Source organism: Melanostigma gelatinosum (genome assembly GCF_949748355.1).
Source record: "Melanostigma gelatinosum genome assembly, chromosome: 24".
Lineage (NCBI taxonomy): Eukaryota > Metazoa > Chordata > Actinopteri > Perciformes > Zoarcidae > Melanostigma > Melanostigma gelatinosum.
The window spans coordinates 5,683,787-5,826,018 of NC_136657.1; the positions used below are offsets into that span (position 1 = coordinate 5,683,787).

At 42.9% G+C, this 142,232-nt stretch overlaps 6 protein-coding genes and 1 long non-coding RNA gene across 18 annotated transcripts; all 7 read left to right on the plus strand.

Annotated features, from left to right (window-relative positions):
- The first annotated feature begins 21,057 nt into the window (after nucleotides 1–21,057).
- Nucleotides 21,058–26,441, plus strand: LOC306797379 (glycerol kinase-like). 2 transcript variants are annotated; one of them, XM_079296717.1, is made up of 21 exons: nucleotides 21,058–21,190; nucleotides 21,749–21,822; nucleotides 21,921–22,027; nucleotides 22,111–22,188; nucleotides 22,321–22,400; nucleotides 22,493–22,630; nucleotides 22,717–22,826; nucleotides 22,929–22,995; nucleotides 23,143–23,160; nucleotides 23,826–23,861; nucleotides 23,973–24,040; nucleotides 24,121–24,163; nucleotides 24,247–24,327; nucleotides 24,412–24,490; nucleotides 24,774–24,870; nucleotides 24,957–25,041; nucleotides 25,148–25,268; nucleotides 25,355–25,498; nucleotides 25,579–25,665; nucleotides 25,765–25,851; nucleotides 26,004–26,441. In XM_079296717.1, the coding sequence occupies exons 1-21, from the start codon at nucleotides 21,098–21,100 to the stop codon at nucleotides 26,012–26,014; spliced, it is 1,704 nt and encodes a 567-aa protein (XP_079152843.1). In that variant the 5' UTR covers nucleotides 21,058–21,097; the 3' UTR covers nucleotides 26,015–26,441. The 2 variants fall into 2 exon arrangements, with proteins under 2 accessions (XP_079152843.1, XP_079152844.1); XM_079296718.1 differs by lacking the exon at nucleotides 23,143–23,160.
- Nucleotides 26,442–27,608: 1,167 nt separating this feature from the next.
- LOC306797170 (uncharacterized protein) lies at nucleotides 27,609–70,219 on the plus strand. 3 transcript variants are annotated; one of them, XM_079296381.1, is made up of 15 exons: nucleotides 27,609–27,704; nucleotides 37,310–37,701; nucleotides 37,873–39,484; nucleotides 39,751–40,014; nucleotides 40,392–40,820; nucleotides 40,952–41,356; nucleotides 41,942–42,376; nucleotides 66,627–66,890; nucleotides 66,979–67,233; nucleotides 67,311–67,559; nucleotides 67,643–67,900; nucleotides 68,361–68,654; nucleotides 68,740–69,009; nucleotides 69,184–69,267; nucleotides 69,440–70,219. In XM_079296381.1, exons 2-15 carry the CDS (start codon nucleotides 37,365–37,367, stop codon nucleotides 69,504–69,506), a joined length of 5,223 nt encoding a protein of 1,740 aa, XP_079152507.1. In that variant the 5' UTR covers nucleotides 27,609–27,704; nucleotides 37,310–37,364; the 3' UTR covers nucleotides 69,507–70,219. The 3 variants fall into 3 exon arrangements, with proteins under 3 accessions (XP_079152507.1, XP_079152509.1, XP_079152508.1); XM_079296382.1 differs by having other exon boundaries at nucleotides 27,662–27,704; nucleotides 37,318–37,701; XM_079296383.1 differs by lacking the exons at nucleotides 68,740–69,009; nucleotides 69,184–69,267; nucleotides 69,440–70,219 and having other exon boundaries at nucleotides 68,344–68,514.
- On the plus strand, nucleotides 31,646–33,896 carry LOC306797075. Its single transcript, XR_013773094.1, has 7 exons — nucleotides 31,646–31,711; nucleotides 32,600–32,673; nucleotides 32,803–32,857; nucleotides 32,954–33,005; nucleotides 33,327–33,380; nucleotides 33,479–33,579; nucleotides 33,811–33,896. It is a non-coding gene; the product is annotated as an uncharacterized lncRNA (long non-coding RNA).
- Nucleotides 70,220–73,140: 2,921 nt separating the features above from the next.
- Nucleotides 73,141–77,697, plus strand: LOC306797006 (uncharacterized protein). 2 transcript variants are annotated; one of them, XM_079296154.1, is made up of 6 exons: nucleotides 73,141–73,315; nucleotides 74,326–74,652; nucleotides 75,172–75,285; nucleotides 76,102–76,180; nucleotides 77,328–77,438; nucleotides 77,556–77,697. In XM_079296154.1, the coding sequence occupies exons 2-5, from the start codon at nucleotides 74,348–74,350 to the stop codon at nucleotides 77,418–77,420; spliced, it is 591 nt and encodes a 196-aa protein (XP_079152280.1). In that variant the 5' UTR covers nucleotides 73,141–73,315; nucleotides 74,326–74,347; the 3' UTR covers nucleotides 77,421–77,438; nucleotides 77,556–77,697. The 2 variants fall into 2 exon arrangements, 1 of the variants encoding a protein (XP_079152280.1); XR_013773087.1 differs by lacking the exon at nucleotides 77,556–77,697 and having other exon boundaries at nucleotides 75,172–75,337; nucleotides 77,328–77,381.
- Nucleotides 77,698–77,716: 19 nt separating this feature from the next.
- LOC306797005 (glycerol kinase-like) lies at nucleotides 77,717–83,403 on the plus strand. 5 transcript variants are annotated; one of them, XM_079296150.1, is made up of 19 exons: nucleotides 77,727–77,839; nucleotides 78,509–78,710; nucleotides 79,182–79,261; nucleotides 79,335–79,472; nucleotides 79,559–79,668; nucleotides 79,771–79,837; nucleotides 79,985–80,002; nucleotides 80,668–80,703; nucleotides 80,815–80,882; nucleotides 80,963–81,005; nucleotides 81,089–81,169; nucleotides 81,254–81,332; nucleotides 81,616–81,712; nucleotides 81,799–81,883; nucleotides 81,990–82,110; nucleotides 82,197–82,340; nucleotides 82,421–82,507; nucleotides 82,607–82,693; nucleotides 82,843–83,403. In XM_079296150.1, the coding sequence occupies exons 4-19, from the start codon at nucleotides 79,392–79,394 to the stop codon at nucleotides 82,851–82,853; spliced, it is 1,215 nt and encodes a 404-aa protein (XP_079152276.1). In that variant the 5' UTR covers nucleotides 77,727–77,839; nucleotides 78,509–78,710; nucleotides 79,182–79,261; nucleotides 79,335–79,391; the 3' UTR covers nucleotides 82,854–83,403. The 5 variants fall into 5 exon arrangements, with proteins under 5 accessions (XP_079152279.1, XP_079152275.1, XP_079152277.1 ...); XM_079296153.1 differs by having other exon boundaries at nucleotides 77,717–78,710; XM_079296149.1 differs by having other exon boundaries at nucleotides 77,717–78,697.
- A 1,064-nt stretch (nucleotides 83,404–84,467) lies between these two features.
- Nucleotides 84,468–104,410, plus strand: LOC306797311 (uncharacterized protein). Of its 2 annotated transcripts, none has more exons than XM_079296610.1 (19): nucleotides 84,468–84,579; nucleotides 85,342–85,733; nucleotides 85,919–87,539; nucleotides 87,806–88,069; nucleotides 88,445–88,873; nucleotides 89,002–89,403; nucleotides 89,535–89,936; nucleotides 90,521–90,946; nucleotides 92,093–92,518; nucleotides 92,650–93,099; nucleotides 100,155–100,592; nucleotides 100,997–101,260; nucleotides 101,349–101,603; nucleotides 101,681–101,929; nucleotides 102,026–102,283; nucleotides 102,744–103,037; nucleotides 103,123–103,392; nucleotides 103,567–103,650; nucleotides 103,779–104,410. In XM_079296610.1, exons 2-19 carry the CDS (start codon nucleotides 85,397–85,399, stop codon nucleotides 103,843–103,845), a joined length of 6,936 nt encoding a protein of 2,311 aa, XP_079152736.1. In that variant the 5' UTR covers nucleotides 84,468–84,579; nucleotides 85,342–85,396; the 3' UTR covers nucleotides 103,846–104,410. The 2 variants fall into 2 exon arrangements, with proteins under 2 accessions (XP_079152736.1, XP_079152737.1); XM_079296611.1 differs by having other exon boundaries at nucleotides 84,487–84,579; nucleotides 85,350–85,733.
- Nucleotides 104,411–107,482: 3,072 nt separating this feature from the next.
- Nucleotides 107,483–116,943, plus strand: LOC306797051 (complex I assembly factor TIMMDC1, mitochondrial-like). Of its 3 annotated transcripts, none has more exons than XM_079296224.1 (17): nucleotides 107,483–107,654; nucleotides 108,657–108,968; nucleotides 109,488–109,653; nucleotides 109,748–109,836; nucleotides 110,220–110,287; nucleotides 110,920–110,998; nucleotides 112,144–112,254; nucleotides 112,372–112,524; nucleotides 113,300–113,501; nucleotides 113,868–114,069; nucleotides 114,185–114,248; nucleotides 114,519–114,635; nucleotides 114,951–115,012; nucleotides 115,552–115,674; nucleotides 115,803–115,908; nucleotides 116,138–116,269; nucleotides 116,355–116,943. In XM_079296224.1, exons 2-8 carry the CDS (start codon nucleotides 108,679–108,681, stop codon nucleotides 112,520–112,522), a joined length of 954 nt encoding a protein of 317 aa, XP_079152350.1. In that variant the 5' UTR covers nucleotides 107,483–107,654; nucleotides 108,657–108,678; the 3' UTR covers nucleotides 112,523–112,524; nucleotides 113,300–113,501; nucleotides 113,868–114,069; nucleotides 114,185–114,248; nucleotides 114,519–114,635; nucleotides 114,951–115,012; nucleotides 115,552–115,674; nucleotides 115,803–115,908; nucleotides 116,138–116,269; nucleotides 116,355–116,943. The 3 variants fall into 3 exon arrangements, with proteins under 3 accessions (XP_079152350.1, XP_079152351.1, XP_079152349.1); XM_079296225.1 differs by having other exon boundaries at nucleotides 113,333–113,501; XM_079296223.1 differs by having other exon boundaries at nucleotides 112,372–113,501; nucleotides 114,433–114,635.
- Nucleotides 116,944–142,232: the final 25,289 nt, after the last annotated feature.

A 142,232-nucleotide genomic window follows, 5' to 3' on the forward strand; every position in this document is an offset into this window, starting at 1 on the left:
ATATCAGGTACTTATTTCTACGTCTGGTTAACTAATCCAGATATCTTCTTTCTGTTTGGAGTTTCACAGTAAAACAGGAATGTCTTTACGATCTAAAAACCATTCACCAAACAATAACGCAGTGTCCTGTGTTAAGAGCATTAACACAGGACAGGGGACACACAAACGCACAATCACACACACTCACAGGTGTAGTCATCCAGGGATTATGAGGCAGTGTGCTCTCCGATAAAGAATCTGTGTTTGAGTTTGGGATCTGTGTCGGAGGCAGTGTGTGTGATCAGCACAACTGGCCTCTGGGGAAAAAAAGAGACGGAGAGAGAGATGGGTCAAACGATGGGAATTAGCACGAGAGACTGTGATTTACGAAAATGTGATGCAGCATCAGAAATGAAATTGTTGGTAACAGATAGACTCAATTTGTTTTCAGCTCTGAATTAAATCCGTTTTTTCAGTTTTTTTTCAGTTCAGCCGAAGAACTGTCTCGTCATTCGCTCAATGAAGTAGGTAGGTATTAACAGGACGGTGTGTGTGTGTGTGTGTGTGTGTGTGTGTGTGTGTGTGTGTGTGTGTGTGTGTGTGTGTGTGTGTGTGTGTGTGTGTGTGTGTTGATAAAGGAGGGGGAGCTGTGTTTGGGTTTGGGATCAGAGTGGAGACCGATGTGTGAACAGCACTCTATAAAGCACACAGATTATCAGGTCAACACACACATAGACACACTTACTGAACTGAACAAAAGAGGTACCACTGAACCCCACACACACACACACACACAGGAAGAGATGCCATCTGATAAGCGCTCTGAGGCAGGACGAATACACTTCATGAGAGAAGTGAGGAATGACTTCCTTTTTATTCACTGAACAACATCAGCACATTTCACTACAACAGAAATCATTCCACCAAGAGAAATCACAAATCGTGACCAGCAATCTTTTTGTCCATTTCTAGAAAGAATGTGTCACTTTGAAAACATCTGTAACAGATTAATTTCCAACACAAGACACAGAGTCAAGGTTTAAATAGGACCTTTGATTTGAGCCTTGTTGATGCTGAAAAGAAAAGGGTGATTTTCATAAAAATCTTTGTAAAAGTAGCTGGATGGAGACGCAGGAGGAGAGACGTGGTCCCATGACTGAACATGTCCCCACCTACTGGTCAAACACGGCGACTGCAACACACACCAAACGATTCAACAGGCGCTGAAATGTTATAAGACAAATACCAACAGGGGAAACAGGTGATTAAGATCATTTCTGACTCCAGATATGAACAGGAATTATTGTGGAAGAGGAATCACAACAGCTGGTTCACTACTGAATCATGAAAAGTCCTTCTTTTCATCTGTGTACTGAAATAAGCTAACATAAGATGATCGATTGCAATGCTTCAAATTCTTTATTTAAATTGCCAAATGGCATTTAAGTGTTGACATGCAACTGGTTCGGCCTTTTCCTTACCGCCACATAAGAAGTGTTTTGTCTTTAACCTCTTGTGACAAGAAAGGATAAAATGAACTCAATCAAGGAAAAAATATTCAGAAGATATTGTTTGAAAGTTGATATTTGGTATTTTAGAGTAAAATCCAGTGACATTTGAAGAGTTGTATGTTTAGTGGAAAAACGTGTGCAAAGGAATGCATTCAAATCCAAATATAAATGCAGTTCATTTACTTTTTTTATACAATGCCATTTTAATACTTGTAGTTCCATGATCATTTCTTTTTTGACTCACTTTGCGGCAAGTTTTAGGATTTAAACTTTTCTAATTTGACCAGATTGTTTGAATCAGAGCGCCACTTTAAAGTGACAGGAGGAGAATATAGGAGATTATGTCATTTCTGTTTGTTAGATTAGTTTATGAAATATGTTTTAAGTTGTAAATTTAGCTCTGATCCCAAATTTATTCAGGTGTCCAAAACACCAGACAGCATCAGAATCCTGATTTCAGCAGACAAGTAAGCTAAGAATGAAACCAGTGATCACTGCCGTTATGGGTTTGGACCTTTGATGTCGTACAAATTGTGTTTTTTTAGTGCGTGTGGGTTAAAGGAAAGTTGAGCAAATGAATTTGGCAACTAGAAAGAAACGAACTGCTCAGATGTGTCAGCCACAACAAAAATAAAAATGAGTCACTATTGCTTTGGTTTTCAATCACAAAATAAAAATGACCTGTACAGTACGTGTGTGTGTGTGTAATGGAGACAGATGGATGTGATGCTGGCACAGAATCAGAGCGAACATCAACAAAGAGATCTGAACACATGCGCGCACCCACACACAGATGAACAAACACACACTCGCTCAGAACTCCATTGTGCTTACTTGTACTACTGCCCAGTGGGGTATTTATATGTTAAACCCTTTTAGAGCTGGTGTGTGTGTGTGTGTGTGTGTGTGTGTGTGTGTGTGTGTGTGTGTGTGTGTGTGTGTGTGTGTGTGTGTGTGTGTGTGTGTGTGTGTGTGTGTGTGTGTGTGTGTGTGTGTGTGTACCTACCTGAGGCACTCTGGGGCCTTTTCGTCATCCCGTCATGTCAAGCCTGCAGCTCTGTGATGACAAGTAGCCACAGAGAGACTCCCCACTGTGAGACGCACACGCATCGCACTGAAACAACCAATAACGCTGTGTGCGTTTGTATTTTTGGTGTGTCTATTTGTGTGTGTTTGTGCATTTTTCAAATTACAATCCAAACTGGTTTTCCTGTGTCCTCTCTCAGCCGCGACGGAGGACAGAAGCAACAGCTGCAATTAGCCCTTTGTGGCTAAAACCAGTCTGATTAGACGTGTCGTTAGGCATCGTTAAGGCTTTTACTAACGGGGTGCATAGATAATGAGCCTGCCCACTGAACAACCAAGATACTAATCACAGGATAAAACGCCTACGCATTTAATTGGAGGCACAGAAGAGGAGAAAGGAGACACTTTTACAGAGAGAGGGTGGAGAGAGGGAGGGAGGAATACAACGATTGAGTGGAGAGTGAAAGAGAGAAGAACAGAGGATTTGAGAGAGAAAAAAAATTGGTGTGAAGTGGCACTTAATTTATTGATGAAAAAAGGCCATGTTGTGTGTGTGTAAAGCAGTTTGTAACTTATACCTAAACTTTGTCACGTTCGTCATGTCATCACGTTTGGTGAAAAGCTCCAGTTTTACTCGATTGAATGCGTTCAGATCAGTTGATAAAGTACATGCTTCTTGCTCAAAAAGCATCGGCCATCAAGCTAAATTAATACAAATATCAGGCTGGGACTATTGTTGAATACGCACTCGTCAGTTTGCAAAGGATGTTGTTGCTAGTAGAAATAAAGATCATTACAGGCAGCTCCATAATCCCAAATAAACAGATCCATATGCGTGTGTTCATGCCTTTAAATCGTATTCTTCATCACATAATCCTCTTCCTTTCCTTGTCTGATAAATGCATCGTTTCTGTTTGTTTTTCACGAAATTAGGAACAGTTACAGCCGGCAGGAAAATAGTTGTTTACCCTGACTAATGCACTGTAATCTCCAGTTAACACAGAGGTTACGTGGGTGCTGGTGCAGGGTTAACTCCCTCCCCAACGCCAACGCCCAGGGGCACTCTGGGAATTTCTCACAGCTAATCACATCACGGGTCAAAATGTAATGTTTGACAATCTTCGCCACTCTCCATTCAACAAAACAACCTGTTCAGATATACATTGTTGGGGTAATGTAGGCGCACTTCAGCTCTGCAGCAGCATATGGAATCATGCAAATGGGCATAATAGTTGCAGTGTGTATTCATGCGACACAAGCTCTCACCTTTGTCACCCTCACCTCGTGCTGTTATTACAAGGCCTGCCACATAGCACACACACACACACACACACACACTGGAATAAAGGCATGAGCACAACCACACACATATCCCCCCCCCCCTCGCACAGAAGCATTAGCATATTTTTCAGTTGAAAAACAATGTGAACTTGTAAGCACAGAACAGACATATGCAAATGACTCTGCAGCAATTTGCCCAAACAAAGCTGGCACGACTGTCACATGAAGTAAAGGGGGGGGGGCGACTAACGGACATGTTAACTGAAGGTTCTGTGTGTGTGTGTGTGTGTGTGTGTGTGTGTGTGTGTGTGTGTGTGTGTGTGTGTGTGTGTGGGCACCTGAACTCATTGGACTGAAATTGACGCTAAGGCGATAAAATGACATCAAGTAAATATGTATTTGTACTGTATTTCTTTACTGTATATTACCATCCTTTTTATGTTTTTATTGCATGGTTTATTTTTGTTGATCTAGAGGTATGCAAACATGATGACTCTAAAAATACAAAAATTGGGTACACATTATATATTTAATGTATCCTTTCGTGAAAGAGTCAGCCATAAAAAAAGATCAAATAATTGGAATTAAAATAAATAATAATGACAGCAGTCCACAGATATAATAGACAGTTAAAAAAAGTGACAAAGTGACTGAGATGAAAGCGAGAGAAATATGTCGAAAGAGGGAAACAGTAGAAATAATAGAGACTGAAAGAGAGATGGAGAGATTAACGTTGTCTTGGCAGGAAAGGTGAGAACAGTGTGAAAGGCTAAACATGAAAAACCGAGAGCTAAAAGGTCAGCCAGCAGCTCAAATGGAAGACATTTACAGCTCTAACAAGACCGTATGTACACACACACACACACACACACAAATATAAATACATCTGAGCCAATGTCTTTGCTGGAATAATTGCACGAGCGAGCACATCTGGTGCACTTTGAGATTGAGTTCTGGCTCTATGCAGCGATGGTAATGCCATAGTGTGTGTGTGTGTGTGTGTGTGTGTGGGTGTGGGTGTGGGTGGGTGGGTGGGTGTATGTCCACTCCAAATGCCACTGCGGTGCTTCACAGGGTTCAGCTCGTCTCATTGTCACTCACAGGAGAACGGAAAAAGACCTCATGATTAAAAAAGCTTTTTGTCTGAATTGGAGCGGTTGCATTTGTAGCGTACTTTGTTATCACTGTTGTTCTGGCAGATGCAGCTAAAAGAGTCAATGAGTATATGTATAAACATCTGCAAGCATGCAGACATCACACACACAACATTTCTGTGTTGGATTATCAATACCACCATATTAATACGCATATCTTCAGCTAATGTATCACAATATTGTAACGGCCTACAAAATGACATATACATGCCGCCTTGGTGTTGAGGATTTCCTTTTGTTGAGCCGCTGTTTTCACCCTGGTTTATTGAGTTGTCGCCCAGCTGCGGATCAGACTCAAAAACCAAAATATTTCCCTCTTAGTCTCAGCAGTTTGTTTTAAAAACACTGTTGTCAAGTTTACAAGGACTGGGATTTGGTCGATTAGCATTGATGCTAAACGCTACGCGCCACAGGCTGTTGGTGTGGCTGCTGCGACTGGCCTGGAGCCACTGAGTCGAGCCGCTGCCTGCGAAGGCACCCACCTCCTCTGGAAAGGCCTGGGAGGCATCTTAAAGTGCAGTCATTAGGCAGCCACTTGTGGAGGTGTTCTTGCAAGAAATCTTGTCAGGCGGACACCTGCTGTCTAATTAGGCAGGCGGCACACACACTTGCTCAAGGGGAAGAGACGACAAGCACAGTCAGTGGATGTGCAATGTAGTGAGTGGGCCCTCTGCTCAGTGTGTGTGTGAAGGAGTGAGTGTGTGTGTGTGTGCTGATAATGACCTGAGGCTCAACCTGCTGTTGAGAACAGTAACTTGTGAGTCAATGCCTTTGTTCACCCCGTAACATCTGGCTCTGACCGAAGGCTGTGGCTGTGTGTGTGTGCGTGTGTGTGTTTGAAATGCATTCAAGCCGAATGGGACATTGCTCAAAGAGCGAGTGTGTGCGTGTGTGCGTGTGTGCGTGTGTGTGTCTGTGTGTGTTTGGGCACTGAGGCGAGCACAGCAAGGACTAAGGCGCGAGGAGTTGAGCATCGTCGTGGAAACCTCTGAGGGAAAAAGGCCTGGAAGCCCCTTCTGTCAGCTGGGCTCTGCAGCGCTTCCCCTCGACTGCCTTCACACACACACACACACACACACACAAGTCCCTCTGGAGCACCAGATTAAGGTCTGAGTGAGTGTGAGCAGAACAATACCCCAGTGTGTGTTTGTGGAGCCGTGGTTAATTGTGTTCATTTGCTGCTCAAGTTGAGACAGCTAGGACACTGAAAGGGTGTGTGTGTGTGTGTGTGTGTGTGTGTTGATATGTGTGAGGTGAGGTGAATATTTAAGAGAGCTCTGACTGCTCTCCGTACATCTGCCTGCCCTCGCACGCATTACACAGTAAGATGCACTCGCTTAGGTTCTTGGTAACACACACATTTACAAACACATGCTCGCTGGCGTTTCGCATGACTGCACTGCTCATGCTTGCGTACCACTTTGAGAAATTAAACCCCTATTTGCCTTAATCTTTGAACAACACATACTCGTGCCAACAAACAGAGAAGTTACTTTCTGTTGAGAGGCCTGTGTGGGAAGCCAGTTCGACCAATTGAAATGCTCTGAGATGTGCATGTATGTGCATGGAACGCTCCAGATCTGTCATCAAATGTCCTTATTCATTGACTGGACATGTTGCGTTGCAGAAAGAGGAGAAAGTTCTGATGTTGTAAATTGAGATGGCCGATGGCAATCATTAGGCAGCCATTTTGGAAAGGAGAATCAGCACCTCGGACAGATCCAGGGGAGGCAAAGGCTGAGTGTCATATGATGCCTACAGTACACAACGTTCGAAGACTTGGAAGATACTTTTAAAAGAGAATAGTTGCACGTGTTTACAAAACAATACACAAGCTATTGTTCAAGGTATTTAAATACTAATCCAGTGGATATCGTGCAATGTTCAGTGTTTTTTCACTGTCATATGACAATCTCCACTTCTCCAGTGACATGACATTAACATGGTGGCTACTCGTACATGATTAACATTTTGGAGCGTTTGCAGCTGGTAAAGTACATTGTTCTCATTTTGGGTTGAGTTTGAACAGAAACGCCTGGCCTTTGGTTTGGGTCAGCTTTAAATTTTCAACTGTTTCACCTTTTTCATGAGGGACCGTAGAGTCGCTGTTTGTCTTTAAAAACAGAACAATAGAGGGCGATTGTTGGCGCAGTAGTCCCAGTGAGACAAAATACGAAACAGAGGCAAATCAATGGCAAATAATGTCATCTTAGAAGGTCATACCTGGACCTTTCGGCTTCGTCGATACAAACACACACACACACACCTGCAAACACACACTATAATTACAACAACGTCGTAAAATGCACACTCGCCTCGGACATCTTTATAACATTTCTAATGATGAAATGACACACACGCTGCGACGCACAAATAATAAACTTGCACACACTTGCACTTTGTCTTTCTGTGCCTCCCTCACACGTAAACTCTGCAGGCTACTAAGCAGCATTAAACCTCCCTGCCTGGCCGCGCTGTGGTTTCTCCAACGCTAAGTGTCCCTCTCTCCTCCCTGCCCGGGGCGAGCGAAGGAGAAAATAAACAACTAAAGAGACAAACAGCGAGAGCCACTTAGAGCCACTTAAAGCCAAGGCTCCTTCCCACAGCGAAGCACTTCCCTAGGGCTACTGATGTGTGCCTGGCACGCTGGGAGACAGAGCGGCAGAGAGAGAACAGGACTCAGGGAAGGAAGTGAAAGAGAGGGGAACGTGGAGAAAGGGTAGTGAGGACGTTTCAGTGCCACATGAGACGCAAGGGAGAGAGAAAGACGTGTAAAGCTCAAAGAGAGGATCTGTCACTTTTGTTCTGCTCTAACATCACCACACAGAGCCTCCGGTAAGACGAGGAGAGTCAGCCTGATGAGCAGAGGCAGTTACCTGTGGAGAGGAGACATTGATCTGAATACAGCCACGCTGACGAGTGAAGACACACAGCCGGCCCTGCTGTGGGCAGATGGCACACATAATGTGACACACTTTCTGCTTTGCAGACCTCTTGAAGAATTTGATTTTTAAATTTGCTTACATTTCCAAATCTGAACATTTTATAAAGAGAGTTATGGACATAAATCAGCCAAAAATAGACCTATTTTCGCCATGTTTTCAGGAATAAAATGTTGTATAAATCAGACTATGAATGATATATGAGCAAACCCATCTGTAAAAATCTTCAAAACAAAGATAAGAATGAAACTGGAAAGTTTGGCGTATGTAAGAGCAACTAAAGCAATGTTATGGAAGCAAAATAGCCCAAATATTCCAAATTGACCAGTCAAACAAATGTCTAAAGCAGAGATTCTTCCATATAAAACATTTGCAAAGCCATCTTTTTTTAAACATTTTAAATAGTTTTTTGTTTGTGAATCGTGAAGGATGTGAATCCCGGCTCACGCGTGTGCATGTTCGTCCTTGTGAACATGCACAAAACGATTCTTTAAATTCAGAAAGTCGTCAGGCTCCTTTTCTTTCCTCCTTCTCACCATCTTTTTCCTCTTATTTCCTCTTCCTCTCCCTCTTCCTCTCTTCTTGTTCTATGCTTTTTCATTCCTCTACTATCGCTGCACTCAACCTCGTTCTCTCCCCTCGGCCTCCCCCTCTCCCTCCCCCTTTCTTTCCCCCTGACTGCGAACCCAAAGGTCACCTCTCCCCTGAGAGCCCTGTTTACCTGAACCGCTCCCTTTCTTTTTGACATTCACCTACTTGGAGGAAAGGTAAGAACACATTTAGCTACTCTTAGCCCGGAGGTCGGTCACTCTACAAACCTTTACAGGCACAGAAAACGAAATGTCAGTTTTCTGCACAAAGCTTCAATCAGAGACACTTGACAAGTTCACAATGGATCTTAAAAAATGTCTCTTTTCTTCCTCTTTTGCACAAATGTCAAGTAGTTACACAAGAAGAATCCATCACTGAACATGCTCCCACATCTTTAGGCTGAAGCAACCAATAAACTGTGTGAGCTAAGACTGTAACAATGGCTTAATTTCCCATCAGAAAGAGAAGTCTCATGCTATAGCTTACTATATATATTCTGCTTAAAATCATCATCATCATCGTACTTTGCTTTTGTTAGCATGCGGTGTGTGAGATGTGAGCCTGCGTGCCTTCGCTGTCACACACACTGCGAGCAGTGTGTGTTTATGTTGCGTGTTATGCATGCTGATGGTGACCCAGACCCCCACAGGGCCTCCCACCCCTCAGGCCCTCCCCTCCCCCTGGGTGAGGGCAGCAGGATGGGGGTCAAACAGACAAATCTACCCCCCTGCTCCATGGAGGCCTGCCCAGGGCCATTAGTATCCATTACCAGGAGGCACGGACAACCACAGCCTGTGGCGCTTAATTTCCACACGCAGACACTCTTGCATGAGCGGACCTGCAATAAAGACAGAAGTCCACATAATGCACATAAGTGCGAGTGAAATTCCTGCTTTTACACTCATGTGGCTTCATAAGAAATGCATGCAATTAACCGCTCAGATAGTCATAAATATCGAAAAAGATATCTGCATCGGTATTTAGAAATCTACTCGCAGCCAAACACACTTGACAGGCCTCCAGCAGCTCGCAACAGAGGTCCTTACTTCAAACAGACATTCTCAGAGGGGATGACCTTCTGGGAGTCGTGTGCATGTGGGTGTGTGTGTGTGTGTGGGTGAAGGTGTGAGTTGAGTACAATCAGCTCCTTCTGACGTGTCTCAGTCACACACAAACAATGCACACACACACACACACACACACCTTCCCAGCAAACAGGTGCGGGGCTAAATGGTTATGAATGGGCTGCTGGACGATCCAGCGCAAGTTTTTACGGTCGGTAATGTAATTTTAATGGAAACGTCAGGAGCAGCAGGACGACCCATCTGTCTGAGAGAGACATGGAAGTGATAAAGTCCAACGAAAAAAAGAAGAAAGTGAAATGGGGACGAGAAGATGGAGAGAAAGCGATCAAATGTCGGAAAAGAAGGACGAAAGAAATATAGAAAGAGAGAGCCTGAGGAAGAAAGATCCAGTCATCACTGCATCCTTAGTTGCTGTGCGTGTGTGTGTGTGTGTGTGTGGTACGTCAGCTGTGTCTGGCTAACAAGCTGCACCCTCAACAGCCTATTATCTAGAGCATGGCAACTGGCCCATACCTGCAAGGTGTGTGTGTGTGTGTGTGTGTGTGTGTGTGTGTGTGTGTGTGTGTGTGTGTGTGTGTGTGTGTGTGCGTGTGCGTGTGTGTGTGTGAGAGATTCAGAGCGTGGCAGCTGTGTCATACCTGCGAGCGTCTTCGGGACACTCTCCTCGTCCATAATGGTGCAGAAGAGGGGGATTGTGGGAGAGGTGAAGGACAAAAACTGATACCTTCTGCCTCCATCTCGTCTTTCTCTCCCCCCGTCTCCTTCCCACGTGTGAGAGAGGGCGGCGTGGCGGACGTTTTCCTCGCCTCCTTGGAGGGCAGAGAGGAGACAGGGTGCCAGAGGCCATAGACACACACATTAGACACACACACACACACACACTCAGACAATACACGCACGGCTGTAATGAAATCAAATAAGACAACAAAAGAACACTTCACAATAAATTGATGATTTAGAAAATGGCATAGAGTTAGCATATCAAACCCCATTTTAGATAACCATTCATGCATTTTAAAGTAATTAACACTGTCAACATGAGCCGCTCTTCGTCTGTTGCATTTCTTACACAGTGTGCTGCCCCTATTGGTCAATAGACGTCTTTTTTGGACAGAATTCCGGGACATGCATGAATAGAATACGCTTGTCAGTACACCAGTAATCACAAATGTTGTTTATAAGGTTTATAACTTCATGGTTCGAGAAAGATTATAGTTGTATGTGGCAAATACATTGTTACTGTCTGGCTGATGTTTACTGAAACATGTGTCTGATAGGAAATGATTAAAATCATGGTTAAAGGAAGCACACTTAAACTGTTAGATTAAACTATTAGAATTCACATTTTTTGAACCGGATTTAGCTTCTTTTCCTTTAAATACATTACATATATTTAGATTTAAACACTACCTCTACTTTTAGTCCACTATTTAAAGTGACACAAGCCAAATTACCACTGCAAACTGCCAACAACAATGTTATTACCTAAAAGAGAGAAACCAATGATATGAAAGGCGAAGTAATTGCACAAACATTTAAGAGTGATTAAACCAGACCTACAGTTGAAAGGACATCTCAGTATACGGCATCGGATATGTTTGATCTGTGTGTGTGAAGAATAATTAAGGTGACAGACAGACAGCGCTTCTTAATGACGTAACGGATTTATCTCAGTCCTTCTTTCCTTTCGCTCTCTTTCCTCTTCCTCTTTTCTCTCACCGTGACCAGAAGAAGTTCTTCTGCACTGGTGCCCCTCCATCCATCCTTCCAAGCAGAAAACCTGCACACACACACACACAGACGGACACTCGTCCTCCTCACACACACCTACGTCCCACCCCCACCACATGCATACACACTCACCACCGGCCACACTAGCGGAGGCCTTAGGGCTCAGCCATCTGCCGCCCACCCAGCCCACCCCCCCCCCCTCTGTAGAGGCCCACCTTCCCAACATATGCAGCCCTTGCCCTGGGTAAGGTGGCAGGGGCACTGGCCCCGGCCTCAGCCAAGAGATAGGGGTGAAGGAGCACATATGTAGCCCAGACGGTGTGAGTGAGAGAGAAGGGGGGGGGGGAGACACAGAGACAAATCAAGGATTAGATAGCGCTCTCCTTGAATCTCTACACCTATTTCTCGCTCTGTCTCACCCATATGGCTCGTTTCTTGCATGTTCACACCAGCTCAGTGGCCACCAAGGTCTAGTGAGGCCTCCAGCAAGGCAATTGAGAACGGAGCAGAGAGAGAGAGACATGGAGGGGATGAGATGGGGGGGGAGATGGAGTTGGCATTGTCACTGAGACACCACCTTTTTTTGCGTCCCTTTTTTCCTGTCCTTCACTTCCTCTCTCTATCTCTTCCCTCTGTTAAATCTCGCCTCGGGGCATTCTCCGCCACAGAAGGCAGGAAAAAAACAAAAAACGAGTGTGGCACTTTCATCCTCTCGTCATCCTTTCCGTCCATCTACCCGACCCTCTGCCTCTTCCGGATAAGATGTGTGCGTATGTGCGAAAACAAGCGCTGTGACAGCGGGGGTTGACGTTTTGTTTCAACGCTAACATTAATTACATTGACTATTCCAAAGTCTTCCATATTTCATGAGTGTTCTTTTGCATACACGGGCGATGCAGCACTCTCCTATTCTCTTTAGTGTTCCTGTGCCTCTTTACACGTTCCAGGAAACCCGGCGCTCCTGTCAGCATCAGGGTGGGTTAGAAACCCAACAGGGAATCGGGCCAAAAATACCTTGGAAAGTTCACAAAATGCAGTTGTGGGAACAGCGGTGGCAGTTTCCCGCAGTTGTCCAACTAAGTTCAGGTTTGGCAAAGCTTAGAGATGTCTAAAAGAACAAATACAACATTGTTAATGCAAAAAAACTCAATTTTGTATCAATATTAATCTGAAAAACACAAGTTATTTTGGGATGAGTGTAGAAGAGACAATGTTTCCCAAATGTCCTCAATATGTCAGGTTTTTTTTGCACAACAAAAGCCTTTAAAGCTCACTGTTGGCTGCACAGGAAACAATAGCAATGTCCTCATTATACCTTCGCCAAAAAACATGATTGGTCAAAGACAACATCCAAATGTGCTGATAATTCCCAAAATCCCCATAAATCACAGTGCATCATACTCTCAACAAAAAGTGTTCTTTCAGCTCATCATACCTTTAAAGTTTAGTAACTGTAAGTGAAACCTATACTTTTATGTTATGAACCTATACTTTTATGTAATAAGAGCTCAATCTAAACACATGCATGTATTAAAAGCAGAAAAACAAAAACATTTTCAAATACATAACAGCAAAATGTGACCTTTATAGCTTTTACGCAGAGACTCTTGGCCGAACGATTAAAAGATGCAGACTTGGACGAAGTCTTCTCTGGCAACAAAGAGACAGTGGTGCTTTCAGCGAGACGCCAACATTAAGGACACAAAGCACAGCTGAAGTTCATGGGGATGCTGTTAGTTTTGCAGGTATTTGGTCAAGAACCAAAGTATTGGACATCATGTTGACCCGATCTCTAGATTCAAAGTTAAGATGTCACCAGAATTTGGACAAATGATCCTGAAGGGAACATGTACGTACTCTACTTCTGTATGAGACGCTGTAGTTCTTCTTTCTGCTTCATCTTTTATATATGTTTCCTTCATCTGACAGAGATTAAGCTGTTACGCTTGTGTGTGTTTGTGTGCGTGTAAAAATGGTGAGTGGGAGATAATAAGTGTGTGTATGTGAGAGTAATTTGTGTGTGTGTGTGTGCGTGCGGCGTGTGATGGATCAGTGATTAAATAAATAATGGTAACCTTTCCTGTAACCTTTCCCCCCTTCCTCCTCCTCCCCAACCCCCGTCTGACCTTACAAGACCCATGCACATTAAAGACTTCTCTCTGTTCCTTCATCTCTCTTTTCTTCCTCTTCATCTTCATCTCTTTTACATAACTCGATCATTCTCCCATCCTCATGCATTTGTCAGGCGTATTCCTTGAATTCAGAAAGTGTTTGATGCGTTTTCTCTAACACTGACATGTGTAACTCACAGCAAATGTTACATGAGTAGAGTGGAGTTGTCAGAAGTTGTACTCGAGTGAACGTATTGTTGCTTTATAACAGTCAGTACTCGGGTAGGAAGAAGAGCTCTAATGCGGCCAGAGATTTCAGTTCTTTCAGCGAACGAAACCAAACTAAAAGAGTTGAGCTGACAGTTTATTCTTGATCTTGGAGCAAACAAAACAATTTCAACTCAATGTGCACTCACTTATCTGAGGAAATGAAACAGCCAAGAAGCAAAGCAATAACATATTTTAAGTCTTGATCAGCAACCTTTTGACTTTATTGGCCTCGTACGTCAGTGTCTTCATTTTTCTCTTTTCAGCCACTTCTCACTCGTTTTCTTTCTCTGCTTCTTCCTCCTCATCTCTGTGATTATCCAGTCTCAAACGAACTCTCTTCCTACGGGTCTCTGTTTCTGTTTCCACGTGTGGTTGTGTGTGTCTCTCTCTCTGTGTGTGTGTGTGTGTGTGTTCTTTAAGATCTGCCGGTTCAAACGACTACTCACACCACGCCTTGCCACTGAACTCACCAAGAGGTCGCTGAGACACCCGAATGTGTGTGTGCAAGTGTGTTCATGCGCGTGAGCTGACTCCCTGCTCTCCTGCTCTAATACCCAGAGGACCTTTGGTTCCTTAACTATAGGAGGTCCTAAGCAACCAGCCCACACACACACACACACACACACACACACAACCACACACATATCTTCAGAGGATATCAAAGATTAGACATCAATCATTCTCCCCTCTTGAAGTCTTGAAGAACGAGCACCTCATATGAAAGGTCAGTGCACGCCTGCAGAGCTACGACAAAATCAATATGCAACGATGAAGGTGATGATGAGGATGAATTATAGAAGGAATGGTGGTGATGAAAACAAAGAGGGAGAGGATGTTGAGGGTGAATAGAAGGAGAAGAAGAACAGAGCCGCTTGTTGTTCTGTTGTCTTCAAAGATAGAATTTATATTTAACTTCACCTTTTAGTCATTAATCTTGTCAAACTTTGTTTCCAGGGGACACTAAAAAGTGATGCACGTGGCTGGGACGTGCTTGTTGTGGCCGTGGTTTGTGGCTCACGAAGTATTTTGAAGTCTGCTTTCCGTCATTGTGATCGCATGCTTCAGATTCTACAGTACAAGAACAAAGAAATCAATCAACAAACAAAGTGCTGCGCGTCCCGGACGCGTGTAACACTTTTAAATGTCCTCCGGATACAATTTCCTTTGTGTTGTGAACTTCTTTGCGGCTCATTTCTGTATTTGCAGAGCTTTTTGTGTCGTCAATTGGTGAAGATGTTTCTTCATTTGCTTGTGTTTTCTCTCTCTATAAAGAGAGGAGGAGGAGGAGGGGAGAATTAACTGTGTACTTCATTACGCACACACATTACAAATATTACATATTTTCCTCCTTTATCCTCGAGGCCACCACAACTTTTCAAATTTTCAGATTCAAGAATGACAGAGCGGTTTCTCTTCTGCTGGGTTGAACTTCAGAGCAGTTCTGTTGTGCTGAACTTTGCTTGGCCTGGAGAGCTGGGTAACCGATTGAGATAGGAGCAGGGGAGCTTATCTCTGAGTGCTTGGTGTTTGGATACGTATGATGTCAGACCAGTTCTCAGAATGCTTTCTAGGCTGCGTGCACAGATAAGCTTTGGGATCTGGAGAAGGTAGAGACATATGCAGGTAGCAAACAAGACACAATTGAAATTGGAGCACGAGAAAGGACCCGCTTCTGTTTGTTTGTTCAAGTGTGCGTCTGATGTTCTTCTACGCCGAGCCTACTTTAGCTCGCCGTACTCCCTGAGCAGTGACCGGAGCAGTAAGCCCCCGTCCAGGCACTTGGAAACTGGAACGAGGCGAGGAGAAAGAAGGGATGGATGGGAAAGAAAGAGAACGATGCGATGGGGGGGGGGGGAAAGGATGGAGCGCAAAGAAAGGGAGGACAGGAGAAGAGCGGAGGCAGCGACAGACAGACAGAGCAGCAGCACATGGAACGGAACAAAACGGAAAGAACTGACGAACGAATGGAACCGAACGAAAGGAGGAGAAGTGTTGGATTGAGGGATGAGAGGGAAGGCGAGGCCACCTCTTCTTCTCCCTCTCCTCCTCTCGTCCCTCCTCTTCCCCCCCGGTGAGAATGCCGCCTGCATGTGTGTATTTTCTTCCTCGTCAGATCTGCCGCGCTTTCATTCGCACACAAAGACGGAACGTAGACGTACCTGGCACAGGGGGGCGTGAAGGAGCTGGCAGAGTGTGTGTGTGTGTGTGTCGTGTGTGTGTGTGTGTGTGTGTGTGTGTGAAAGAAACAGATAAAGAGACACTGCCTCACCTGCCTGGCAGACGAGGCCTGTGAGAGGATGGCCTGTCTGTCTGAGATGTCCCACTTAACACTGACACTCACTGAACCCGCTCAACACCAGCATGCTCCTCTTTCTCTTGCTCCCAGCACTTACAGTCATATTCACACGAAATCAGCTTGCCTATATTTCATGCAACGGTGGTTGTATTTCTGACATGAGCTGTACCTTTTTAATTCGAAAAGACTCACAAGAGATTGCAGCACTTAACAATCCCAGTTGGCCGTTTTCCGTGTTCTCTAAGAATGTGGTATAAAAACACCAAAGCGTTGATTGATCCTTTTCACTGGATGAGATTCATTGTGTGTCATACAATTTATGTGCAGATAATTCCCTGTCCTGTTTTATTGAGTTTAGCTGAGACAAAACAAAATTGGCTAAAAAGTCAAATTACTGCCCAGCAGCTGCAGCACAATGAGTTTTGACTCCGGAATGAAAATGTGCCCACGCTAAAGACATTGGAGGGGTCTGCAATGCGACACAAACAAACAATAAACAAGGAAGCAAACAAATTGAGCATACATGAACACACACACACACACACACACACACACACACACACACACAGAGCAACCCGCTATGCTGCAATTAGCTTGTTTTAAAGGAAACAAATAACAGTCATTTCAACAGAACAGCATCCATAACAAGTCACCCCTGGAGGGTGTCAGCTATTTGAGCACACAGGATACACTCATACATAGGGATGCTCACGTGCACGAGCACACACACACACACACATTCACACACACAGTCGGCTGAGTGCAAGCAGTCGTGTTCAAATAGACACACGAGGATGCACATACGTGCTAACACACACACACACAGCTCCAGAGCAGCAGAAAGGGTCAGCTCAGTGTCTGAGTTATTATGCTACTTTGTTCTGCCTCAGTGGGAAGGCTGCACCCCGCGCGCACACACACACAAAGAATTATCACCTATCAACACTCAAGGTGCAAATATAAAAGGGTTGTTTTGTTAATGGATTGAAAGAGATGAATAAAAGATTGGGTTGAAAAAAAAAAAGATGGGAGGATGAATGGCGTCTGGTCGCTGTTTCTTTGCGCGTGTGCAGAAGTTTGGCCTCTGTCTCCCCCTCTTTGCGTGAACTCTCCGTCCATCTATGCGTCCCTTCCTTTCTGTCTGGGTGTACAACAATGGCGTGCAACATCTGCGGCTATCAGGTAATTATGTCTGAGCCAGAAGCCAGCGGGCAGTGGCACGTCGACGAGCTCCGGCACCCGGCAATTAGCCCGTCCGTCTCTCCCCCGATGACCAGCATATTACCGCTCTGAAGAGACAGTGTGTGTGTGTGTGGGGGGGGTAAAGACAGATAAGTGACCTCAGAGGGACAATCACACCACCAAAACTGTCCATCTGAACAAGTCTTTTAGTGATAATTTCATGCATTTTCATCTGTATTTTGCTACTTTTCAGCCTGTATTTGGTTTATGGATGAACACCTGTAATTTCTCTGGTGCTCAAAAGCAATAGAAGAAGAGTGCCATGTACAGGAACTCCCATTCATTCCCTATCAACTGTTTCATACTCTGTTCAGTCTTTGAGCTAGATACTAGCATCTTTGTGACTGATGAAAGTGTAGTTTGGGGATTTGGGATAAAACATTCATATTCGACAAGTCAGACGCAAATGTCCGTCTGGTTTTGTTTGATTGTGCCGTCTGAATTTGCTCTCGTATCAGATTTGACTCCCAGCATAAAAAGCAGTAATAAATAAAGTTGTGACTGTAGGGAGGACCGGGAATGAAGCCAGCCGGTCACATTGAAGCTCACTAGTTTACCAATTCAAATCCCAGTTTGTTCACTGTTTCACAAACTTTTCCATGGGGGCAGCTTCCCTCGCCTTCTCACATTTCCCGTCCACTGTGTCTTCATTACGGCTGTTTGATTGGTAGGTGCATGAGTGTTTCCTCATGTGCACACGCATTCACACGTGTCAGTGTGTGTGTCTGCGTGAGCTCTCCACTGTCTGTGCATTTCTGTGTGTTTCTGACTGCGGGTGCATTTTATGATGTGTACTTTTTTTCTCTTCCTGGTCCAGGAGTCCCCGTCAGGACCCCTAGGCGTCCCTGTGCCCGCCTGCCAAAAACGTCTGCATCTCCTGGACCCCCTCGAGGCAGGGGACAGCCAAATGTCACTTGGACCATCTACAGAGTGGTGAGTGGAGGACAGGAAGAGGCGAAAGGGAGAGAGGGGGAGGGAAAGGAGGAGACAGGGGATTGAATGCGAGGGGGCCAAAAGTTAACGAAGAGATACGAGGATACGTAGAGTGGAGAGATGACAGGTGGATGGGAGGAAAGTGAATCCCTTTCAATGATGTTCTGTTCTAACTTAAAGTTTGATTTGCTTCCTCTCAGGCAGCCAGCGGCTTTGGCAGGCTGCTGCAAATCTAGAATGAAAATGCTGAGACTTTTGTTGCTCAAGGGAGCTCGAGCATCGACAGAGAGATGTGGTTTTCTATCATACAGCAGTAACGCAAGTACGATTTTCACACAGATTGTTTCGTGGCGAAGATGCTTGTCAGCGTCCGTTCTAATTTGTTTGCTGTATAAGGTAATTAAATGTTAAATGCAGTGCGACACACGTAAAACCACTCATCTAAATTACTTTCAGTGATGTTTCTGTTGAAGTCAGTCAAGCGTACAAAACCCAATGCAGCTTATTTTCTGCTTCTCTTGCCCACCTCCCCCATCCATCTCTGCCAGTCCCACTCTGTGCATGTGAATGTGTTCACATAGTAGACTGAGAATGATTATCTGTGGTCCGTCATAGGAAACACTCACTTGAATTTATGAGAGGAAGGAACATGAGGGGATGAAAACATGTCTTATTCGGGTCACAGCTGCTGAGATGAAAACACACACACACACACACCTGTAACGTTCGGCTTACCCCTGATTCCCAATAGAGCTGCCCCCTGAGAGTCCTGTCACATGGGGGGGTATAGAGTATCGAACAGGGAGGTACGTGGAACACGCACATGAATGGATACAATAGAGCGGCCTTCAAGCTTTTATTCTCCAATTTATACGACGTGAACATTTCTGTTAAGATTTATGGGTCAAGTCCACAGAGAGAAAGACTCAAAAAATGATAAACAAGATGACATTGTTCATTACAGACAAAAACAGAAGGTCTTATTTATCTTAATAGAATCATCACATGCAGGCAGATAATCTCAACTGCTTACATTTTGATGCTTTTTGTTGAATTTATTCAAATAACTTTTGTTCCCAGATTATAACGTCTTCAGCGGCGAAAGCAAGTTTGTTAAAGTGCTGCAATAATGCTGCATTAGAGAGGCAGGTAACTTAGAATTAGCAGTAAGACGAGGTGTGTAATTAAACGGGTTGTCATTCATTTACAATCCAATGCATAATTCAAGCAGCCGTGCACAGGAGAAAGGAATGAACTGGCTGTAACTAGCTCGCTCTCCAAACAGCACCTACACGGCAATTACAGATGAGAGAAAGGTGTGTGTCGGTACATCCACTAAGTTAATGGACGCGGCAGTCTAAATGTGTTCATCTGTCACATTTTATCCTGGTTCACCTCACTCAGCCACCGTCACACGCCACACAAGTACACACTCATGAGCTCGCAAAACAGGAAAGGGCAGAAGGGACGAGACACAGCAGCACAGAGACGAGCGAGAGACTCTGAGAATGAATCTGAGAATCCTGTTCAAGAGGACAGATTGGTCTCCGTACTGTAGGATAAGACCACTGGTATGTGGTCACAGAATGTGGCCAGTGACTTTTGAATTTGTATAATACTTTAATTGGATTTTTTTAGGGGAACTTCTTTTTTTCTGATCCCTGAAATTATTACTGATCAAGCATTTATCTGATGCTTCCTCCTGCTTTGTGGTGACTTGTAAAGGCCATCTCGGAAATACCATGCATAAACAATGCAATTGCGAATTCTGAACATGAAATAAATAGTTTGTGACTGGAATAGCATCACCTACAGACCTCAAAACACACTTTAATCTTTATTCAGTGCAACATATTTGGTGTACACTAATAAAGGCTTGAATGGTGTTCTGGAATTCAATTAATCAACGTTCTGAATATGTTTCATGTTTATGAAAACATACACGGTTAATTCAAATGTACAAAGTCTTGTTAGCATGTTTATCAGCTGTTAATACTTCATTCATTAAGAAGAGAGAGCGGGGATCATTATTGGATGTTCACTTATCTCCCCCTTGTGGATATTTACCGTCACTACATCTCAGCCACACTTCAGTTTAAAAGGAAATATATAATGAATGACTAAAGAAAGAAATACAACATAAAAATGTGTCTTGTGAAAGTGTGAGAAAGAGGAGTACAGAGTTTACAGGATAGCTAATTAGCATAAATATATATTTACAAAAACACATGAATAAATCCGATTGAGTTCTGTAAACTACAAGTAGCCTAGAGATCGGATCTAACAGGAAGTAACTGTATCTGTGACTTCCTGTTTATTCTTTACAGGCAATTATCGCAGTTTTTTGTCAACGCGCCCTGCTGCTGCCGCCTGCACAGTTCATCTCGAACAATTCTTATACCCTGATACTCTTTATTTAGTTAATGTTACACTTATTGCGTACCGTCCCATATGGTCTAGCGGTTAGGATTCCTGGTTTTCACCCAGGCGGCCCGGGTTCGACTCCCGGTATGGGAACTACTCTTTTCTTCTTCGGGGCAAATTATTATATTTATCGTTAGAATTACATTTGTGAATACATTTTTCTTGCCAACATCATTATCAAATGTATTATACGAAATTATTTGTATTCTTTCTTGGATTTAAGAAGAAACCAAACCCCAAATTTCCAAAATGTTAATTATTTTAACATAATCTGCAATATACTTGTCAGAATGTCTTGGAGGGAGAAAAACTCAAACGAAATGTTTCATTTGTTTCAATATTTTGCTGTTTTTCACTGTCGCACCAGACTGGTACGTGTCATCATTGTGCGCAAGGACGAATCGTACGTAGGAACCGCGACGGACCACGCCCCCCTCCCCAGTCTCTCCTTTAGTTTGAGCCGCTTTGTCGGTGTTGATAATCGGTTTTCTAATCCAGTGGTGAAGCTCTTCTTGTTGCACATGAACGGCGCCATGGCCGCGTCCTCTCACCGGATAACGTTAGGACCGTTGGTTGCAGCCATCGACCAGGGCACGAGTTCCACGCGGTTTCTGGTAAAGTGTGGCTCACTGACGGTGTCCTTGGCTGTATTTGCCTGCTTCTGTTGTCATAAGTGAGCTTGTGGTTTTTGCCCTCTGGTCGTAGAGACAAATGGTGTAATCTGACCATACATAATACCGTTTAAAACTTATATCTTGCCATTAAAATGTGGCTAAAGTAGTTTATTGAACCATTATTGATACATTTTAGTCCATGCAAAACACAAGTGTATTCAGTTTTTGCTCTGCAGCTAGAAGGAAAAGAAGACACATGGCCAATATTTTTATTGAACTGTGACTTCTCATTAGAGTTAAGTAAATTAAATGCCACTTGACATATGCGAAGATATTTTTGGTTGTGCTAATTGTACATTGAAGACATGTGCCAAACGCCTACAAAACTGCAGAAATGACTACTTTGTTTCAATATAATTGAACTGTTAGCGTAATCTAACCATTCAGAATGGCGTTAATGCTACTGCATGTTCAGCTTTCCCTGCATGACTGAAGAATAAAGCGTGTTATTGGCTGAAGCTAACATCTTTTCCTTCGGCTATTTCTCTCCTTTTGAAGGTGTTTAATTCAAAAACAGCAGAGCTCCTCAGCCATCATCAGGTGGAAATCAAACAGAGCTTCCCCAAAGAAGGGTTCGTGAAAAGCTCCGATACAACTCCTTAAAGATGCTTACATGACTTAGAAATGTGTAGATCTGATTTACTGGTTTTTTTTGCCCTTTTATTTTCAGATGGGTGGAGGAAGACCCCAAAGAAATCCTGCAGTCGGTGTACGAGTGCATGGAGCGGACGTGTGAAAAGCTCACCCAGCTCAACATAGACATCTCGAACATTAAAGGTATTCATTCACACGTTTTCATTTATTTCAAAGACGCGTTAACGATCTAAAATCTTTGGAAATTGTTGCTTGAATCTGTCCAGCTATTGGAGTGACCAACCAAAGAGAGACCACGGTTGTTTGGGACAAAGAGACGGGGGAGCCCCTCTACAATGCCATCGGTAACGTTGTGTTTCCATTCATCCTGGTACAGATGTGACATTCTTTAGTGATGTAAGCGGTCTGGATGTGGACACAAACAGCAGATTGATTGGTTTTTATTGCTGTGAAATAACTTTGTGTTTGTCGTTCAGTTTGGCTCGACCTGCGGACTCAATCGACAGTTGAACGTCTCATCAACAAAACTCCAGGAAAGAATAAGAACCACTTGAAGGCGAGTCACGCTCCGCTCTCTCTTGTTCGTTCATCGTAACGCGTCGTTCTTAATTCAAGCACCTTGCTGAGTCGTTTGTTGTCGTCCCGCAGCATAAGACGGGGCTCCCCATCAGCACCTACTTCAGCGCAGTGAAGCTCCGCTGGCTGATGGACAACGTGGACGAGGTCCACGAGGCCGTCGTGTCTCACCGCGCCATGTTCGGCACCGTGGACTCCTGGCTCATTTGGGTAAGTAACGGTTGTGTAGGTGTCATGACGGTGACTGGTGTAGAAACTGACTCTTTGTGCGTGTTGTTTTATTGGCGGTCACACAGTGTTTGACCGGGGGAAAGTCAGGCGGAGTCCACTGCACAGATGTGACCAACGCCAGCAGAACCATGTTGTTTAACATCCACACTTTGGACTGGGACCCAGAACTCTGCACGTACGGCATCCGTCTGTCATTTGGCTTTTCATTCATAAATAGAAATAGTCTGGAAAGCAGAATTGGCTCAATCATTGTGATGCTGCTGCTCTTTCCCGTCAGGTATTTTGGGATTCCCATGGAGATCTTGCCCCGAGTGAGGAGTTCTTCAGAAATCTACGGTCTCATGGTAAGCATGCATGCATATCATGCATCATATTCATGTTTTATCCTAATCATTGCTGTGTCTCGTGTGACTCCAGTGCATGAAGGTGGACTGATACATTATTTTAGGCTTTTATCTTGTGTGCCATTGTCTCCCCTCTCTCACTGGTAGAAAATTTGTTCTAGCCGGGTAAGTAATACTCGCCATCGCATCGTTATCCTCATCATGCACAGCAACATGTCCTGCTTTTCTGTGGCCAAGGCGGACACGCCGTCACTCGGTGCATTTCCAAGATTCACGTGAAGGCTTATGCCTCAGTCGCTGAGCTGTGTTTTGAGCACCAGTGGCGCTCATTATGTGAACAGCCTCCATGCAAAACGCTGATTCACGGTGGAGCATTTAGCTGCTCAAGAGCCGGATATTTCACATATTTCACCGCACGAGTGCGTACATGTTGGAAATGTACTGGAGGCGCCCCGTCCCTCATTGCTTCTGTGGTGGCATGTCACTGGGCTGGTTGTCGTGGACGGGCCCTCCTCCTCTGCAACGTCCCGAAATCTCTTCACTCTTTCGCACAGTTTTTATTGAATCGGCCTTTCTCTTTAAACACCTCGAACTTAAACAGAGATCGCCTCACGTGTAGGAGTGAAGACATGTTCGAGGTTCACACTCGCCGTTAGAAGGTAGAAGCAGAGTCTGTGTATTTGTGTTATTTGGCCTCACGTTGTCAAAGTAGCTCATCTCCTTATTTGATATTCCGTCGATGTCCAAGGCCGTGAAGCTATCACAACGTAGAATCAAAATGCTCTTTTAATGGGACTCTTATTGAACAAGTTCATCTTTTCTTTTGGCAGAAATCCGGAGCTCTCTCCGGTATCCCCATTTCAGGGGTAAGTTCACCTCTGGTTTTACCATCCAGCGTTTTCTCTCCGTCTAATCTCTGAAGTATTTGAGGCATTCAATGGCGCCGCCTGATGGATTTACGTGTGAATTCAACGCAGTGTCTTGGGGATCAGTCGGCAGCGCTGGTTGGACAGATGTGTTTCCAGGAAGGGCAGGCTAAAAACACGTAGGTGGCTCTGTGTGTTTTCATTCTCTTCACATGTGTCGGTTCTAGTGTCGGTAGTTTGATGTATTTTGTGTTTTCAGATATGGCACTGGCTGCTTTCTCCTGCGAAACACAGGAGCCAAGGTACAGTACGACAGATTTTCATTTTAACGGTGACATTGGAGCACTTCCTGCACACAGTGGCATCGTTCTTCTGTCGTTCGCAGCCTGTAATGTCTGACCACGGCCTTCTGACCACGGTGGCCTACAAACTTGGTCGAGACAAACCTGCCTGCTACGCACTCGAGGTACAGCATCTTAAATGCACTCATATTCCTTTCATTGAGTTGGTCATAATCTCGAAAGATCTTCTCTCTGGTGCTTCTTGCCAGGGCTCTGTGGCCATTTGTGGAGCCGTGGTTCGTTGGCTGCAGGACAATCTGGGGATCATCGGATCGTCTGAAGAGCTCGGTATGTGCCGGTCTTTGAAGAAGAATCACACGTGACATCTTTAGGAGTGTTGTGTCATTTAATCTGTATCAAATCATCATATACAAGGACGGTACAGCAAAATGATTCAAGACTCTTTGATCCCCAAGTGTGCCTGGATAAGAAATAGTTCCGACGTTGCTTCACTGATGACTTGAGTCTTTATGTTTAAGGAAACACGGGTCTGTTTATGTGTTGTGATTTACTTTTGGTGAACCCTTTTCTCCTTCATTCAATTCCTTTTTCTGTTTCTTTCCCGTTGCAGAGAAGCTGGCTGCATCGGTCGGTACATCCTACGGCTGTTATTTTGTTCCTGCTTTTTCCGGTCTTTACGCTCCGTACTGGGAGCCCAGTGCTCGAGGGTAAGTCCGAGATCTACCCCGCAGCGCAGCTAAGAATCAAACCATCGTCTGAAGTTATTCACGCAGCCGTCCTCTCTGGTTCACAGGATCATTTGTGGGTTAACTCAGTTCACCAATAAGAGTCACGTCGCCTTCGCTGCTCTGGAAGCTGTGTGTTTCCAGACCAGAGAGGTGAGCTGCTTCTCTAATGAAACTACTGCAGCCTGGCACATGATGCACAAGCTATATTTTTGTAAACGAATATAATACAAATTGTGATATTTGTGTTTGAATGCAGATACTGGACGCTATGAACCAGGACAGCGGCATCCCGCTGACTCAGCTCCAGGTGGACGGAGGAATGACGTCCAACAGGCTGCTGATGCAGCTGCAGGCAGACATCCTCTGCATCCCTGTTGGTAAGATGTCCATTCATGTCTCATCATGTTTGTTGGCTGTATTGCGACATGATTGTTCTTCTTCTTGTCGTCCTGACTGTTTGCAGTGAAGCCGTCCATGCCCGAGACCACAGCTCTCGGTGCAGCGATGGCGGCAGGAGCAGCAGAGGGGGTGAGTGTGTGGAGCCTGAGCCCAGAGGACCTGAGTGAAGTCACCTCCGAGAAGTTCGAGCCTCAGATCAACCCCGACGGTACGGTGAGCCGGCGCCGCTGTCTGGCAAAGACGCGTCCTCGGTAGCCGCCGCTTTGAAAAGTCTGTCTGTGTTCTCAGAGAGCGAGTTCCGGTACGCTCGGTGGAAGAAGGCGGTTCAGAAATCCATGAACTGGGAGACGACGGAGCCCGTCTGTAATGGAAACGGTAGGAAGTTTGGCGCTCACTGACGAGCCAAATTCATTTTTTCACGGTGCGTTTGTTTTGTTGTATAACTGCTCTTCTCGGTGTTTAAATGACCAAAAGGTGAGACGAGTATCTTCAGCAGCATCCCCCTGGGCCTCTACATCATGGGCAGCATGTTGATGTTAGTCGGTGCCAAATACCTCACAGGTCAGTGTCTACAAAGAATAAAGATTAAAAAGCTTTTATGAGCAAGTTTGATGAGAAATAACAAAGCAAATGCATGAGCGTTAATTGTCATTGATTTCTTTGTATTGCGTTGATTAAATGAACAAAATGTTCCTGGTCTCTGTCGACATCAGGCCGCGACTGAACTCGTGGAGGCGTTGAAGCAAAGAGGGAAGTGAAACAAACGCTCTTCATGCTGGACCACCACTTCACTCTTCACCCAACACCAGGACAACTTTGAATTAATGGCACATTTCCTCTATTTATTTGTTTTGATTGTGTTTTTCTGTGCAGCGGCATTGGTACATTGGAGATTCATTCTAGCGGGAGTTTGCATGCAGTATTTCTGAGTGTATTTATGTTGAAGCTCTACCAGTGGTAGTTGTAACTTGTCCAATCTGCGTTCCGTGTTGTTCCAAACCCTCCACTATGAGGCACAGAGCACTTTATGTTTTTGTCTGGTGGGAGCTGTGTACGAACAGAGTTTAATATATATTTTTTTCTAACAGTTGAGATTAAGACAGAAATTTTGAGTTTGTTGTGAAATGAAAACAAAGAGTTGATGAACTGACGAGGTTTTTTCTTTTTCTTTGGAGAGAGTGACGCTCTTGTTCCTATAGTCGTGTTCTTAAACTGTAACAATATGTATGTTCTGTTCATACAGACAACATGAAGAACATTAAACATTCTCCCAAAGTTAGAATCTAACTAAGATCATTACGGGATAGTGAAGCAGCTGTTTTAGTGATTTATTTTGTAGACCAAATGTTCATCTAATCTCGTTTATTTCCACCAATTACGGTTCAAATCTCCAGTTTTTATCTTTACGTGATCATCTAAGTGGAACATGTGATGTATTTTTCTGGTCAAAAGTTCATGTGATTATTTTTTAATAATCTGGGGAAACTGCACGTTTTAGAAGCTGCCTAGCTCCTCGTTATCGACCTCAATGCTCCAAAAAGTTTAATTCCTGCCAGCCTCCTTCGGCACCAGCGGATGTGCAACTATAAATAAAATAGGAATAGATGCTAAAATAGCTGCGAAAACAGAATAAATAGCTGCGTTAATAGTTGCGTGAATAAAGTAACGGTAAACAAAACAAAGTTGACAATCGTACACAGAACGTATTCATGCGTACAACAGATCTACTCGGTGATTGTACGTACGAGGTAAACGCCCACTTAAACCGTGGCATTAAATGAAAGTCAAGGAAGGAAATATAAAAGGTAATATAAAAAAAAAAAAGGAATAAACATTTTTTATTTTATAAATACTATTTTGGAATAAAATTGAATTTTTAAAGGCACATTCTAAATTTGTAGGATTTTTTTTTAGGCATAATTTTCAATCACTAATAATATAATATAATCATTTTCAATCACTAATAATATAATAACTAAATAAAATCTTAAAAATAAAATGGAAATCATCCAATAAGACAGGAGGAGCATGTTTATAGTTGACTTAAATTATGTATTTGATTTAATTAGTAATTAGTAAACCTTGATGCTGGACAGATTATGAAAGCAGCTTAAACATAATGCTTGAAGCCCCAAAAGCCAATAATAAGTGGAGGATGACTTCTGGTTTGGATCGTGGTTCTGTGAGTCTGCAGTTCGTCTCTCAGCTTGTTGTCTGCTGGTCCAATAGCGACATCTTGTGGCTTCGTGTCGCCTCTTCCAGCATCGAGAGTGTTTGAGGAAGTGGAATTAAAAACGGAGCAGGAAACGTTCAGACATTTTGCATGAAGGCTGTTCGGTTTGGACCTGCTGACAGAGAGAAACCCAGTCCACCTCCCCAGGGATGAGAGGCTCCCACTGGGCCTCACAGGAGAGGTAAGTGCTCGTGGACTGTTCTTGTAGAGCGCGTTTCTCGTGAGGAAGAAGAGAAGAACCGTGTTTTTAAAGGGCGATCAAGAGGAACAGACCACAGAGGCCTCCTCTTGTGTTGCTACGCGGCATTGTTCAAACTGTTGTGAAAAATAAAGTTATCTCCCACACTCAGAGCGGATTTAAGAGGATAATGAAAGCTCTCACGAGGCGTTATAGTTATATTAAAAGCAATAGGTTTATTTATCAACAGAGTTATTCAGCCCTGCAGTAATACGTGCACGGGTCACTAATAGCTTCGCTCGCAGAGCTCCACCATTTAGACACGCTTCAACATAGCAGCGTAATCATTTATATAGGGTCCCTCCTCTAGAGGCCCATTGGTTCAAGTCAAAGTTGCAGGCTGAGCATGTTTTTACATGTATTCAACCTGGTTGGGACCTGAGCATATCCGCCCACACTGGCCCGTCCCAGAAGGTGTAGTCATCTGTCAGTGCGTATGAGATGTTGTCGGCTGTGGGGGCAAGGAGAATGGGCACTGCTAGGGCGCTGTCTCTTTCCTGTCTCACTCCTCTATTATTCTACCTTATCTAAAAATGGCAGCCTATCCCTTTGTGACGCAGTTAAAGTTATCAATCTCCCACTGGCTTCTCCCTTGCCCTAGCGTGTACTGTGTGTATTGCGTGAGTGATTATGAGTCACCCACTCGGATGAGATTTTTTACCTCTTCCTGGTCAGCTGCACTGGTTCGCTGGACCTGTTTGGAGAGAGCCTCCGTGAGAATGATTAATGCAGTCATATACACCTTCATGTCTACCTGCTGCACCTCTAGGGCAGGAATATGACTATTAACTCATGTGGTGAAAGACGCGTCTCATTTCCTTGTGCCACTGAAAATTGCCATTATAGCTAGTGGTAAAGCTTCAACCCCTGTCAGCTTTGATGCTGCACATGTTTTTGCTATTTTTCGATTTTAGCGTCTGATTTGCCCTCTCTACCAGTCCTTGTGACTGTGGATGATACACTGATCCATACCTATGTCTGATTCCTAGTCTGGCTTCCACTTCCTGCAAATCATGATATCATTCAACATATTGTAAAAAAGGCTGAACCACTTGGTAAGTGTAAATCAACCAGATTGTTTCACAAGGCTTTGTGAAATACACCAGGGCTTTTGGGTGGCAAAAGTCTGTCCTCTCTGGGGATTAATAAAGTTGTCCTAATCTAATCTAATCTAAATAACCCTAAGGACACCTGGGTCCATTATTATATAGCCTTCAATAAAAACTCAAAAACAGGTGTAATACTTTCAATAGCCTCTCATTTGAGACAGCTCAGCCATGTTGACGGATGTGTGTGTGTGTTTTATCAAACATAAGTTGAATGACTCTTTTTACTGATACAATTGATTTGTGTAAGTCACCTTTGTTTCTGTACATTACCAGGATCCTCTATATTGCTGAAGTCAGTGAATTGAGTCTGACTTGCTGCCAGTCAGACAGACATGTCCTTCACACCAGTCCCGGGCTTGTACCATGTGGAAACATGTGGAAACATGTGGAATCCTCCCCCTTTACAAACTCAGATTGTGTGGGACACAGAGAAACAGACAGCAGCAGTACTTTTTCCCAACAAACTCTTATTATACCATTATATAATTTCCACTTCTCTAAATCATACTTCCTCTAACCTTGCATCTCGTTCACGTAACCCATGTGCTGTGCAGTGAAGTGAATCAGCCTGCATGTGACAGTCTAAACATTTTCTCTTTTTAGTTAACGTGACTTGCTGTGACTTTCTAAATCCTTCAATCTCATTCGAATACATATGTGGGTGTGAGTGGTGTTTGTCTAGTTCCTAATGTGTGTATTAAATATACAAGTTTGTCATCTAAAGAATCTGAAGTTAACTCACCCTCGGTGTTGTATTTGTGTGCGCGTCGTTGGTCCAGCTCTGGTCTCACTCCGGTCCCTGCTGCACCCCCCTTTGATGGCTGATTGTCGAGCCCTCCCACCACTCCTTGTTCATGGAGCGTGAGCATCTGTTCCTCAATGTTCAAGCTGCCACATTTATGGCACACAAAGTCTTCAGTTGGTGTGTGTCAAAGTCTCAAAGTGTCTTTCAGCTTCCTCTCATGCCCTGATACATTATCAGCTGGGCATGCTTGCATCTGTGCTGACGAAACTTCTCTGTTGTCCGTTGTTGAACTGATCCTCATGTTCAGCATGCTGCATGTCACACAACTCTCTTGTGTGATGTTCTCCAGGCTTATGGATGGCGGAAAGCCTTCTTACAAAGTTCAGTCAGAGCTGTCACCGCATGTTTATACGGCCAGTTTTCACCATCCTCGTATGCAACTCACTGCAGGTTTGAATGCCGCAGATATTTTCTGTAGCATTGACATGGTACCTGTAGATTTTGACGAGTCTCATTCGTCTTCTTCATCCTCAACGTGTTGAGTGGTGGGTGTCGTTCAAGTTGTTTGTGGCTGGGGAGCATACAGCAGGAAGCGGAATCCCCAGATCAGGACCAAGGACTAAAAATCAACAAAACAAACAAAACAAAACAGCTGCCAAAAGTTCAGCAGCAAATGTTAGACATGTAGAGATACAATTCTTAGATCCCTGTGTTTCTGTGTGTGCGTGCCTCTGTGTGTGTGTGTGTGTGTGTGTGTGTGTGTGTGTGTGTCTCACCCCTGCATTCCTCTCTCTCTCTCTGCTCACATGCCTCTCTGTCTATTTTAAACAGTTACACCTATTTTCGTTTCCTCTTGGACATCAACTTATTTGTATCTGCTTCACCCTTTTCTCTGCTCCCAGCACGTTCTGAGTTAATCAAATTTTAATCATAGGCTAAAACTGCCTCTTTCAGGGAATCCCAATTTTGTTTACTTTTTACTTTTACTTCACTACATTTTGCAAAGAAAACTGATACTTTTACTCCGATACATTTCCCCTGAAACCTTCGTTACTCGCTACAAAATCAAATCTATCTTTAGAAACAAAATGAATCATGAGACCAGCGTCGGGGACTGTGGTGGAACACAGACTGCCAGCTTATCTCCAACCTTGGCCTTGCTATGTTTTCGCTCCTAACTTTGTTTAGTCTCCCAGTAAACTGAAGTATTAACCCTTAGCACACATACCAAATTAAAACCATTAAAACCATTAAAACCAACCCCTCTGAAATATGCACAAATCACGTATCGATCTATTCTAATGTTTTATGTTTGTGTTTGATAGCAACGGGTGTGTCTCATATGCGTTTCCACTGTCCCTCAAACTTTGAAAGTCACACACACACATTTGCAGCTCAGCTCAGCAGCTCAGCAGCTCTCTTCCTGTCATATGCACGCTCAAAATAATCACATTCATTTAACCAAAATTAAAACCAAGCATACTGCCGTCTTTGGAATGCGCACAAATCACAAATACGGTCACAAATACGGCCGAAAGAAATGGATACTTTTACAAATACATTCAAATAATAAACACAAAATTAAAATCATCCACTCGGTCTGTTCTTTTAACCACTCAACAGTCAATTCACTTCCTCACCCTCAGCAAACAGACTGGCGCATCGATGACCTCTTGATCACGATACAAATGACAAACTGCTTTTTCAGCAAACAAATACAGTCAAATCATAAAAATTCTTTCCCTAACCAACACACAAAACAAACAACGTTACTTTAATGCATCACAGCGGCCGCTGCGTATCATAAAACACAAGTATAATATCTGCTTTGGCTGGGGTTCGAACACGGCCCTGCGGCGCGGCACCCGGGGATTCTTTAGCTAAAACTCCCTAAACCGTTTCCCATTCATTTTCAATGGTAGTCCTAAACCAGTACGGATGTAATATATCTTTGGCCACCAGCAGCAGCAGCGCTGTGGTGCCGTTTTGCGAGAGAAAGATTTTCTCCGGTGTTTGTCAGTCAGTCGGAGCCTGGAAAGAGCATCGACAGCCCGCATTTTCCGGATCTATTCGCTGGGTGGACACTACGTTGAACGGTAAGTCATTAAGATGAATAACAATGAATTAAAATGTCATGACAATTAGTCTGGGCTGTCTGACATTCACTTGAAAGCTTCAAAGATAAAGTTAGTTGTGTTTTTTTTGTGTTATTGTGTCGAAGGCGGACTTCTGTATGAGTTCGTTACCTTACAACGTAACGTAATCTGGAGCCGTTAACGGTTCATATCGGTTAATTCATGGCCGACTTTGATGCGTTTTTGTGACCAAAAGTATCACAAGTTAACACGAACGTGCATTCAAATAAAATGAGTTCGCGTTTACGACGCATGTCAGTAAATATAGAGGCTGAGCAGCGGCCGGTTGAGGTTGTGGTGAACGTAAGATATACTCTGTTACTTTACGGACACGTAACAAAAGAACAACAAGCTGTGACCGGACCCGGTGGTTCATGTGAATCACGTTAACGTTAAATAAACATGCACGTCTCCGTTGTATCACGTCACGTATCGTCATTAATGCATGTAGTTCATAGTTATGTACATTAACTGCTCCACGTGTGTTTGACAGCATTAGTTACTAACGTTAGTTACTTGGCAGATTCAGGATATCAGACTAAATGTACTCAACTAATAAATGATGTGTTATTACAGATTAAACTACCAGCAGTATATAAAGTCATTAAAGTGATGAACACATGCTTTTTTGTACTTTTACTTAAGTCAGACTTTGAGTAAGTAAGATTTGAATGCAGGACTTTTACTCAAAGAGTATTTACACCATGTGGTGGTATTAATACCTATTTTTTTACTGAAGTACAAGATGTGTAGACTTTCTCCATCACTGTTAAAATAATGTTTATGTACAAGAAGTGCAAGAAGATATTAATTTAATGAAGTTCTAATTCTCGTCTGTTTGCATCTCAGTGATGGATGAAGATGAAGAGCTGGAGAGAGGGATGCTGAGTATCTCCTTCAAACCCACATGTGCAGAGCTGAGAGTAAACATTTGATGTCTTTCATTTCTACCACCTGAAGATTTAAAATCAGTTACAGTTCAGCCGGTTTGCTGAACGGTTAATCGTGTGTTCTATTCAGTGTATATGATATGTTTTTTGTTTGTTTACCAGCTGTTTCTGCATCATCAAACAGCCAGACAACAACAGGCTCCGGGAACAGAAAGAGGTTTTTCACCAAAAACGTTCTGCCATCAACAGACAAGCATGGGACCATGACTTCTTATCCCACATGAAGCATTGAACCGTTCTGTCTCATGTTTAGGTGTTCTGCTTGTTGTGCTCGTGACTATGAATTGATACCAGTCATGATGAGGGTACGTAGCACTCTTTGTTTTCTTATATGGATAAAAAGAAACAATATGTATGTATGAAACTGCTGTGTTACTAACACCTGAATGCATGTGTTTGAAGTGTGCCATGTTGCTTCACCTGTCTAGGTTACATCACAATGACTGGCCACTGAATATTAACCCATTGAAAGACAAACACACGTGTATGAATGAAGTATATTCTTTATATATTAATGTGAGAAACAGTCTGTCATTGGATACGGCTGAGAAAGGTGAAGTAACGATACTAACAGTTGTGTTTCTTTGTCAAAATATAAATTACTGACAAGGTGTTTTCCATTGTAGAACCATCTGCTACACTGGCTGCACCAACTCATCTGAAGGGTTCACAAGTAGATGGTAAATACATCCAACATTTAAACACATCTGTCATATTCACTGTGCTCATATCTGTTATAAACCGTTGATTGTGTTTTGTGATCCTTCTCTCCTTGCAGCTGTAACTGTAAGGAGACCAGTGCCTGTTCCTCAGGAGCTCACGTGTCTGCTGCCAGAAGGAGCGGGTCGTCCTCAACAGAGGCGACTGTCACAGTCCCTGGTGTGTGTTATTTGACCTGTATTTGCATCTTAAAAATATACTATATGTAGTGTTCATCAAAACTGTTGTTAATGCTATACAGTTGCTGCTGCACTGTATTGAGACAATAGGTAGGCAGCACTCCAGTGTCCAGCTTGCTGAGTTTCACAGACTACAGTGTAGATGTCATGTTACATCCTTGCTTCATCTTACTGTCAATAATAATGACAACATGTTTAATATTCTCGATAGTGTCAGAGGCCCCCCTGATTTCTCCTGAGACGTCTGCAGAGCCCGCTCAACTGTCACCTGCACAGAGAGATCAACGTTAGTGTGAGAAGGTTTTTCATGTCAAAAGATTAAATCAAGACGCACCCAGAATCGTACTCATTTGCTCCGTTTATTCTTGTCTGACTAGGTGAGCCATCACCCAGGCCGTTAGCTGTCCCCACCCGTCCTCCTCCACAGCTCCCTGGCTACGAGCATGAAGTCAGCCAGTGGACCTGTTCACAGCAGCAGAGGATCTGGATGAAGACAGAGCTGGAATCCACGGGTCTCTGGACAGGCTGCTTTCCTGTGCGCAACCTTATGAAGATGGTGTCATTGTGGCATCTCCCTCCCCAGCCAGAATGAATCCACAGCATCTCTGATCTTCCTCCTCCAAAGTTCTTTCAGCTGGAACTGGATGCTACAAGGAAAAGGGTGGAGGACAGAAGACAGCAGAAGAGGAAGAGGACTGAATCCCAGCCCACAGGTCGCAAGTGTCGATTCTGTCAGATGGATCTGAAGCAGGATCCAAACAGTCCTCACATTCACACGGGGTTCCCTGGACTAACAGGGAAGTACATTTACTGCCCTGGTAAAGTATTTTCCTTTTACAAAGACCAGGGCATGAGAAGCAGACGACCTGCTTTTTATGAGACAGAAAAAAAGAGATGGGAGGTTGAAAAGGGAAAGTAAGAGAAAAGGGGAGTGTTTTGTCATTATTATATTTGTTTAACATATTTGTGTTGTGTATTTGTGACCTTGCATTATTGGCTCTGTGTTCAATATTCACTGTCCCTGTTGTGTTTAATAAATATATTTCATTCACTAATGTTCACATGTCTCATTAATACGTGAATCATTATAGTCAACAGTAAAAACTGCAATATAATAGGTTTATAGCCAAAAATAAGTCAAGTACTTGATAATCTATCTGCCACTACAATCTAGTGATAATCAGTAAAAGGTAAAGCTGGATAAACATTTCTTGATTTATGAATAGCTCTTTGTCATTGATGAGTGGCTTTGCCCCAGTGAGACTCGAATCTGCGTCCAGGAGCTGAAACCAGCGATATGAAATGCTGCAATTTCATTGGCTGTCAGCGTATGCCAACTATACACGGCTTGCCGCGGCGTGGAAGGCCGCAATGCTAACCCCTATGCTACTGGCCCTGTATATCCACAACACAATTTAGCACACTTAAATAGCGACGGCCTCTGCTCCGGCCTGTCTCCTGTCGACTTTTCTTTTACACTTCGTCCGTTATCAACAATACATCGGTTATCTTGAATTTTGTGCTCTCACCCAGAAACTCCGTCGAGGATACTCTAAGATATCATGGTTTTCCACTAAGCGCCACACACAAATTCAGTGTCCTGAGACTCGATGCCTCGATAAGGTAATTTTCTCTTCGCCCGCTATCAACGACTCATCGGTTATCTTAAAACCTGTGCTCCCGTGCAGAAACTATTTAAAGGTTACTCTACGCAGAGTTAACTTGGTTTTACACCACACGCAACACACGTCCGGAGACGGACACTAAATGTCTTGATACGGTAATACTTCACGGTCTATTTTCTCAATGACTTTTTACATATATCCCCGTCATGTTATGCCGTTTCTTCGTAGTCCAAAACGTTTTATAAATTACGTTAAAGATTACGCTATTTGTGGCATGAATTCGAGCGCTTCATGTGGCGCGCGTGACCGCGACAGAAGAGGCGCGCGACCGCGTCTCACACTACTTCACTCTACGCTGCCACAAAAACGTCATTTTTCGCCTTTTATTCTACGTTTTCTGATGGACTCATTCACTCATGTGTACAATGACTGTATAACAACTCTGTTGCTCGGTCGATTATTCTTTACAAGTACTCTATAACTATGCAATACTTACAGCTCGGTCAGTCTGATAAAATCTGGATCAGCCTATAAATACAATATTGCAGAATTCAGTTAAATAGGTTTCTGCGCTCACCTTCGTTTGTACCGGTACAATCAGACTGTCGAGCTGCTCGCACGGCACTGGTGGCAATTACCAGCAATCCCAGCCTCAGAGGGAAAAAACAACGCCTTTTTGGTTCTGAACAGATAAAGAGAGGTCCATTATTTCTCTAATCCGAAACTCTGTATCGTATCTATCACGTCAGGGTCACCATCTGTTGTGAAAAATAAAGTTATCTCCCACACTCAGAGCGGATTTAAGAGGATAATGAAAGCTCTCACGAGGCGTTATAGTTATATTAAAAGCAATAGGTTTATTTATCAACAGAGTTATTCAGCCCTGCAGTAATACGTGCACGGGTCACTAATAGCTTCGCTCGCAGAGCTCCACCATTTAGACACGCTTCAACATAGCAGCGTAATCATTTATATAGGGTCCCTCCTCTAGAGGCCCATTGGTTCAAGTCAAAGTTGCAGGCTGAGCATGTTTTTACATGTATTCAACCTGGTTGGGACCTGAGCATATCCGCCCACACTGGCCCGTCCCAGAAGGTGTAGTCATCTGTCAGTGCGTATGAGATGTTGTCGGCTGTGGGGGCAAGGAGAATGGGCACTGCTAGGGCGCTGTCTCTTTCCTGTCTCACTCCTCTATTATTCTACCTTATCTAAAAATGGCAGCCTATCCCTTTGTGACGCAGTTAAAGTTATCAATCTCCCACTGGCTTCTCCCTTGCCCTAGCGTGTACTGTGTGTATTGCGTGAGTGATTATTAAATCTGCATAAACTAATGATTATTAAATCTGCATAAACTAATGATTATTAAATCTGCATAACCTAGTGGCTATTTAAAGCTGCATAACCTAGTGGCTATCAAAACTGCAAATAAGCTAATTTTCTCAACAAAACTCTAATCATTGTAGATAACAAACCTGTGGTGATTAGAATGTTTAGAAATGTGTCCATTTCATAATTTTAACAGCTCATGTAAAGCTCTTTATTTCAGATTTAGAACTGTTTTGAGTTCACTAACATCCCAGCACTTCCTCAAAGTGTCTGTGTTCTTCTCTGTGCAGTTTAAAAGATGCAAAAAGTACAAACTGTGTGAAGTTTTCTCTTAAATGTTGTAAGATGTGCACGTTCTCCAATCTCAAAGTAGGAGAAAACTTAGAAGCTAAATTATCAAGGCTGAAAGAGAATCAGTGAGATCAAATTACTTCATATGTATGGGTCGAGAAATACCAATTATAATATTAAATATTAAAAAATCTGTATTTTTATTCCATATCAGTCGGGCACAGATTTCTTTCAGCATGTTTCAGTTAAAGGCACAACATTGAGGAGATGAGGCCTGTTTCCTGTTCTGCAGACAGTATGAATGTAGTGTGCAGATAGATCTGTAAATGTGAGACATGGATGTTTGGTTCCCCTCCCTCTTATCTTGGGAAGCACAATCTTCAGAAAGACATCTTGTAATTGATAAATGTTTAAATGCTGCATCAGCTGCATGATGTTTAGACACTCTGACACTCTACTTTTATTTAGTTCTCCAGATCATTGAAGTTGGATCCGTGTGCAGAACACACAGACGTAAGGACACATGGCTTGTACAACACAGTCTGCCTTAGAATACGTCAAAAATGCCAGAAAGTATCTCGTGGGAAAATTACAGAATCTCTCAGTGATTCTGGAGAACTTGAATCAGAAAGAAGTTTTGAGTCATGAGGAGGTTTGCGTAATAGAGACACAGCAGAATGACTACGATAAACGCAGAAAAATACTGGACTCGGTCATAAGAAAGGGGGAAGCAGCCTGCTACGAGTTCCTCAGGATTCTTGACGTGACGAGAAAGAGGACCTTAGACAAGGACATGCACTACTGGATCACCATCTTTCACTTCGACGATGACTCACAAACAGATACAAGCTACTTAAAAGGTATGTGAAAGCCCAGTTCTAACTGATAGTGTTACATCTTTATTATTTAGCTTTATGGGGCTGATGTGATGTAATGTGTGTGCGTGCAAATACTGTGCTGTAGTATTTTTTATATATATATATATTTATATATATAGTATATTTATTTACTCTCTATTGTTTTTATTTTAGGCCCAAGGCCGTGCCTCAGATATCAGAAAACGTTGAAGTCAAAAGCACAAAAAATATCAAATCAGTTTTGGACGGCAAACAGAAATCTGTTTGAAGGAAACAATAAGCCCAATCTGTCGTACACTGAACTTGTGTTAGACACACAAAACATTTCTTCTCCAGTTGAAGTCAAGAACTTCAGGAGCAAGAAAGGCAAGAAGAGTCGCTTTAACAAGTTAAGCGCATACATCCCCGCGAACAAAGCAGGAGCTTCCCCCAGTGACCTGCTGAAAACAGGGGGAAACATACTGTTGGTCGGTAAACCTGGGATTGGAAAGACAGCAGTCACTCACCAAATGTTGAAGCTGTGGGCAGAAAGAGACAACGAGGAGCTCGATTACATGTTTTACTTTGACATGAGAAAGAAATCCAACATCAGGAACTTGGAGGATATTCTCTTCGGTGGGTTCAGTGAAACAGATGAAGACAAAAAAGAGGTTTTACTGGACATAAAGAAGAACTCTGACAAAGTCACGCTCATTTTTGATGGAATCACAGATCTGTCTGACCATCCATCAGTGGTGGAGGAGATTGTAAAGAACAACCTACTGTCTGAGGCCAAGATCATTGTGACTTTGAGACCGGATGATGAAGAAGACTTCCCTTCTGAAGACTTTGACAGAGTGGAAGTGAAAGGCTTTAATGAGCAGGCCATAAAAACATACTTATCTGCAACGCTCAGAGAGGAACATAAGAAGGTTTTGAGCAACTTGGAGTTGTTCACTCTTTGCCATGTCCCGATGTATGCACTGATGGTGTCTGTCTGCTTTTCATCTGAGGCACCAGCAGACTCTCCACAGCCGTGCAGTATAGCTGACATCTACATCAATATTGTTCGCCAGTGCCTTAAGAGCCAAACAAAAAACAAAAATCTAAATTCCTTCATCGAAACCAAGAGGAATGAAATACTATCTCTGGCTGAGGTTGCTTTTCATGCAACTAAAGTAAAATCTGTGAACTTGACAGAACTTCCCTGTGAAGACAGCTGTGTCCTTTCCTTCCTGAATCCACTTGTTATCAAAGTCCACCCCACGGAGCGAATCACCACATATGCATTTCTCCACTACACCATGCAGGAGTTCTTTGCAGCGCTGTGGCTCTTGAAGAATCCAGATCAAATCAAGGATGTGCTTCAGCAAAGCCTCAATGAGAAGAAACACATGAAACATCTGATCCCTTTCATGTGTAGACTGTTGAACGTGAACAGCGCGAGTCTCATGAAGTATCTGATTCCAGCTGAGGAGCTCAAGAATACATCCAACTGGTTCCTTGAGGAAATGATCGACACATTGTGTGAGACAGATGAGGCTGGTCCTGAGGACAGTGTGGCCATACTGTTCCTATGCCAGTGCTTGTATGAGTCCCAGTGTCCTGAAGCATGCAGGAACCTCCTGGACAAGCTGGACTACCGTCTGGATCTCAGTGAAGAGAGTCTGGACCCTCTCACCTGCTGTGCTGTGGCCTATGTGGTCGCTCAGTCGACGGAGGGGAAAATATCGCTGAACCTTGAGGACGTCACGGTATCAGAACAAGGAATGAGACAACTATTTGGATCCCTTAAAAACGTCCAAAGGTATGAGTGAGCGCGTGTTTTAAGTGTCAAATGACTGTTAAGGTTACAACACATCTAATGAAGTACAATTGACCTGTTCTTCTGCATGTGTAACCACTTATTTTCATGAATTAATCCAAGACATATTGAGGATGATGAAATGGAACAGAAATCAATTAAATGTAGCTGGAGCATCTGTGCATCAGCACTTTTTTGTGATCCTTTACTGTTTCTCTACTCGGTTATTGTAATAATGAGGAAGTGGTCTGTGATTCTGCAAATTAAAGGTGTGACCCTCTGCTGCTGCAGCTGTGGAGGGTTCTGCTTCTGAGTGAAGGGCAGATGGACCACATCAGCTTACTTGGCCTTGATGGAAATGAGTTGCACCTTCCAGTTGAGGGTCAAAGGGAGCTGTTTGAAGGAGCAGTGAGAGTCATGCAGAGGAATCCTACGAAGGTTAATGTCTGCCTCCACTGGGAGAGAGAAACTCCAGTCTGCCCGAGTCTGTGCACGTCTCTCTTGGAGGCTTTGCCACACATCAGCTCACTCAGGTATGTAGCTTCTGTTTGTTCCACACACTTTAAGTTTGATCCTTTTGTAGAACCGTTGATTGTTTGGTGGGAGGTCTCCACCTTAATGCAGATATGTGGATCAGCATTAAGATGGAGACTTAATACACAGCAGACAAGTAAACTTTCATGTATTTCTAATATTCATCGCAGCATTAGAAATGCTCGTTGTCCGCTTCCTCGTCGGCTCATATCCGTGTGACCGTATAACGGAGGCTTAAAGCAGTGAAGCTTGTTTACATGTCATATATCATATGTAACATCAGCACAGTGTTAACATTGTGTCTGTTTCCAACTGTGAATGCTACAGAGTTTTACTGTACGTGTACTGTTTGATACATCTGTTTGTTATCATGCAGCTTCAGGATGACACACAGAGGTCCAGCATTACAGGACCAGGAGCAACGGACACTGGAGAGGAACAAGAAGCAGCTGTTACTGGATGTATGCGTGAAAGCAGCACTTCACGAAGGACAAAGCTTTCTCAAGGAAGTGAAGACGCTCCTCTCCTTGTTTTCTGTCACCGCTGACTTAATTAACACCCTTCTTGACTTTTATCAGCATGTCGAGACTAAAGGGTTTTCAGCTGTCATTCCAAAATTGAGGCCACTTTTCCAGTCAGCTCCTTCAGTCTGGTCCATAGACCTCTCAGAGAGAAAGACCTCCATCCTCCTGGAAGTGCTGAAACTCCAACCAGAGAAGAAACGAGTGGAGCTGAGAGGCTGCTCACATGAAGAGAGTGAAGTGAGGAGTTTCCTACAGTGTCTGCCTTTTATCTCACAGCTCAGGTAACTGGTTACCTTTCTCACCATTTCTGTTTCGACTAGAAACGAGACGTTTTGTACTCCAGTTATGAAAAATATTGTGTTGTTTGATACAAACTGTGCATCACATGTTTTTTTAATCCTCGTTATTTCAGTTTTGTGCCTCAGTCGTCAGAACCTTCAGAAGAAATCAAGTTCTTTGGGACTCTGTTCTGTGCAGCAGCAGAGAGAGAACAGACAGGAGAGAAGATGCTGGAGCTGTTATCATCAGTGTGCTCATACAAAACATTCCCTTTGAAAGAGAGATGGTGTGATTTCCTCCTGGACCTGTACTCTTATGATCCTGAAACAGGTCAGAGTCTCCTTCCATCATTACAGTCACTTCTCCAGTCAGCTTCTTCAGTCTGGTCCATAGACCTCTCAGAGAGAAAGACCTCCATCCTCCTGGAAGTGCTGAAACTCCAACCAGAGAAGAAACGAGTGAAGCTGAGAGGCTGCTCACATGAAGAGAGTGAAGTGAGGAGTTTCCTACAGTGTCTGCCTTTTATCTCACAGCTCAGGTAACTCTGACAAACACTGAATATTTAACGATGACATGTGGCTTCTTCAGAGGTTTGTCAGAAAATCTGTTTCATAATCTGCAGTGAAATGAAGTGAATAATATTAATGGAACAATGTGGCTCTGAGACAACACAAAAATAAACCTTTGAAAGATAAAATAATGTTTTTTGACACATTAAATATCAAACATCTCTTTTAATTATATTTCACAGTAATTTTAAACATGAATTAATAAAAACAGATGTCAGTCCTCTGAATCAACATGTTGTTGTATAACTTCTGTCTCGCTGCTGCTGTTCCACTATTTATATTTAATATTGTGAATTTATTTTACACTCAAATCTCAAACATGAAATCAAATGATATAAAGTGAAGTAAAGCAGCAGGAAGCAAACCTGCAGTAAGTCCAGAGACAGGATGAGTGTTTGTGTTGTGAGTCAGTCAAAGTCCAGACGTGATGTTCAGTCAACATGTCATGAGATTGTATTCAGTACACACATGTACAAGATGGAGTCCATCAGCAGTGACTTGTTGTATTCATGCAGATGAAATCAAATCACTAAATGTTTATTTTATTATTTCAGTATTCATCATCTCCGGTCAGATCATTCTGAAGAAATCAAGTTCTTTGGGAATCTGTTCTGTGCAGCAGAGAGAGAACAGACAGGAGAGAAGATGCTGGAGCTGTTATCATCAGTGTGCTCATACAAAACATTCCCTATTGATCATTATGATCATTATTATCCCATATATCAGAGTGACTTCCTGCTGGATCTGTACTCCCACCTGAAGGACTGTGAGACTGAAACAGGTCTGAGTCTCCTTCCATCATTACAGTCAGTTCTCCAGTCAGCTCCTTCAGTCTGGTTCATAGACCTCTCAGAGAGAAAGACCTCCATCCTCCTGGAAGTGCTGAAACTCCAACCAGAGAAGAAACGAGTGAAGCTGATAGGCTGCTCACATGAAGAGAGTGAAGTGAGGAGTTTCCTACAGTGTCTGCCTTTTATCTCACGGCTCAGGTAAGGTCATTTTACTTTACATGATTTAACTCTTCATATGAAGAGTGTCTTTCTAAATAGGGTTAAAATAATGTTCAGTGATGCATACATTCTAACATCACCATGCTATTCACAATATTCCTCTGATATGTCTTTGTCATCAGTCTTGTTTGAACAGCTGGTCACTTCCTCCACATGTCTTAGTTTTCTCCAGTGAGTTGGGTCCTAGTAGGACTCGCAGCACACTGTGAACAGACAGTGCAGTCAACAATACAAGAAGCCTCTACGAACACAGTGTGTGCTTCACAGCATGTTGAATAACTACTAATGACAGAAAGTACAGACAGCAGCTAAAACTGATCCACATTAGACTCAGTTACCAGTGGTGGAAAGTAACTACTGTGAACATTTACTCAAGAAATGAAGTACAGAGTTGTACTTTCATTCAGTCTTTTTATTGTATGCCTCTTTATATGTCAACCCTGCCACATTTCAGAGGGACACAGCTTTTTATGTGAAATATTAAACTGCAACAAGTCTGGAAACATGTCAGTCTCCTGCCTGTATGAGAATAATAGAGGATGTGAATATTAATAATAAGAACATTGTAGCTCAGTGCTGCTAATACCTCCTCATACACAAATAAAAACTCATCACACACCAATGAAAGTACCTGCAGGTAAAACTGCTGTTGGTTTATTTAATTTAAATCTCAGCAGATCAAAAATAAACCCTGAAAACATTAAAACATATTGTTTCCGTACATTAAACAGGAAGCAACTCTTGAAATTTGATTTCACAATAATTGAGAAAATGGAAACTCCAGTCCAATGAATCAACATGTTGTTGTGTTGTATAACTTCTGTCTCGCTGCTGCTGTTCCACTATTTATATTTAATATTGTGAATTTATTTTACACTCAAATCTCAAACATGAAATCAAATGATATAAAGTGAAGTAAAGCAGCAGGAAGCAAACCTGCAGTAAGTCCAGAGACAGGATGAGTGTTTGTGTTGTGAGTCAGTCAAAGTCCAGACGTGATGTTCAGTCAACATGTCATGAGATTGTATTCAGTACACACATGTACAAGATGGAGTCCATCAGTAGTGACTTGTTGTATTCATGCAGATGAAATCAAATCACTAAATGTTTATTTTATTATTTCAGTATTTATCGTCTCGGGTCAGATCATTCTGAAGAAATCAAGTTCTTTGGGAATCTGTTCTGTGCAGCAGAGAGAGAACAGACAGGAGAGAAGATGCTGGAGCTGTTATCATCAGTGTGCTCATACAAAACATTCCCTTTTGATGATGATGATGATTCCATATATCAGAGTGACTTCCTGCTGGATCTGTACTCTCACCTGAAGGACTGTGAGACTGAAACAGGTCAGAGTCTCCTTCCATCATTACAGTCAGTTCTCCAGTCAGCTCCTTCAGTCTGGTTCATAGACCTCTCAGAGAGAAAGACCTCCATCCTCCTGGAAGTGCTGAAACTCCAACCAGAGAAGAAACGAGTGAAGCTGAGAGGCTGCTCACATGAAGAGAGTGAAGTGAGGAGTTTCCTACAGTGTCTGCCTTTTATCTCACAGCTCAGGTAACTGGTTACCTTTCTCACCATTTCTGTTTCGACTAGAAACGAGAAGTTTTGTACTCCAGTTAAGAAAAATGTTGTGTTGTTTGATACAAACTGTGCATCACGTTTTTTTAATCCTCGTTATTTCAGTTTTGTGCCTCAGTCGTCAGAATCTTCAGAAGAAATCAAGTTCTTTGGGAATCTGTTCTGTGCAGCAGAGAGAGAACAGACAGGAGAGAAGATGCTGGAGCTGTTATCATCAGTGTGCTCATACAAAACATTCCCTTTGAAAAGTAAATGGTGTGATTTCCTCCTGGACCTGTACTCTTATGATCCTGAAACAGGTCAGAGTCTCCTTCCATCATTACAGTCACTTCTCCAGTCAGCTCCTTCAGTCTGGTCCATAGACCTCTCAGAGAGAAAGACCTCCATCCTCCTGGAAGTGCTGAAACTCCAACCAGAGAAGAAACGAGTGAAGCTGAGAGGCTGCTCACATGAAGAGAGTGAAGTGAGGAGTTTCCTACAGTGTCTGCCTTTTATCTCACAGCTCAGGTAACTCTGACTAATACTGAATATTTAACGATGACATGTGGCTTCTTCAGAGGTTTGTCAGAAAATCTGTTTCATAATCTGCAGTGAAATGAAGTGAATAATATTAATGGAACAATGTGGCTCTGAGACAACACAAAAATAAACCTTTGAAAGATAAAATAATGTTTTTTGACACATTAAATATCAAACATCTCTTTTAATTATATTTCACAGTAATTTTAAACATGAATTAATAAAAACAGATGTCAGTCCTCTGAATCAACATGTTGTTGTATAACTTCTGTCTCGCTGCTGCTGTTCCACTATTTATATTTAATATTGTGAATTTATTTTACACTCAAATCTCAAACATGAAATCAAATGATATAAAGTGAAGTAAAGCAGCAGGAAGCAAACCTGCAGTAAGTCCAGAGACAGGATGAGTGTTTGTGTTGTGAGTCAGTCAAAGTCCAGACGTGATGTTCAGTCAACATGTCATGAGATTGTATTCAGTACACACATGTACAAGATGGAGTCCATCAGTAGTGACTTGTTGTATTCATGCAGATGAAATCAAATCACTAAATGTTTATTTTATTATTTCAGTATTTATCATCTCCGGTCAGATCATTCTGAAGGAATCAAGTTCTTTGGGAATCTGTTCTGTGCAGCAGAGAGAGAACAGACAGGAGAGAAGATGCTGGAGCTGTTATCATCAGTGTGCTCATACAAAACATTCCCTTTTGATGATGATGATCCCACATATCAGAGTGACTTCCTGCTGGATCTGTACTCCCACCTGAAGGACTGTGAGACTGAAACAGGTCTGAGTCTCCTTCCATCATTACAGTCAGTTCTCCAGTCAGTTCCTTCATTCTGGTCCATAGACCTCTCAGAGAGAAAGACCTCCATCCTCCTGGAAGTGCTGAAACTCCAACCAGAGAAGAAACGAGTGAAGCTGAGAGGCTGCTCACATGAAGAGAGTGAAGTGAGGAGTTTCCTACAGTGTCTGCCTTTTATCTCACGGCTCAGGTAAGGTCATTTTATTTTACATGATTTAACTCTTCATATGAAGAGTGTCTTTCTAAATAGGGTTAAAACAATGGTCAGTGATGCATACATTCTAACATCACCATGCTATTCACAATATTCCTCTGATATGTCTTTGTCATCCGTCTTGTTTGAACAGCTGGTCACTTCCTCCACATGTCTTAGTTTTCTCCAGTGAGTTGGGTCCTAGTAGGACTCGCAGCACACTGTGAACAGACAGTGCAGTCAACAATACAAGAAGCCTCTACGAACACAGTGTGTGCTTCACAGCATGTTGAATAACTACTAATGACAGAAAGTACAGACAGCAGCTAAAACTGATTCACATTAGACTCAGTTACCAGTGGTGGAAAGTAACTACTGTGAACATTTACTCAAGAAATGAAGTACAGAGTTGTACTTTCATTCAGTCTTTTTATTGTATGCCTCTTTATATGTCAACCCTGCCACATTTCAGAGGGACACAGCTTTTTATGTGAAATATTAAACTGCAACAAGTCTGGAAACATGTCAGTCTCCTGCCTGTATGAGAATAATAGAGGATGTGAATATTAATAATAAGAACATTGTAGCTCAGTGCTGCTAATACCTCCTCATACACAAATAAAAACTCATCACACACCAATGAAAGTACCTGCAGGTAAAACTGCTGTTGGTTTATTTCATTTAAATCTCAGCAGATCAAAAATAAACCCTGAAAACATTAAAACATATTGTTTCCGTACATTAAACAGGAAGCAACTCTTGAAATTTGATTTCACAATAATTGAGAAAATGGAAACTCCAGTCCAATGAATCAACATGTTGTTGTGTTGTATAACTTCTGTCTCGCTGCTGCTGTTCCACTATTTATATTTAATATTGTGAATTTATTTTACACTCAAATCTCAAACATGAAATCAAATGATATAAAGTGAAGTAAAGCAGCAGGAAGCAAACCTGCAGTAAGTCCAGAGACAGGATGAGTGTTTGTGTTGTGAGTCAGTCAAAGTCCAGACGTGATGTTCAGTCAACATGTCATGAGATTGTATTCAGTACACACATGTACAAGATGGAGTCCATCAGCAGTGACTTGTTGTATTCATGCAGATGAAATCAAATCACTAAATGTTTATTTTATTATTTCAGTATTTATCCTCTCGGGTCAGAACCTTCAGAAGAAATCAAGTTCTTTGGGAATCTGTTCTGTGCAGCAGAGAGAGAACAGACAGGAGAGAAGATGCTGGAGCTGTTATCATCAGTGTGCTCACACAAAACATTCCCTTTTGATTATGATGATCACATATATCAGAGTGACTTCCTGCTGGATCTGTACTCTCACCTGAAGGACTGTGAGACTGAAACAGGTCAGAGTCTCCTTCCATCATTACAGTCACTTTTCCAGTCAGCTCCTTCAGTCTGGTCCATAGACCTCTCAAAGAGAAAGACCTCCATCCTCCTGGAAGTGCTGAAACTCCAACCAGAGAAGAAACGAGTGAAGCTGAGAGGCTGCTCACATGAAGAGAGTGAAGTGAGGAGTTTCCTACAGTGTCTGCCTTTTATCTCACAGCTCAGGTAAGGTCATTTTACTTTACATGATTTAACTCTTCATATGAAGAGTGTCTTTCTAAATAGGGTTAAAATAATGTTCAGTGATGCATACATTCTAACATCACCATGCTATTCACAATATTCCTCTGATATGTCTTTGTCATCCATCTTGTTTGAACAGCTGGTCACTTCCTCCACATGTCTTAGTTTTCTCCAGTGAGTTGGGTCCTAGTAGGACTCGCAGCACACTGTGAACAGACAGTGCAGTCAACAATACAAGAAGCCTCTACGAACACAGTGTGTGCTTCACAGCATGTTGAATAACTACTAATGACAGAAAGTACAGACAGCAGCTAAAACTGATCCACATTAGACTCAGTTACCAGTGGTGGAAAGTAACTACTGTGAACATTTACTCAAGAAATGAAGTACAGAGTTGTACTTTCATTCAGTCTTTTTATTGTATGCCTCTTTATATGTCAACCCTGCCACATTTCAGAGGGACACAGCTTTTTATGTGAAATATTAAACTGCAACAAGTCTGGAAACATGTCAGTCTCCTGCCTGTATGAGAATAATAGAGGATGTGAATATTAATAATAAGAACATTGTAGCTCAGTGCTGCTAATACCTCCTCATACACAAATAAAAACTCATCACACACCAATGAAAGTACCTGCAGGTAAAACTGCTGTTGGTTTATTTTATTTAAATCTCAGCAGATCAAAAATAAACCCTGAAAACATTAAAACATATTGTTTCCGTACATTAAACAGGAAGCAACTCTTGAAATTTGATTTCACAATAATTGAGAAAATGGAAACTCCGGTCCAATGAATCAACATGTTGTTGTGTTGTATAACTTCTGTCTCGCTGCTGCTGTTCCACTATTTATATTTAATATTGTGAATTTATTTTACACTCAAATCTCAAACATGAAATCAAATGATATAAAGTGAAGTAAAGCAGCAGGAAGCAAACCTGCAGTAAGTCCAGAGACAGGATGAGTGTTTGTGTTGTGAGTCAGTCAAAGTCCAGACGTGATGTTCAGTGTTAGATCCTGGGTACTTCTGGCCCGATACGGGGCTAATTACTGACTCAGCTCTCTATTAAAAGATTGTCGAGCTTGTGTTCTGGCGAGGGAACTCGCCTGGCTCCGCTAACTGCCGTTACTCCCGACGTCTACCCTGCTTCCTCCGGTCAGAGCGCACTCGGCCGAGAGACCAGTCCTGGCCCCGGGCGCTCCCACCAGTCGCGTCGGTTATGGCAGCTTCCCTCTTATGGATCCGTGCTCTTGGTAAATGCCAGGTTAGGTTTTAACGGCTAGGATTAATTCTTGCTAAAACCGTAAGGGGTTGTTGAGTGGATTCTGTCACTAGGATAACCTTTCAGAACTCAGTTGTTAGACATACAATAGCAATAACTTTTTACTGCCACGAGGAACTCTTTACTACTTCAGCAAATTAATGCACTTGAGAACTTTTACTTTAAATGCAGATTAGATATTTATTGCAGGTTATATTTAGTTAGTTTGCAAGGGTACAGCTACAGCTCACATAAAATGTCACTACACATGATTAGTCAATTTAATTATCTTCTTCGATTATACTCATTAGTTTTAGTTGCCGAGACGGCTCGGTTGGAGCTGGATGTTCAATGGTACGATGAAAAGGTTCTTTTGGAGTTGTTAGGAGCGAAGGTCCGGCCGGACCCTCGGTCCTCCCGCTCCGCAACGGAGCCCGTTCAGCAGTCCTCAAAACTCAGTACAAAGTCTTTCTCAGGCAGCTGCGGCTTCTCCGTTGTCCAGATGTTAAGAGGCGAGCGGTGGGGAGAGTTAGAAACTTCGTCTTTTAATCTCAATGTCCACGAACAGAGGTCTCTTTTCCGTGAACAGAGACGAAGCCCTCAATACATCAGTTGCAGGCGTCAGTATCTTCCTCCGATGCACTTGGTACGGCATCCGCGATGAAATCCCAGCTTGCTGTCCGCAAGCGTCTCATTATATTCCTCACTTGGGCTGTCAGCCCCCTCCTGTTCAACACATGAGCTCATTCCCCCCACCCTCTGGAAAGGGCGTGGGGTTTTGAACATTGCCTGTATGATTCACCGATTGCAACAGATTCTCTCCCGACTACACCCAACATCCTGATCATTGCAAGTCACGCTGACAAATACATTTCTACCTCTGCTCCAGTCTCACACAGAACACACAGAAACATTCATTACATTTGTTTAAATCATTTCTATGCAGTTAAACTTTTGTTACATAATTGATTAAAACATTTCGTTATATTATTCATACATTTTATCTGTTTGATTACACTTCAACGTTTGAATATATGCTTTGTGCTCTTACAGCCTGACTTCTTCTCCCTTGAATGTGTCGACATGTTACCGAGGCAGCTCTGAGAGGTCAACTCTTCTTGACACCCCCTTCTTGAGGTCTCAAGCTGCCGCATTGTGCCCCAAGTAATCCTCTAGGAACTCATCGTCGTCCTCGGCGATGATGATGAGAACGTCGTCCTCCGGCTCGGATTCGTGTTGCCAGCTGTCGAGCACCACCAGGCCCTCCAGGCCTGGTGGCTGGAGATCCAGGAGGGCGTTGTCATCCTCATCGTCATCTATGGCATCCTTCATCTGCTCGTCCAGGCTCAGTACCAGGGCCAACACATTCTGGTTCAGAATGCTGTCTGGGGAGAGGGAGGCCGGAGTAGGGACGGGGCTGGTTGCTGCTGTGTCCTCCTCCTCGCGAGGAACTATCAATCCTTCAGGGATAACCTCCACCAGCTCGCCGCAGTCCTCGTCGTATCCCCACATCCCCATTAGATTTGGTACTACCCCTGCGAGCGTCGTCTGGCTACCCACGTCTCGGTGTTCCACACCCGTGATGCTTGCCGTGTCGTTGTCTTCTTCTGGAGTTGGTACTGGATACTGCAGGGCGGGCAGGCGTGGTCCAATGACGACGAAGCGGCCATCGGTGAGGTGGGTGCTGGACACCCGGATGCCATCAGGATACGCCCATATTTTTGTGTATACTGGGCAGTATACACCATCAGCATAGAGCAGGACCTCTGGTGGGGTTCTTCCAGCGGAAGTCCACACTGGTTTTGCTTTTGCCTCTAATTCCATACAGTCGACTACATTCATCGCAGGCATATAAGGGGTACTTCCTTTGCAGAAGAGGCCGCTGGCTGCTCCTATCGGGAATTGCCCCAGGTAGCATTGGGTGCACCATAGGGCTTGGTTTACCTCCCACAGGTGCAACATTAGCTCCGGAGGAATCCCACAGCGGACACAGCAGACCTCCTCCTGAATGTTGTTGAACACAAAGATTTCATTAATCATTACTTTTTTCAGCGCATTTTTACAAGCGAAGCGTAGCAAGCAGGGGGTGGTCTTATTTTCATTCTTTCTAAGGCCCCCTCTCAGTATTGGAGCGCTTTGCAGAGCGCCTTTCAGCCAGAGAATGCAGCCATGGAGACGCCAACACCATTGGAGGAGGTGTTAGGCCTGGGCTTGCCGGCCCAACCCTTCTTGGAAACAAAGGCTCATACATCATGAGCCAGGCTGCTATCCCGATTGATGATTCAGAACCCGCCCAGTAGATGGCGACAGTTATGCCCCAACCTATGCCCCAAAGAGCAATGGCGCCGATCTTGTGGAGCCAACGCCCTCTTCCTCTTTCTTTTATAGCCATGGTCATGACCACGAGATACGTCAGGGCCGCAAACGCCAGAAAGGCCTCGACGATTGCCGAGACCATCTTCAGGGGGTTGTAGAAAACTGCAGCGACGTCGATTCCCATCCAGATGATCACCATTCCACCCTTTACTAGACCGCAGCGAGTAGAGTCGATGTGGATTCTCCCCAGGAGGTATGTAGCGAACCATGACAGGGTAAGCCACAGCGATCCTCGATAGATGTTTTCAATCGCTGTTTTCAGACACCCTACAGCCAGGGCTAGTATTCTTAGCGGCTGATTCATGGACCATTCGCCCATGCAACAGTAGAAGAACCATATGATCTCAAGGACCCAAAAGTCCAGGTCGGTTAAGCGAATAAATGGCCTGCATCTGCGTGCTGCGTCGGAGGAGTTCTGTAATGCTTCAGTTACACTCATTCCGAAGGTGGTCATGCCTGGAGGTACAATAGTTGTGGTGTTGGTCATACTCACTCCGAAGGTGGTCATGCCTGGGGGATAAGTGGTGGTCATGCCTGGAGGTGCAATGGTTGTGGTGTTGGTCATGTTGGTCATCTTGGCCTTTTAGGTTTATTCGTTCTTATTTCAGTATGAGGCTTTTGGTTGAGGTTCCGGGTCTGCAATGGCTATGGCGCTCCAGTTGTTCACCCTTTATAGGTGGGTGGACTCCTCCTTCCTTCGTGGGAGGAGTCCCTTCTTCACTTCTCCTTTTTCCTTCAACTTCCCCTTAAAGCACGAGGCAACAGTGGCTGCTACCCCGCCCTTAATGGCGGCACAGATTATTAGGCCCATGATGACAATTCCAATTATCATCAACAAATAAGGCCAAAGCCAGGAGAACAAACTCCCCATCCAGCCCTTTATGACCGTGAATCCTTCTCCAATCTTCCCTGCCAATTCTTCCACTACGATGGTTGCGGTCCCGACCATGGAGGCACCCGTTAGTTCGATCCAACTGCACTCGTGTTCTCGTCGGCCGCTCCCGCAACTCAGCCAGTGTTCTTCTGGCTCGTAGCATGTTCCGTTCCCATAGAGGCGGTTAGCCCCTACCCATTCAAATCCTTTGTCTTCTTTACCCTCGCAGAGGCTTTTCCTGAAGGCGTGGCCCTCAGCTAGAAAGACTGTAGGGTCGGTTGCTGGGGGAATGATTTGGCCGTTCACGTTCACTCTGTCTTTCATGCGATGGCCCAGGATTAAGTTGGTACAGCTGCTGGTCAGAGGCCCTGACCGTCTCCATTTCTTGTCTTTATCCTTCACCCAGGTTACTTCTTGCACGTGGGTTTCATATTCTGTTCCATAGTGGGTCTGGCAATGGTCTTCCCATCCTGGCACAGTCTCACAATGTCCCCCGGCCAGGCTGATGTTGCAGGTCGTGTTTCCTCGGTTGCATTCCATCTTCCAGGGCCGCGGGCCTATATATGGTTCTGGTCGGCTCCAAACCCCAGGCCAGATGTCTCTTTCTTTCGAGTATACTGTGGCCAGGTACTGATACTTCACCCAGTAGTTGTTAGTTTGAGTTAGACATGGCACCACCCATTCTAACACTTCATCCTTCTGTAGGCCCCACCAGGTTGAGCTGTCGTCCCGAGTGTGGGCCTCTTTCCATGCCTGCAGGGTTCCTTTGATCGTCTGGTTCGTCTTCAGGCCTGTGCAGTCATATAGCCACGTTCCCCAAGCCCGATACCACTCTTGCCAGAGTGTGCATCTCGGGGAGGCGCCGTCGGCTAGATACTCTGTTCCATTCAGAGCGATGAACATTTTGTTGGTCACACAAGTGTCAATTTTTTGGAAATCCCCTCTTGGGGCTGTCATTAACTCCTCGGGTTTCGGCAGCTTTTGTACATACATGTCGGTTGTCCTTGGTCCCAAAAGGCCGTGGCTGGCTCTGGAGTATCCCTCCGTGAAGGCCCCTTTAAAATGCTTTAGCTCGGTTATCCATATCCACGGCAGGGTGTTGTTGAGCCAGGCCTCGTGCCGGGCATTAGGTTCGGGTAGATAGATGTACTTATGAGCCTGATACTGTGGTTTGTTAACCGGAGTTATTACGAAGTAATTCTGACCTTCGCAATAAAAGAACACATTCCAGAAGCACCTATCTAGGAGAGGGAGCTTGTTTGTTTTACAATGCTGCGTCCATTTCCTGCTCCTATTTCTCCGAAGACTGTCACTCGACTTGAATCGTGGCGGCGGCGGCTGCCCTTCTTTGTCCTCTTGAGCCGTAGGTTGTACTTCGTCTTCTTCTTCCTCTTCCACCTGCGTGATATTCACAGCTCGGCTGGTAATGTTGTTCCGCTGGCAGTTGGTGGTGTTACCTAGTGGCCTCACTGGCCTCACTTTAACTTTCACCCGCCGTGGTTTACGTCGCGGTTGTGTGGCCTCACAGGTGAGATTGTAGTGTCCCCAGAACATTCCTTCTGCCGGTAAAATCACCAAACACGTATCATTACGGTGGCTCGCTGCATAGGTTACCTCGGGTTTCCAGTATCCCTCGTTCCCTTGCTCTGCCCATGAGACACATGCCCATGAACAGTACCAGCCTGGGACACCGTTTTCGGGGTAGATCCAATTACACTGTGCCCGTTTTTCTTCTTCTGTTTTCTTCATCATTACCGTAATCTTCATCTCCGCTCCCAGCGTAGATACTTCATCTATCCTCCATGTTGAATTCTCTATTACCTTCTGGAATTTGCTTGCCCAGTCTGTTTCTTCACCCGTGTCGTTGATTTTCGAATCGTTGATTTTCTGTTCCCAGATAGTCATCCACGCGATGATGGTAGCTGTCAGGTTCGGTGCCGTCCCACCCCCTTCTTGGACTTGATCGGTTGCATTAGACCCAACGTCAAGGTCCAACCGGGGCGAGGTGCTCTTCTGTCCAGCGAGTTGGGAGAGAACGATCGTTCCAGAATCGACCGTCCAGCATGTCTGGTCGAACTTTTTTGTGGTAGTGTAGGACACCCTCACATGAGTGAGGGCCCATGGGATACTACCATAGTAGTACAGTATAGCCAGGACAGTGCACAGTCCTGCTAGTACTGCTACTACTTTAGCTATTAAGCAAAGCCATAGTCGTTTTCCATTCCGAGGTCGTTCACTTGATTGGTCCAGTCGCTTGCCGGGGCGTCTTAATGAGACGGGGGTAAAGGTTGAGGATCGCCTAAATTCATGAACTCTCCCGTGAAGTAGCGGGAGATCCATGGTCTTGGATTCTGCAGTGCTCTGGTCGGTATCACTTCTGGAAGAGGAGCGAGGCAGCCGGAGCTGAGGCGCGGGGGAGAGTCAGGATCGCACTGACTAATCCTGCCCTTCAGGAGCTGGTGATATAGCACCGATGGGTATCTGCCAATGGCCAAGTCCAGCCCCCTCCACACCCATTGGTAATAGGTGACGAGGAACGAGGAGGGGCATGGGGGGGTCCAACCCTCGTTCCCTCCATTTTTTCGGAGCCGCATCCATGCGTACACCTGCCTGTCCACCGGGGCACAAAGATTCCGGACCTTGGCAAGAGATGCGTATAACGGCTGACCGTCGTCCATCTGGAGCTCCGTCACTTTAGCCCACGCTTCAGAGTGATCCATCAGGGCAAGCCTCCAAGTCAGCAATCTGGAAGGAGGCAAATCAAACATGCGCAGGCATGGGTCCGGGTTCGGTGGGCCAAGGCCTGGCAGGCGGTAATGCACCGTACGCAACTGCATGTCTTGGTTCTCAATTACACAGCGCTCGCCGTTTTTCACGTGGAGCGCGATGAGGCGCTGCATGACCGGGCTGGTGGTCCAGATCAAATTTTCACCTAGCCAAAGATCAACATATTCGTTTTGCAAATAATCAGCATAGTTAGGACCCCATCGCAATTTCAACTGTAGACCCGTAACTGTGATGAAAACGGTATTCAGGATCCAGGGGGACTGGTCAGGACAACAGAGGACTGGCTGCAGCAGCCACGGATGGGTCCAGCGGACCATAGCTCTGTCATACTGGAGTTGCCATCCTGTGCGAAAAGCAGTCAGTAAATCCGCCTTTCCGGGTACTGACAGGTCCGAAGAGCGCCTATAGTCGCCATTGCTGCAGAAATAGGCGCCGGAGCCACAGAGGCCTTTTCGGTATGCAAAATCTCGTTGGGGTCTGTCCAAATAGACACTTTCGTTAGGCAATTGCAGATATGGCCGTTTTTGTGCGAGGAGAGACAGAGAGACTATTGGTAGGTCCCTGCAATCTTTGTTTGGTGGGTTTGGCAGCGACATGTTGACAATCAAGTTCCGTTTTTTCCAGCAGCTATACTTTTTTAAGTGCTGCTACTGCGAGGCTTTCCACCCCGCTGCAGTTTGCGAAATGACTTCCGTGCCCAAGCGGTCAAACCTTTTGCGTCTGCGCGTGGGTTTGGAGGAGGCACCGCCTCATCCGCTCTGGTCAGTTCCACCCCGACGGAGTACACACCGTCGAATGGAACCATCACGGTTTTCAGCGTCACCATGACGCGCATCGTGCTGGCCTCCCATGTAGGCGTTGCCGCTCTGGCCGCCCAGGAGCCCGGTAGTTGCATAACACCGTCTCGCCGCCACCCCTCTGGGGTGACCGTGAAAATCTTACTCTTTTCCTTGGTCCTGGCACCGGTATGGTGGAAGGCGTCCAGATCCGTGATGGTATACTGGAGATTTGTGCCGCGAGCACCAGCTTCTGTTGGCACCGGGGCAAGCTCACGTATTGGCACATCAGGATCACAAAACACATCTTCGATTAACAGACGCCAGGTTGTGAGTTCCCAGGGCCCCAGCCACCCCTCTCGCGTTGCCATTTCTAAGCGGCAATCGGGTAAGGTTGCTGCGGTGGCTGCGTAGCCTGGGTCATCAGGGTTGCGAAAGACCCTGAAGGCCGCTGGGATCTGTACAGAAGCCAGCGGTGGGTTGGTAACTTCAGCCTGATCTGGGCTGTATGGCCAGTTCCTTTGCACTGACTCCCACCAGGATCTCATGGGGACATCACTACGGTTGCCACTTGCTACGTGAGGATCGCCGTCGAGTGGGCTCATAGATGGTGCCGAGGGTTCCCCAGTCTCCGAGTCGAGAGGTGTGTCAACAGGAGCGGCAGCACCCTCACCTTCCCATGAGGCGGGCGCCAGGGTTTGTATTGGCTGAAGAAACTTTCTCACCTGCCATCCGTCGGCTGTTCCCGCACGCACCAGCATTCCATTTTGCTGGAGTATGGAACAATACGCACAGAGGTGCAGCCTGTGTCCATCCCATTGGCAGACACAGTCCTTAAGGTTCAGCTTCGTCCCACGCAGGTCCCACTGGACGACGAAGTGCAACCTTGGTAACATGCCTATACGACATAAACCGCATACATATGCATCCAAAACCTTCACTGGTTTATGGGTCATATGGTTAAATTCTTTTCTTCGGCCTGTGACCCGGAGTGGTTTCTGGTTTCCGGGTCCCTGCCATATCAGGTCCAGGGTGGTCGGCTCCATGCAGACCACACAGTTATTCTTGACTTCTCTCCATGTTAAAACTTCTTTCTCTTCCGAGAGAAAGCCTTTCTTCGCATATTCTAACTTCTTCAGGGCTCTTCCTGCCCAGAGCCCCGTAGTACTCCTTCTCATGTTAACCACCCCTTTGACATTGGCCACTCTGACAAAGGGTGGTAAAGCTTGTATGTTGGTGGCCATTCTTGAGTTCCTGGTTTTCTCCTAGTACGGAACTGGCTTCAGCTGCCCTACTCCTTGGATTCCTTTCTTCTTGAGTTGAACAGTATTACTGTCCAAAATCTTGACAATTATGTCTGATTTATCGTACTTGGCTTTGACTGCAGAGTTAGAAGCACCGATCTGAGCCTTGATCCAGACGCGCTGTCCTACTCGAAGTGGCACCTTTTGCTCAAGCTTGGGCTCTTTATCTTCTGAGCCCCGCCCCACTTCCTGTGATGTGAAGGGGCGGCGCATCAGCTCCTCCGCAGGGGAGGGCCTGTCACTTCGGTAGCGGTCGTTCAGGGCCTTGGCGATTTCCAGGGTCTTAGTGCTCCATTCTCTCGTGTTGGCATTTTTCCCAATCCAACTTTTCACCAAGCCAATGGTCCTTTCCACCACCCCGTTGGCCTGGGGGGTGTATGGGGGAGAGTAGATCCTCATTACCCCATGCTGTTGGCACCACTGGTCCACTTTTGCGTTGCGAAAATGCGTTCCGTTGTCAGTCCTGAGCTCTTTAGGCAATCCTAAGTAGCCACAGACTTGGTCCAGCATGCTAACAACACTGTTGCCATTAGCTTTTCTTACTGCTTTTGTGGTTACATACCCTGACATGGAGTCCACTAGCACCAACAGGTACTTTTCTCCACATTTACCCGGTACCCCTAAGGGTCCTGCCACATCCATGCAGATAGAACCCCAGGGTACGGTACTTTTAATGGTGAGTCCTCCCACTCTTTGTCCTCTCCTTCCTGCGTTGTATCGACCACACAACTCACAGTCTTGAAGGATTCTGCGGACTTCTTTTTCAGGAATCCAGAGTCGCTGCTTTTCCAGTTCCCTTCGCGTTGGAACGGTGCCTGCATGTCCAAGTGCTCCATGCACTGCTTGCACCACTTCCTTCACATTCTCTTCTGGGACTACCCGTCCTTTGGGCAAATCTTCCCACTTCTCGATCCCAACAAAGACAATTTGTCTCATCTGGACGAAACGATCCACTTCTTCGTTTCCTTGCCAATGAGTTCCTGCTCGCGTGTGGGCCTTCTGGTGCACCACTTCGAGCTCCATTGTTAGCCGCAATTCGGCTATTTTTCTCCATAGGTTTTCGTGAGCTACTTTCTTGTTTTTAGCACTCTCAAAACCATTTTCTTCCCATATGGACAGGTCTTCATTAAGGGCCTGAGCACAGTAATAACTATCAGTTATGACTCTAGCTCTTTTCACCTTTCTTCGCTCCAACTCGAGCAAACCTTCCAGTATCGCTGTCACCTCCCCGGTCTGGGCACTGCCGGGGACTTGGCCTCTTTGTCTGAAGCGCTCCTTCTCCTTGTGCTTGAGAATGAAGCCCCAGTAGGCTTTCTCGTCTTGTCCTTTTCTCGAGCCGTCGGTGTATAGAGTCCACTCTAACGGTTCGGATGGCTTCTCGTCCTGAGTCGTCTTTTTCTTACTCACGGGTTGTGCAGGGCCGATTTCGAGGTCTGGGTCCAGCAGGATGTCTTCCCAACGTCCCCATCTCGCGTTCGTCGCCTTCGTGCTCTCTACCGTGGCTTTTCTTAGGAATCGATGGACCTGGCTTTGCGTGAGGACCCTGATGCCCTGTCCTTGGGCAAGGTCTTTCAGAGTGCTCCAATATCTTGCCAGTACTGCCAACTCCTTCTCTTCTGCTGGATATTTCTTTTCCACGGAGGACAGGGTGTAGCTCCACAAAGTGACTATTCCCCCGCCCTCGTTGCACACTTTTACCACTGCGTCATCGTCGTTGCAACTGACCTCTGCCACCAGCTTTGTTGTAAGGCTTCGTGGCTCCAGCCGCAAAGCTTCTTTAATGGCTGTCCGCAGGTTTTCCAAACTGTTTTGATCCGTTGCAGTCCATTCCCACTTCTTGTGGGCATCTTCTGGCTTTTCTTTTCGTAGTTTTACATACAGTGGTCTTGCATACTTCTGGTAGCTAGGGACATGGTCCCTAACGTAGTTGCAGAGCCCCAGCACCTTCTGTAGTTCGTTCAGCGAGGTTGGCGGGTCGATCTGCTCCACTTTTTCCCGGAATCCGTCTGAGAGTCCCAGGTCGTTGGAGACCTGGAACCCCAGGTAGTTCACTTGGAATCGTCCAAATTGGCATTTTTTCAGATTCAATTTCAAGCCTGCCGCTGTTAGTCGTTCGGTGACTTTTCTCAATTTTTTCAGATGTTCTTCTTCGGTGTCATCCGCAATGAACACATCATCGATGTAGATTGTTGTCTCTAGGCCGTCAAGTATGTCCATTACTGCCGACTGGAAAACATTCGGAGAGTTTTTGTAGCCTTGCGGTAGCCGCTCCCAGACGTACGCTTTACCTTTGTGGGTGAACGCTGTCTTGCCTTGGGAGGCTTTGGCTAGCCGCAACGAGAAAAATCCGTTTGCCAGATCTATGCAGGATTTGTACCTTTTCAGTCTTAGTGTCTTCAGCGTCCCTTGGGGGTTGATCAGGCTGGCTCGGTTGGCGACAGTCCTGCGGTTGAGGGCCTTGAAGTTGATAACAGGTCTCCATCCTCCTCCTGATGACTCAGGCTTCTTGACTGCCTGTATTGGGCTGTTTGTGATGGGATTTGGCTCCTCGCGCACCACTCCTAGTTCGCTGAGCTCCGTGACTATCAGGTCCATTTCTGCAACGGCCCCTGGATTCAGGGGGTATTGGCGGACAGGTGGGTGTACACCCCCTTCTATGGTGTGGGTGTACTTCGCACCCATGTCTCCACAGTCATTTTTTAACCTAGCCACTCCGGCTTTGGAAAGTATGTCTTCTAGCGTTTCTTTTCCCTCCGGGGAAAGGTCGCTGTCTTCGATTTGTTGCCTGGTCACTTCTGGAATGTCCACTGGTTTGTACCACTCCTGTGATAACGATCCCATCTGGATTAGTTTTGCCCCGAGGATTCTGAGTCGCTGTTGTATTGGGGTTCGATTTCCTGGGCTGCTATGCAGCTCTTTTAGGTCTGTTATTGTCATTAAATTGTAGGGTCCTAGAGCCCATACAACTCCTTTCCAGACGCCAAACGGAATCTTTTTGATGGTTCCGTCGGCTAGTTGAACAGTCAGGTGTCCTTTTGTTTCAAGGCATTTGCGGGTCATCGACACTTCGGCACCAGTATCTACCTGATAGGGGATTCCATCCACGTCGGTGTATATGTCGTCCCCCACCCAATAGGCATGATCCACTGTGACCCGCGCCCGCTTAGCCATTACTTTCTCTGCCCTTCGCTCCCAGCTTCCATGCGGGAGACACGAAGGGCCTGTTTCTGTTCTGACGTCAGCTTGTTGTAATCCTCGGAAGAGAGAAAACCGCTCTTGTTGGCTGGTGGGGGCCGTGGCCCCTCCTGTTGTTGATCCGGCTGGGCCCTGTGGTAAACGCCCTGCCTCTGGAAGCCTTCTTGCCTTGGAGCTCCCTGCTCCCTCTGGTTGCCTTGTGGACCCCTCTGAGGTCCTTGCTCTCGCGGGTAGCCTTGGTAGCCTTGAGAACCCCTCCGGAATCCTGGCTCACGCTCGTAGTTTTGTGGACTCCTCTGGAATCCTCCCGACTGCCTTCTCTGTGTCTGTGAAGGACCGGGTCCCTCGGTGGGCCTTGCGTTGTCATACGAGGGCCTGGGAGCCGGCGGCTTCGGCTAGTTTCCTTTTTCTCTTTTCTCTTCCAAGTGTTTTTTCTTCAAATCCCACTTTCTTACTGTTTCTTGGATTTGCTCTGTGGTACTTTTGTTGATGTTTAGGGTCACGAAATCGATGTCATTCATTAGGCCCTTTGTCAGCTTCCTAAGGACTTGCACACTTCTGTCTGGCGGAATCGCCTGTCGCAAGGCGTACCACGCCTGGGTGAGAGTTTGCCCTTTGTCTAAGCTTTTTCTTGCCTTGTCGATGTGTGACTCCTCGTCTTCGCAGTCTTCCAACACTAATCTTCGGTAGTGCTGTTCCGCGGTTTCTTCGGGACCCATCGGTTGGTCCGTCACATGAGCCAGCCACAATCTTTTCGCCTCATCGTTTGTGGAACTGGCTTTTACCATAAGCCATTTCTGTGTCAGGTATTCTTGCACTGATTCTTTTGGGTCTCGGTTTGTCACCATCGCCTTGATCTTTTTGAACTCACCAAAGCTCTGGGTGGAAGCCTGCATCTTGGTTATGCAGTCATTTTCTTCAGCGGTCGCGAGGCAGCTGCTTCGTGCGAGGCCCTGCCCTTGAGGTGGCTGTTCGTCTTCGCTGTCCGAGATGTCGTGCCGCAGCGCTTTTCCTTCCTCCGCAGCCAGCTTGTAGGCTGCTTTCTTCAGGCGTCTCAACATGACATCGTACACGATTGTCACAAAGCCTGTGCGAAAGTTACCCGTTAGCTCCGTGGCTGTTGCGAGGGAGCCGTAGGTCGGGGTCATTAGAAAATTCGCCCATTCTCCTTTTGTCGCGTAGACCATTGTTCCTTTCATTCCCTCGAGGTCGTGCATCCATATTTCTGGAACATCATAACCTGATTGACCGACCTCTGGAGCATAGGCTTTTCTTCCGTCTTTGGTGGTCATGGGCCCGTAACGTTCGTCCCGGGGGAATTTCTGCGAAGCCGTGTACACTGAAACAAGGGGCAGCGCGTTCTTCTTGCCTTTTCTGCTTCCCATCTTCAGGTCGGTTATTCCTCCCGGAGCCTCGTATTCGATTGAAGTCAGGCTTGGCGCTGTTTCTTCTTCATCTGAACTTACATCTGCGGCGCCCTCTTGCTCTTCTCTCTCTGGTTCTGCGGACAGTGAGGCCGGCTGAGTTGGTTCTGGCGTTCTCTTTGGAGTCCTGGGACTTTCCCTGATCCCGCCTGGACTTTGGAACCTTATCATGGGCTCTTCTCCTCCTCCGGAGTAGCGCATTCTCTGCAGGCCGACGGACTCTGCTGGGCTGGTGATCCCCCGTGGTGGTCTGGTTGGCCCGGGGGTTTCCTCTTCTGTCTGCACCGCTACTGCCCGGGGAGAGGGGATTGGAGTTCTTCTTTCCATTGGAGGTTTTTCCTGGCTTGAGCTGACCTGTGGACGTCGCTCCTCTTGTGTAGAGGGACCGGGTGTTGATTCCTGGTAGCTCCTCTGCTCGGTCCAGGCTTCTTTCTTTAATCTTGCTGATGACGGGAGCCGTGGCAGAACTGCTTTCACCACTGGGGCTCTCACGTCCTCGTATTTCGGCTGTCCTGCCCTCCAGTTGTTTGGCCCCTCAGTTTTGAAGAGGGGTCTCAGTATTCTCTCTTTTCTCTCGTGGTATTGGGCCACCGAGGTGACTATTACCAACTCGCGGATGTTGCTCCACCCGTGGGAAGCTTTCATCAGGAGGTGCAGAATCCTCATTGCCGCTTCTTCTGCTACCTCCCAGGGTAGGTTGCCGGATCTGGCCCCGTCGTTACATATAACGACTCTTTTGAAGGACAATTCGCTTGCTCGGGTGACACCTTTTTCTAATGCCTCCTCTATGCTGTCCCGATAGGCGTCCTGATCTTCGCCATCTTCATATCTTTCGATCGGTACGTGTAGCACCGCAAAATGGCTTGATGCTCCGCCGCTCGTAACCACCACCTCCTGCTGGTTCTGTCTATATTCCCGGAGGCACCCCTCAAGTTCTTCTTTGTAGGGGCTGCCTGCCTCTCTTAACAGTCTCTTTCTGAACCTGAGCCCTTTCTCTCCTTCGGACCCCGTGGACTCCTCTGACTGGGAGTCCACGGAGACCTCTGTCCCGTTGGTGCTGATCTGATCTTCGTCGGCAACCTCCTTGTAGCTTGGTTGTTTGGCTATGTATGCCGCTATTGCGTCTTGCTCTTTTTTATTCTCTTTGTAGCGGGGGGTGGCTTTTACCTTCTGCTTTATAGTCACTGCCCCTGCTCCGATTTCTGCGGCCAGCATCTTCACGACTGAGTCGTATTCTTTTGACGGGCTGATTACGGTGACTATTTTTCCTTTAATCGTCTCCATTACCACTAGCCACCACTGTAGCCACTCTTTCACCGCCTTCTTGGTATTCGGGGGTGCTTCACACCCTACCACTGCCAACACCATTCCTGACTCAAGGGTGAGGGGAGCAAGATAACCCCCCTTCTTCTCGCAGAACTCTTGTACTTTTTCTCCCACCTTCTCCTTATCTGCTTCTTCATGCAGGACGAATAGGTGTTGTTGGACAGAATCGTCCCATGTGGCCCATCCTTTTCCATTCAGGATGATCTGATGTTGGACGTTGCTTCTGCCTCCTGGATACGGTGTCGGTGTCTGTGTTGGTTCTCCCGACATCGCTCCTTGTAGTCCAGCGTCGCTCTCTCCCTGGTTCCCGCTGCTATCTGCTGCCTGGTCCAGGGGCGACGTCACTGGCTCGTCCTGCTGAGTCGTCGCCGTCGTCTGCGGGCTGCCTCTGTTGCCATCGGGTCCGCTCTGCTGTCCGGTGGCGATTCCTCCATCAGGGCCGTTGGCTCGTCCCGCTGGGTCGCCTCTGCCGCCATCGGATCCTCCGGACGATATGTCCATCTTGGACTTTGTCTTTGTCTTTGTTGTCTCGAGTCGCCTTCCTCCCAAAGCCTCTCGTCGCGCGTTGAGGAAGGGATGGGATCAGGCTCTGGTCCCTCTACAGGTCGGGCGAGTCTGGTCGATGCTCCCCGTCGCCTGCGGATTCTCCTGTGTTGGCCTGTAAATACCACACACAGCTTCGATTCGTGGATGTCTTCGCAATCGGACTTCTTCGAGGCTTGGGCAGCTTTGCTTTCTACCCAACGCCTCACCTCAGGTCTTTTCGTACACGAACGACAGCCTCTCTTAGCTGCCGGGGTTCTTCTTTTAGACTCAACGTACTCCTTTTCCGTCGAGCCCCACGTTGGGCGCCACGTGTTAGATCCTGGGTACTTCTGGCCCGATACGGGGCTAATTACTGACTCAGCTCTCTATTAAAAGATTGTCGAGCTGGTGTTCTGGCGAGGGAACTCGCCTGGCTCCGCTAACTGCCGTTACTCCCGACGTCTACCCTGCTTCCTCCGGTCAGAGCGCACTCGGCCGAGAGACCAGTCCTGGCCCCGGGCGCTCCCACCAGTCGCGTCGGTTATGGCAGCTTCCCTCTTATGGATCCGTGCTCTTGGTAAATGCCAGGTTAGGTTTTAACGGCTAGGATTAATTCTTGCTAAAACCGTAAGGGGTTGTTGAGTGGATTCTGTCACTAGGATAACCTTTCAGAACTCAGTTGTTAGACATACAATAGCAATAACTTTTTACTGCCACGAGGAACTCTTTACTACTTCAGCAAATGAATGCACTTGAGAACTTTTACTTTAAATGCAGATTAGATATTTATTGCAGGTTATATTTAGTTAGTTTGCAAGGGTACAGCTACAGCTCACATAAAATGTCACTACACATGATTAGTCAATTTAATTATCTTCTTCGATTATACTCATTAGTTTTAGTTGCCGAGACGGCTCGGTTGGAGCTGGATGTTCAATGGTACGATGAAAAGGTTCTTTTGGAGTTGTTAGGAGCGAAGGTCCGGCCGGACCCTCGGTCCTCCCGCTCCGCAACGGAGCCCGTTCAGCAGTCCTCAAAACTCAGTACAAAGTCTTTCTCAGGCAGCTGCGGCTTCTCCGTTGTCCAGATGTTAAGAGGCGAGCGGTGGGGAGAGTTAGAAACTTCGTCTTTTAATCTCAATGTCCACGAACAGAGGTCTCTTTTCCGTGAACAGAGACGAAGCCCTCAATACATCAGTTGCAGGCGTCAGTATCTTCCTCCGATGCACTTGGTACGGCATCCGCGATGAAATCCCAGCTTGCTGTCCGCAAGCGTCTCATTATATTCCTCACTTGGGCTGTCAGCCCCCTCCTGTTCAACACATGAGCTCATTCCCCCCACCCTCTGGAAAGGGCGTGGGGTTTTGAACATTGCCTGTATGATTCACCGATTGCAACAGATTCTCTCCCGACTACACCCAACATCCTGATCATTGCAAGTCACGCTGACAAATACATTTCTACCTCTGCTCCAGTCTCACACAGAACACACAGAAACATTCATTACATTTGTTTAAATCATTTCTATGCAGTTAAACTTTTGTTACATAATTGATTAAAACATTTCGTTATATTATTCATACATTTTATCTGTTTGATTACACTTCAACGTTTGAATATATGCTTTGTGCTCTTACAGCCTGACTTCTTCTCCCTTGAATGTGTCGACATGTTACCGAGGCAGCTCTGAGAGGTCAACTCTTCTTGACATCAGTCAACATGTCATGAGATTGTATTCAGTACACACATGTACAAGATGGAGTCCATCAGCAGTGACTTGTTGTATTCATGCAGATGAAATCAAATCACTAAATGTTTATTTTATTATTTCAGTATTTATCATCTCCGGTCAGATCATTCTGAAGACATCAAGTTCTTTGGGAATCTGTTCTGTGCAGCAGAGAGAGAACAGACGGGAGAGAAGATGCTGGAGCTGTTATCATCAGTGTGCTCATACAAAACATTCCCTATTGATGATGATAATTATGATGGTTATTACACATATCAGAGTGACTTCCTGCTGGATCTGTACTCCCACCTGAAGGACTGTGAGACTGAAACAGGTCAGAGTCTCCTTCCATCATTACAGTCAGTTCTCCAGTCAGCTCCTTCAGTCTGGTCCATAGACCTCTCAGAGAGAAAGACCTCCATCCTCCTGGAAGTGCTGAAACTCCAACCAGAGAAGAAACGAGTGAAGCTGAGAGGCTGCTCACATGAAGAGAGTGAAGTGAGGAGTTTCCTACAGTGTCTGCCTTTTATCTCACAGCTCAGGTAACTCTGACAAACACTGAATATTTAATGATGACATGTGGCTTCTTCAGAGGTTTGTCAGAAAATCTGTTTCATAATCTGCAGTGAAATGAAGTGAATAATATTAATGGAACAATGTGGCTCTGAGACAACACAAAAATAAACCTTTGAAAGATAAAATAATGTTTTTTGACACATTAAATATCAAACATCTCTTTTAATTATATTTCACAGTAATTTTAAACATGAATTAATAAAAACAGATGTCAGTCCTCTGAATCAACATGTGTTGTATAACTTCTGTCTCGCTGCTGCTGTTCCACTATTTATATTTAATATTGTGAATTTATTTTACACTCAAATCTCAAACATGAAATCAAATGATATAAAGTGAAGTAAAGCAGCAGGAAGCAAACCTGCAGTAAGTCCAGAGACAGGATGAGTGTTTGTGTTGTGAGTCAGTCAAAGTCCAGACGTGATGTTCAGTCAACATGTCATGAGATTGTATTCAGTACACACATGTACAAGATGGAGTCCATCAGCAGTGACTTGTTGTATTCATGCAGATGAAATCAAATCACTAAATGTTTATTTTATTATTTCAGTATTCATCTCCGGTCAGATCATTCTGAAGAAATCAAGTTCTTTGGGAATCTGTTCTGTGCAGCAGAGAGAGAACAGACAGGAGAGAAGATGCTGGAGCTGTTATCATCAGTGTGCTCACACAAAACATTCCCTATTGATGAGGATGATGATGATGATTATTACATATATCAGAGTGACTTCCTGCTGGATCTGTACTCTCACCTGAAGGACTGTGAGACTGAAACAGGTCTGAGTCTCCTTCCATCATTACAGTCACTTTTCCAGTCAGCTCTTTCAGTCTGGTTCATAGACCTCTCAGAGAGAAAGACCTCCATCCTCCTGGAAGTGCTGAAACTCCAACCAGAGAAGAAACGAGTGAAGCTGAGAGGCTGCTCACATGAAGAGAGTGAAGTGAGGAGTTTCCTACAGTGTCTGCCTTTTATCTCACAGCTCAGGTAACTCTGACTAATACTGCATATTTCATAATACTATATATTTACTTCTGAAGAGGTTTGTCAAAAAAGACCCAGCTCATAATAACCGGTGTTTTGTAATTTACATGAACACTTACAAGTGTCCTTGAGCGAGACACTGATCCCTTAGTGACTCCGCCCACTGCTGAGGATCAGTTAGATGTAGACGTCACATTTCATGTTTGTACCTGAATGTATATGGCGACTTATGAAGTTTATCTTCATAAAGAAGAATGCCAGTATTTGAATCTAGTGTGATATCAAAGACAATACTACATCACACACTATGTTTTCTCTAAATGTCACCCCTGATGAAAGACATTGTTCATGAGATGGATTATAATGTGTGTCTTTGCTGGTCTCACACTTCATCCATCTTCTTTCAGCTGTGATCCAGACTTCTTCCAGACAGTGTGTACGTTGATCTGTGTCAGATCCAGAGAGGAGGCCGAGCAGTTGTCCTCTCTGCTGCAGCTGCTGGGCTTCACCCTCCGGTTAACGGGAGGCTTACCCAGGAAAACCTGCCGGTCTGTGGGGACGGTTCTCAGACATTGTGGCTCTGAAGTGGATCTCATCCTCACACCCAGAAAGATGTCTGTCAGAGGAGCCTCCCTCCTCTTCAGAGGAGCAACACAAGTACACAGTCTGAGGTACGCATTCATATCTTTACTGCCTTTAGATCTTATGACTCCATCCTTTCCACTGTGAATGTGTGACTTCATTCTTCTTTATTTCCAGGCTTTCCAGCGCCACGGCCTTGCTACTGCATCGATGGGTAAGAAGAAGGGAAGCGGGCCGTCGGCTGGCTGTGGAAGAGCTTTCTCTCTCCCCTCAGAAAGCCCAGCCGTCACAGAGAGTGTTGTTGAAGGTTGTCAGTAGTTTGGCATCCCTGCTGAGATACTGGACAGTCACACGGTTAGACCTGACTGAGTTCTGTGCTCCTGCTCTGGATCTCCTCCCACTGCTGTTTCATGATGGCCCTCTAACGATCAGGTAGAAGTATTCCATTCTGATGTAATGTGTTCATCCTGGACTCTTCTAACAGATATTCATACGTGTTCTATCTGCAGGCTGAGTGAGAAGACTTTCCAGCAGCTGCTCTCCCTCCTCCATGAGATCCAGGACAAGGACTTGACCCGGTCCTTCTTGAGTAAGGTTGGTGGAGACCTGAGCAGCTGCTGTCTGAACTGGGAGCTTCTTCACTATCTGCTTCAGCAGTCGTCAGCTCACACCATCACGGTGAACCTGAGGAGGAACCGCTTCTTACAGGAGAGCGTCGCACGTCTGCTTCCCTTTCTGGACAGGATTGTGTTCAAAGGGTGATCTATTTGGGTTTTTTATCATTTCTATTCGTGTTGTTGTGGCTTGTTCTCACTAAACAAAGACCTCTGGTGTCTTTCAGGCTCTGTCCCAGCTTTGTGTTGACCGCCATCAGAGAGATCTATAAAGCTGGAGCCGCTCCTCTCGTAGCCGGTTTACTGAGGTCTTTGGATCACGAGATCGACCTCACCTGCAGAGGGATGGACTCGGTGGACTGTGCTGCTCTGCTCTTCACCCTCCGACACAGTGACGGAGTTAAACTGAACCTCCTGTGGACCTCCGTACCAGCAGAGGAAGTGGAGTCCATCCTCTTTATGCTGGACAAAGTTTCTGAAATCAGGTCAGGCATTAGGATCAGAACGCTCCAACACTCAGGATAGAGTTCACAGAGGAATATATATGTGATATTACAAGATAATTCTGTTCTATTCTATCAGTAATAAACACATTGTTTACCGCCTCTTTCACAGAGGGTTGTTTAACCTGAAGCTTTGTTTCCAACCTGTCTGATCATCCGATCGTTTGTGTGTCTCGATCAATCAGAAGGCTTATCGGTGACGTCACCATGTTCCCAGATATTATCTATGAACGGGCTCTATGTTGTTGTGACTGATAGAAATGAAGGAGAAATCTACAACAATAAGAGTACAAGTTGTCAGGAAACATAGTTATCCTTTAATTCATATTATTTGTGTCTTTTGTTTGGAGTAAATGTGAATCTGCAGATTATATCGGTATCTGATCAATGAACCTTTATGCTTATCTTATTTGTTTGATTTTTAGATGTATTTTTCCTCCAGTGTCGACAGGAAACTGCTGCTGAGTTTTGTCCACAGCTGTGCTGCCTCACACGCCCAGCAGGGGGCAGCAGGCCACCTGCTCAGGGCCGTGCAGCACAGGCTGGATCTGTCCTGCTCCTCCTGTGTGGAGCTGGATGTCAGTGAGACTCTCAGGCTGACTGCTGAGGACTGCAGGGCCGTCTCCAGCATCCTGAGAAGCAGCAGCCAGAAAGCAGAGCTCATCCTGCAGGACTGTGAGGTGGAGGACAGCGGACTGGACCTGCTGTTCCCTGTCCTAGACCGAGTCCTCCTCAGGTGGGAAAGACCACAGAATGACCAGAGAAGAAGCTTGTTTCCATGTTTCTTCATCCCAACAGTCTGCTCTGTTTCTCCTGTTTAGAGCCAGTAAAGCCGTCCTCTTCCAGCTGGTGTCCCTGGTTCCTGTGAACAGTGAGAGGGACACAGTGAGACGGGCAGTGTCCCTCTGTGGAGCCCTGGGGGGAGAGCTGGACCTCAGTCACACCACACTGGATCAGAGGGCCTGTGGAGCTTTGTCCCTGATGCTGGAGTTCTCTGAGGGGCTGACTGAGCTGGACCTCAGTCACTGTCAGCTCACGGACCAGCTGCTGCTCAAACTCGGCACACATCTGCACAAAGTACAAGTCCTGGAGTGAGTGTCCACCTGTAATGTGTTCATGTGACAGACATCTAGATTTGTTAGAGCAACAGCTGGAGTCATGTTCTATGTTTTCTCTAAATGTCACCCTTGATGGACTACGAATAAACCTGAATCTGGAGCTGCTGCCTCCACATATAAAGTCTCAAATGCTCCTCTGTGTTCCAGTCTGAGTCACAACAACATCACTGATGCTTCCACTGACAACTTACTCCAGCTGGTCTCCATCAACCCCTCCATGGACACTGTCCGGTGAGCACCGGGCATTAATCCACACAGCTGTTCTCACAGATCAGTGAACCCTGTTCCATCATATTCTTCTCTCTCGCTCTCTCTCTCTCTCTCTCTCTCTCTCTCGCTCTCTCTCTCGCTCTCTCGCTCTCTCTCTCTCTCGCTCTCGCTCTCTCTCGCTCTCTCTCTCTAGACTCTTCAGGAACAACATCGTGGACAGAACATCCTTTAAGAAAGACAAGCAGTTTGAAATCTGGTGAAGCCGTCGTCAGTGTGGCGGTAAAGTGCTGATGTCTTCTGTCTGCTGATGGTTAGATGATGATATCAGTGTAGTGCGAGTACTAACACTGTGTTTACAGTAGTCAGGTTGTGTGATGATAATTATGGAGGATCTACAGATTCTTCTTTAAGCTGCTCATATTTATGATGTGAGATTCATCAAATTGTTCCGTTGTGATAACAAGTAGAGGCCATAACTGTTCTATCAATATCATGAGGCGGTATCATTTATGTATTGTGTAATAATGGGATGATGTTCTAGTTCATTCAAGGCTGAGAAAACTTGAATCATCTCAAAGTAATGATGCAACAACAAACAATGTAAATATGAGAATTATTTTTGGTTGATCTTTTAAAGAGAGATGATGGTCATTGTCTCTGTTCGTTCTCTTTTCCTCATTCAAATACTTCATTTACTGTAAACTGCAGTAGTTCTGGCTGCAGAGAAGTGAACATCTGTGTTCACCAGGTACCAGCTGACTGAGTCTGTACTTTATGAAAATACAATATCTTGAAATGTATAGTTGTAAATACACTCAATAAATACTTGAGATATTTAAGTATGATTTCCCTTTATTACATTCATGTTATGGAGAATTCAAAAAACAATAAATCACCGTTTAAAACAGAAAGCTACTGGTATATATTTGAAGCTTTTCAGTAAAAAGGTTCAAAGGTATTTCTGTTAGATATTACAAATGATCATCTTTTATTTGGGGAACAGTTATGAAATACAACATTTCATATACTATTTGAAAACAGATGCTCAGGTGGCAGCTGTATTTGTCTCCATTGTTTCTCCACACAGAGAGGTGGATCAGAGGAGACCCTGAAGAAGACCACATCCCTGAGAGGAAGAGGAGGGAGGAGGAAGTCTGGCTGGTTCCAGGTCGAGTAAAGTCACCTTTGAATAAACTCAAGTTCACCAAATTAAATCAGCCTCAAGCATAATGTTCATGTCCCTCCAGAGAGCCTCTCCTGGCTACCATCCCAGTACCTTCTACTATGAATAATATGTGTATATATTTACAGTCGTGTACTTTAAAACACATTTACATGATTGCACTCCAGAACATATTCACCCAACAGTGCAGAGTTTTATTGTACTCCTTCTTCTTCCTCATTCTACATCTCTTCCTCACAGCCAGGTGATATTTTCCATCAAGCTGTGTTGGAACCTGAAATAATAGAAATAGTCTGTGTAAGAGACATAATATTGTTTTTGCTGAGGCTTTGAAAAGAGATTAATATTATATAGATTCATTTATTCATTAATATTGATGAGAACTTTCATTTAGTGAGGAAAGCCAATCAGAGCCAGTTACAGTGGTGAAGAGTGGTGTTTTTAATGACCCATATTGGAGTAAAACAGATCATTTTCACAGCAACCTGAGATCCCATCAGGGACACCTCACTGTTTGGAAAATGTCTCATAATCAATCTTGACAGTGTGAGAAAAGCAAAGCTGAAGGTCTAGAGGTCTTACAGTACTCTGACCTACAGTATGGAGGTGTAACGGTCCCTCAGTGAGGCCCAGCAGCCTCTGTTTTCACTCAAAGTGAGGCCAGATTCATCCGTCAAACCTCCTGCATTCACACAATCACTGACATATTTAAAGGGACCTAAGAACGTTGCTTGAGGAACTCTAGTTGCGTATTTGCTGCTTATTGCGTCTGAGGAATCCCCCCAAAAAATATTATAAATATCAGTTAATGCATTGTATGTGAGCTGCTTGGGCTCTTATCATTTTGAAGCACATTACATAATACATTTGTGTGGTGTCTTTTAAAAAGTATACAACATAATTACTGTTGTTATAAGAACAGAAGGAATGTTACAGCCTGTTTCAGTGTACTACTGTTTTACAACAAACTGAACCAACCCTGAAGCTAAAAATCTATTTTAACATAATGTTCTACTTCTGTCTCCTGCCGCTTGTTGGGATGGTGGGACATGATCTGAAAACTCGGTTGCAGATGAATAACGGTCAAGAAAATAATATTATTTGTACATGACACACAGCTGCAGTCTGCAGTGCAACATGAAGCCACCGATGTGATTTAAAGGTTGATGTTTGCTGCCATCTGGTGGCCTCATTGGATATTACATCTATAATTCATACTTGGCACTGTACTCTGAATATTGATGACACATATTTCCCCACATGTGTCTATTCTTAAATGCCTCAAACACAAACTGTGACAGTTAACACCTACTTTATTATCACGTTGACTTCTCCCTAATGTTCTTGCATGTTAGGCACATGAAGTCAATAGTGTTTATGCACTTACCTTGACAGATGCCTATTCCACGATGAGACATAATTGGCATAACAATATGCCTAAATGGATTAACCTTTAAAACTAATGAGCACTTGAGGTGGGGGAATGACAAATTAGCATTTGTCATCTTTTAGGAGTGATGTGGGAATAAATAATTGAAAAGAGGCTGGATATTGTCTTTCCTTGGGCTACTTGGGTTTGGTTTTGGAGGACAGTATATGAGACGCACTGTCATGGAGTATGGAGGTTTGCATTTGAAGGCCAGGCATTCCACAGAGGATTAAGCACGGAGTAGTCCCGCTTCAAAGGTTTCAGTTGGTCAGGTGGTGTGATGATAATTATGCTGCTCATATTTATGATGGACACCCTGTGAGATTCATCAAATTGTTCCGTTGGGATAACAAGTAGAGGCCATAACTGTTCTATCAATATCATGAGTCGGTATAATTTATGTATTGTGTAATAATGATGTTCTAGTTCATTTAAGGCTGAGACAACTTTAATCATCTCAAAGTAATGGTGCAACAACAAACAACAATGTAAATATGAGAATTATTTTTGGTTGATCTTTTAAAGAGAGATGATGGTCATTGTCTCTGTTCATTCTCTTTTCCTCATTCAAATACTTAATTTACTGTAAACTGCAGTAGTTCTGGCTGCAGAGAAGTGAACGTCTGTGTTCACCAGGTACCAGCTGACTGAGTCTGTACTTTATGAAAATACAACAACTTGAAATGTACAGTTGTAAATACACTCAATAAATACTTGAGATATTTATGTAACGTCAGGTTGTGTAGAACCATGTTCATGGTATAATATACTATGAATTTGTTAGCTTTTTGATAGCGTACAACAACATTACTTTTTAAGAGTTTTTTTTATTGCATTCTATTCTGAATTCGTATGACTTAAACGGCCTGAAGTTGTGTATTCAAACCCTATCCAGTTAATTTTAAATCCCAGCACAAGAGCGCACACTATAATATATATAATAACTTATATAGCCTCTTGCGGATATGTTGTAGTATTCACATTGTGCTGTGAACAAGCAGACTCTCACAGATACAAGCTTGTTTCTCACACTGTCGTTGACAACTGTGGTAAATACGGTCCGTTTGTGTGTGTTTGACCAAAAGGCTGTGATGACCGTTGAAGTTTTCTGTTGCGGCTCGTGCTGCATTTTTTTCTGTTTGTATGCAAATAACCTAGTAGGTTCTTAAAACATCCCGGACCCAGATCTTAATCTCGCGAGGAGTGCACATCACGTGCAGAATAGTGGGTTAGTCCTCCACCGACAGGGCGGCGCTGTTGGCACGTGTGTGTCCGAGGTGGAAGGTCGAAGCCCGGCTGTGTTAGAGGAATGTCACCGTTGAGAAACAAACAGCAGAAGGACGATTATGACAAACATACATGTGGACACTAAATACAATTAATGCGCATCTACTGGGGTTGCGGAACTTCAAAAGACAGACGGGTTTTATTGCTGAGATATTCCGCGCCGCGTGCTGGTAAGTATTTTTAAAATATGACAGAAGCTAATAGCAAGGAATGAAAACATGCGACTGAAATATTAATGTCATTTTTCATTAGCATTTTTAATATCAAGTAGTATTAAGTGTTTAGAAATAATACAAGCTATCCTGGCTTCTAGCAGTCTGACCTGTCACACCTGTGCGATATCACGCTAATTAAGGGTGGAGTCTGCACGTGGACTGACGCTGTGCAGGTGATTTAATTATCAATGATTGTTCAAATAGACATAGCGTTACTGGTGAAACAACTGTTTTTGGTACTCTATTGCCTTATTATGTATTCTCACTTAATGACACAAGAAATGAGGACAAATAACTACGATACTGTGACTTTATAAACTATAACTAAATAATAATGTGTTGCTCTTCTTAGTCATTTCTTACAACAGAGGACAGACAAACACCACGTTTTGTAGAAAATCCTATGTTTCTGTGTAGTTATATTTAATGCTCGATTAGTCTCGTGTTGTGCAATGAAGGTTTAATCTAAAGACATGTCTTTTGTGGTTGATGATAATAATAATAATAAAGCTTATTTATACAACACGTATAAAAAGCGAGCAGTAAAGTGTTTCACGGGCATAAAAGAACAAAGATACACGCACATTTCCATATACATTTTTATTTACAAATGCATGAATACATCTGAACGAGGTCTGCAAACTACAAGTAGCCTACAGATGGGATCTAACAGAAAGTACCTGTTACTTTTACTTCCTGTTTATTCTTTGAAGGCAGCTGAAAACTGTCTCGATACTTTTTAAAGTCAATAGATACATATTTACCCAGAAAGCCTTTCTTGTGTGCCTAGTGTGTTTTGATAGGTCCTGCACAATTGAACAGCTGCTGAGTTGGCAATCCTAATGTAACCCTGCCAGGATTTCACTTGCCTCGAGGCTGTTTATTTTGGGGATGGAGTTTTCAAGTCAGAGAATGAGTGTAACATCCCCAACCCATGGCCACGTGTTTCTGCCTCTCCGCTGCAGCCCCGATGCCAGCTGAAGCGTGATGCAGCCCGGAACGGGCTTCGCCCCGCGGAGACGACGGGCAGATTCCTCGCCCTGGGGCACGCTGAGCACCGGCCTACTGCGGGGCCTCATCCAGAGCGTCGGGCCCCCTTCCTTCTGCCCCCTGCTCCCCAGGGTCCACGCAGCTGATGTGGCTGCGGCCCAGCCTGCACAGATGCCCTGCTCATCCTCTTCCTCCAACAGTCCTGCACCCATCCCTTCACCCAGCAGCATGCCAAGCCACATGGGCAGGCCAGATTTCCCAGATGCAGGATGGGACCGTATCAAGGACCTCTTTGACAAAGAGTTAGTATTTCCGGTCCCTCTTGACTTCTCTTCATCTCCTCTTTTACCCCCGTGTCACCTTGCTGTCTTCAACAAGTTCTATTCTACATATTATGAGCACTGCTTAAAAAACAGCCAGTAGTTTCTGCATCAATGTTGTTGTTTTTGGGCAATATTCACCACTTTCTAAAATAAACTTTATACATTGTAAAGTTATGCTTACCTTCTGTCACTGACACTTACTCAAGCGTGCAGAATTGTTATTTTTTTGGGCCAAATGATCATTTAATGAAGGAAATAGTTGTCTAGGTCATCACTACTAGCTTTAGTCAAATCGATCTTTGGGTGTCAAGTTATCATCAAAGAGAATTATTTCTTATTTTTAGACACTCCTTTTAACCAGTCGTACAGAGACAGAGATACTTCAGTAAATACAGTTCTGTCTTGTGAGGCTCGCGTACTCTTTACTGTGAAAAATATTATTATTTGTCAGGGCAGTTTTATTTGTTTGTACAGAGTTTGCCTCTCGTCTCCCTGCAGCGTGACACAGCGGCACCCAGAGGAGCTGACCAACGTGATAAAGAGCGGCGTGGCTGCCGCTCTGGCCGGCCTGATCTACGGAGGCCTGCCAGCGGCTCGCCATGCCAGGCAGAGGTACATCCAACTCAGCCAGGCGGAAATCTATACTAGCCGCGTGGAAGCAGTGGTAAGCGGAAGAAAGGGAACTACGTACGGGTCTGCACCACTGGGAACATTTAATGTTAAGGTATCATTGTAAGGAACCTTTCTCTCTGAATCAGCCATTACGCTGCAGCTGGAGGTGAGTCACATGGGCTTCAACGGGGCTTTAGCGCAACTATTTTTTTAAAACATTTTATTTATCCAAGAAAAGTCGACGACGCACACTTGTGTCACAAAACGTTCCGCTTCACTGTCGCACGTCTCCATCTGGGAGTTGCTCGGTCTAAACTCAGTGTTTTCTGCTGTCTTATAACAGCTGGAGTGGAATATCATTTGTTATGCTGTGGAACACTTGTCAGTCTGTAGAATGTGCTATTATCTGTCAGATGATGATGATATTGACCGGCTATCGTCCACCAGAGAGTGTATTCCTAGGACCGGTGTACCAGCCGTTGTTGCATTTGTTTGTTCCCCCGTCTCTCTACCACTGCTGTCTAAATAATGCATAACAGTGCCCAGAAAATAATTCGTAAAAAACTGAGTACTCCAGAATTTCGTTGTCCAAAGAATGTGATTTTTATATTGTGCAGAAATGATTTTTGTCCAATTCCCTCTGTGCCTGGACACGAACATTTCAGCTCTTAATTAGTCGTAAAACGTTTGGTACTGACAATAATAACAACTTTTATAATCCTTGTTTAAGCTGATGACGTCAAGCAGTGTGTATACCAGCACATTGGGTTATGAATGATGACGTGTCACTGTGTGTGTGTTTGTGTGTGAGAGCAGCAGTGACTGGAGGCCTTTTCAGACTGAACCTGGGTCTGGGAGGCCTGGTGGCAGGATCGATCATCGGAGCCGTGCTGGGGTAAGTGCTTCCACAAGTGTCCCTTCACATCCGTCGATCACACCACCAGTCCCAATGCGTCGACGTGTTACAGTAACTGAGTTCCTACCCGGAAGCGTGTCGGTCCTCATCGCCCAAAGAGTGGCGTCGTCAGAAGCCGCTGTGCGTTTATTTCTCAACAGAAGATGTGTGTTTGCGCGTGTCCACTTTCATGCCCGTGTGCTTGGGAGCAGTGAGCACTCTGGCAGCCAGCTGTGCCCCCCCAGCAACCCTCTGTCGCCCAGCTGAACCCCCCCCCCCCACTCTGATCACGGTGCCAGAGGGCCTCATGTGCACTGCAGAGGGCCATGTTCTGGGTGCTCGAGCAAGGAGGCAGGCCAAGGCGGCAGCTGCCCCTCTCCATTTACACCGTCTCTGTTATTCCAGCCTCGCATCTCCGGCTACCATGGTCTGATCTGGACTTATGCTTCGCTCCATCTCCTCTCAACCCTCTCTGTCCCCCTTTTCACTCGCTCCTCTGGCCACATTCAGCTGTGAGCCAAGAGCAGATTTGAATTTGATTGCGTGATGGAGATGAAGTGTGAGGTGTTTGATGGTGTAACAGACTGGAGGGGCTGGTTTGAATGGTCTCTGTGATCACCAGCCCCATGTTGGCTCTGTACTCTCATTGCCTCCTCCTCCGCTGTCTGCCCGAGTGACCGGCCACCTGGAGCATTTTGACGTGTGCAAACAGCCCCGGCTGTGCCAGGTGCAGAAGGGGGTGAAATGAAAGCAGGCAGCTAATCGGAAAGCACATCACGCTCCAGAATCGTCCTCTCGCCCGGGCCACACGGCGGAGGTGTGACTGGAAGGGCTGCAGAGGAGAGCCGGACTCTGTAAGACACCGCTGAGGGGAAATTTAGCCCTAAATGACGGCCGAGAAGGATGATGCAATTAAAGTATCCGCTGTGACCGTTTATACGATAACAGGAAGTAGTAATCCATTACATACCCGATGTGTCCAGTAGAGTGTCGACCAGAATGGTTTCATACATGACAGCAGCCGATGAGCCGTGCTCGGACAATAGATTTACAAAATGCGTTTTCTGTTTTGTATTCAACTGCAATTATACTGTATAAAGCATTGGAATAAGTTTATTTCTAATAACGTGAGCTCACTTCTGCTCAGGGTTCCCACTGGTGCGCTGATCATCAGCATGCAGTCGATTGCAGGAGAAACTGCCAGAGAGAGGAGGAGGAGAGAACGCAGGGAACTGTTTGAGCTCAGACTCGCAGAATGGTGAGATGTTTTTATAGATTGTGTAAAATCACACAAACCCTCATTTACATTCAAGTTTGTTGCTGTCGTGATGCGTTTCGTTGCTCACCAGTCACTCTCCATCCTTCAAATCCCAAGGGCGGCCCGTCTGCACTTGACAGACGAGTTGATTGGAGATCTGAACGTCAGCTCTCAGGCAGAGGAAACCAACAAGGACATGCAAAGGATCCGGGAGCTGCTCAGTTCACCACAGAATGAGGACGTGACTCAGGACTCACGCAGCCAATGACGGTAGCTGCCGCGCTGCAAAGGGGTCACACACACCCTTCTCTCTCACTGAATGGAAACGGCTTCACATCAGAATTAAAAGACAACGTTGTGCCTCACCAGCTGCTGTCCCGTGTACTTCTACATCTATCTTTGTGAGGACCAGTTTGAGTGTTTTGGGTTCAGTTCAGTGTCAGGGCTGGAGGTCGGCATTCAGCTGTGATTAAGGGTCCTCGTAGGTACAGATGTACAATGGTTTGTGTGTGTGTGTGTGTGTGTGGCAGGCTGTTTCAACGGGGGGAAATGACGCAAGTTCCATTTCTCAGCAAACAGTCTAAGTGAATGCTAGTGTGACATTTAAATTTCCTCTCCCACAATGTTCAGTATAAATACAGCTAAACAGATTCCATATTGTCATTGTGATTATACGCTTTAATAGGACTCTATGTGGGGCGCAAAACAATGGCGGCTTAATGTTTCAAAGATTGCATTTCTATGAAATTGAACATACAGTATTTAGGGACACAACTAATGGGCTCTAATAATCAAACTCACAATGTTGGCGTTGTAAGGGCTGCGACCTAATAAAACCTCCTGAACTGAAAGAAACAACCGGTCTCCGCTGATACCGTGAGTTCTAGTAACCTTGTCCCGAACCAGCTCACTCGTCTTGGATGAACACCATACATTTGAAGGAGAAAGTGTCTCTCATGCCTGACCTCTCCTTTCGTCTTGGAGTAGTTAACCGACTGTTGCTCAGTATGTTCAGCCCACCTAACTGACACCGAACGGCTTCTTTCTTTCCCCCACTGTCTCATGTGTAGTGTGCTTTCCACTTTGCCTCTCGGGCCTTTCAGCAACTAGGTCAAACATAGCGCTGGCCCCTGGTGTAAACGAGATGTGACACAGCAACAGCTGGGGCCCAGGATGCAGCAGCTGATGGACAGATCTGAGGGGCCCATTGCACTGCAGAGCGCAGCGCGGTCAGTGATGTCCAGCTGGAACTATTGCAGGTAGACGCTGGAGGTGAGGTTTACCATTACATTCTGTTGCCTCCGTCTCAGCATTGCTGAGTTCACAAAATGTCTGCATATGCGGCTATGAAATAGGATGACAGCCATCAGAGCATTATGTCCAGTATAAATAGGCTCTCAGCGCCCTCTATTGGTCGTCCTGTGTAACTGCAAATGCACTGCAATGGAATTGGTTTGAGGAATGAGTGTTTGCACAGCATTGTTGGCTTGGCTGTTGAGCCTTTGTTCACTGCTCAGCCAGATTGACTCTGTTACCCATCACCTTTGTGGACTGCTATCAAGTGAGACAAGATCACCATTCATTAAGAAACATGCACTGAATTGTATTTATAGTATAGCATGTTTCCATTCATCCTGGTACAGATGTGACATTCTTTAGTGATGTAAGCGGTCTGGATGTGGACACAAACAGCAGATTGATTGGTTTTTATTGCTGTGAAATAACTTTGTGTTTGTCGTTCAGTTTGGCTCGACCTGCGGACTCAATCGACAGTTGAACGTCTCATCAACAAAACTCCAGGAAAGAATAAGAACCACTTGAAGGCGAGTCACGCTCCGCTCTCTCTTGTTCATTCATCGTAAGCACCTTGCTGAGTCGTTTGTTGTCGTCCCGCAGCATAAGACGGGGCTCCCCATCAGCACCTACTTCAGCGCAGTGAAGCTCCGCTGGCTGATGGACAACGTGGACGAGGTCCACGAGGCCGTCGTGTCTCACCGCGCCATGTTCGGCACCGTGGACTCCTGGCTCATTTGGGTAAGTAACGGTTGTGTAGGTGTCATGACGGTGACTGGTGTAGAAACTGACTCTTTGTGCGTGTTGTTTTATTGGCGGTCACACAGTGTTTGACCGGGGGAAAGTCAGGCGGAGTCCACTGCACAGATGTGACCAACGCCAGCAGAACCATGTTGTTTAACATCCACACTTTGGACTGGGACCCAGAACTCTGCACGTACGGCATCCGTCTGTCATTTGGCTTTTCATTCATAAATAGAAATAGTCTGGAAAGCAGAATTGGCTCAATCATTGTGATGCTGCTGCTCTTTCCCGTCAGGTATTTTGGGATTCCCATGGAGATCTTGCCCCGAGTGAGGAGTTCGTCAGAAATCTACGGTCTCATGGTAAGCATGCATGCATATCATGCATCATATTCATGTTTTATCCTAATCATTGCTGTGTCTCGTGTGACTCCAGTGCATGAAGGTGGACTGATACATTATTTTAGGCTTTTATCTTGTGTGCCATTGTCTCCCCTCTCTCACTGGTAGAAAATTTGTTCTAGCCGGGTAAGTAATACTCGCCATCGCATCGTTATCCTCATCATGCACAGCAACATGTCCTGCTTTTCTGTGGCCAAGGCGGACACGCCGTCACTCGGTGCATTTCCAAGATTCACGTGAAGGCTTATGCCTCAGTCGCTGAGCTGTGTTTTGAGCACCAGCGGCGCTCATTATGTGAACAGCCTCCATGCAAAACGCTGATTCACGGTGGAGCATTTAGCTGCTCAAGAGCCGGATATTTCACATATTTCACCGCACGAGTGCGTACATGTTGGAAATGTACTGGAGGCGCCCCGTCCCTCATTGCTTCTGTGGTGGCATGTCACTGGGCTGGTTGTCGTGGACGGGCCCTCCTCCTCTGCAACGTCCCGAAATCTCTTCACTCTTTCGCACAGTTTTTATTGAATCGGCCTTTCTCTTTAAACACCTCGAACTTAAACAGAGATCGCCTCACGTGTAGGAGTGAAGACATGTTCGAGGTTCACACTCGCCGTTAGAAGGTAGAAGCAGAGTCTGTGTATTTGTGTTATTTGGCCTCACGTTGTCAAAGTAGCTCATCTCCTTATTTGATATTCCGTCGATGTCCAAGGCCGTGAAGCTATCACAACGTAGAATCAAAATGCTCTTTTAATGGGACTCTTATTGAACAAGTTCATCTTTTCTTTTGGCAGAAATCCGGAGCTCTCTCCGGTATCCCCATTTCAGGGGTAAGTTCACCTCTGGTTTTACCATCCAGCGTTTTCTCTCCGTCTAATCTCTGAAGTATTTGAGGCATTCAATGGCGCCGCCTGATGGATTTACGTGTGAATTCAACGCAGTGTCTTGGGGATCAGTCGGCAGCGCTGGTTGGACAGATGTGTTTCCAGGAAGGGCAGGCTAAAAACACGTAGGTGGCTCTGTGTGTTTTCATTCTCTTCACATGTGTCGGTTCTAGTGTCGGTAGTTTGATGTATTTTGTGTTTTCAGATATGGCACTGGCTGCTTTCTCCTGCGAAACACAGGAGCCAAGGTACAGTACGACAGCTTTTCATTTTAACGGTGACATCGGAGCACTTCCTGCACACAGTGGCATTGTTCTTCTGTCGTTCGCAGCCTGTAATGTCTGACCACGGCCTTCTGACCACGGTGGCCTACAAACTTGGTCGAGACAAACCTGCCTGCTACGCACTCGAGGTACAGCATCTTAAATGCACTCATATTCCTTTCATTGAGTTGGTCATAATCTCGAAAGATCTTCTCTCTGGTGCTTCTTGCCAGGGCTCTGTGGCCATTTGTGGAGCCGTGGTTCGTTGGCTGCAGGACAATCTGGGGATCATCGGATCGTCTGAAGAGCTCGGTATGTGCCGGTCTTTGAAGAAGAATCACACGTGACATCTTTAGGAGTGTTGTGTCATTTAATCTGTATCAAATCATCATATACAAGGACGGTACAGCAAAATGATTCAAGACTCTTTGATCCTCAAGTGTGCCTGGATAAGAAATAGTTCCGACGTTGCTTCACTGATGACTTGAGTCTTTATGTTTAAGGAAACACGGGTCTGTTTATGTGTTGTGATTTACTTTTGGTGAACCCTTTTCTCCTTCATTCAATTCCTTTTTCTGTTTCTTTCCCGTTGCAGAGAAGCTGGCTGCATCGGTCGGTACATCCTACGGCTGTTATTTTGTTCCTGCTTTTTCCGGTCTTTACGCTCCGTACTGGGAGCCCAGTGCTCGAGGGTAAGTCCGAGATCTACCCCGCAGCGCAGCTAAGAATCAAACCATCGTCTGAAGTTATTCACGCAGCCGTCCTCTCTGGTTCACAGGATCATTTGTGGGTTAACTCAGTTCACCAATAAGAGTCACGTCGCATTTGCTGCTCTGGAAGCTGTGTGTTTCCAGACTAGAGAGGTGAGCTGCTTCTCTAATGAAACTACTGCAGCCTGGCACATGATGCACAAGCTATATTTTTGTAAACTAATATAATACAAATTGTGATATTTGTGTTTGAATGCAGATACTGGATGCTATGAACCAGGACAGCGGCATCCCGCTGACTCAGCTCCAGGTGGACGGAGGAATGACGTCCAACAGGCTGCTGATGCAGCTGCAGGCAGACATCCTCTGCATCCCTGTTGGTAAGATGTCCATTCATGTCTCATCATGTTTGTTGGCTGTATTGCGACATGATTGTTCTTCTTCTTGTCGTCCTGACTGTTTGCAGTGAAGCCGTCCATGCCCGAGACCACAGCTCTCGGTGCAGCGATGGCGGCAGGAGCAGCAGAGGGGGTGAGTGTGTGGAGCCTGAGCCCAGAGGACCTGAGTGAAGTCACCTCCGAGAAGTTCGAGCCTCAGATCAACCCCGACGGTACGGTGAGCCGGCGCCGCTGTCTGGCAAAGACGCGTCCTCGGTAGCCGCCGCTTTGAAAAGTCTGTCTGTGTTCTCAGAGAGCGAGTTCCGGTACGCTCGGTGGAAGAAGGCGGTTCAGAAATCCATGAACTGGGAGACGACGGAGCCCGTCTGTAATGGAAACGGTAGGAAGTTTGGCGCTCACTGACGAGCCAAATTCATTTTTTCACGGTGCGTTTGTTTCGTTGTATAACTGCTCTTCTCGGTGTTTAAATGACCAAAAGGTGAGACGAGTATCTTCAGCAGCATCCCCCTGGGCCTCTACATCATGGGCAGCATCTTGATGTTAGTCGGTGCCAAATACCTCGCAGGTCAGTGTCTACAAAGAATAAAGATTAAAAAGCTTTTATGAGCAAGTTTGATGAGAAATAAAGCAAATGCATGAGCGTTAATAGTCATTGATTTCTTTGTATTGCGCTGATTAAATGAACAAAATGTTCCTGGTCTCTGTCGACATCAGGCCGCGACTGAACTCGTGGAGGCGTTGAAGCAAAGAGGGAAGTGAAACAAACGCTCTTCATGCTGGACCACCACTTCACTCTTCACCCAACACCAGGACAACGTTGAATTAATGGCACGTTTCCTCTATTTATTTGTTTTGATTGTGTTTTTCTGTGCAGCGGCATTGGTACATTGGAGATTCATTCTAGCGGGAGTTTGCATGCACTATTTCTGAGTGTATTTATGTTGAAGCTCTACCAGTGGTAGTTGATGTTTTTGTAACTTGTCCAATCGGCGTTCCGTGTTGTTCCAAACCCTCCACTATGAGGCACAGAGCACTTTATGTTTTTGTCTGGTGGGAGCTGTGTACGAACAGAGTTTAATATATATTTTTTTCTAACAGTTGAGATTAAGACAGAAATTTTGAGTTTGTTGTGAAATGAAAACAAAGAGTTGATGAACTGACGAGGTTTTTTCTTTTTCTTTGGAGAGAGTGACGCTCTTGTTCCTATCGTCGTGTTCTTAAACTGTAACAATATGTATGTTCTGTTCACACAGACAACATGAAGAACATTAAACATTCTCCCAAAGTTAGAATCTAACTAAGATCATTACGGGACAGTGAAGCAGCTGTTTTAGTGATTTATTTTGTAGACCAAATGTTCATCTAATCTCTTGTTTATTTCCACCAATTACGGTTCAAATCTCCAGTTTTTATCTTTATGTGATCATCAAAGTGGAACATGTGATGTATTTTTCTGGTCAAAAGTTCATGTGATTATTTTTTAATAATCTGGGGAAACTGCACGTTTTAGAAGCTGCCTAGCTCCTCGTTATCGACCTCAATGCTCCAAAACGTTTAATTCCTGCCAGCCTCCTTCGGCACCAGCGGATGTGCAACTATAAATAAAATAGGAATAGATGCTGAAATAGATGCTGAAATAGATGCTGAAATAGCTGCGAAAACAGAATAAATAGCTGCGTTAATAGTTGCGTGAATAAAGTAACGGTAAACAAAACAAAGTTGACAATCGTACACAGAACGTATTCATGCGTACAACAGATCTACTCGGTGATTGTACGTACGAGGTAAACGCCCACTTAAACCGTGGCATTAAATGAAAGTCAAGGAAGGAAATATAAACGGTAATATAAAAAAAAAAAAGGAATAAACATTTTTTATTTTATAAATACTATTTTGGAATAAAATTGAATTTTTAAAGGCACATTCTAAATTTGTAGGATTTTTTTTTTAGGCATAATTTTCAATCACTAATAATATAATATAATCATTTTCAATCACTAATAATATAATAACTAAATAAAATCTTAAAAATAAAATGGAAATCATCCAATAAGACAGGAGGAGCATGTTTATAGTTGACTTAAATTATGTATTTGATTTAATTAGTAATTAGTAAACCTTGATGCTGGACAGATTATGAAAGCAGCTTAAACATAATGCTTGAAGCCCCAAAAGCCAATAATAAGTGGAGGATGACTTCTGGTTTGGATCGTGGTTCTGTGAGTCTGCAGTTCGTCTCTCAGCTTGTTGTCTGCTGGTCCAATAGCGACATCTTGTGGCTTCGTGTCGCCTCTTCCAGCATCGAGAGTGTTTGAGGAAGAGGAAGTAAAAACGGAGCAGGAAACGTTCAGACATTTTGCATGATGGCTGTTCGGTTTGGACCTGCTGACAGAGAGAAACCCAGTCCACCTCCCCAGGGATGAGAGGCTCCCACTGGGCCTCACAGGAGAGGTAAGTGCTCGTGGACTGTTCTTGTAGAGCGCGTTTCTCGTGAGGAAGAAGAGAAGAACCGTGTTTTTAAAGGGCGATCAAGAGGAACAGACCACAGAGGCCTCCTCTTGTGTTGCTACGCGGCATTGTTCAAACTCTAATCATTGTAGATAACAAACCTGTGGTGATTAGAATGTTTAGAAATATGTCCATTTCATAATTTTAATAGCTCATGTAAAGCTCTTTATTTCAGATTTAGAACTGTTTTGAGTTCACTAACATCCCAGCACTTCCTCAAAGTGTCTGTGTTCTTCTCTGTGCAGTTTAAAAGATGCAAAAAGTACAAACTGTGTGAAGTTTTCTCTTAAATGTTGTAAGATGTGCACGTTCTCCAATCTCAAAGTAGGAGAAAACTTAGAAGCTAAATTATCAAGGCTGAAAGAGAATCAGTGAGATCAAATTACTTCATATGTATGGGTCGAGAAATACCAATTATAATATTAAATATTAAAAAATCTGTATTTTTATTCCATATCAGTCAGGCACAGATTTCTTTCAGCATGTTTCAGTTAAAGGCACAACATTGAGGAGATGAGGCCTGTTTCCTGTTCTGCAGACAATATGAATGTAGTGTGCAGATAGATCTGTAAATGTGAGACATGGATGTTTGGTTCCCCTCCCTCTTATCTTGGGAAGCACAATCTTCAGAAAGATATCTTGTAATTGATAAACGTTTAAATGCTGCATGATGTTTAGACACTCTGATACTCTACTTTTATTTAGTTCTCCAGATCATTGAAGTTGGATCCGTGTGCAGAACACACAGACGTAAGGACACATGGCTTGTACAACACAGTCTGCCTTAGAATACGTAAAAAATGCCAGAAAGTATCTCGTGGGAAAATTACAGAATCTCTCAGTGATTCTGGAGAACTTGAATCAGAAAGAAGTTTTGAGTCATGAGGAGGTTTGCGTAATAGAGACACAGAACAATGACTACGATAAACGCAGAAAAATACTGGACTCGGTCATAAGAAAGGGGGAAGCAGCCTGCTACGAGTTCCTCAGGATTCTTGACGTGACGAGAAAGAGGACCTTAGACAAGGACATGCACTACTGGATCAGCTGCTTTCACTTCGACGATGACTCACAAACAGATACAAGCTACTTAAAAGGTATGTGAAAGCCCAGTTCTAACTGATAGTCTTACATCTTTATTATTTAGCTTTATGGGGCTGATGTGATGTAATGTGTGTGCGTGCAAATACTGTGCTGTAGTATTTTATATATATATATATATATATATATATATATTTATATATATAGTATATTTATTTACTCTCTATTGTTTTTATTTTAGGCTCAAGGCCGTGCCTCAGATATCAGAAAACGTTGAAGTCAAAAGCACAAAAAATATCAAATCAGTTTTGGACGGCAAACAGAAATCTGTTTGAAGGAAACAATAAGCCCAATCTGTCGTACACGCCACTTGTGTTAGACACACAAAACATTTCTTCTCCAGTTGAAGTCAAGAACTTCAGGAGCAAGAAAGGCAAGAAGAGTCGCTCTAAGAAGTTAAAGACATACATCCCCGAGAACAAAGCAGAAGCTTCCCCCAGTTACCTGCTGAAAACAGGGAGAAACATACTGTTGGTCGGTAAACCTGGGATTGGAAAGACAGCAGTCACTCACCAAATGTTGAAGCTGTGGGCAGAAAGAGACGAGGAGCTCGATTACATGTTTTACTTTGACATGAGAAAGAAATCCGACATCAGGAACTTGGAGGATATTCTCTTCGGTGGGTTCAGTGAAACAGATGAAGACAAAAAAGAGGTTTTACTGGACATAAAGAAGAACTCTGACAAAGTCACGCTCATTTTTGATGGAATCACAGATCTGTCTGACCATCCATCAGTGGTGGAGGAGATTGTAAAGAACAACCTACTGTCTGAGGCCAAGATCATTGTGACTTTGAGACCGGATGATGAAGAAGACTTCCCTTCTGAAGACTTTCACAGAGTGGAAGTGAAAGGCTTTAATGAGCAGGCCATAAAAACATACTTATCTGCAACGCTCGGAGAGGAACAGAAGAAGGTTTTGAGCAACTTGGAGTTGTTCACTCTTTGCCATGTCCCGATGTATGCACTGATGGTGTCTCGCTGCTTTTCATCTGAGGCACCAGCAGACTTGCCGTGCAGAAAACAGCCGTGCAGTATAGCTGACATCTACATCAATATTGTTCGCCAGTGCCTTAAGAGCCAAACAAAAATCAAAAATCTAAATTCCTTCATCAAAACCAAGAGGAATGAAATACTATCTCTGGCTGAGGTTGCTTTTCATGCAACTAAAGTAAAATCTGTGAACTTGACAGAACTTCCCTGTGAAGACAGCTGTGTCCTTTCCTTCCTGAATCCACTTGTTATCAATGTCCACCCCACGGAGCCAATCACCACATATGCATTTCTCCACTACACCATGCAGGAGTTCTTTGCAGCGCTGTGGCTCTTGAAGAATCCAGATCAAATCAAGGATGTGCTTCAGCAAAGCCTCACTGAGGAGAAGAAACACATGAAACATCTGATCCCTTTCATGTGTAGACTGTTGAACGAGAACAGCGCGAGTCTCATGGAGTATCTGATTCCAGCTAAGGAGCTCAAGAATACATCCAACTGGTTCCTTGAGGAAATGATCGACACATTGTGTGAGACAGATGAGGCTGGTCCTGAGGACAGTGTGGCCATACTGTTCCTATGCCAGTGCTTGTATGAGTCCCAGTGTCCTGAAGCATGCAGGAACCTCCTGGACAAGCTGGACTACCGTCTGGATCTCAGTGGAGAGAGTCTGGACCCTCTCACCTGCTGTGCTGTGGCCTATGTGGTCGCTCAGTCGACGGAGGGGAAAATATCGCTGAACCTTGAGGACGTCACGGTATCAGAACAAGGAATGAGACAACTATTTGGATCCCTTAAAAACGTCCAAAGGTATGAGTGAGCGCGTGTTTTAAGTGTCAAATGACTGTTAAGGTTACAACACATCTAATGAAGTACAATTGACCTGTTCTTCTGCATGTGTAACCACTTATTTTCATGAATTAATCCAAGACATATTGAGGATGATGAAATGGAACAGAAATCAATTAAATGTAGCTGGAGCATCTGTGCATCAGCACTTTTTTATGATCCTTTACTGTTTCTCTACTCGGTTATTGTAATAATGAGGAAGTGGTCTGTGATTCTGCAAATTAAAGGTGTGACCCTCTGCTGCTGCAGCTGTGGAGGGTTCTGCTTCTGAGTGAAGGGCAGATGGACCACATCAGCTTACTTGGCCTTGATGGAAATGAGTTGCACCTTCCAGTTGAGGGTCAAAGGGAGCTGTTTGAAGGAGCAGTGAGAGTCATGCAGAGGAATCCTACGAAGGTTAATGTCTGCCTCCACTGGGAGAGAGAAACTCCAGTCTGCCCGAGTCTGTGCACGTCTCTCTTGGAGGCTTTGCCACACATCAGCTCACTCAGGTATGTAGCTTCTGTTTGTTCCACACACTTTAAGTTTGATCCTTTTGTAGAACCGTTGATTGTTTGGTGGGAGGTCTCCACCTTAATGCAGATATGTGGATCAGCATTAAGATGGAGACTTAATACACAGCAGACAAGTAAACGTTCATGTATTTCTAATATTCATCGCAGCATTAGAAATGCTCGTTGTCCGCTTCCTCGTCGGCTCGTATCCGTGTGACCGTATAACGGAGGCTTAAAGCAGTGAAGCTTGTTTACATGTCATATATCATATCTAACATCAGCACAGTGTTAACATTGTCTGTTTCCAACTGTGAATGCTACAGAGTTTTACTGTACGTGTACTGTTTGATACATCTGTTTGTTATCATGCAGCTTCAGGATGACACACAGAGGTCCAGCATTACAGGACCAGGAGCAACGGACACTGGAGAGGAACAAGAAGCAGCTGTTACTGGATGTATGCCTGAAAGCAGCACGTCACGAAGGACAAAGCTTTCTCAAGGAAGTGAAGACGCTCCTCTCCTTGTTTTCTGTCACCGCTGACTTAATTAACACCCTTCTTGACTTTGATCAGCATGTCGAGACTAAAGGGTTTTCAACTGTCATTCCAAAATTGATGCCACTTTTCCAGTCAGCTTCTTCAGTCTGGTCCATAGACCTCTCAGAGAGAAAGACCTCCATCCTCCTGGAAGTGCTGAAACTCCAACCAGAGAAGAAACGAGTGGAGCTGAGAGGCTGCTCACATGAAGAGAGTGAAGTGAGGAGTTTCCTACAGTGTCTGCCTTTTATCTCACAGCTCAGGTAACTGGTTACCTTTCTCACCATTTCTGTTTCGACTAGAAACGTGACGTTTTGTACTCCAGTTAAGAAAAATGTTGTGTTTGATACAAACTGTGCATCACATGTTTTTTTAATCCTCGTTATTTCAGTTTTGTGCCTCAGTCGTCAGAACCTTCAGAAGAAATCAAGTTCTTTGGGACTCTGTTCTGTGCAGCAGAGAGAGAACAGACAGGAGAGAAGATGCTGGAGCTGTTATCATCAGTGTGCTCATACAAAGCATTCCCTTTGAAAGAGAGATGGTGTGATTTCCTCCTGGACCTGTACTCTTATGATCCTGAAACAGGTCAGAGTCTCCTTCCATCATTACAGTCAGTTCTCCAGTCAGCTTCTTCAGTCTGGTCCATAGACCTCTCGGAGAGAAAGACCTCCATCCTCCTGGAAGTGCTGAAACTCCAACCAGAGAAGAAACGAGTGGAGCTGAGAGGCTGCTCACATGAAGAGAGTGAAGTGAGGAGTTTCCTACAGTGTCTGCCTTTTATCTCACAGCTCAGGTAACTGGTTACCTTTCTCACCATTTCTGTTTCGACTAGAAACGAGAAGTTTTGTACTCCAGTTATGAAAAATGTTGTGTTGTTTGATACAAACTGTGCATCACATGTTTTTTTAATCCTCGTTATTTCAGTTTTGTGCCTCAGTCGTCAGAACCTTCAGAAGAAATCAAGTTCTTTGGGAATCTGTTCTGTGCAGCAGAGAGAGAACAGACAGGAGAGAAGATGCTGGAGCTGTTATCATCAGTGTGCTCATACAAAGCATTCCCTTTGAAAAGTAAATGGTGTGATTTCCTCCTGGACCTGTACTCTTATGATCCTGAAACAGGTCAGAGTCTCCTTCCATCATTACAGTCACTTCTCCAGTCAGCTCCTTCAGTCTGGTCCATAGACCTCTCAGAGAGAAAGACCTCCATCCTCCTGGAAGTGCTGAAACTCCAACCAGAGAAGAAACGAGTGAAGCTGAGAGGCTGCTCACATGAAGAGAGTGAAGTGAGGAGTTTCCTACAGTGTCTGCCTTTTATCTCACAGCTCAGGTAACTCTGACTAATACTGAATATTTAACGATGACATGTGGCTTCTTCAGAGGTTTGTCAGAAAATCAGTTTCATAATCTGCAGTGAAATGAAGTGAATAATATTAATGGAACAATGTGGCTCTGAGACAACACAAAAATAAACCTTTGAAAGATAAAATAATATTTTTTGACACATTAAATATCAAACATCTCTTTTAATTATATTTCACAGTAATTTTAAACATGAATTAATAAAAACAGATGTCAGTCCTCTGAATCAACATGTGTTGTATAACTTCTGTCTCGCTGCTGCTGTTCCACTATTTATATTTAATATTGTGAATTTATTTTACACTCAAATCTCAAACATGAAATCAAATGATATAAAGTGAAGTAAAGCAGCAGGAAGCAAACCTGCAGTAAGTCCAGAGACAGGATGAGTGTTTGTGTTGTGAGTCAGTCAAAGTCCAGACGTGATGTTCAGTCAACATGTCATGAGATTGTATTCAGTACACACATGTACAAGATGGAGTCCATCAGTAGTGACTTGTTGTATTCATGCAGATGAAATCAAATCACTAAATGTTTATTTTATTATTTCAGTATTTGTCCTCTCTGGTCAGATCATTCTGAAGAAATCAAGTTCTTTGGGAATCTGTTCTGTGCAGCAGAGAGAGAACAGACAGGAGAGAAGATGCTGGAGCTGTTATCATCAGTGTGCTCACACAAAACATTCCCTATTGATTATGATGATCACATATATCAGAGTGACTTCCTGCTGGATCTGTACTCTCACCTGAAGGACTGTGAGACTGAAACAGGTCAGAGTCTCCTTCCATCATTACAGTCAGTTCTCCAGTCAGCTCCTTCAGTCTGGTCCATAGACCTCTCAGAGAGAAAGACCTCCATCCTCCTGGAAGTGCTGAAACTCCAACCAGAGAAGAAACGAGTGAAGCTGAGAGGCTGCTCACATGAAGAGAGTGAAGTGAGGAGTTTCCTACAGTGTCTGCCTTTTATCTCACAGCTCAGGTAAGGTCATTTTACTTTACATGATTTAACTCTTCATATGAAGAGTGTCTTTCTAAATAGGGTTAAAACAATGTTCAGTGATGCATACATTCTAACATCACCATGCTATTCACAATATTCCTCTGATATGTCTTTGTCATCCGTCTTGTTTGAACAGCTGGTCACTTCCTCCACATGTCTTAGTTTTCTCCAGTGAGTTGGGTCCTAGTAGGACTCGCAGCACACTGTGAACAGACAGTGCAGTCAACAATACAAGAAGCCTCTACGAACACAGTGTGTGCTTCACAGCATGTTGAATAACTACTAATGACAGAAAGTACAGACAGCAGCTAAAACTGATCCACATTAGACTCAGTTACCAGTGGTGGAAAGTAACTACTGTGAACATTTACTCAAGAAGTGAAGTACAGAGTTGTACTTTCATTCAGTCTTTTTATTGTATGCCTCTTTATATGTCAACCCTGCCACATTTCAGAGGGACACAGCTTTTTATGTGAAATATTAAACTGCAACAAGTCTGGAAACATGTCAGTCTCCTGCCTGTATGAGAATAATAGAGGATGTGAATATTAATAATAAGAACATTGTAGCTCAGTGCTGCTAATACCTCCTCATACACAAATAAAAACTCATCACACACCAATGAAAGTACCTGCAGGTAAAACTGCTGTTGGTTTATTTTATTTAAATCTCAGCAGATCAAAAATAAACCCTGAAAACATTAAAACATATTGTTTCCGTACATTAAACAGGAAGCAACTCTTGAAATTTGATTTCACAATAATTGAGAAAATGGAAACTCCAGTCCAATGAATCAACATGTTGTTGTGTTGTATAACTTCTGTCTCGCTGCTGCTGTTCCACTATTTATATTTAATATTGTGAGTTTATTTTACACTCAAATCTCAAACATGAAATCAAATGATATAAAGTGAAGTAAAGCAGCAGGAAGCAAACCTGCAGTAAGTCCAGAGACAGGATGAGTGTTTGTGTTGTGAGTCAGTCAAAGTCCAGACGTGATGTTCAGTCAACATGTCATGAGATTGTATTCAGTACACACATGTACAAGATGGAGTCCATCAGCAGTGACTTGTTGTATTCATGCAGATGAAATCAAATCACTAAATGTTTATTTTATTATTTCAGTATTGATCTCCGGTCAGATCATTCTGAAGGAATCAAGTTCTTTGGGAATCTGTTCTGTGCAGCAGAGAGAGAACAGACAGGAGAGAAGATGCTGGAGCTGTTATCATCAGTGTGCTCACACAAAACATTCCCTTTTGATTATGATTATGATCCCATATATCAGAATGACTTCCTGCTGGATCTGTACTCTCACCTGAAGGACTGTGAGACTGAAACAGGTCAGAGTCTCCTTCCATCATTACAGTCAGTTCTCCAGTCAGCTCCTTCAGTCTGGTCCATAGACCTCTCAGAGAGAAAGACCTCCATCCTCCTGGAAGTGCTGAAACTCCAACCAGAGAAGAAACGAGTGGAGCTGAGAGGCTGCTCACATGAAGAGAGTGAAGTGAGGAGTTTCCTACAGTGTCTGCCTTTTATCTCACAGCTCAGGTAACTGGTTACCTTTCTCACCATTTCTGTTTCGACTAGAAACGAGAAGTTTTGTACTCCAGTTATGAAAAATGTTGTGTTGTTTGATACAAACTGTGCATCACATGTTTTTTTAATCCTCGTTATTTCAGTTTTGTGCCTCAGTCGTCAGAACCTTCAGAAGAAATCAAGTTCTTTGGGACTCTGTTCTGTGCAGCAGAGAGAGAACAGACAGGAGAGAAGATGCTGGAGCTGTTATCATCAGTGTGCTCACACAAAACATTCCCTATTGATGATGATGATTATGATGATGATGATGATGATTATCCCATATATCAGAGTGACTTCCTGCTGGATCTGTACTCCCACCTGAAGGACTGTGAGACTGAAACAGGTCTGAGTCTCCTTCCATCATTACAGTCAGTTCTCCAGTCAGCTTCTTCAGTCTGGTCCATAGACCTCTCAGAGAGAAAGACCTCCATCCTCCTGGAAGTGCTGAAACTCCAACCAGAGAAGAAACGAGTGAAGCTGAGAGGCTGCTCACATGAAGAGAGTGAAGTGAGGAGTTTCCTACAGTGTCTGCCTTTTATCTCACAGCTCAGGTAAGGTCATTTTACTTTACATGATTTAACTCTTCATATGAAGAGTGTCTTTCTAAATAGGGTTAAAACAATGTTCAGTGATGCATACATTCTAACATCACCATGCTATTCACAATATTCCTCTGATATGTCTTTGTCATCCGTCTTGTTTGAACAGCTGGTCACTTCCTCCACATGTCTTAGTTTTCTCCAGTGAGTTGGGTCCTAGTAGGACTCGCAGCACACTGTGAACAGACAGTGCAGTCAACAATACAAGAAGCCTCTACGAACACAGTGTGTGCTTCACAGCATGTTGAATAACTACTAATGACAGAAAGTACAGACAGCAGCTAAAACTGATCCACATTAGACTCAGTTACCAGTGGTGGAAAGTAACTACTGTGAACATTTACTCAAGAAATGAAGTACAGAGTTGTACTTTCATTCAGTCTTTTTATTGTATGCCTCTTTATATGTCAACCCTGCCACATTTCAGAGGGACACAGCTTTTTATGTGAAATATTAAACTGCAACAAGTCTGGAAACATGTCAGTCTCCTGCCTGTATGAGAATAATAGAGGATGTGAATATTAATAATAAGAACATTGTAGCTCAGTGCTGCTAATACCTCCTCATACACAAATAAAAACTCATCACACACCAATGAAAGTACCTGCAGGTAAAACGAAAGTTACGAACGTAACTACGGTTCTATGAATCCTGGATGACCGCCAGAGGCAGTGCTTAACACTGGATGTATCCCATCTCGCGCATGCGCAGGTCGAATATTTATATCAACAAAGTCACGTGTGACCTCGGATGACCACCGTCATCTATAAGTTCCGGTGTCATCCTGAGCTCAGTCCTATGGAATCTTCTCGCGAGTTCACGGGATTCCGAGTGACCAAGAACTCTGGCGGTCATCCAGGATTCATAGAACCGTAGTTACGTTCGTAACTTTCGTTCTATTTCATCCTTACTGACCGCCAGAGGCAGTGCTTAACACTGGATGACTTATACCAAAAGAGTCACGAGGAAGCACAGTAACTACCCCTTATAGCTCCGGCAGAGAAAATTGGCCAAGAACCCTCCCCAGTGGGTGAGGGTCGGCAACGTTAACTCTGTAGTGTTTGGTGAATGTGCTCGGTGATGCCCCTGAGGCCGCCGCACATGTATCCCCCACAGGCACACCACTCAGGCTTGCCCTCGGTGTGGAGACACTCTTGGTAGTGACCCTTCACCCCGGATGGCCGAGCGCAGCCGCTCGCCTTGTATGTATCGGCAATGGCCTCCACTATCCAGTGGGACAGGTGCCGTTTCTCCTTTTTTCTCTTAAAAAGGAGCACAGCCCTTCTTAGGCTCACCATAACTGACTATGCAGGCGGTGGCTTCCATATAAGCTCTGAGGGCCCACACTGGGCACAGCAGCCTTGACCTCTCCTCTCCCGATGGGGGAGGGGGGGGTCAACTTTGCCAGCTGGATAGGCCGGTTTATATGTGAACGTATCCACCCCCTTGGGAGAAACACTGCCTTAGGCCAGAAAGTGACACCCAAGCCATCTGAGTTCCACCTCAGACATGATTCTTCCACTGATAGGGCATGCAGCTCGCCCCCACATTGAGCTGAATTGACAGCAAGGAGAAAACCGACTTGCCGATAGCCATCTAGGCTCCGCCTGTGCCAGGGGTTCAAAAGGACAAGCATAAGCTGTCCAGTACCAAGGGTAGGTCCCATGCAGGGGAGACCGGCCCTTATCCAGGAGAGACTGTAGAAACTCAGTACCGCAGGCACGGGGCGCTGTACTGGGACCTTGTTCTGAGCCGCACGCTAGTCGGAGAACAGCTTCCACCTGTTTCTTGTACTGCAGGCAGGTAGACCGCGCACTGGCATTCAGAATAGTCCGTCAGACTGGTTCTATGCAGCCACTCAGCATCCGGTCGGGCCCTCCCGTGACCCCTAATTGAAGGCGGCAGGGATTGGAATGCCAAATCCGACCCTCTAGTCGCGACAGGAGATCCCTCCTGTCGGGGAAGAACTCTGACAAGCTTATAGCAAAAGCGGAGGGACTGGTGGAAAGGCACAAAGAAGATCCTCTGGCCACGTGTGAGCCAGGGCATCTTGACCCAGAGGGCTGGTCCCCCCCGTCAGGGAGACCCAGTGGGGGCAGTGGGTCGACACGTCTGGATGCAGCCGCCACTCTCCCGGTGGAGGCTTGTAATGGAACAGGAAAACCACAACCTTGTACCATTCTCCTGGTGGGTACATTGCCCACAGGCTGGTCAGGCGAGGGGCCTCCCAAGTCAGAAGGCCACGGTGATCCCCGTAGCAACTTCTGCAGATCTGGTGCCCCATCGATAGTTCATGGGAAATCACAGCAGAGGTGCTGTCCACCGGACAAGCACATGCTTTCCCTTCAAACATGGAAGGAAGTGCTCGAGCGCTAGCTCTAGAACCTGGACCTGCGGTCCTTCAGCAGACAACTGCCCCCAGGCTGTCCCGTTCTGTCACCCTGCACCCGCCTTGAGAGGCAGGTAACTGTTGTGACAATCTCCTGGTGGAATGGAACCGAGCCCCTGGGGCTCGGTTCCTGGGACACTGTTCGCCAGATATGCACTCCCTCCATGGGGATAGTGAACAGATGAATAGACACTGTTTCGATAATATTATTGCCCTGTATCTGTGCCACTTGGCATCCAAGTGAAGGCTGTTCAGCCATCCGCACTGGGGCGCCTCTCCATGTTCACCTTGAGGCCCACCGGGCCACGTGAGAGAAGGCGAGCAGTGTCCTGTGGCGCCTGAAGCCGGGACGGCGCCTAGGTCAGCCAGTCTAAGTACGGCAGTATGTTCACGCCCTGCGATTGCAGGGGGAAAGGACAGCAGTAACACACTGTGGACACCCATGGGGAGATGGGAGAGTCCGAATGGAAGCACCCAGGACTGAAAGTTGTGGTGATGCACCCTGGGAACAGGCGTCGATAGACGTGAACCACTCTCCCTTGGAAATCCGCTGATGGGAGAAAGAACCCCGACAGCCGGCCTGGAGACATCTCCTGGCAGCCCTGCCGGGGGGGACGGGGACGTAAGTAGGGTTGTATCGGTAGCGGTCCGGCCTCTCAGCAGGACGCCGAGGCCTGTTGCGCTACTAGGGTAAGCTGGAGGCTGAGAAACGGCCTTGTGGGCCAAAAATGGGACCCCTAGGTCTGGGGGTGCAGGCATGTCCCTGCAAAGACCAGAGAACTGCTGCCAGGTCTGGCTAGCTCTAACAGTCCGCTGAAGCGCCTGTACAGCAGCTGACTCGAACAGCTCACCAGGCTCCACTGGGACAGTATGGAGGGTCCTCCTACATGTCTCAGATAGGGGTGACTGCGCCAGCCAAACCTGGCGACGAGTCTGAACCAGCCACGTTCCCTCGATATGAGCGCAAACGCCTGCAATGAAGCATCACTGAGCAGAAGCGTCGAAGTAGCCCGCTGCAGAGAATCTGCGAGGGAAAGCCTGAGGTGGGAGAGGGAGTTGTCGATACGGTGCACAGCGCTGCTGTGTCCTAAGCCCTGGATAGCGGGTCATCTTTGGCCTGACATTGGGTCGAGGGCCCCTGGCATCGGCCTCAGAATCTCCTCAGGGGAAACTGATGGACGCCATAGTCGTCTAACTGGCTGGCATACGTGCAAGGCCAGATTTGCCACCTCCTGCATGGTCTGATGTAAGGCGGGAGAGAGCCCTGGTGTCTCCACCATGCACGCAACTCCCTCAGATATTCCTCGGAGGGAGGAACAGAAAAGGTGGTGAGGGCGGGAAGGTGCCTGAAGAAGGCACTCACAGGTGGATGTTCCAGCTGCTGTGTATGCCCGGCGTGCAAGCGCCATACCAATGACCAGGGTAGGTTGGTCTGGATTCAGCTGCCCTGACAGGGGGAGGTAGACCTCCCGCATCAGGTGTTCCACTTCGGCCAGCCTAGCAGACCTTACTGCTCAAGGCGTGATGCCGCAGGTCCTGCCTGGGTTCTCCCTGCTAGGGCAAGAGGTCAGGGCCGTCCTCCGGCTGAAGAGGAGCTATACAGGTCCTACAGCCGGGAGAGTTGAACATGGCCGCGATTATGGTGGAACCCTTGTCCCACTAGTTTATGCGGAATTCCCAATCAGTCCGAGCGGGAGCGCTCTGCTGAATGTTGAGAGAACAGGCAGGGGGCAGTCAGTGGCGAGTGATCCTTCGGACACTCTTCCCTTAGCCAGCCGCTGCGGATATTGGTGACCCACCAGTTAGCCTGAGCGAGAGCACTCTGCAACTGCGGAAACAGGTCAGGCAAAGTCCTTATAGTGAGAGGGGCGAGGACACTCTCTAAGCCCACTCTCTTCACTAAGATAGTTGCTGCAGATATTAGTGTCCCCCCAGTTAGCTTGAGCGAGAGCACTCTGTTACCGTAAAAAACGGACAAAACAGACCACAGTCCGTACAGTGAGAGGGGAGCGAGGACACTCTTCACTAAGATAGTTGCTGCCGATATTGGTGTCCCACCAGTTAGCTTGAGCGAGAGCACTCTGCCACTGTGGAAACAGGTCAGGCAAAGTCCTTATAGTGAGAGGGGCGAGGACACTCTTCACTAAACTAGTTGCTGCCGATATTGGTGTCCCACCAGTTAGCTTGAGCGAGAGCACTCTGCTACTGTGAAAAACGGACAAAAAGAACACAGTCCTTACAGTGAGAGGGGAGCGAGGACACTCTTCACTAAGACAGCTGCTGCAGATATTGGTGTCCCACCAGTTAGCTTGAGCGAGAGCACTCTGCTACTGTGAAAACGGACAAAAAAACCCACAGTCCTTACAGTGCGAGGACACTCTCCACTTGGACAGGTGCTGTAACTCTTGGTGTGCTACCAGTTAGCCTGAGCGAGGGCACTCTGCTAACCGATATCCGCTACCGATATGTCCATAATGTTTACAACAATCAATGGACACACCGAGTATTAGCTTAGTCTAGTTAGCCGGAGCGAACTCGACAGCCGTAATGCGTCAAAACCATCAATGGGCACAACCTCCATGTTGATTTAGTACAACTAGCATTCCCCGAGTTAGCCTGAGCGAGCACATTCCGCTAACTGTGATCGTTGTAATGCTACAAAGTTGATGGCCACAGCCCCAGTACCAGCTTTGTTTATCTAGTTTCCCACTGAGTTAACCTGAGCGAGGACGCTCTGTTAACTGTGACAGCCGTAAGGATACAAAGTTGCTGGACGCAGTCCCAGTATCAGCTTTTGTTTAGCTAGTTTCCCACTGAGTTAACCTGAGCGAGGACGCTCTGTTAACTGTGACAGCCGTAAGGATACAAAGTTGCTGGACGCAGTCCCAGTATCAGCTTTTGTTTAGCTAGTTTCCCACTGAGTTAACCTGAGCGAGGACGCTCTGTTAACTGTGACAGCTGTAAGGATACAAAGTTGATGGCTACAGCCCCAGTATCAGCTTTGTTTAGCTAGTTTTCCACTGAGTTAACCTGAGCGAGGACGCTCTGTTAACTGTGACAGCCGTAAGGATACAAAGTTGATGGACGCAGTCCCAGTATCAGCTCTGTTTAGCTAGTTTCCCACTGAGTTAACCTGAGCGAGGACGCTCTGTTAACTGTGACAGCTCTGTTAACTGTGACAGCCGTAAGGATACAAAGTTGATGGACGCAGTCCCAGTATCAGCTTTTGTTTAGCTAGTTTCCCACTGAGTTAACCTGAGCGAGGACGCTCTGTTAACTGTGACAGCTGTAAGGATACAAAGTTGATGGCTACAGCCCCAGTATCAGCTTTGTTTAGCTAGTTTTCCACTGAGTTAACCTGAGCGAGGACGCTCTGTTAACTGTGACAGCCGTAAGGTTTACAAAGTTGATGGACGCAGTCCCAGCTAGCATCCAAGTTAGCCTGAGTGAAGACACTGCTAACTGCGAATTACGTCAGATGTAAAGATTAAATCTCCATGTACACAACGCCAATGCGGACTAGTGTCTCACAAAGTTTGCCTGAGCAGGAACACTCTGCTAACTGTGATAGCCGTAACACTGTGAAGGGCGGGCCGACAGCGTAATTCTACGCTCTCGTTAGCGCGCCACTCGATTACTAGAGCGGAAGCGCTCTGCCAACCGTGGAACAAACAACTGTTATAGAAACAATGTTAATCGATCTTACCGATTGCTGTCATCACGACTTAGCTGACCCTTATCAGACTGGTGACGACCGATGATAGGGGCGTTCACCAGTCCGGGGCTCGATGTCCGAACGGCGAACACACCGTTCCCTCCGAAGAGGGACAGCTCGTCGCAGCCTTTGGAGGGCGAGAGAACCGCAACTCCGACCGGTAGTCACAAGGCTACAGCGACGAGCTCTAATATGTCTTGATCGTAGACACATCCTTGTTTAAGCTACCATGGTAGCTAACCTGCGACGCAAGAAGAAAAAAAGGACTGAGCTCAGGATGACACCGGAACTTATAGATGACGGTGGTCATCCGAGGTCACACGTGACTTTGTTGATATAAATATTCGACCTGCGCATGCGCGAGACGGGATACATCCAGTGTTAAGCACTGCCTCTGGCGGTCAGTAAGGATGAAATAGAACTGCTGTTGGTTTATTTTATTTAAATCTCAGCAGATCAAAAATAAACCCTGAAAACATTAAAACATATTGTTTCCGTACATTAAACAGGAAGCAACTCTTGAAATTTGATTTCACAATAATTGAGAAAATGGAAACTCCAGTCCAATGAATCAACATGTTGTTGTGTTGTATAACTTCTGTCTCGCTGCTGCTGTTCCACTATTTATATTTAATATTGTGAATTTATTTTACACTCAAATCTCAAACATGAAATCAAATGATATAAAGTGAAGTAAAGCAGCAGGAAGCAAACCTGCAGTAAGTCCAGAGACAGGATGAGTGTTTGTGTTGTGAGTCAGTCAAAGTCCAGACGTGATGTTCAGTCAACATGTCATGAGATTGTATTCAGTACACACATGTACAAGATGGAGTCCATCAGCAGTGACTTGTTGTATTCATGCAGATGAAATCAAATCACTAAATGTTTATTTTATTATTTCAGTATTTATCCTCTCCGGTCAGATCATTCTAAAGGAATCAAGTTCTTTGGGAATCTGTTCTGTGCAGCAGAGAGAGAACAGACAGGAGAGAAGATGCTGGAGCTGTTATCATCAGTGTGCTCACACAAAACATTCCCTTTTGATGATGATTATGATGATGATGATCCCACATCTCAGAGTGACTTCCTGCTGGATCTGTACTCTCACCTGAAGGACTGTGATACTGAAACAGGTCAGAGTCTCCTTCCATCATTACAGTCAGTTCTCCAGTCAGCTCCTTCAGTCTGGTCCATAGACCTCTCAGAGAGAACGACCTCCATCCTCCTGGAAGTGCTGAAACTCCAACCAGAGAAGAAACAAGTGGAGCTGAGAGGCTACTCACATGAAGAGAGTGAAGTGAGGAGTTTCCTACAGTGTCTGCCTTTTATCTCACAGCTCAGGTAACTCTGACTAATACTGAATATTTCATAATACTATATATTTACTTCTGAAGAGGTTTGTCAAAAAAGACCCAGCTCATAATAACCGGTGTTTTGTAATTTACATGAACACTTACAAGTGTCCTTGAGCGAGACACTGATCCCTCAGTGACTCCGCCCACTGCTGAGGATCAGTTAGATGTAGACGTCACATTTCATGTTTGTACCTGAATGTATATGGCGACTTATGAAGTTTATCTTCATAAAGAAGAATGTCAGTATTTGAATCTAGTGTGATATCAAAGACAATACTACATCACACACTATGTTTTCTCTAAATGTCACCCCTGATGAAAGACATTGTTCATGAGATGGTTTATAATGTGTGTCTTTGCTGGTCTCACACTTCATCCATCTTCTTTCAGCTGTGATCCAGACTTCTTCCAGACAGTGTGTACGTTGATCTGTGTCAGATCCAGAGAGGAGGCCGAGCAGTTGTCCTCTCTGCTGCAGCTGCTGGGCTTCACCCTCCGGTTAACGGGAGGCTTACCCAGGAAAACCTGCCGGTCTGTGGGGACGGTTCTCAGACATTGTGGCTCTGAAGTGGATCTCATCCTCACACCCAGAAAGATGTCTGTCAGAGGAGCCTCCCTCCTCTTCAGAGGAGCAACACAAGTACACAGTCTGAGGTACGCATTCATATCTTTACTGCCTTTAGATCTTATGACTCCATCCTTTCCACTGTGAATGTGTGACTTCATTCTTCTTTATTTCCAGGCTTTCCAGCGCCACGGCCTTGCTACTGCATCGATGGGTAAGAAGAAGGGAAGCGGGCCGTCGGCTGGCTGTGGAAGAGCTTTCTCTCTCCCCTCAGAAAGCCCAGCTGTCACACAGAGTGTTGTTGAAGGTTGTCAGTAGTTTGGCATCCCTGCTGAGATACTGGACAGTCACACGGTTAGACCTGACTGAGTTCTGTGCTCCTGCTCTGGATCTCCTCCCACTGCTGTTTCATGATGGCCCTCTAACGATCAGGTAGAAGTATTCCATTCTGATGTAATGTGTTCATCCTGGACTCTTCTAACAGATATTCATACGTGTTCTATCTGCAGGCTGAGTGAGAAGACTTTCCAGCAGCTGCTCTCCCTCCTCCATGAGATCCAGGACAAGGACTTGACCCGGTCCTTCTTGAGTAAGGTTGGTGGAGACCTGAGCAGCTGCTGTCTGAACTGGGAGCTTCTTCACTATCTGCTTCAGCCGTCGTCAGCTCACACCATCACGGTGAACCTGAGGAGGAACCGCTTCTTACAGGAGAGCGTCGCACGTCTGCTTCCCTTTCTGGACAGGATTGTGTTCAAAGGGTGATCTATTTGGGTTTTTTATCATCCTGATTAATCATTTCTATCCATGTCGTTGTGGCTTGTTCTCACTAAACAAAGACCTCTGGTGTCTTTCAGGCTCTGTCCCAGCTTTGTGTTGACCGCCATCAGAGAGATCTATAAAGCTGGAGCCGCTCCTCTCGTAGCCGGTTTACTGAGGTCTTTGGATCACGAGATCGACCTCACCTGCAGAGGGATGGACTCGGTGGACTGTGCTGCTCTGCTCTTCACCCTCCGACACAGTGACGGAGTTAAACTGAACCTCCTGTGGACCTCCATACCAGCAGAGGAAGTGGAGTCCATCCTCTTTATGCTGGACAAAGTTTCTGAAATCAGGTCAGACATTAGGATCAGAACGCTCCAACACTCAGGATAGAGTTCACAGAGGAATATATATGTGATATTACAAGATAATTCTGTTCTATTCTATCAGTAATAAACACATTGTTTACCGCCTCTTTCACAGAGGGTTGTTTAACCTGAAGCTTTGTTTCCAACCTGTCTGATCATCCGATCGTTTGTGTGTCTCGATCAATCAGAAGGCTTATCGGTGACGTCACCATGTTCCCAGATATTATCTATGAACGGGCTCTATGTTGTTGTGACTGATAGAAATGAAGGAGAAATCTACAACAATAAGAGTACAAGTTGTCAGGAAACATAGTTATCCTTTAATTCATATTATTTGTGTCTTTTGTTTGGAGTAAATGTGAATCTGCAGATTATATCGGTTTATGATCAATGAACCTTTATGCTTATCTTATTTGTTTGATTTTTAGATGTATTTTTCCTCCAGTGTCGACAGGAAACTGCTGCTGAGGTTTGTCCACAGCTGTGCTGCCTCACACGCCCAGCAGGGGGCAGCAGGCCACCTGCTCAGGGCCGTGCAGCACAGGCTGGATCTGTCCTGCTCCTCCTGTGTGGAGCTGGATGTCAGTGAGACTCTCAGGCTGACTGCTGAGGACTGCAGGGCCGTCTCCAGCATCCTGAGAAGCAGCAGCCAGAAAGCAGAGCTCATCCTGCAGGACTGTGAGGTGGAGGACAGCGGACTGGACCTGCTGTTTCCTGTCCTAGACCGAGTCCTCCTCAGGTGGGAAAGACCACAGAATGACCAGAGAAGAAGCTTGTTTCCATGTTTCTTCATCCCAACAGTCTGCTCTGTTTCTCCTGTTTAGAGCCAGTAAAGCCGTCCTCTTCCAGCTGGTGTCCCTGGTTCCTGTGAACAGTGAGAGGGACACAGTGAGACGGGCAGTGTCCCTCTGTGGAGCCCTGGGGGGAGAGCTGGACCTCAGTCACACCACACTGGATCAGAGGGCCTGTGGAGCTTTGTCCCTGATGCTGGAGTTCTCTGAGGGGCTGACTGAGCTGGACCTCAGTCACTGTCAGCTCACGGACCAGCTGCTGCTCAAACTCTGCACACATCTGCACAAAGTACAAGTCCTGGAGTGAGTGTCCATCTGTAATGTGTTCATGTGACAGAAATCTAGATTTGTTAGAGCAACAGCTGGAGTCATGTTCTATGTTTTCTCTAAATGTCACCCTTGATGGACTACGAATAAACCTGAATCTGGAGCTGCTGCCTCCACATATAAAGTCTCAAATGCTCCTCTGTGTTCCAGTCTGAGTCACAACAACATCACTGATGCTTCCACTGACAACTTACTCCAGCTGGTCTCCATCAACCCCTCCATGGACACTGTCCGGTGAGCACCGGGCATTAATCCACACAGCTGTTCTCACAGATCAGTGAACCCTGTTCCATCATATTCTTCTCTCTCTCTCGCTCTCTCTCTCTCTCTCTCTCTCTCTCTCTCTCGCTCTCGCTCTCTAGACTCTTCAGGAACAACATCGTGGACAGAACATCCTTTAAGAAAGACAAGCAGTTTGAAATCTGGTGAAGCCGTCGTCAGTGTGGCGGTAAAGTGCTGATGTCTTCTGTCTGCTGATGGTTAGATGATGATATCAGTGTAGTGCGAGTACTAACACTGTGTTTACAGTAGTGAGCTGGTGTGATGATAGTTATGGAGGATCTACAGATTCTTCTTTAAGCTGCTCATATTTATGATGTGAGATTCATCAAATTGTTCCGTTGTGATAACAAGTAGAGGCCATAACTGTTCTATCAATATCATGAGGCGGTATCATTTATGTATTGTGTAATAATGGGATGATGTTCTAGTTCATTCAAGGCTGAGAAAACTTGAATCATCTCAAAGTAATGATGCAACAACAAACAATGTAAATATGAGAATTATTTTTGGTTGATCTTTTAAAGAGAGATGATGGTCATTGTCTCTGTTCGTTCTCTTTTCCTCATTCAAATACTTAATTTACTGTAAACTGCAGTAGTTCTGGCTGCAGAGAAGTGAACATCTGTGTTCACCAGGTACCAGCTGACTGAGTCTGTACTTTATGAAAATACAATATCTTGAAATGTATAGTTGTAAATACACTCAATAAATACTTGAGATATTTAAGTATGATTTCCCTTTATTACATTCATGTTATGGAGAATTCAAAAAACAATAAATCACTGTTTAAAACAGAAAGCTACTGGTATATATTTGAAGCTTTTCAGTAAAAAGGTTCAAAGGTATTTCTGTTAGATATTACAAATGATCATCTTTTATTTGGGGAACAGTTATGAAATACAACATTTCATATAATATTTGAAAACAGATGCTCAGGTGGCAGCTGTATTTGTCTCCATTGTTTCTCCACACAGAGAGGTGGATCAGAGGAGACCCTGAAGAAGACCACATCCCTGAGAGGAAGAGGAGGGAGGAGGAAGTCTGGCTGGTTCCAGGTCGAGTAAAGTCACCTTTGAATAAACTCAAGTTCACCAAATTAAATCAGCCTCAAGCATAATGTTCATGTCCCTCCAGAGAGCCTCTCCTGGCTACCATCCCAGTACCTTCTACTATGAATAATATGTGTATATATTTACAGTCGTGTACTTTAAAACACATTGACATGATTGCACTCCAGAACATATTCACCCAACAGTGCAGAGTTTTATTGTACTCCTTCTTCTTCCTCATTCTACATCTCTTCCTCACAGCCAGGTCATATTTTCCATCAAGCTGTGTTGGAACCTGAAATAATAGAAATAGTCTGTGTAAGAGACATAATATTGTTTTTGCTGAGGCTTTGAAAAGAGATTAATATTATATAGATTAATTTATTCATTAATATTGATGAGAACTTTCATTTAGTGAGGAAAGCCAATCAGAGCCAGTTACAGTGGTGAAGAGTGGTGTTTTTAATGACCCATATTGGAGTAAAACAGATCATTTTCACAGCAACCTGACATCCCATCAGGGACACCTCACTGTTTGGAAAATGTCTCATAATCAATCTTGACAGTGTGAGAAAAGCAAAGCTGAAGGTCTAGAGGTCTTACAGTACTCTGACCTACAGTATGGAGGTGTAACAGTCCCTCAGTGAGGCCCAGCAGCCTCTGTTTTCACTCAAAGTGAGGCCAGATTCATCCGTCAAACCTCCTGCATTCACACAATCACTGACATATTTAAAGGGACCTAAGAACGTTGCTTGAGGAACTCTAGTTGCGTATTTGCTGCTTATTGCGTCTGAGGAATCCCACCAAAAAATATTATAAATATCAGTTAATGCATTGTATGTGAGCTGCTTGGGCTCTTATCATTTTGAAGCACATTACATAATACATTTGTGTGGTGTCTTTTAAAAAGTATACAACATAATTACTGTTGTTATAAGAACAGAAGGAATGTTACAGCCTGTTTCAGTGTACTACTGTTTTACAACAAACTGAACCAACCCTGAAGCTAAAAATCTATTTTAACATAATGTTCTACTTCTGTCTCCTGCCGCTTGTTGGGATGGTGGGACATGATCTGAAAACTCGGTTGCAGATGAATAACGGTCAAGAAAATAATATTATTTGTACATGACACACAGCTGCAGTCTGCAGTGCAACATGAAGCCACCGATGTGATTTAAAGGTTGATGTTTGCTGCCATCTGGTGGCCTCATTGAATATTACATCTATAATTCATACTTGGCACTGTACTCTGAATATTGATGACACATATTTCCCCACATGTGTCTATTCTTAAATGCCTCAAACACAAACTGTGACAGTTAACACCTACTTTATTATCACGTTGACTTCTCCCTAATGTTCTTGCATGTTAGGCACATGAAGTCAATAGTGTTTATGCACTTACCTTGACAGATGCCTATTCCACGATGAGACATAATTGGCATAACAATATGCCTAAATGGATTAACCTTTAAAACTAATGAGCACTTGAGGTGGGGGAATGACAAATTAGCATTTGTCATCTTTTAGGAGTGATGTGGGAATAAATAATTGAAAAGAGGCTGGATATTGTCTTTCCTTTGGCTACTTGGGTTTGGTTTTGGAGGACAGTATATGAGACGCACTGTCATGGAGTATGGAGGTTTGCATTTGAAGGCCAGGCATTCCACAGAGGATTAAGCACGGAGTAGTCCCGCTTCAAAGGTTTCAGTTGGTCAGGTGGTGTGATGATAATTATGCTGCTCATATTTATGATGGACACCCTGTGAGATTCATCAAATTGTTCCGTTGGGATAACAAGTAGAGGCCATAACTGTTCTATCAATATCATGAGTCGGTATAATTTATGTATTGTGTAATAATGATGTTCTAGTTCATTTAAGGCTGAGAAAACTTTAATCATCTCAAAGTAATGGTGCAACAACAAACAACAATGTAAATATGAGAATTATTTTTGGTTGATCTTTTAAAGAGAGATGATGGTCATTGTCTCTGTTCATTCTCTTTTCCTCATTCAAATACTTAATTTACTGTAAACTGCAGTAGTTCTGGCTGCAGAGAAGTGAACGTCTGTGTTCACCAGGTACCAGCTGACTGAGTCTGTACTTTATGAAAATACAACAACTTGAAATGTACAGTTGTAAATACACTCAATAAATACTTGAGATATTTATGTAACGTCAGGTTGTGTAGAACCATGTTCATGGTATAATATACTATGAATTTGTTAGCTTTTTGATAGCGTACAACAACATTACTTTTTAAGAGTTTTTTTTATTGCATTCTATTCTGAATTCGTATGACTTAAACGGCCTGAAGTTGTGTATTCAAACCCTATCCAGTTAATTTTAAATCCCAGCACAAGAGCGCACACTATAATATATATAATAACTTATATAGCCTCTTGCGGATATGTTGTAGTATTCACATTGTGCTGTGAACAAGCAGACTCTCACAGATACAAGCTTGTTTCTCACACTGTCGTTGACAACTGTGGTAAATACGGTCCGTTTGTGTGTGTTTGACCAAAAGGCTGTGATGACCGTTGAAGTTTTCTGTTGCGGCTCGTGCTGCATTTTTTTCTGTTTGTATGCAAATAACCTAGTAGGTTCTTAAAACATCCCGGACCCAGATCTTAATCTCGCGAGGAGTGCACATCACGTGCAGAATAGTGGGTTAGTCCTCCACCGACAGGGCGGCGCTGTTGGCACGTGTGTGTCCGAGGTGGAAGGTCGAAGCCCGGCTGTGTTAGAGGAATGTCACCGTTGAGAAACAAACAGCAGAAGGACGATTATGACAAACATACATGTGGACACTAAATACAATTAATGCGCATCTACTGGGGTTGCGGAACTTCAAAAGACAGACGGGTTTTATTGCTGAGATATTCCGCGCCGCGTGCTGGTAAGTCTTTTTAAAATAGATATGACAGAAGCTAATAGCAAGGAATGAAAACATGCGACTGAAATATTAATGTCATTTTTCATTAGCATTTTTAATATCAAGTAGTATTAAGTGTTTAGAAATAATACAAGTTATCCTGGCTTCTAGCAGTCTGACCTGTCACACCTGTGCGATATCACGCTAATTAAGGGTGAAGTCTGCACGTGGACTGACGCTGTGCAGGTGATTTAATTATCAATGATTGTTCAAATAGACATAGCGTTACTGGTGAAACAACTGTTTTTGGTACTCTATTGCCTTATTATGTATTCTCACTTAATGACACAAGAAATGAGGACAAATAACTACGACACTGTGACTTTATAAACTATAACTAAATAATAATGTGTCGCTCTTCTTAGTCATTTCTTACAACAGAGGACAGACAAACACCACGTTTTGTAGAAAATCCTATGTTTCTGTGTAGTTATATTTAATGCTCGATTAGTCTCGTGTTGTGCAATGAAGGTTTAATCTAAAGACATGTCTTTTGTGGTTGATGATAATAATAATAAAGCTTATTTATACAACACGTATAAAAAGCGAGCAGTAAAGTGTTTCACAGGCATAAAAGAACAAAGATACACGCACATTTCCATATACATTTTTATTTACAAATGCATGAATACATCTGAACGAGGTCTGCAAACTACAAGTAGCCTACAGATGGGATCTAACAGAAAGTACCTGTTTCTTTTACTTCCTGTTTATTCTTTGCAGGCAGCTGAAAACTGTCTCGATACTTTTTAAAGTCAATAGATACATATTTACCCAGAAAGCCTTTCTTGTGTGTTTTGATAGGTCCTGCACAATTGAACAGCTGCTGAGTTGGCAATCCTAATGTAACCCTGCCAGGATGTCACTCGCCTCGAGGCTGTTTATTTTGGGGATGGAGTTTTCAAGTCAGAGAATGAGTGTAACATCCCCAACCCATGGCCACGTGTTTCTGCCTCTCCGCTGCAGCCCCGATGCCAGCTGAAGCGTGATGCAGCCCGGAACGGGCTTCGCCCCGCGGAGACGACGGGCAGATTCCTCGCCCTGGGGCACGCTGAGCACCGGCCTACTGCGGGGCCTCATCCAGAGCGTCGGGCCCCCTTCCTTCTGCCCCCTGCTCCCCAGGGTCCACGCAGCTGATGTGGCTGCGGCCCAGCCTGCACAGATGCCCTCCAACAGTCCTGCACCCATCCCTTCACCCAGCAGCATGCCAAGCCACATGGGCAGGCCAGATTTCCCAGATGCAGGATGGGACCGTATCAAGGACCTCTTTGACAAAGAGTTAGTATTTCTGGTCCCTCTTGACTTCTCTTCATCTCCTCTTTTACCCCCGTGTCACCTTGCTCTCTTCAACAAGTTATATTCTACATATTATGAGCACTGCTTAAAAAACAGCCAGTAGTTTCTGCATCAATGTTGTTGTTTTTGGGCAATATTCACCACTTTGTAAAATAAACTTTATACATTGTAAAGTTATGCTTACCTTCTGTCACTGACACTTACTCAAGCGTGCAGAATTGTTATTTTTTTGGGCCAAACGATCATTTAATGAAGGAAATAGTTGTCTAGGTCATCACTACTAGCTTTAGTCAAATCGATCTTTGGGTGTCAAGTTATCATCAAAGAGAATTATTTCTTATTTTTAGACACTCCTTTTAACCAGTCGTACAGAGACAGAGATACTTCAGTAAATACAGTTCTGTCTTGTGAGGCTCGCGTACTCTTTACTGTGAAAAATATTATTATTTGTCAGGGCAGTTTTATTTGTTTGTACAGAGTTTGCCTCTCGTCTCCCTGCAGCGTGACACAGCGGCACCCAGAGGAGCTGACCAACGTGATAAAGAGCGGCGTGGCTGCCGCTCTGGCCGGCCTGATCTACGGAGGCCTGCCAGCGGCTCGCCATGCCAGGCAGAGGTACATCCAACTCAGCCAGGCGGAAATCTATACTAGCCGCGTGGAAGCAGTGGTAAGCAGAAGAAAGGGAACTACGTACGGGTCTGCACCACTGGGAACATTTAATGTTAAGGTATCATTGTAAGGAACCTTTCTCTCTGAATCAGCGCTCGGCTCATAATGCAGCAGTCCGGGGTTTCGTGAGGTACGGGTGGAGATGGAGCTGGAGAGTGGCTGCTTTTGTCACCTTATTCAAGTAAGCAAACAAATAGATAATCCCAGACTCTGCTGTTAGGTTTAGAGTTATATTTGAGAAGTTAACGTATAGGTTGAAAGGCAACTTTTACAAAGTAGGCATTTTAATTTGTCGTACAAATAAGCTACATTAGATTCAGTGATTTTCCAGCCAAGCTCCACTGAATCGAGGTTTATTTGTAAAACACCTTTCAACAACAAGTCAATTCAAAGTGCTTGACAAAAGCATTAAAGGGATAGTTTTGGTGTTTTGAAGCGGGGTTGTATGAGCTACTCATCCATAGTCGGAGGACGCGGGCAGCTGCAAGTAAACAAAAATGTTATATGATGTATTGATTTGATCATTTTTATTTCCCCTCGTCTGTCTGTCTGTTCCCTCTCTAGCTCTGTCAGCACAGGGCTGTCTGTGTACAGAGACAAGTATACCCTCAGCCATTACGCTGCAGCTGGAGGTGAGTCACATGGGCTTCAACGGGGCTTTAGCGCAACTATTTTTTTAAAACATTTTATTTATCCAAGAAAAGTCGACGACGCATACTTGTGTCACAAAACGTTCCGCTTCACTGTCGCACGTCTCCATCTGGGAGTTGCTCGGTCTAAACTCAGTGTTTTCTGCTGTCTTATAACAGCTGGAGTGGAATATCATTTGTTATGCTGTGGAACACTTGTCAGTCTGTAGAATGTGCTATTATCTGTCAGATGATGATGATATTGACCGGCTATCGTCCACCAGAGAGTGTATTCCTAGGACCGGTGTACCAGCCGTTGTTGCATTTGTTTGTTCCCCCGTCTCTCTACCACTGCTGTCTAAATAATGCATAACAGTGCCCAGAAAATAATTCATAAAAAACTGAGTACTCCAGAATTTCGTTGTCCAAAGAATGTGATTTTTATATTGTGCAGAAATGATTTTTGTCCAATTCCCTCTGTGCCTGGACACGAACATTTCAGTAAAACGTTTGGTACTGACAATAATAACAACTTTTATAATCCTTGTTTAAGCTGATGACGTCAAACAGTGTGTATACCAGCACATTGGGTTATGAATGATGACGTGTCACTGTGTGTTTGTGTGTGAGAGCAGCAGTGACCGGAGGCCTTTTCAGACTGAACCTGGGTCTGGGAGGCCTGGTGGCAGGATCGATCATCGGAGCCGTGCTGGGGTAAGTGCTTCCACAAGTGTCCCTTCACATCCGTCGATCACACCACCAGTCCCAATGCGTCGACGTGTTACAGTAACTGAGTTCCTACCCGGAAGCGTGTCGGTCCTCATCGCCCAAAGAGTCGCGTCGTCAGAAGCCGCTGTGTGTTTATTTCTCAACAGAAGATGTGTGTTTGCGCGTGTCCACTTTCATGCCCGTGTGCTTGGGAGCAGTGAGCACTCTGGCAGCCAGCTGTGCCCCCCCAGCAACCCTCTGTTGCCCAGCTGAACCCCCACCCCCCCACTCTGATCACGGTGCCAGAGGGCCTCACTGCAGAGGGCCATGTTCTGGGTGCTCGAGCAAGGAGGCAGGCCAAGGCGGCAGCTGCCCCTCTCCATTTACACCGTCTCTGTTATTCCAGCCTCGCATCTCCGGCTACCATGGTCTGATCTGGACTTATGCTTCGCTCCATCTCCTCTCAACCCTCTCTGTCCCCCTTTTCACTCGCTCCTCTGGCCACATTCAGCTGTGAGCCAAGAGCAGATTTGAATTTGATTGCGTGATGGAGATGAAGTGTGAGGTGTTTGATGGTGTAACAGACTGGAGGGGCTGGTTTGAATGGTCTCTGTGATCACCAGCCCCATGTTGGCTCTGTACTCTCATTGCCTCCTCCTCCGCTGTCTGCCCGAGTGACCGGCCACCTGGAGCATTTTGACGTGTGCAAACAGCCCCGGCCCCGGCTGTGCCAGGTGCAGAAGGGGGTGAAATGAAAGCAGGCAGCTAATCGGAAAGCACATCACGCTCCAGATCTCGCCCCAGAATCGTCCTCTCGCCCGGGCCACACGGCGGAGGTGTGACTGGAAGGGCTGCAGAGGAGAGCCGGACTCTGTAAGACACCGCTGAGGGGAAATTTAGCCCTAAATGACGGCCGAGAAGGATGACGCAATTAAAGTATCCGCTGTGACCGTTTACACGATAACAGGAAGTAGTAATCCATTACATACCCGATGTGTCCAGTAGAGTTTCATACATGACAGCAGCCGATGAGCCGTGCTCGGACAATAGATTTACAAAATGCGTTTTCTGTTTTGTATTCAACTGCAATTATACTGTATAAAGCATTTGAATAAGTTTATTTCTAATAACGTGAGCTCACTTCTGCTCAGGGTTCCCACTGGTGCGCTGATCATCAGCATGCAGTCGATTGCAGGAGAAACTGCCAGAGAGAGGAGGAGGAGAGAACGCAGGGAACTGTTTGAGCTCAGACTCGCAGAATGGTGAGATGTTTTTATAGATTGTGTAAAATCACACAAACCCTCATTTACATTCAAGTTTGTTGCTGTCGTGATGCGTTTCGTTGCTCACCAGTCACTCTCCATCCTTCAAATCCCAAGGGCGGCCCGTCTGCACTTGACAGACGAGTTGATTGGAGATCTGAACGTCAGCTCTCAGGCAGAGGAAACCAACAAGGACATGCAAAGGATCCGGGAGCTGCTCAGTTCACCACAGAATGAGGACGTGACTCAGGACTCACGCAGCCAATGACGGTAGCTGGGGTCACACACACCCTTCTCTCTAACTGAATGGAAACGGCTTCACATCAGAATTAAAAGACAACGTTGTGCCTCACCAGCTGCTGTCCCGTGTACTTCTACATCTATCTTTGTGAGGACCAGTTTGAGTGTTTTGGGTTCAGTTCAGTGTCAGGGCTGGAGGTCGGCATTCAGCTGTGATTAAGGGTCCTCGTAGGTACAGATGTACAATGGTGTGTGTGTGTGTGTGGCAGGCTGTTTCAACGGGGGGAAATGACGCAAGTTCCATTTCTCAGCAAACAGTCTAAGTGAATGCTAGTGTGACATTTAAATTTCCTCTCCCACAATGTTCAGTATAAATACAGCTAAACAGATTCCATATTGTCATTGTGATTATACGCTTCAATAGGACTCTATGTGGGGCGCAAAACAATGGCGGCTTAATGTTTCAAAGATTGCTTTTCTATGAAATTGAACATACAGTATTTAGGGACACAACTAATGGGCTCTAATAATCAAACTCACAATGTTGGCGTTGTAAGGGCTGCGACCTAATAAAACCTCCTGAACTGAAAGAACTGGTCTCCGCTGATACCGTGAGTTCTAGTAACCTTGTCCCGAACCAGCTCACTCGTCTTGGATGAACACCATACATTTGAAGGAGAAAGTGTCTCTCATGCCTGACCTCTCCTTTCGTCTTGGAGTAGTTAACCGACGGTTGCTCAGTATGTTCAGCCCACCTAACTGACACCGAACGGCTTCTTTCTTTCCCCCACTGTCTCATGTGTAGTGTGCTTTCCACTTTGCCTCTCGGGCCTTTCAGCAACTAGGTCAAACATAGCGCTGGCCCCTGGTGTAAACGAGATGTGACACAGCAACAGCTGGGGCCCAGGATGCAGCAGCTGATGGACAGATCTGAGGGGCCCATTGCACTGCAGAGCGCAGCGCGGTCGGTGATGTCCAGCTGGAACTATTGCAGGTAGACGCTGGAGGTGAGGTTTACGATTACATTCTGTTGCCGCCGTCTCAGCATTGCTGAGTTCACAAAATGTCTGAATGTGCGGCTATGAAATAGGATGACAGCCATCGGAGCATTATGTCCAGTATAAATAGGCTCTCAGCGCCCTCTATTGGTCGTCCTGTGTAACTGCAAATGCACTGCAATGGAATTGGTTTGAGGAATGAGTGTTTGCACAGCATTGTTGGCTTGGCTGTTGAGCCTTTGTTCACTGCTCAGCCAGATTGACTCTGTTACCCATCACCTTTGTGGACTGCTATCAAGTGAGACAAGATCACCATTCATTAAGAAACATGCACTGAATTGTATTTATTCCCCACTTTCAAACCTTTTGTTGCAGTCGACCGACTTTGGACAAGACCTTTCCTTTCCTTTGCCAGTGTTCCTCAGTTATCTTTACAGAATGTTGGCGTGGTTGCGGTCGCTGCCTCAGTCATCCCTCTCATCCTCATCCCGCTGCTTTTCCACCTCCGCACATCACGAGATGTCAAACGACTTGAATCTACAAGTGTGTTCATGGATTCTTGCTGTAATTGCACCAGGTGCGTGAGATTGATGAGCAGTGGGCTATTTAGACATAGAAGGCAAGGGAAGCAGATATCAATGAGAATATTTGGAATCGCGTAGATTTCACCCTCTTTGTCGTCTTCCCTGCAGCTCGGAGTCCAGTGATCTCCCACCTGACGTCTCTTCAGGGCCTGTGGACCATCCGAGCCCTCAGGTTCTCCTTTTACTTTCCAAGCTCATTTATAGTTTGAATAATTACATTTTCCTTTGGCAATGGCATTCCAACATTATTATTACGGATAGTGTCTGTCTGGCTGCATTGGAACAATGCAATATTTCTTTGCTGAAGTATCTCGAAGGTCTTTTCTAAAATACTCGTTCTGTCTCTCTGATGTCAGGCCTGGTTTTTATTCCTGATGACCTCCCGCTGGTTTGCTCCTTACACATTTGCACAAGATTTACAATGTTCCTTCCTGCGTGTCAGGTGGGCATTGTGGGTAGAACAGGTGCTGGGAAAAGCTCTCTGGTCCGCCTGGCGGAGCCTCAGGGGAAGATCTACATCGACGGTGTTCTGACCTCTGAGATCGACCTCCACCAGAAGGTAAACATCCGCTGACCTCGTTTATTTTCTGTCTGCCGGACGACACTCTCAACCGTATCACCGCGCAGAAGGGAGAGTGCCTCTATACCCGATACTGCTAGTTCACCTAGCACCACTAAGCTAACATTTACATCTCATGCTGTCACGTTCAGTTTTGTGTCGGGTTCACCAACATTTTGCAACTCACAATAAAAAATCGTATCGAGATAAATTGCACAACAGGAAAGACATTTCGATTTTTGAGTGAAGTGTCCAGCGTGTGGTTGTGCTGAATCTAATGTTTCTGACTGACCTGTCGTTCCTCCTGCTCCCCAGGACCCGGTGCTGTTTACGGGCTCCATGAGGAAGAACGTGGACCCTTTCAGGCTCTGGAGGAGGTAAGCATCCCGTGAGGGTTTCGGGCTGTCAAGTGTTTGAGGCTCTCTGGCAGACATTTTGAGTCCTTTATGAACAGTTTCCGTAAGTCAGCACAAATCATTGCAATGTGACGTTAAACACGGGTAACCAGTGGATGCATGAGGCGTAAAAAAAAAAGGCCGGCTCACGCGTGTTCAGCCTGTCATAATAAATTTACTCAAACATCAAGGGTTAAAGATGGAACAAAAAATAAACATGAAATCAGAAGATATGTATTTATTTATTCATCGAAGCAGTTTTGACAAAAACAAGTAAATAGATTATATAAAATGACCTCATCTTGTGAGGAAAGAGCCTGGAAGACATTCAAATGAGGAGTACAAAGTATAAAATAAATACACACAATTATACCTCATTTTTTGCAGTTTTCATGGTAACGTGATATGTTGCAGCAAAGTGCTGTCCCATTCCTAATCCAGACTCTCGCACTCACACTTACCAGGTGAGGGTTCAGGGGGGACATTGGGATTTGGCCATTCACTCAGTGTTCCCCCCCCAGGTGCAGCTGAAGTCTGTGGCGGAGGAGCTGCCGGCGACTGTTCTGGCCGAGTCGGGCTCCAACTTCAGCGTGGGCCAGAGCCGTCCTGGTGATCGACGAGGCCACGGCCAACGTGGACCCCAGGTACTGCTGAGACAAACCTATTGCACACAAGATACAAATGCATCTCAGTTCAGGGATTCAGTAGGTTTTAAAGCTGGAAGAGTCCTGTGTGATTCCATTGGATGATTTATTTTACCTCGTCTCTGCAGGACAGATGAGCTGATCCAGAAAACCATACGGGACAAGTTCAGCGAATGCACCGTGCTCACGATCGCTCATCGCCTCAACACCATCGTAGACAGCGACAGGATACTGGTGAGTCAGAGTACTCGGTTAATATTGCAATCCTGGAGTCAGACATCTCATATGATCAAAACCATCTGACTATTGCTCTGAGTGATGCTGTGCAGATGGCCAATCACAGACCTGAAACAAAATGGCATATTTTGTAAATCCAACTTAAGTTGTTTCACTTGATGGACAAAAAGTAGGCGCTGGGACGCTTTTAACTGAATTAAGATACAACAAATGTGATTGTTTCCAGGTTCTAGATGCAGGGAGAATCTATGCCTATGATGAGCCTTACACCCTGCTGCAAGATCCAGATGGGATCTTCTACAAAATGGTGCAGCAGACTGGCAAGCAGGAGGCAGCTCTGCTCGCGGTAGCTAAACAGGTGAGTTCAAGCCTCTTTGTACACGTTTTAAAATGTGAAGCACTTCTATCTTCAGCCACTCACTCTGCAAACGATGTCTTTTCAGGCGTACGACAGCAGGAGCCGTTCTGACATACCAAATGGACAGTGAAGTTATGTACGAGACCGCTCTCTGAGCTCGGGGAGTCTCTGCTCTGCCAGAAGTCTTAAAATGTGCCTGGACCCGTACTGCGCTCCCTCCCTCCACCAGGTGGCGTCTGAAGAGGCCTCACTGTGGCCTTGAATGGCCGAGCCAAAGATATGCCCTTTCCTACAAGCAGAGAGCGCTGGGAACTCACTTGAGATAGATCACTATTTATATTGTATGCTTCATATTTATCTCATGTCAACAAAATGCCTTGGAGAATTACTTTCAAATGGCCGCAGAATCCTTACAAAACTGTAAGTGCCTTATTTCCTGTTGGAAGCATGTACATGTTAATTTAACCAACAGTAGCACTTGTTGCACAGGATTAATGACGTCTTATTCAAGCTTTACACTTCCTTTTTATACTGTTCACTATCAGTCAGACAATCAGAACACAGCTGCTACAAGTGTTCATTTCAGTTCTAGTTGTTTCAACTGTCAATTTATTATGTGAAATATATTGTATAACATGTACAAATCATAATGTCGGCAACTGTTTTAACTTGAATAAAATACTCCGCTAAAATTAAACCTGTATGAGTCAACGTACAAAACCACATTGTGACAGTTTGCGTACAATTGACATCACATCTGCTGCACCCTCTTTGTTTTGCAGCAGGTCCAAATGCCTCAAAAAAGATATTTTTTCGACATTATACTATGACCGTTTTGTGAATTCTTGACGTGCTATACTATGACCGTTTTGTGAATTCTTGACGTGCTATAATATGACCGTTTTGTGAATTCTTTCGACGCGCTATACGATGACATAAAACTGTCATCGTATAGCGTGTCGAAAGAATTCACAAAACGGTCATAGTATAGCATTTCGAAAAAATTCATAAAACGGTCATAGTATAGCATGTCAAGAATTCATAAAACGGTCATAGTATAGCATGTAGAAAAAATTCACAAAACGGTCATAGTATAGCATGTCAAGAATTCACAAAACTGTCATAGTAGCATGTCGAAAAAATTCACAAAACGGTCATAGTAGCATGTCGAAAAAATTCATAAAACGGTCATAGTATAGCATGTCAAGAATTCACAAAACTGTCATAGTATAGCATGTCGAAAAAATTCATAAAACGGTCATAGTATAGCATGTCGAAAAAATTCATAAAACGGTCATAGTATAGCATGTCAAGAATTCATAAAACTGTCATAGTATAGCATGTCGAAAAAATTCATAAAACTGTCATAGTATAGCATGTCAAGAATTCACAAAACTGTCATAGTATAGCATGTCGAAAAAAGTTCACAAAACGGTCATAGTATAGCATGTCAAGAATTCACAAAACGGTCATAGTATAGCATGTCGAAAAAAGTTCACAAAACGGTCATAGTATAGCATGTCAAGAATTCACAAAACGGTCATAGTATAGCATGTCGAAAGAATTCACAAAACGGTCATAGTATAGCACGTCAAGAATTCACAAAACGGTCATAGTATAGCATGTCGAAAAAATTCACAAAACGGTCATAGTATAGCATGTCGAAAGAATTCATAAAACGGTCATAGTATAGCATGTCAAGAATTCACAAAACGGTCATAGTATAGCATGTCGAAAAAATTCATAAAACGGTCATAGTATAGCACGTCAAGAATTCACAAAACGGTCATAGTATAGCATGTCGAAAAAATTCACAAAACGGTCATAGTATAGCATGTCGAAAGAATTCACAAAACGGTCATAGTATAGCATGTCGAAAGAATTCACAAAACGGTCATAGTATAGCATGTCAAGAATTCACAAAACGGTCATAGTATAGCATCTCGAAAAAATTCATAAAACAGTCATAGTATAGCATGTCGAAAAAATTCATGAAACGGTCATAGTATCGAAATGTCAAGAATTCATAAAACGGTCATAGTATAGCATGTCGAAAAAAGTTCATAAAACGGTCATAGTATAGCACGTGAATAATTCACAAAACGGTCATAGTATAGCATGTCGAAAAAATTCACAAAACGGTCATAGTATAGCATGTCGAAAAAATTCATAAAACGGTCATAGTATAGCATGTCGAAAGAATTCACAAAACGGTCATAGTATAGCATGTCGAAAAAATTCACAAAACGGTCATAGTATAGCATGTCGAAAAAATTCACAAAACGGTCATAGTATAGCATGTCGAAAGAATTCACAAAACGGTCATAGTATAGCATGTCGAAAGAATTCACAAAACGGTCATAGTATAGCATGTCAAGAATTCATAAAACGGTCATAGTATAGCATGTCGAAAGAATTCATAAAACGGTCATAGTATAGCATGTCGAAAGAATTCACAAAACGGTCATAGTATAGCATGTCGAAAGAATTCACAAAACGGTCATAGTATAGCATGTCAAGAATTCATAAAACGGTCATAGTATAGCATGTCGAAAGAATTCATAAAACGGTCATAGTATAGCATGTCGAAAGAATTCACAAAACGGTCATAGTATAGCATGTCGAAAGAATTCACAAAACGGTCATAGTATAGCATGTCGAAAAAATTCATAAAACGGTCATAGTATAGCATGTCGAAAGAATTCACAAAACGGTCATAGTATAGCATGTCGAAAAAAGTTCATAAAACGGTCATAGTATAGCATGTCAAGAATTCACAAAACTGTCATAGTATAGCATGTCAAGAATTCATAAAACGGTCATAGTATAGCATGTCGAAAAAAGTTCATAAAACGGTCATAGTATAGCATGTCAAGAATTCACAAAACTGTCATAGTATAGCATGTCGAAAGAATTCACAAAACGGTCATAGTATAGCATGTCGAAAGAATTCACAAAACGGTCATAGTATAGCATGTCAAGAATTCACAAAACTGTCATAGTATAGCATGTCGAATAAATTCATAAAACGGTCATAGTATAGCATGTCGAAAAAATTCATAAAACGGTCATAGTATAGCATGTCAAGAATTCATAAAACAGTCATAGTATAGCATGTTGAAAAAATTCACAAAACGGTCATAGTATAGCATGTCAATAATTCACAAAACGGTCATAGTATAGCATGTTGAAAAAATTCACAAAACGGTCATAGTATAGCATGTCAATATTTCACAAAACGGTCATAGTATAGCATGTCAATAATTCATAAAACGGTCATAGTATAGCATGTCGAAAGAATTCACAAAACGGTCATAGTATAGCACGTCAAGAATTCACAAAACGGTCATAGTATAGCATGTCGAAAAAATTCACAAAACGGTCATAGTATAGCATGTCGAAAAAATTCATAAAACGGTCATAGTATAGCATGTCGAAAAAATTCATAAAACGGTCATAGTATAGCATGTCAACAATTCACAAAACTGTCATAGTATAGCATGTCGAAAAAATTCACAAAACGGTCATAGTATAGCATGTCGAAAGAATTCACAAAACGGTCATAGTATAGCATGTCGAAAAAATTCACAAAACGGTCATAGTATAGCATGTCAAGAATTCATAAAACGGTCATAGTATAGCATGTCAATAATTCATAAAACGGTCATAGTATAGCATGTCAAGAATTCACAAAACGGTCATAGTATAGCATGTCGAAAAAAGTTCATAAAACGGTCATAGTATAGCATGTCAAGAATTCACAAAACTGTCATAGTATAGCATGTCGAAAAAATTCATAAAACGGTCATAGTATAGCATGTCGAAAAAATTCATAAAACGGTCATAGTATAGCATGTCAAGAATTCATAAAACAGTCATAGTATAGCATGTCGAAAAAATTCACAAAACGGTCATAGTATAGCATGTCAAGAATTCACAAAACGGTCATAGTATAGCATGTCAATAATTCATAAAACGGTCATAGTATAGCATGTCGAAAGAATTCATAAAACGGTCATAGTATAGCATGTCGAAAAAATTCACAAAACGGTCATAGTATAGCATGTCGAAAGAATTCACAAAACGGTCATAGTATAGCATGTCGAAAGAATTCACAAAACGGTCATAGTATAGCATGTCAAGAATTCACAAAACGGTCATAGTATAGCATCTCGAAAAAATTCATAAAACAGTCATAGTATAGCATGTCGAAAAAATTCATGAAACGGTCATAGTATCGAAATGTCAAGAATTCATAAAACGGTCATAGTATAGCATGTCGAAAAAAGTTCATAAAACGGTCATAGTATAGCACGTCAATAATTCACAAAACGGTCATAGTATAGCATGTCGAAAAAATTCACAAAACGGTCATAGTATAGCATGTCGAAAAAAATTCACAAAACGGTCATAGTATAGCATGTCGAAAAAATTCATAAAACGGTCATAGTATAGCATGTCGAAAGAATTCACAAAACGGTCATAGTATAGCATGTCGAAAAAATTCACAAAACGGTCATAGTATAGCATGTCGAAAAAATTCACAAAACGGTCATAGTATAGCATGTCGAAAGAATTCACAAAACGGTCATAGTATAGCATGTCGAAAGAATTCACAAAACGGTCATAGTATAGCATGTCAAGAATTCATAAAACGGTCATAGTATAGCATGTCGAAAGAATTCATAAAACGGTCATAGTATAGCATGTCGAAAGAATTCACAAAACGGTCATAGTATAGCATGTCGAAAGAATTCACAAAACGGTCATAGTATAGCATGTCGAAAAAATTCATAAAACGGTCATAGTATAGCATGTCAAGAATTCATAAAACGGTCATAGTATAGCATGTCGAAAAAATTCACAAAACGGTCATAGTATAGCATGTCGAAAGAATTCACAAAACGGTCATAGTATAGCATGTCGAAAAAAGTTCATAAAACGGTCATAGTATAGCATGTCAAGAATTCACAAAACTGTCATAGTATAGCATGTCGAAAAAATTCACAAAACGGTCATAGTATAGCATGTCGAAAAAATTCATAAAACGGTCATAGTATAGCATGTCAAGAATTCATAAAACGGTCATAGTATAGCATGTCGAAAAAAGTTCATAAAACGGTCATAGTATAGCATGTCAAGAATTCACAAAACTGTCATAGTATAGCATGTCGAAAAAATTCACAAAACGGTCATAGTATAGCATGTCGAAAGAATTCACAAAACGGTCATAGTATAGCATGTCAAGAATTCACAAAACTGTCATAGTATAGCATGTCGAATAAATTCATAAAACGGTCATAGTATAGCATGTCGAAAAAATTCATAAAACGGTCATAGTATAGCATGTCAAGAATTCATAAAACAGTCATAGTATAGCATGTCGAAAAAATTCACAAAACGGTCATAGTATAGCATGTCAAGAATTCACAAAACGGTCATAGTATAGCATGTCAATAATTCATAAAACGGTCATAGTATAGCATGTCGAAAGAATTCACAAAACGGTCATAGTATAGCATGTGGAAAACATTCTTAAAACGGTCATAGTATAGCATGTCAATAATTCATAAAACGGTCATAGTATAGCATGTCAAAAGAATTTACAAAACGGTCATAGTATAGCATGTCGAAAGAATTTACAAAACGGTCATAGTATAGCATGTCAAGAATTCATAAAACGGTCATAGCATGTCGAAAGAATTCACAAAACGGTCATAGTATAGCATGTCGAAAAAATTCACAAAACGGTCATAGTATAGCATGTCAAGAATTCATAAAACGGTCATAGCATGTCGAAGGATGATCTTTGTGGGTTTGACATTCATTTGAAGTGTTGGACGTCAACCTCATAATGACACAAACAAAACAAAATGTAAAGTCAGCAAAAATCAACCAATTTCATTGAATGTTTTACTCAACAATCATGAATCAAATCAAAACAGATCATTTCTTTCTCAACAAAAATGGATGAGGACTCCAGGTAAACGTCATTAGTTATGGGCAAGTGATAAGGTGCGAGTGGCATGCGTGTGTGTGTTGGGTTGTAGTTCCGTTCCAAGCTGAGGGAATATATGGCAGTTCAGTTCAGTTCAGTTCAGTTCAGGTCAGGGTGTGTAAGAGAAGGAGTTTCATGTCTTGACTTATCTTGATGAATCCCCGAAGTTAAGGAGGCCTCAAACTGGTCCAAGCTGGAGCAGAACACGATTCCTTTTCCACCACCTGCTCCCGGGATCAGCACACCTCCAGCCAGGCCCGGTCCTCCAAGAAAGCTCCGTGTATTCAGTTGGTTCATGGATCCTTGCCGCTCCGGTTTAGTTTAGTCTTTGTCGACATTTTCTCGGTTTAAGCTGAACAGGTCCAGAAACTGAATCATACTTTCGGTAACTCCATTAAAACTCTCACTCCTCTCTTTGTTCCTCCATGCAGTTGTGGTGAGTTGATTGTTTTTTTCCAGCTCACAGGTGTGTCTCATTTATCGCCTCTCTTGCCCCGCCTTCTTTTCCTGTCAGGTTGGAAAAGGGCTATTCTGTGCATTTCTGTTCTGCTACAAGTCTCAGAGCAAGGCATCATGCGATTAATCAGTGTTTTGAAAAGTGCTGACGAGGTTGAATAGATATAGTTTTAGGTCGATGTCACAAATTTTTGTGCAAAAATGAAAAGATTCTTAATATGTTGGTGTCCTGTGTAATATGCGGACAACACATGGCTCTTGACTATCGGACGCAGCTCGTGTCCCGCAAACTGAAAACAGATCGATCATTTAGCCAGTAATATGACATTTTAGACCAGCTTAAAGAAACCCTGGTGCCTTCAGTCACACCAGAGGTGTTGTAAATCACAAAGAGCTCCAAATATCCAGGCTGAGCAGCGCTTTTGCACTCGATATTTCACTTATCGGTATGCGAGCGTCAAGGCAGATGTGTTGAGGAGGTCCGTCTTTGGTCTGATAACCAAACATGAAGTCAAACACACCAAGAAACATTCAACCGCGTTGGGTCAATGAGCTCAAGTTGATTACCGACTGTTTGTAAAAAACAGTCATAGTATAGCGTGTCGAAAAAGGTAAAAACAGTCATAGTATAGCGTGTCGAAAAAGGTAAAAACAGTCATAGTATAGCGTGTCGAAAAAGGTAAAAACAGTCATAGTATAGTGTGTCGAAAAAAGTAAAAAAAACAGTCATAGTATAGCGTGTCGAAAAAGGTAAAAACAGTCATAGTATAGCGTGTCGAAAAAGGTAAAAACAGTCATAGTATAGCGTGTCGAAATAAGTAAAAAAACAGTCATAGTATAGTGTGTCGAAATAAGTAAAAAAACAGTCATAGTATAGCGTGTCGAAAAAGGTAAAAAACAGTCATAGTATAGCGTGTCGAAATAAGTAAAAAAACAGTCATAGTATAGTGTGTCGAAATAAGTAAAAAAACAGTCATAGTATAGCGTGTCGAAAAAGGTAAAAAACAGTCATAGTATAGCGTGTCGAAAAAGGTAAAAAACAGTCATAGTATAGCGTGTCGAAAAAGGTAAAAAACAGTCATAGTATAGCGTGTCGAAAAAGGTAAAAAACAGTCATAGTATAGCGTGTCGAAAAAGGTAAAAAACAGTCATAGTATAGCGTGTCGAAAAAGGTAAAAAACAGTCATAGTATAGCGTGTCGAAAAAGGTAAAAAACAGTCATAGTATAGCGTGTCGAAAAAGGTAAAAAAACAGTCATAGTATAGCGTGTCGAAAAAAGTAAAAAAAACAGTCATAGTATAGCGTGTCGAAAAAGGTAAAAAAACAGTCATAGTATAGCGTGTCGAAATAAGTAAAAAAAACAGTCATAGTATAGCGTGTCGAAAAAGGTAAAAAAACAGTCATAGTATAGTGTGTCGAAAAAAGTAAAAAAAACAGTCATAGTATAGTGTGTCGAAAAAAGTAAAAAAAACAGTCATAGTATAGCGTGTCGAAAAAGGTAAAAAAACAGTCATAGTATAGTGTGTCGAAAAAAGTAAAAAAACAGTCATAGTATAGCGTGTCGAAAAAGGTAAAAAAACAGTCATAGTATAGTGTGTCGAAAAAAGTAAAAAAAAACAGTCATAGTATAGTGTGTCGAAAAAAGTAAAAAAAACAGTCATAGTATAGCGTGTCGAAATAAGTAAAAAAACAGTCATAGTATAGTGTGTCGAAAAAAGTAAAAAAAACAGTCATAGTATAGTGTGTCGAAAAAAGTAAAAAAAACAGTCATAGTATAGCGTGTCGAAAAAGGTAAAAAAACAGTCATAGTATAGCGTGTCGAAATAAGTAAAAAAAACAGTCATAGTATAGCGTGTCGAAAAAGGTAAAAAAACAGTCATAGTATAGTGTGTCGAAAAAAGTAAAAAAAACAGTCATAGTATAGCGTGTCGAAATAAGTAAAAAAACAGTCATAGTATAGTGTGTCGAAAAAAGTAAAAAAAACATTCATAGTATAGTGTGTCGAAAAAAGTAAAAAAAACAGTCATAGTATAGCGTGTCGAAATAAGTAAAAAAACAGTCATAGTATAGTGTGTCGAAATAAGTAAAAAAACAGTCATAGTATAGCGTGTCGAAAAAAGTAAAAAAAACAGTCATAGTATAGCGTGTCGAAAAAGGTAAAAAACAGTCATAGTATAGCGTGTCGAAAAAGGTAAAAAACAGTCATAGTATAGCGTGTCGAAAAAGGTAAAAAAACAGTCATAGTATAGCGTGTCGAAATAAGTAAAAAAAACAGTCATAGTATAGTGTGTCGAAAAAAGTAAAAAAAACAGTCATAGTATAGCGTGTCGAAAAAAGTAAAAAAACAGTCATAGTATAGTGTGTCGAAAAAAGTAAAAAAAACAGTCATAGTATAGTGTGTCGAAAAAAGTAAAAAAAACAGTCATAGTATAGTGTGTCGAAAAAAGTAAAAAAAACAGTCATAGTATAGCGTGTCGAAAAAAGTAAAACAAACAGTCATAGTATAGCGTGTCGAAAAAGGTAAAAAAACAGTCATAGTATAGCGTGTCGAAAAAGGTAAAAAAACAGTCATAGTATAGCGTGTCGAAATAAGTAAAAAAAACAGTCATAGTATAGCGTGTCGAAAAAGGTAAAAAAACAGTCATAGTATCGTGTGTCGAAAAAAGTAAAAAAAACAGTCATAGTATAGCGTGTCGAAATAAGTAAAAAAACAGTCATAGTATAGTGTGTCGAAAAAAGTAAAAAAAACAGTCATAGTATAGTGTGTCGAAAAAAGTAAAAAAAACAGTCATAGTATAGTGTGTCGAAAAAAGTAAAAAAAACAGTCATAGTATAGCGTGTCGAAAAAGGTAAAAACAGTCATAGTATAGCGTGTCGAAAAAGGTAAAAAACAGTCATAGTATAGCGTGTCGAAAAAGGTAAAAAACAGTCATAGTATAGCGTGTCGAAAAAGGTAAAAAAACAGTCATAGTATAGCGTGTCGAAAAAAGTAAAAAAAAACAGTCATAGTATAGCGTGTCGAAAAAGGTAAAAAAACAGTCATAGTATAGCGTGTCGAAATAAGTAAAAAAAACAGTCATAGTATAGCGTGTCGAAAAAGGTAAAAAAACAGTCATAGTATAGTGTGTCGAAAAAAGTAAAAAAAACAGTCATAGTATAGCGTGTCGAAATAAGTAAAAAAACAGTCATAGTATAGTGTGTCGAAAAAAGTAAAAAAAACAGTCATAGTATAGTGTGTCGAAAAAAGTAAAAAAAACAGTCATAGTATAGTGTGTCGAAAAAAGTAAAAAAAACAGTCATAGTATAGCGTGTCGAAAAAAGTAAAACAAACAGTCATAGTATAGCGTGTCGAAAAAGGTAAAAAAAAACAGTCATAGTATAGCGTGTCGAAAAAGGTAAAAAAACAGTCATAGTATAGCGTGTCGAAATAAGTAAAAAAAACAGTCATATTATAGCGTGTCGAAAAAGGTAAAAAAACAGTCATAGTATAGTGTGTCGAAAAAAGTAAAAAAAACAGTCATAGTATAGTGTGTCGAAAAAAGTAAAAAAAACAGTCATAGTATAGTGTGTCGAAAAAAGTAAAAAAAAACAGTCATAGTATAGTGTGTCGAAAAAAGTAAAAAAAACAGTCATAGTATAGCGTGTCGAAAAAAGTAAAACAAACAGTCATAGTATAGCGTGTCGAAAAAGGTAAAAAAACAGTCATAGTATAGCGTGTCGAAATAAGTAAAAAAAACAGTCATAGTATAGCGTGTCGAAAAAGGTAAAAAAACAGTCATAGTATAGCGTGTCGAAAAAAGTAAAAAAAACAGTCATAGTATAGTGTGTCGAAAAAAGTAAAAAAAACAGTCATAGTATAGCGTGTCGAAATAAGTAAAAAAACAGTCATAGTATAGCGTGTCGAAATAAGTAAAAAAACAGTCATAGTATAGCGTGTCGAAAAAGGTAAAAAACAGTCATAGTATAGCGTGTCGAAAAAGGTAAAAAACAGTCATAGTATAGCGTGTCGAAAAAGGTAAAAAACAGTCATAGTATAGCGTGTCGAAATAAGTAAAAAAAACAGTCATAGTATAGCGTGTCGAAAAAGGTAAAAAACAGTCATAGTATAGTGTGTCGAAAAAAGTAAAAAAAACAGTCATAGTATATCATGTCCTCTCACCATTACTCTGAAAAACGTAAATGTACAGCATGTCAGAAAAAGAGATAAAAAGTCATAATATAGTATGTCGAAAAAATGATGCCAAAAAAATCCTACAAATTCAGAATGTGCCTTAAAAATTCAATTTTATTCCAAAATAGTATTTATAAAATGAAAGATCCTTTTTTTTAATGTTAACTTTTATATTTCCTTCCCTATCTTTCATTTTTTCCATGGTTTAAGTCGGCATTTACCTCGTAACCGCGATTACCGAGTACATGTATGGTAGGAATGCATACGTTCTGTGTAGGATTGTCGACTTTGTTTCCCTTTACTTTATTCACGCAACTATTAACGCAGCTATTTATTGTGTTCACGCAGCTATTTTAGCATCTATTCCTATTTTATTTATGGTCGCACATCCGCTGGTCCCGAGGAGGTTTGTTCACGACACGGGCGCCTTTCGTGTCGTGAACAAACCTCCTGCGCCACCAACGCAAGTACACACATCAAGCTTCTCTTTGCATATTTGACCTTTTCATTTTGAGATTTGGACACAATTCCTCTTTTTACCTCACGGTTCCTCATTAAAATACTGTGTTCACCAGGAACCAGCTGACCGAGTCTGTACTTTATGAAACTACAATAACTTGAAATGTAGCGTTGTAAATACACTCAATATGCGATGTGCGATCGCAGAGTCAAATACGACCGAAAAACCCTTGACGTGTGTGTGGGGAATAGCTCAGGTGGATGGCAGAAGGGCAGCAACCTGAGAGATTGTGGGTTCGAACCTTATAAGTTGCCACTGGTTTTGAGGTTTGACGCGCGATCGCAGAGTCAAATACGCCAAGACACGATTTAAATGCGTCAGGTCGAATAGCTCAGTTGGATGGCAGACGGGCTGCAGCCGAGAGATTGTGGTATCGATTCTTATGAACTGTCTGTTTTGAGGTTTGACGCGCGATCGCAGAATCAAATACGACCAAAAAACAATTGACATGTGAAGTCGAATAGCTCAGGTGGATGGCGGAAGGGCTGCAACCCGAGAGACTGCGGGTTCGATGCTTGTAAGGTGTGATGTTTTTGAGGCTGGATGTGCAATCGCAGAGTCAAATACGACAAAAAACAATTGAAGAGTGCGCGTCGTCGAATAGCTCAGGCGAATGGCGGAAGGTCCGCAACCCGAGAGATTGCGTGTTCGATCCTTGACCCGGGAGACTGCGCGTTCGATCCTTGACCCGGGAGTTGCGTTCGATCGCGGTCGATCCTTGTAAGGTGGGATGTTGGGATGTAAGGTGGGATGTTTTTGAGGGTAATGAATGTGTGAGTGTGAATGTGCTGATACGTACGACAAGGCCGAGGACCCAAGAGGACCGCAGAGGACCCCGAGGACCGCAGAGGACCCCGAGGACCAAGAGGACCCCGAGGACCAAGACCAAGAAGAAAAAAAAAAAAAAAAAAAAATTTTTTTGGTCATATATTATTTTGCATTTGGATTGCTTCTATTGCGAAACAACATTCACAAACATCGCACCTTCCAAGGATCGAACCCGCAGTCTCTCGGGTTGCAGCCCTTCCGCCATCCACCTGAGCTATTCCACGCCACACTTGATTTTGGTTTTTGGTCGTATTTGATTCTGCGATCGCCTGTCACACCTCAAAATGAAGAGCTTATAAGGATCGATCCCACAATCACTCAGGCTGCAGCCCTTCTGCCACCCTCTGAGCTATTCAAGCCTCACAAACATCGCACCTTACAAGGATCGAACACGCAGTCTCTCGGGTTGCAACCCTCCCGCCATCCACCTGAGCTATTCGACTTCACATGTCAATTGTTTTTTGGTCGTATTTGATTCTGCGATCGCGCGTCAAACCTCAAAACAGACAGTTCATAAGAATCGATACCACAATCTCTCGGCTGCAGCCCGTCTGCCATCCAACTGAGCTATTCGACCTGACGCATTTAAATCGTGTCTTGGCGTATTTGACTCTGCGATCGCGCGTCAAACCTCAAAACCAGTGGCAACTTATAAGGTTCGAACCCACAATCTCTCAGGTTGCTGCCCTTCTGCCATCCACCTGAGCTATTCCCCACACACACGTCAAGGGTTTTTCGGTCGTATTTGACTCTGCGATCGCACATCGCATATTGAGTGTATTTACAACGCTACATTTCAAGTTATTGTAGTTTCATAAAGTACAGACTCGGTCAGCTGGTTCCTGGTGAACACAGTATTTTAATGAGGAACCGTGAGGTAAAAAGAGGAATTGTGTCCAAATCTCAAAATGAAAAGGTCAAATATGCAAAGAGAAGCTTGATGTGTGTACTTGCGTTGGTGGCGCAGGAGGTTTGTTCACGACACGAAAGGCGCCCGTGTCGTGAACAAACCTCCTCGGGACCAGCGGATGTGCGACCATAAATAAAATAGGAATAGATGCTAAAATAGCTGCGTGAACACAATAAATAGCTGCGTTAATAGTTGCGTGAATAAAGTAAAGGGAAACAAAGTCGACAATCCTACACAGAACGTATGCATTCCTACCATACATGTACTCGGTAATCGCGGTTACGAGGTAAATGCCGACTTAAACCATGGAAAAAATGAAAGATAGGGAAGGAAATATAAAAGTTAACATTAAAAAAAAGGATCTTTCATTTTATAAATACTATTTTGGAATAAAATTGAATTTTTAAGGCACATTCTGAATTTGTAGGATTTTTTTGGCATCATTTTTTCGACATACTATATTATGACTTTTTATCTCTTTTTCTGACATGCTGTACATTTACGTTTTTCAGAGTAATGGTGAGAGGACATGATATACTATGACTGTTTTTTTTACTTTTTTCGACACACTATACTATGACTGTTTTTTACCTTTTTCGACACGCTATACTATGACTGTTTTTTTTACTTATTTCGACACGCTATACTATGACTGTTTTTTACCTTTTTCGACACGCTATACTATGACTGTTTTTTACCTTTTTCGACACGCTATACTATGACTGTTTTTTACCTTTTTCGACACGCTATACTATGACTGTTTTTTTACTTATTTCGACACGCTATACTATGACTGTTTTTTTACTTATTTCGACACGCTATACTATGACTGTTTTTTTTACTTTTTTCGACACACTATACTATGACTGTTTTTTTTACTTTTTTCGACACGCTATACTATGACTGTTTTTTTACCTTTTTCGACACGCTATACTATGACTGTTTTTTTTACTTATTTCGACACGCTATACTATGACTGTTTTTTACCTTTTTCGACACGCTATACTATGACTGTTTGTTTTACTTTTTTCGACACGCTATACTATGACTGTTTTTTTTACTTTTTTCGACACACTATACTATGACTGTTTTTTTTACTTTTTTCGACACACTATACTATGACTGTTTTTTTTACTTTTTTCGACACACTATACTATGACTGTTTTTTTTACTTTTTTCGACACACTATACTATGACTGTTTTTTTACTTATTTCGACACGCTATACTATGACTGTTTTTTTTACTTTTTTCGACACACTATACTATGACTGTTTTTTTTACTTTTTTCGACACACTATACTATGACTGTTTTTTTACCTTTTTCGACACGCTATAATATGACTGTTTTTTTACTTATTTCGACACGCTATACTATGACTGTTTTTTACCTTTTTCGACACGCTATACTATGACTGTTTTTTTTACCTTTTTCGACACGCTATACTATGACTGTTTGTTTTACTTTTTTCGACACGCTATACTATGACTGTTTTTTTTACTTTTTTCGACACACTATACTATGACTGTTTTTTTTACTTTTTTCGACACACTATACTATGACTGTTTTTTTTACTTTTTTCGACACACTATACTATGACTGTTTTTTTACTTATTTCGACACGCTATACTATGACTGTTTTTTTTACTTTTTTCGACACACTATACTATGACTGTTTTTTTAACTTTTTTCGACACACTATACTATGACTGTTTTTTTTACTTTTTTCGACACACTATACTATGACTGTTTTTTTTACTTTTTTCGACACACTATACTATGACTGTTTTTTTACCTTTTTCGACACGCTATACTATGACTGTTTTTTTTACTTATTTCGACACGCTATACTATGACTGTTTTTTTTACCTTTTTCGACACGCTATACTATGACTGTTTTTTTTACTTTTTTCGACACGCTATACTATGACTGTTTTTTTTACTTTTTTCGACACACTATACTATGACTGTTTTTTTTACTTTTTTCGACACACTATACTATGACTGTTTTTTTTACTTATTTCGACACGCTATACTATGACTGTTTTTTTTACTTTTTTCGACACACTATACTATGACTGTTTTTTTTTACTTTTTTCGACACACTATACTATGACTGTTTTTTTACCTTTTTCGACACGCTATACTATGACTGTTTTTTTTACTTATTTCGACACGCTATACTATGACTGTTTTTTTACCTTTTTCGACACGCTATACTATGACTGTTTTTTACCTTTTTCGACACGCTATACTATGACTGTTTTTTACCTTTTTCGACACGCTATACTATGACTGTTTTTTACCTTTTTCGACACGCTATACTATGACTGTTTTTTTACTTATTTCGACACACTATACTATGACTGTTTTTTTACTTATTTCGACACGCTATACTATGACTGTTTTTTTTACTTTTTTCGACACACTATACTATGACAGTTTTTTTACTTTTTTCGACACACTATACTATGACTGTTTTTTTACCTTTTTCGACACGCTATACTATGACTGTTTTTTTTACTTATTTCGACACGCTATACTATGACTGTTTTTTTACCTTTTTCGACACGCTATACTATGACTGTTTTTTTTTACTTTTTTCGACACGCTATACTATGACTGTTTTTTTTACTTTTTTCGACACACTATACTATGACTGTTTTTTTTACTTTTTTCGACACACTATACTATGACTGTTTTTTTACTTATTTCGACACGCTATACTATGACTGTTTTTTTTACTTTTTTCGACACACTATACTATGACTGTTTTTTTTTTACTTTTTTCGACACACTATACTATGACTGTTTTTTTACCTTTTTCGACACGCTATACTATGACTGTTTTTTTTACTTTTTTCGACACACTATACTATGACTGTTTTTTTACCTTTTTCGACACGCTATACTATGACTGTTTTTTTTACTTTTTTCGACACGCTATACTATGACTGTTTTTTTACCTTTTTCGACACGCTATACTATGACTGTTTTTTTTACTTTTTTCGACACGCTATACTATGACTGTTTTTTTTACTTTTTTCGACACACTATACTATGACTGTTTTTTTTACTTTTTTCGACACACTATACTATGACTGTTTTTTACCTTTTTCGACACGCTATACTATGACTGTTTTTTTACCTTTTTCGACACGCTATACTATGACTGTTTTTTTTACTTATTTCGACACGCTATACTATGACTGTTTTTTTACCTTTTTCGACACGCTATACTATGACTGTTTTTTACCTTTTTCGACACGCTATACTATGACTGTTTTTTACCTTTTTCGACACGCTATACTATGACTGTTTTTTACCTTTTTCGACACGCTATACTATGACTGTTTTTTTTTACTTTTTTCGACACACTATACTATGACTGTTTTTTTTACTTTTTTCGACACACTATACTATGACTGTTTTTTTACCTTTTTCGACACGCTATACTATGACTGTTTTTTTTTACTTATTTCGACACGCTATACTATGACTGTTTTTTTACCTTTTTCGACACGCTATACTATGACTGTTTTTTACCTTTTTCGACACACTATACTATGACTGTTTTTTTACCTTTTTCGACACGCTATACTATGACTGTTTTTTTACCTTTTTCGACACGCTATACTATGACTGTTTTTTTTACTTTTTTCGACACGCTATACTATGACTGTTTTTTTTTACTTTTTTCGACACACTATACTATGACTGTTTTTTTTACTTTTTTCGACACACTATACTATGACTGTTTTTTTTACTTTTTTCGACACACTATACTATGACTGTTTTTTTTACTTATTTCGACACGCTATACTATGACTTTTTTTTTTCCTTTTTTCGACACACTATACTATGACTGTTTTTTTTACTTATTTCGACACGCTATACTATGACTTTTTTTTCTCCTTTTTTCGACACACTATACTATGACTGTTTTTTTACTTATTTCGACACGCTATACTATGACTTTTTTTTCTCCTTTTTTCGACACACTATACTATGACTGTTTTTTTTTCCTTTTTTCGACACACTATACTATGACTGTTTTTTTACCTTTTTCGACACGCTATACTATGACTGTTTTTTTTACTTTTTTCGACACACTATACTATGACTGTTTTTTTACTTATTTCGACACGCTATACTATGACTGTTTTTTTTACTTTTTTCGACACACTATACTATGACTGTTTTTTTTACTTTTTTCGACACGCTATACTATGACTGTTTTTTTACCTTTTTCGACACGCTATACTATGACTGTTTTTTTTACTTTTTTCGACACGCTATACTATGACTGTTTTTTTTACCTTTTTCGACACGCTATACTATGACTGTTTTTTACCTTTTTCGACACGCTATACTATGACTGTTTTTTACCTTTTTCGACACGCTATACTATGACTGTTTTTTACCTTTTTCGACACACTATACTATGACTGTTTTTTTTTACTTTTTTCGACACACTATACTATGACTGTTTTTTTACCTTTTTCGACACGCTATACTATGACTGTTTTTTTTACTTATTTCGACACGCTATACTATGACTGTTTTTTTACCTTTTTCGACACGCTATACTATGACTGTTTTTTACCTTTTTCGACACGCTATACTATGACTGTTTTTTACCTTTTTCGACACGCTATACTATGACTGTTTTTTACCTTTTTCGACACGCTATACTATGACTGTTTTTTTACTTATTTCGACACACTATACTATGACTGTTTTTTTACTTATTTCGACACGCTATACTATGACTGTTTTTTTTACTTTTTTCGACACACTATACTATGACTGTTTTTTTTACTTTTTTCGACACACTATACTATGACTGTTTTTTTACCTTTTTCGACACGCTATACTATGACTGTTTTTTTTACTTATTTCGACACGCTATACTATGACTGTTTTTTTACCTTTTTCGACACGCTATACTATGACTGTTTTTTTTACTTTTTTCGACACGCTATACTATGACTGTTTTTTTTACTTTTTTCGACACACTATACTATGACTGTTTTTTTTACTTTTTTCGACACACTATACTATGACTGTTTTTTTACTTATTTCGACACGCTATACTATGACTGTTTTTTTTACTTTTTTCGACACACTATACTATGACTGTTTTTTTTTTACTTTTTTCGACACACTATACTATGACTGTTTTTTTACCTTTTTCGACACGCTATACTATGACTGTTTTTTTACTTTTTTCGACACACTATACTATGACTGTTTTTTTACCTTTTTCGACACGCTATACTATGACTGTTTTTTTTTACCTTTTTCGACACGCTATACTATGACTGTTTTTTTTACTTTTTTCGACACACTATACTATGACTGTTTTTTTACTTTTTTCGACACACTATACTATGACTGTTTTTTTACTTTTTTCGACACACTATACTATGACTGTTTTTTTTTACTTTTTTCGACACACTATACTATGACTGTTTTTTTACCTTTTTCGACACGCTATACTATGACTGTTTTTTTTACTTTTTTCGACACGCTATACTATGACTGTTTTTTACCTTTTTCGACACGCTATACTATGACTGTTTTTTACCTTTTTCGACACGCTATACTATGACTGTTTTTTACCTTTTTCGACACGCTATACTATGACTGTTTTTTACCTTTTTCGACACGCTATACTATGACTGTTTTTTAAACTTTTTTCGACACACTATACTATGACTGTTTTTTTTACTTTTTTCGACACACTATACTATGACTGTTTTTTTTACTTTTTTCGACACACTATACTATGACTGTTTTTTTACCTTTTTCGACACGCTATACTATGACTGTTTTTTTACCTTTTTCGACACGCTATACTATGACTGTTTTTTTTACTTATTTCGACACGCTATACTATGACTGTTTTTTTACCTTTTTCGACACGCTATACTATGACTGTTTTTTACCTTTTTCGACACGCTATACTATGACTGTTTTTTACCTTTTTCGACACGCTATACTATGACTGTTTTTTACCTTTTTCGACACGCTATACTATGACTGTTTTTTACCTTTTTCGACACGCTATACTATGACTGTTTTTTTTACTTTTTTCGACACACTATACTATGACTGTTTTTTTACTTATTTCGACACGCTATACTATGACTTTTTTTTCTCCTTTTTTCGACACACTATACTATGACTGTTTTTTTTTCCTTTTTTCGACACACTATACTATGACTGTTTTTTTACCTTTTTCGACACGCTATACTATGACTGTTTTTTTACCTTTTTCGACACGCTATACTATGACTGTTTTTTTTACTTTTTTCGACACACTATACTATGACTGTTTTTTTACTTATTTCGACACGCTATACTATGACTGTTTTTTTTTACTTTTTTCGACACACTATACTATGACTGTTTTTTTTACTTTTTTCGACACACTATACTATGACTGTTTTTTTACCTTTTTCGACACGCTATACTATGACTGTTTTTTTTACTTTTTTAGACACACTATACTATGACTGTTTTTTTTACTTTTTTCGACACACTATACTATGACTGTTTTTTTTACTTTTTTCGACACACTATACTATGACTGTTTTTTTTACTTTTTTCGACACACTATACTATGACTGTTTTTTTACTTATTTCGACACGCTATACTATGACTTTTTTTTCTCCTTTTTTCGACACACTATACTATGACTGTTTTTTTTTTCCTTTTTTCGACACACTATACTATGACTGTTTTTTTTACTTTTTTCGACACACTATACTATGACTGTTTTTTTACTTATTTCGACACGCTATACTATGACTGTTTTTTTTACTTTTTTCGACACACTATACTATGACTGTTTTTTTTACTTTTTTCGACACACTATACTATGACTGTTTTTTTACCTTTTTCGACACGCTATACTATGACTGTTTTTTTTACTTTTTTCGACACGCTGTACTATGACTGTTTTTTTACCTTTTTCGACATGCTATACTATGACTGTTTTTTACCTTTTTCGACACGCTATACTATGACTGTTTTTTACCTTTTTCGACACGCTATACTATGACTGTTTTTTACCTTTTTCGACACGCTATACTATGACTGTTTTTTTAACTTTTTTCGACACACTATACTATGACTGTTTTTTTTACTTTTTTCGACACACTATACTATGACTGTTTTTTTACCTTTTTCGACACGCTATACTATGACTGTTTTTTTTACTTATTTCGACACGCTATACTATGACTGTTTTTTTACCTTTTTCGACACGCTATACTATGACTGTTTTTTTTACTTTTTTCGACACACTATACTATGACTGTTTTTTTACTTATTTCGACACGCTATACTATGACTGTTTTTTTTACTTTTTTCGACACACTATACTATGACTGTTTTTTTTACTTTTTTCGACACACTATACTATGACTGTTTTTTTACCTTTTTCGACACGCTATACTATGACTGTTTTTTTTACTTTTTTCGACACGCTATACTATGACTGTTTTTTTACCTTTTTCGACACGCTATACTATGACTGTTTTTTACCTTTTTCGACACACTATACTATGACTGTTTTTTTACCTTTTTCGACACGCTATACTATGACTGTTTTTTTTACTTTTTTCGACACGCTATACTATGACTGTTTTTTTTACTTTTTTCGACACACTATACTATGACTGTTTTTTTTACTTTTTTCGACACACTATACTATGACTGTTTTTTTACTTATTTCGACACGCTATACTATGACTGTTTTTTTTACTTTTTTCGACACACTATACTATGACTGTTTTTTTTTACTTTTTTCGACACACTATACTATGACTGTTTTTTTACCTTTTTCGACACGCTATACTATGACTGTTTTTTTACTTTTTTCGACACACTATACTATGACTGTTTTTTTACCTTTTTCGACACGCTATACTATGACTGTTTTTTTTTACCTTTTTCGACACGCTATACTATGACTGTTTTTTTTACTTTTTTCGACACACTATACTATGACTGTTTTTTTACTTTTTTCGACACACTATACTATGACTGTTTTTTTACTTTTTTCGACACACTATACTATGACTGTTTTTTTTTACTTTTTTCGACACACTATACTATGACTGTTTTTTTACCTTTTTCGACACGCTATACTATGACTGTTTTTTTTACTTTTTTCGACACGCTATACTATGACTGTTTTTTACCTTTTTCGACACGCTATACTATGACTGTTTTTTACCTTTTTCGACACGCTATACTATGACTGTTTTTTACCTTTTTCGACACGCTATACTATGACTGTTTTTTACCTTTTTCGACACGCTATACTATGACTGTTTTTTAAACTTTTTTCGACACACTATACTATGACTGTTTTTTTTACTTTTTTCGACACACTATACTATGACTGTTTTTTTTACTTTTTTCGACACACTATACTATGACTGTTTTTTTACCTTTTTCGACACGCTATACTATGACTGTTTTTTTACCTTTTTCGACACGCTATACTATGACTGTTTTTTTTACTTATTTCGACACGCTATACTATGACTGTTTTTTTACCTTTTTCGACACGCTATACTATGACTGTTTTTTACCTTTTTCGACACGCTATACTATGACTGTTTTTTACCTTTTTCGACACGCTATACTATGACTGTTTTTTACCTTTTTCGACACGCTATACTATGACTGTTTTTTACCTTTTTCGACACGCTATACTATGACTGTTTTTTTTACTTTTTTCGACACACTATACTATGACTGTTTTTTTACTTATTTCGACACGCTATACTATGACTTTTTTTTCTCCTTTTTTCGACACACTATACTATGACTGTTTTTTTTTCCTTTTTTCGACACACTATACTATGACTGTTTTTTTACCTTTTTCGACACGCTATACTATGACTGTTTTTTTACCTTTTTCGACACGCTATACTATGACTGTTTTTTTTACTTTTTTCGACACACTATACTATGACTGTTTTTTTACTTATTTCGACACGCTATACTATGACTGTTTTTTTTACTTTTTTCGACACACTATACTATGACTGTTTTTTTTACTTTTTTCGACACACTATACTATGACTGTTTTTTTACCTTTTTCGACACGCTATACTATGACTGTTTTTTTTACTTTTTTAGACACACTATACTATGACTGTTTTTTTTACTTTTTTCGACACACTATACTATGACTGTTTTTTTTACTTTTTTCGACACACTATACTATGACTGTTTTTTTTACTTTTTTCGACACACTATACTATGACTGTTTTTTTACTTATTTCGACACGCTATACTATGACTTTTTTGTCTCCTTTTTTCGACACACTATACTATGACTGTTTTTTTTTTCCTTTTTTCGACACACTATACTATGACTGTTTTTTTTACTTTTTTCGACACACTATACTATGACTGTTTTTTTACTTATTTCGACACGCTATACTATGACTGTTTTTTTTACTTTTTTCGACACACTATACTATGACTGTTTTTTTTACTTTTTTCGACACACTATACTATGACTGTTTTTTTACCTTTTTCGACACGCTATACTATGACTGTTTTTTTTACTTTTTTCGACACGCTGTACTATGACTGTTTTTTTACCTTTTTCGACATGCTATACTATGACTGTTTTTTACCTTTTTCGACACGCTATACTATGACTGTTTTTTACCTTTTTCGACACGCTATACTATGACTGTTTTTTACCTTTTTCGACACGCTATACTATGACTGTTTTTTTAACTTTTTTCGACACACTATACTATGACTGTTTTTTTTACTTTTTTCGACACACTATACTATGACTGTTTTTTTACCTTTTTCGACACGCTATACTATGACTGTTTTTTTTACTTATTTCGACACGCTATACTATGACTGTTTTTTTACCTTTTTCGACACGCTATACTATGACTGTTTTTTTTACTTTTTTCGACACACTATACTATGACTGTTTTTTTACTTATTTCGACACGCTATACTATGACTGTTTTTTTTACTTTTTTCGACACACTATACTATGACTGTTTTTTTTACTTTTTTCGACACACTATACTATGACTGTTTTTTTACCTTTTTCGACACGCTATACTATGACTGTTTTTTTTACTTTTTTCGACACGCTATACTATGACTGTTTTTTTACCTTTTTCGACACGCTATACTATGACTGTTTTTTACCTTTTTCGACACACTATACTATGACTGTTTTTTTACCTTTTTCGACACGCTATACTATGACTGTTTTTTACCTTTTTCGACACGCTATACTATGACTGTTTTTTTACCTTTTTCGACACGCTATACTATGACTGTTTTTTTTACTTTTTTCGACACGCTATACTATGACTGTTTTTTTACCTTTTTCGACACGCTATACTATGACTGTTTTTTACCTTTTTCGACACACTATACTATGACTGTTTTTTTACCTTTTTCGACACGCTATACTATGACTGTTTTTTTTACTTTTTTCGACACACTATACTATGACTGTTTTTTTTACTTTTTTCGACACACTATACTATGACTGTTTTTTTACCTTTTTCGACACGCTATACTATGACTGTTTTTTTTACCTTTTTCGACACGCTATACTATGACTGTTTTTTTTACTTATTTCGACACGCTATACTATGACTGTTTTTTTTACCTTTTTCGACACGCTATACTATGACTGTTTTTTACCTTTTTCGACACGCTATACTATGACTGTTTTTTACCTTTTTCGACACGCTATACTATGACTGTTTTTTACCTTTTTCGACACGCTATACTATGACTGGTTTTTTTTACTTTTTTCGACACACTATACTATGACTGTTTTTTTTACTTTTTTCGACACACTATACTATGACTGTTTTTTTACCTTTTTCGACACGCTATACTATGACTGTTTTTTTTTACTTATTTCGACACGCTATACTATGACTGTTTTTTTACCTTTTTCGACACGCTATACTATGACTGTTTTTTACCTTTTTCGACACACTATACTATGACTGTTTTTTTACCTTTTTCGACACGCTATACTATGACTGTTTTTTTACCTTTTTCGACACGCTATACTATGACTGTTTTTTTTACTTTTTTCGACACGCTATACTATGACTGTTTTTTTTACTTTTTTCGACACACTATACTATGACTGTTTTTTTTACTTTTTTCGACACACTATACTATGACTGTTTTTTTTACTTTTTTCGACACACTATACTATGACTGTTTTTTTACTTATTTCGACACGCTATACTATGACTTTTTTTTTTCCTTTTTTCGACACACTATACTATGACTGTTTTTTAAACTTTTTTCGACACACTATACTATGACTGTTTTTTTACCTTTTTCGACACGCTATACTATGACTGTTTTTTTTACTTATTTCGACACGCTATACTATGACTGTTTTTTTTACTTTTTTCGACACACTATACTATGACTGTTTTTTTACTTATTTCGACACGCTATACTATGACTGTTTTTTTTACTTTTTTCGACACACTATACTATGACTGTTTTTTTTACTTTTTTCGACACACTATACTATGACTGTTTTTTTACCTTTTTCGACACGCTATACTATGACTGTTTTTTTTACTTTTTTCGACACGCTATACTATGACTGTTTTTTTACCTTTTTCGACACGCTATACTATGACTGTTTTTTACCTTTTTCGACACGCTATACTATGACTGTTTTTTACCTTTTTCGACACGCTATACTATGACTGTTTTTTACCTTTTTGCGACACGCTATACTATGACTGTTTTTTTAACTTTTTTCGACACACTATACTATGACTGTTTTTTACCTTTTTCGACACGCTATACTATGACTGTTTTTTTTACTTTTTTCGACACACTATACTATGACTGTTTTTTTACTTATTTCGACACGCTATACTATGACTGTTTTTTTTACTTTTTTCGACACACTATACTATGACTGTTTTTTTTACTTTTTTCGACACACTATACTATGACTGTTTTTTACCTTTTTCGACACGCTATACTATGACTGTTTTTTTTACTTTTTTCGACACGCTATACTATGACTGTTTTTTTACCTTTTTCGACATGCTATACTATGACTGTTTTTTACCTTTTTCGACACGCTATACTATGACTGTTTTTTACCTTTTTCGACACGCTATACTATGACTGTTTTTTACCTTTTTCGACACGCTATACTATGACTGTTTTTTAAACTTTTTTCGACACACTATACTATGACTGTTTTTTTTACTTTTTTCGACACACTATACTATGACTGTTTTTTTACCTTTTTCGACACGCTATACTATGACTGTTTTTTTTACTTATTTCGACACACTATACTATGACTGTTTTTTTACCTTTTTCGACACGCTATACTATGACTGTTTTTTTTACTTTTTTCGACACACTATACTATGACTGTTTTTTTTACTTATTTCGACACGCTATACTATGACTGTTTTTTTTACTTTTTTCGACACACTATACTATGACTGTTTTTTTTACTTTTTTCGACACACTATACTATGACTGTTTTTTTACCTTTTTCGACACGCTATACTATGACTGTTTTTTTTACTTTTTTCGACACGCTATACTATGACTGTTTTTTTACCTTTTTCGACACGCTATACTATGACTGTTTTTTACCTTTTTCGACACGCTATACTATGACTGTTTTTTACCTTTTTCGACACGCTATACTATGACTGTTTTTTACCTTTTTCGACACGCTATACTATGACTGTTTTTTTAACTTTTTTCGACACACTATACTATGACTGTTTTTTTTACTTTTTTCGACACACTATACTATGACTGTTTTTTTACCTTTTTCGACACGCTATAATATGACTGTTTTTTTTTACTTATTTCGACACGCTATACTATGACTGTTTTTTTTACTTTTTTCGACACACTATAATATGACTGTTTTTTTACTTATTTCGACACGCTATACTATGACTGTTTTTTTTACTTTTTTCGACACACTATACTATGACTGTTTTTTTTACTTTTTTCGACACACTATACTATGACTGTTTTTTT

Excerpts from the sequence above, each read along its gene's own strand:
- LOC306797311 (XM_079296610.1), top strand. The coding sequence starts at position 85,397 with ATGGCTTGTACAACACAGTCTGCCTTAGAATACGTAAAAAATGCCAGA. Across the intron at positions 87,540-87,805 it reads TCCCTTAAAAACGTCCAAAG|GTGTGACCCTCTGCTGCTGC; the intron begins GTATGAGTGAGC and ends TGCAAATTAAAG. Across the intron at positions 101,261-101,348 it reads ACACAAGTACACAGTCTGAG|GCTTTCCAGCGCCACGGCCT; the intron begins GTACGCATTCAT and ends CTTTATTTCCAG.
- LOC306797006 (XM_079296154.1), top strand. The coding sequence starts at position 74,348 with ATGCAGCCCGGAACGGGCTTCGCCCCGCGGAGACGACGGGCAGATTCC. Across the intron at positions 74,653-75,171 it reads AAGGACCTCTTTGACAAAGA|CGTGACACAGCGGCACCCAG; the intron begins GTTAGTATTTCC and ends GTCTCCCTGCAG. Across the intron at positions 76,181-77,327 it reads ATCATCGGAGCCGTGCTGGG|GGTTCCCACTGGTGCGCTGA; the intron begins GTAAGTGCTTCC and ends ACTTCTGCTCAG.
- LOC306797170 (XM_079296381.1), top strand. The coding sequence starts at position 37,365 with ATGGCTTGTACAACACAGTCTGCCTTAGAATACGTCAAAAATGCCAGA. Across the intron at positions 42,377-66,626 it reads CCTTTTATCTCACGGCTCAG|CTGTGATCCAGACTTCTTCC; the intron begins GTAAGGTCATTT and ends ATCTTCTTTCAG. Across the intron at positions 67,560-67,642 it reads GACAGGATTGTGTTCAAAGG|GCTCTGTCCCAGCTTTGTGT; the intron begins GTGATCTATTTG and ends GGTGTCTTTCAG.
- LOC306797005 (XM_079296153.1), top strand. The coding sequence starts at position 79,392 with ATGGACAACGTGGACGAGGTCCACGAGGCCGTCGTGTCTCACCGCGCC. Across the intron at positions 81,006-81,088 it reads TGCGAAACACAGGAGCCAAG|CCTGTAATGTCTGACCACGG; the intron begins GTACAGTACGAC and ends TGTCGTTCGCAG. Across the intron at positions 81,884-81,989 it reads TGTGTTTCCAGACTAGAGAG|ATACTGGATGCTATGAACCA; the intron begins GTGAGCTGCTTC and ends GTTTGAATGCAG.
- LOC306797051 (XM_079296223.1), top strand. The coding sequence starts at position 108,679 with ATGCAGCCCGGAACGGGCTTCGCCCCGCGGAGACGACGGGCAGATTCC. Across the intron at positions 110,288-110,919 it reads CCATTACGCTGCAGCTGGAG|CAGTGACCGGAGGCCTTTTC; the intron begins GTGAGTCACATG and ends GTGTGAGAGCAG. Across the intron at positions 112,255-112,371 it reads GAGCTCAGACTCGCAGAATG|GGCGGCCCGTCTGCACTTGA; the intron begins GTGAGATGTTTT and ends TCAAATCCCAAG.
- LOC306797379 (XM_079296717.1), top strand. The coding sequence starts at position 21,098 with ATGAACGGCGCCATGGCCGCGTCCTCTCACCGGATAACGTTAGGACCG. Across the intron at positions 22,401-22,492 it reads AGAATAAGAACCACTTGAAG|CATAAGACGGGGCTCCCCAT; the intron begins GCGAGTCACGCT and ends GTCGTCCCGCAG. Across the intron at positions 25,499-25,578 it reads GCCTCAGATCAACCCCGACG|AGAGCGAGTTCCGGTACGCT; the intron begins GTACGGTGAGCC and ends CTGTGTTCTCAG.